Source organism: Psittacula echo (genome assembly GCF_963264785.1).
Source record: "Psittacula echo genome assembly, chromosome: 2".
NCBI lineage: Eukaryota > Metazoa > Chordata > Aves > Psittaciformes > Psittacidae > Psittacula > Psittacula echo.
The window spans coordinates 97,492,196-97,636,374 of NC_137737.1; the positions used below are offsets into that span (position 1 = coordinate 97,492,196).

A 144,179-nucleotide genomic window follows, 5' to 3' on the forward strand; every position below is an offset into this window, starting at 1 on the left:
CAGTGGCTGCTAGATTGGTTGTGCAAGGTCAGCTACTACTCAGGAACTGAGTTCTACTCTCTGTGGAGGAACAGAGGAACTAGGAAGTGTCTGTGGAGGAGCACAGCAGAGAGGGGCTGCTCAGCCCACAGGCTGCTCTTTGGGGCACACCTGAAAAATTAAAGCTGGGGACAAGTAGAGAAGCTGAGCTTGCAAAAAGCAAAAAGCATTTCCAAGTACAACGTGCAGGACTTCCACCAAGTGTTTGAATCTTTTTTTGCCCATGGGCTTATTGTTGTTCATGTGATGTGGCTTTCTGTCTGATCTGTGGTCTTCTAACTATGTCTACCACTTCGCAATGTCATCTTCCACTCTTTGGAGGAAGAAGTTGGCAGATGCCTCTTACTTGCCTGAGTTTTGTCCTTTTGGGAAGATAAGGGAGGGAAATTGGCAGATTAGGATGTGTAATGCAGGCTTCCCTCTTTAGTGCTTTTTTTAAGACTGGTCCCAGTTCTTTCCTAAGTAAGTATTTTGTTATTATTTAACTGAGAAGACTGGAAATGAGGCCTTGACCAGCTAGAATTCCTCCTCCTCCTTCTGCTGCTGCAAAAAAAAAAGACCTTAGAAACCATCAGCAGGCCTCTAAAGATAGGCGATCTTCTCTGGTATCAAAGCTGTCAAATAAGCCTGTCTTTTTATTTCCAGGGCAAACATGACTTGTACAACCCTGGCTGAGGAAGCTCTTGAGCACCTTGTTCTGCTGCAATAGGACAGCAGATGGATAACCTTTCTTTTGCACCTCCCAGTCTGCACAACTGTCCAAGATGTGGTGGAGAGTGGAGCAATATGCCCACACAGAGTCTTCTAATACAGATGGCCTGTAAGTCAGGTTTCAGTGTACACCTCCTCAAAATCATATGGCTTTTGAGTGAGTCACATCAGCAACATTACTCTTCCCTTTGGATTTGACTCCTACATACACCACAGCTTCCTGCACAGTGATTGTTCATTTGCAAAAGGCATCAACATCATGATGTAGGGTCATGAAGAATCAAACTGGCAGGGTTTCTTTCAGTTGTGACAATCATACTTACTTGCATGGACCCTGTGGAGTGCATGAAGCATGCACTGTGTCTTTTTGAGTGGCTCTGTGCTTTTTCCATGTCTGATTACCCCTGATGCCCCCTCAAAATGCTCTAAAAAGCCCTGGAAGTTCACTTGCCACTACCGTTTGAAATAATCACAAGCTTTGTTTTGTTTTGTCTTGTCCTCTCTTTACCTACCTTCCCAGTTCTCTCTGACATTAAAACAAAAACTAGGTGGCAGCAGAGCAAAATTCTCACTTGACTTACTTATGCAGCATATATACAGTCATAATTATGTCAACCATTCAAGGAATTAAAGGGCAGATAGCAGCAATGCCATTAGGAAAAAACAGAATATTTCAATATTGTTGATATATTTAACATCAGCTTTAACCTTTATGTTAGTCGCAGAATGCCTTTCTTCTTTCCAGGAAGCCCTATTTTCATTCTCTGGAGCGATAAGGATGGTAAAACACTGGCTTGCCCAGAGAGGCGGTGGATGTGCCATCCCTGGAGACATTCAAGGCCAGGCTGGCTGTGGTTCTGAGCAACCTGATCTAATTGAAGATGTCTCTGCTCACTGCGGGGGAGTTGGACTAGATGGGCTTTGAAGGCCTCTTCCAATCCAAACTATTCTATGATGATAACGCACTACATGTAGAAAACGAGTCTATTTGGAACTGCAACATTTGTCAGCTGAGGGCTGAAGAGAGCAAGGTCCTGAGACTACAGTTACTGAAACACAAACATCTGAGTTGGAGTTGAGTAGGTATGCTTTGCTGAGAACATGTCAACTGAGAGAAGGAGCACAGAAATTAAACAAGATATAAAGCAGGAGTTCAAGACAGAAAAAGGTACGCCTCCTCAGCTCCAAGGGTTAGCTCAATCTTTTTATAACAGGATGATGTACAATCTGCCATTTGATTTAGCATTTCTTAGAAGGTTTCATGTTTTTTCTTTCCTGGGCTAGAATACTGTCTGCTCCATGTGGCAAAAGTAATCGTGTCATATGTGAACATCCTGGAAATAGAGTTTGAAGATTATTCAACAAAGACTCAGGTAACCGCAAAGGCTTGGGTAATTCATATTCAAAAATATTTAGTTTTCAGATGTTCATTATATGTGTTAAATTCTTGGTTACAAAAGGATTGTAACATACAACATCACAGTGACATATAATCAAGTTGCAACAGTGCAGTTTATTACAACTGTGTAAACAAAAATAGGTATTTCTTTAATGGCACTCTTCATGAACCGAATTCTGGCATACAGAATCTCAGCAGAAGGAAAAGGAAACATTTACAAAGAAAACAAAACCCCAAGTTGAACAGTACATGAGCCTGGCCAAAATGGCCCAATCTATGTTTCTTAAGAGAAAAAAAAATGTCCTTTGGAATTTTGCTTGCTTGCTTTTAAGTAAATTCAGTCTGATTTTTTTTTTCAAGGCATCAATCCAGCATGTGAAATATTTTTACTGTTATTGAATGATATGAACAAAGATCATGTGAATCTCTTAATCATGGCCATGTGAATACCTCCTGGTGTGGCATTATTAAAGGAGACAAGAGATGTTTTGGGAATGTTATTGTCTGTAGAGCATAACACATGCAGAAGACATTCCTTAGAAAGCAAAAATAAGTTATTGAGAAATAAAATCTATCAAAGATACTTCTTTGTGTGTAAATATCTAAGAGAAAAAATAGTGTCTTACTTTTCTGTAACAGAAGTAAACTAGTTGATTATGAGACAATGTACATACTGTAAACTGTAAGATGGGATTTGAACTTGAAACACACTCATCTCAAGTAGATTTTAAATATTAGCACCTAAAATGTAACCGGGGTTGAAACAATTTTAGTAGCTTTCAAGTCACACATTAGTTATGGCTTGCCTGATGGACACAATTTTGCCAGCAATGTTTTAGTGTTCCATGAGATTTTCTTAATAAAGAAACACAGGTCTGAATGCCACTACATTTTATATGCGTACCTTTCATACAGGAAGTTTTGCATATGTTCTATCTGCAGAGAGTAGGCCCCACAGTAGCAGGAGGTATAGATAGAACAAAGAAGCTACAGTTATTAAAAAACACTGGAAAACTGGGAGTATGTGATATAATTAGAAGCTGGTATCTTCAGTTTACAGAAAGCTATAAATTTGCTCACTTAAAAAAAAAACCATCCAACATGTGCTTACTCACATGCTGACACAGAGTTCATGCAAGCTATTAAAAAACAACTTATAAATGTTACCCTTCAGAAATTCTGCATATACTTCATCCTCAGCTAAACTGAAGCCCTTTCACAAACAACAGGGACCTAATGTGCAGATTGACTTGAGTAACATGTAATTGCTTCCTCTGTAATGAGAAGTGAACAGCAGTATCAAACAGGAAATTTCCTTGACTCGTGCTTCATTTCAAACAATGTCAAGTCCAAATCCAGGTTCACTTGTCATTAAGCAATAAGGCTACCTTTAAAAAAAAGAAAAAAGAAAAAAAGAAAAAAAGAAATTATTTTCGTGGAGGAAGGACATTTTCTTCATAATAGCCTGGATTTACTACATTTCCAGCTGGATCATATCTAGCCACCACAAACGTTGAGCCATCGCTAGCGGACGCTTTTCCGACTCCCATCTTTTTTGTGCTCTTCCAAACCATTGCTGTGAAGTGACCTGAAAAAAGAGAGAGAAACATAGGCATTCATTTTAGGTACTAAACCTGTAGCACTCCCTATAAACACAAGGAGTGGGGAAAGGAAGAACAATAAAAAAATTATTCTTTCCCTAACTGGAGAACAAGCTAAGAACATGAAAAAACCCTGCATCTAGCATTTGGACTTGAAAAGGCCTGATCTGATCTGATTCCTCACTACCATTCCCATTTCCATGTCCAAATAAGAATATCTTGTAGGAGAATCAAGAAAGAAGTAGTTTGATGAGTATCTAAGATTCAACAGACATCATGGTCTATACTCCCTGCAGTGTGAACAGCAGTTCTGACAGTGACTAATATTCATTTGCTTTAACCATTTCATGCTCCCCCATGTATCTGCATGTGCAACTGTTAAAAATAATACTGCTTTTGTGGCTTCTTCTGCCTAGTTGTAATAGCCACCCCTGCACTGTGCTGCTCCATCAGTTGTTCCCTCTAGGCATAGACAAATCCCATGGGTGAAAAGCATGATTTTCTTCGTCTGAAACAAGCTCAGGCGTATCTCTTGCTTGAGCATTATTCAAGGAACAATGTTCTTATGTTCATTACACACTGGATTGTCAATATGCAGCCAATGGCCTGTTCCTGATCTCCACATTACATCTGAAGTGATCTCTGTGATTGAAATGATATCATTTGGTAGAAGGCACATGTCAATGTAAACACCAGCATAGTACATTTAGTAAGAAACCTATATGATCTCAATTTAGTATTTTCTACAAATTAATTTGCCTTAAAAATAAGTTGCCTTTTAAAAACTTTGGAGTTGGAGGAAAACTACAGTATTAAAAAACCCACAAAATTTGCTTACTTCTTCATTTCTCAGTTTCCTTTTACCCTTCTGTTAGTTTCTAACATTTGAGGAAATGCAAAATTCTTTTAATCTCTATTCTTTTTCCTAAGAAAAGGAAGTAGATTCTTGAAAAATACCAAACAACTTGGCTCACCGATTTCTTAACACAAAAGCTGTTTTTTGAAGAGACAGTGCCCAGTCTGACCTTACCTGTCCCAGAAGAAAACCCTGGGTTTTGAAAGCTGTAATTTTTGATTTCATTGTACCATCTGTCAGCCACATCCTTTCCTGAAAGACAAAAGAAATCTGCTGTGGAATCATGATATAAGCACAGATACATACAGCCTGGCTAGGAAGATCATCTGTTAATAGCTGGCAAGAACTTCTAGAAACATGGAGAAACAGTCTTTTTACTGAAAAGAGTTTTTGAAATATAGGTAACAGGGTAGTACGTGTAACTTACCAAACTGTTACTGTTTTGCAATAGCTGTAGCTACTCAGTTATCATAGAATCATAGAATTACTGAAGTTGAAAAAGACCCATAAGATCATCAAGTCCAACCATTAACCTAACACTGTCAACTCCATCACTAAACCGTGTCCCCAGGTGCCACATCTACACGTCTTTTAAATACTTCCAGGGATGGTGACTCCACTACTTCCCCAGGCAGCCTGTTCCAATGCTGTGATCACAGTTGTGTAAGGTCTATGACTACAGCCAGTGATGTAGTTCTACATGTCTGTGGGTCTCTAAGGTTGATGTTTGCCAAAGAAATAATCCTTTCTTGTTTTCTGTTGAACAGTTTAGGAGATTGATAGAAAGGAGCAGATTCTGATAATCTGCAGTGGGTCCTGTGGAACAGGCAGCACAGAGGGCAGGAGCTCAGGTTAGAACTTATGAGATGCTGTGTACCAAAACTCAAATGTTGCTTCTTTTCCATTACTAGTTGCTAGGAAATTATTGTGTCAAACACTGGGGGGTGTGTGTGTGTGTGTGTGAAGGGAGCAGGTTTTTCCCTGAGCTATATCGATAATGAAATTTCTGCTTAGCATTCCAGGATGTGTATCACAAGGCCAGTTGACTTCATAGCAAGCTGCCAACGCTGTTAAGCCTACCGTCATGAAGTACGCTGGTCCCTGGTGGACTGCTGGCTGTAGAACAGCAATGACTCATGTTTGCTGCTATTTTGCAGCCAAAAGTCTTAAACTTGCACTATTCTAGAAGTCAGGCACTGCACTGACTTCTTTAAACTTCAGTTTCTTGTGAGCGCAGCCTGCTAAAAGGATAGTGGTGTTAGCCTGGCAAGCTGGCTGTCAGAGCTGCTGTTGGAAAGAAATTATTGAATGAAATGCCATCTCTTGAGAGACTTGTGGACTGGAAATACTGTGAACTTACCTACGCCACACTGCTTGTTAGGACTAGTGCTCTCTTAGTAGAGTCATCTTACATTTTCCACATAAAAAGGTAGGAAAATCTCTCTTGCTTCCTAAATTTCAGGAATAACAATGGGTTCCTTACTTCCTGCTTTCCCTGTGCCAAACAACAAACCCTGTACACCTGTTTTAAGGCTGACGTAGGTAACACAAATAAATATCTGTTCATTTGTCACTCATACTAAAGCTAAAATGAAGACTGAAAAAAGTGCAAAGAGCAATTTTTATGTAGTACAAGAGGAAAAGAAAAAGCATGAAGTAACCTCGCCCTCAAAAAAAAAAACCCAACCAAAAAAAAAACCCAAAAAAACCACCCTGAAACAACAAAACAAGCAGATTTTCCTGTTCCACTCTAGACCTTAAAACTATGAAGGATTTAGCACTGAATTACAGAATGGCTTGGGTCGGAAAGGACCTTAAAGAATATCCAGTTCCAACACCCCCCGCCATGGGCAGGAACACCTTCCACTAGACCAGGTTGCTCAAAGCCTCATCCAGCCTCGCCTTGAACAGTGCCAGGGATGAGGCAGCCACAGCTTCTCTGGGCAACCTGTGCCAGTGCCTCACCACCCTCACAATGAAGAATTCTTTCCTAATATCCAATTTAAATCTACCTTCTTTCAGTTTAAAGCCATCCACCCCTTGTCCTGTCACTTGAAAGAAGTCTCTCTTCAGCTTTCTTGTAGGCTCCCTTTGAGTATTGGAAGGCTGCTTGAAGGTCTGCTTCAGGCATGTTTGTGGGAAACTCAACGGCACACAAGCACAGAATGTGACTGCAGACACGTGTGCATTATGAAGCACATATACTTTATGTGTACAAGTGCTTAAGTGACCATACTATGTAAGTAGTATTTTCACAGACGTAGGACTGCATTCCCATTGCTACCAGCATGTCATTCCTTCTGTTAACCTACCAGTGTGGCATAAAGAGTAGGTCAAACAGAAGTCATCTCCCCTCTGCTTACTATACTTCTAAGAGGTGTACATAGGCTCCATGTGACAAGAACTTAAAATCTCCATACTGTAAATATTGCAGGACACGTGGAAGCTTTGACAAACACAGTCTCTCTTCTTCTTTTTTTCTTTTTGTGTTTTGGTTTTTTTTTGTTGTTGTTGTTGTTTTGTTTTGGTTTTTTTTTCAATTTAAATTCCATCCATCCTGTGAAAATTTGGTAACTTTCATCCAAGGGAGATGGCAATGGCATCAGGTAAGAACACCTCAATCCTGTACATGAACATCAGCTAGCACAGCTGGGTAGCATAATCTATAATGTGCTAATTCCCAGCCTTCATGTATGAAAGCTTGCAATTCTTTGCAGCCATGCAGTGAAAGTCTAGAAGCTGATACCTATATTCTGGTTTTCATGTGCAGGATCAGGTTATCATTACATGGCATTGCTGTCATCCTCCTTGAATTAAAAGAGTCATTACATCAGAGGTTGTGAGAAATTAAAGACTAACTTGGTCTCAGAAAAAGAGAAGGTGACCAAAGGACTAGGCAACTTCTGACAGACTAACAAACCATGCTAAAGAAGTGTCCTGGAAGTAAAGGGAATAAATACTATTTGTCATATGCCACAGAAGGTGAAGGGAAGTTACTACCACATGAGAAAACAGGCAGGTACCTAGTGATTAAACATGCTCTCTTTCCTCTGGAATACTTTCTTTCTGATGCTTTGCCCCTGAGGAGCAGTAAACAATGCAGTGATGGGACACAAGCCAAACCAGTGTTGAAAGCGATAGCTGAGTCATCGGGGATTAAGGAAAAACTCTGTTTTGAGCCCAGTGACCCCTGAGCTTCCAAGGAGAGAACAGCAGAAGGGTCAGCAGAGCACTGAGCCCACCTGATTGAGCAGAAACTTGCACCCTCAGACTTGGTGGTTCAGAGAACACAGTATTTAGATTTCAAATCATTATGGAGTAAGTGATGCAGTTACATCTAGTGTCAGCTTCCCTTGCATTTCAATGTATCATTGAAAACAGCTGCCACTCCCTCCCAAGCTACCCAAAACAGGGGCTGTTTGCTGTTCAAAATGCATTTCAATCAGAAGGAAAGAACACAGAAAAGAAAACTCACTCCCACCCCTCATTCCCAACTGTAGTAGAAACCACAGAAGTTTGTTTCTGTCAGAAAGCATGCAGATGTGTCCTACAGTCAGCACTGCAGCTTCTCTTCTGTTGCCTCACTTGCAGAACCAATTAGTATGCTGCTGGGGGGTTTTAAATACCCTTCCCATCTGCATTGCTGTAAACCACATCCATAGTTTCAACACTTTCTCTAAGGAAACACAGTTTGACTCCACCCCTACCCTAGCAATAGCTGTCTGATGACCTGCTCAGTTAGGGTTACTGAACATTCATTTCAGAACAGGCTGAATCTCACTCCAACGAATTTCATCAGTACCATGACTTACAGGACACATCTGCATCACATAAAAACTTGGTGCAGCAATCCTGAGTTAGTGTCCAATTATAGTTCTGCCCAAGACTAGGTCCAGAATCAGCACAGTGATTTTATTTACTTATCCAAGCTATCAGTTAGTAATGTGGCCACACTGACTGTGCCTCAGGTGGTCAGAGGACTGAATATATGAGGTCAGTCCATACATAGGACTAAAAGTCCTGGAGCAAAGTTCTGCTGATACCACTCTCTGAAGGGCAGGGAGACAATAAAGTGTCACTGCTGCAAACAGATGTCAGTACTCTTGCCTGGCCATGCTCTGCATCTCATCAGTTGTCCTGCTGTCTCATTAAATTCCATTTCTATTCTCTATTCACCTGGGTGAGAAGCTCTGTTCCGTGTGGATGGTGGGGTGTGTGTGAGTGCCAACAATCAGTATCAGACCAAGGGCTGGAGGGACCTTAGTGTCTGCAACTGGAGCACCGGTATGGGTGCTGAGTGTGTGAGCACTAGTGAAGCACAAGCTGGATCAGCTGGTGAGGAGGTGAAGTGGCCTGGGAGGAGTCATTAGATGTATGGCCACTGCAGGGACAAGGTGGGTCCTGGCCAACAGCCAGGGAGCTGTGTGTGCATGTGTGCAAGACGCACGGTACTGGCAACCAGAGTGGAACTGCAGCCTCAGGAGGTGATATGTTCAGGTACAAGCAACTGAGGAGACCAGGATCACATACTGGGCAGACTGAGTGTCTGACTTTAGCTGCTGTGGAGATCTACACTGGACTTTTATTTCTGTTAGCGATATACATATATATATATTTATATATATATAATTTAATGTTATAAAAATATAAATTATATCAATTTTTTAAAATCCATTGGTAGGAATAATGTATTTTAGTATCTATTATATTTTTTGTATATATATTCCGTTAACATACTTCATTGCGATCAGCCAAAAAGGGGAGCAGGCAGAGGCTGCTGATGCTGTTCATTTGAAAGTTGACTGCATCTGTTTGTGATTATCTATGTGGCCATCTGCATATATACACATGTACATGCTGTACATGTGTGCTTGTGTGTGAAAGCCTGGGAATACATTCTCAGCCTCGCTACTGGGAACACAAGTCTGCAGCAGCCCTACTACTGTATTCGGCTCCCTCTTACATTTAATTTCTCTGGGCCCAGCCTTATTGTTTCTCTTCATACCAAAGAATCCTTAAATCTCCAAGTAATCCCACTGAGTAAGTTGCTAAAAACATTCAAACAAAATCACATAGGACATATACCTGTGCAAGGACAGGCAGCACCATGGTGATCTGCTTAAAAACCTCGTACCCCCAATCTTAGAATTTTCCTCAACTGTTTTGCTAGCTTCTTTTATCACAACCTTTCTTCCACCAGTCTGAGGGGAAAGAACATAGAGGTAGATTTAATTTGCCTCAGAAATAAACTATGTCCTTAGATTGAAGTCCTAATGATAGTTTTAGGAAGTAATCCTCTCAGCATTCCACATGCAGGTCCTGATTTTATTCTACTTTATTTTATTTAACAGTACTGTATAAACCTGGTGTTATACAGCAAGAGATGCATCAAGGCAGGCACTTAGTTAAAGCATGCTCTTCCCGGGCTGGGGCAGAAGGTGTCTGTGCTGTTCTGCCCTCTAGTACTGACCTGTAGGCAGACCCAGGTTCCTCCCATAACAGATTTGGGTGTTAACATACAGTGAATTTCTCTTACAAACTCTCTGGAGTTCACAAGCCGCAGTGTTTTCACAAGCGGCATGGCACGTTCTTCACGACCACACCAGCCATCCCAAACAGAATTTAGTCATCCAGTGCTTGCCTTCAGCCTCCCAACAGATGAGAAATGCAATGAGATGATATCCTGAGAAGCCTGACATACTACAGCTGCCAAGGCAGGCTGTGGTCTCTCGCATTAGTGGCAGATGACAGCTCATTTGAGCACAAAGAGAAGTCTGCCATGGAGCTGTTCCTGCAGGACTGGAGGGAGGAAACAGCTGTCAGCTATTTCTTGGATTACAGGGATAAACATACTTCCAGCAACAGCTTTAGGCTATGTAACTCTCAAATCCTGAATACAATTCAAGGTATTCTTTAACTAGCAGAAGAGTCAAGCTAGAAGGCTTTTATGGTTGAAAGCTTAAAATCTTCTCTGAAACAAGAAATGTATCTTCTGGCATTATTACAGAACTCAGTAAGAGCCAAAATAAACAACAGCATCACTTTTTTTGAGAGAGAATACAGGGTATGCTAGAGGTTTATTGGCTTTTGCTTTATCTGGGAAAGAAACAGGAAAACACTGCCTGCCTTTGTTAAGCCCTTGAATGGATTCCTTAATACAAATTTCAGCCTCATTGAGCAGGGTACAAATTAACTATCCAAAGGGAACTATATGAGAAAAAGAGGAAGAATGAACCAGCTCCATAGAGATGGAGACTAAGGCCAGAGAACAGAATAACTTTCTTTGAAGAACAAGTTTTCTCATTCTGGCACTTTGAATGATCCTGCCACATAGGAAATGTAGAAGTGTTTTACAGAACAAAAGAGGATGTAGCTTAATTTTCTCAGCAAGACATTCAATCCTGTGGATAGAAAAATAGTAACGAAATTGCTCAGAACTGGAAAGTTAAGTATGGAAACAGTGCATTGAAGAAAACAAATGGGATACAGAGAAAGACAGGCATTATATAATTTATGGAAGAATGCATGTGTTTTGATTCCAGCTCTCTAAATGGGAATTCTGTGACTTTAACCTCGGGGGAAGGAGCACAGGCCATTAACACAAATAAGAAGGAAGAAGTAAGCTCAGTCAGTGAGTCATAGACACAAACTTTGCCGTACATCTGTGTTTTCCCATGCTGCTCTGAACCCTTGCTTCAGACTTTTGCAATGGACAGAATGCCAAATATGAGTAGATCAAATTGTATTTTTCCACCCCGGGTTTCTTTTTCAACATGAAAAAGTACCCACTAGGGGACTAGAGTTGGCACTTGTGGAGGAACCGAGCAGTGTCCCTGGGTCTGAACCTCACTTCCTAAGATTTCCAGGTCCTTCAGACAGAGGCTCCAGCCCACAGAAATGAGTTTTTGTCTCCCTGAGGCTGTGCTGGAAATTCCAGGGGTAGATGGGAACAAAGAAAGCAAGTGGTCACTTTTAATATATCCCACCTGCTGTCTCAGCAGGCTAAGGCATGAGCCCTGCGCAGTGGAGGAGGCAGGAGGGAAGAACCTGCTGAACATCACTCCAACTCAAAGCTCACCACAGGCTGTTGGCCTGGCCAAAATTCAGCTCCTCGGGCATCCAAATCAAAGGCTGCCAGTTACATGTTCCATTTATGATCAGAAAATATACGGAGCATTTTTGTCTTCAAAAATGAAGGCATGGAAAAGGGCTCAAAGCCTGTTTTGCTGACAGACCAGAAGAGACTAGATATCTGACACATTAACCTCTGTCACTTTGGTGTCCATACTCCCATTTTGCCCATACAAACAGGAACTGCTACATAGCATGCAGTGGCCATTTTTCAACCTTCCGTCAGCCTTCTCTTTGCTGGGACAAACTAAGGATAAAGGTGAAGTATGTGGCATTGACAATTTCTTTCTCTCTTCGCATGCACATACAAGTAGCACTCAAGACAGCTCCACAGTGGGGACATATGGAGCAGCCTAGCTGCTAAGTCCTATCTCCAAAAGGACACAGCACACTACCACAGTCCCTTATCTTCTCTGTGCCTACATGTGCTTCTTGCTGACAGTTTATGTAGGTGACTGCAAACCACCATCCTGTCGCCAGGGACCCTAGGCTGGGTTGGACTGCAACGGATGCCTTTTTGAAGCAGAGGAAACAGCAGTACTCTTGCAACTAGATGCTCTGAGCCCAAAGTACATGAGAAAAAACATTTATTCAGTGTCTCTGTGACAACAAGAGTAGAAACCTTACCTGGTTGGTCATAGGATGCCCACGCTAGGTTTTCTCCACATTTTCCATTAGCAGACTCAGAGCTGTGTTTGAGGACCCTTGTGGTAGCCAGTTCTTCTGCATACCTAGCAAAGGAATCCATATATTGAGCCGTGGAACACAGCCACGGCAAGCAGAGAGAAGGAGGAGGAGGGAGAGGATGAGATGCAAGCAAGGAGTTTTGCTGGAAGATGATCTTAAAGTCCTTTCCAATCCTAGCTATTCTATGATTCTATGACAGTTTGTTACTCAACTGTAAAGCCCTGAAGCCAGGGATGCTTTAAACCTACGTAGATCTAGGAATTAGGCAAAGGGAAAACCCAGAGGCCATTTTTCTTGTCTTTCATGAGCATCCGTGTCACTGCTGAAAAGGGCCTAGAAGAAATCAAAGGGCAGATCTCCCCCACTATATTCTTCCCTGCACCTGGAAATCCACTGGCCATTCTTGGCTGCAGTGTTGGTGGAAAGGGAAGTACCTGCAGCAATTGCTACAGGTGTCACCTCCTGACATTTCTAGGCCACTCACAGGAGTAACTTAAATGTTCCCAGTGAGTAAGAAAAAAGACTGAAGTGGGGATTCAGCCAAAGCAATTGTAAAAACCCCCTACATTTACAAATGAAGTCAGATGCAAAGCAAGAGCAATGTGCCAGGCGACAGTACAGAAGAGAAGGGGACCACATGGAGCATCTGAGGCAACAACTGTGTACACCAACACAGGGATAAGCAGCACTGTTTTTTATAGAACCTGTGTGAGAGCGTGGGATGTATTTTATTGTCTCACAACAGGGTTAAAAAGAATATCTGTGTAAAACAATTATTCTGTTTATTCAACATTGGAAAGGCTTCAGTACAGAGACAGTGAAATTGGAAAGACCATTTGTTATTTCTCACGGTACAAGAAATAGGAGGCAACACATGGAATCTTCAGGTCATAGATTTAAAAGTGAAGTAAGACAAAGTGCTTTTCCCACACTGTGCATTAGAAGTCGTTGCCACAGGACAATGTAGACACCAAAGCATGTGTGAGTTTGGAAAAGAGCTAGACAAATTTACAGTGTGTGTATGTGGGGAGTAATCTTCAAGGCTTATTAAATAACAGCAACAAAAAATGAGGATACAACCCTCTGCTTAGGAAAACCATAATTTACAGTATAAATCTGTAATTTCCAGGAGAAGATAATGCAGAAAGGATCACCACATTTATTTTGTCCTGCCACTCCTTCCCTAATCGTGAATTACTGGCATCTGCCAGAGACAGGAAATTTGTCCAGCTGAACATTTTGGCCGAAGCTAGTACTTCAGACACTGGGTTCTTATTTCCTTCTGTCCTAATTATTCTACCAAAACAACAAACAAAAAAGTAATTAGTTAGCTCTATTAGTCTGGATGAATGTAAACTCGTCACTTGTCAGTCTGCTAGATCCTGGACTAGAGGATCCCTAACTGCTCCTTCATGCCCTGTATCGCTACAGTCCTGTAATTTTTCTCTTCAAGGATTCCCACATCCCAAGCAAAGGCAAAACTGGAACAAAGTACACATTGCACACAGATAAAGTTGCCAAGGGCTTGAGACAAAGAGTGATTAATTCAATCTATCTCAGGCAGTTAAAAGCATGAGGTCTACATCTGAGATCACCACCCTATGCTTCATTACAGTCAGAGATAAATCTGCTGAGGATGACTCATCTCATGCTAAAGTGGAGATCCAATATTCAGTTCATGTAACCTGTCGTAATTATTGGAACTGAAAATAGTAAGAAACAGACCATTTTCAGCACAGAGAAGCACAGAAAAGTACCCAGATATATACCAAATGCATAGCAACAGAGATGTCAAATATACATACAGAAAAAGGTAAAGTTCTTTGAATTTAACATTATGCAAAATCTGTCTTGACAAATATGACATCTCTTGTATTTCATGTCTTATATTCAGATCAACCATCTGGTTCTTGCTATCAACCAGTTTCATCAGTCTCTGAATATGTGTCATTGCACAACCAACCAAAGGTTTACTACTGCTATTCACCACAGTTGGGAAAGTCAGCAGAGACCAGAGGGGACTGAGGAATTCCAGAAGGATCTAAAAATACCCAGCAAGGGCAATAGAACACTTAGAGATAAATTTGGAGCAATGCATATTTGACAGAATAATCTGAACTATTCATAAAAGTTGAGTTGTTCCAAGCAACTGTAGCACTTTGGAGACACAACAAGTGTTATTGACAAGTCAATGAAATTTCTTCCTCCTGAGGCACCATGTAAAACAGAAACAAAACAGCCCTTTGAAGAGCAGAAGGAAAACCCCAGCAGATTACAAAGGTATGTGGATGAGTCATTGGCATTCCAGTTCTTAGAAATATTATATCCACTTATCATGGTGTCTCAAGAAAAAATGATGGGAAAAAAATCAAGACAGAAACAGATTTTGCTTGGTGCCAGAGGGCATGTGCACATTGTACAGCACCACACCTGGCAGAGATCTCTGGTTTAGGAGTGCAGGACCTGGTGCATCTGTGTGACAGTGCAGCACCATGCTGGGACAGTAAATCAGGTACCAGAAAGGCTACAGCCTCTCTGGCTCCCAGCCAGCCAGCACAGAGAAGTCTGCATGGTTATGGTAGAAAGCCTCATGTCTACAGGGATCAAACTGGCCACTACTTTGCCACTGTGGAAGGACATTTATTTTCTGAATCAGCATTCTCCTTCAGGTATCTCCTTTGTACTGTGAGGCTCAGCCTGAAAAAGAAGATTTTCAAATCTACTTTGAAACAGGTTGCTGTAAAAGGAAAGGAAATTACCTGCTTGCATCTGCAGCAAAAGGGATAAGAAGTACTGGATTCAAATTTCTGTAAGGAAGACTTAAGTCAGACAGCATAAAGATAGCTGTACATTAGACTGACAAGAAGCTGTGCAGTCTTCATCACTGGAGAAGAGGTAAAATGTGTCCCTCCTGACAGAGTAAAGAACAACATATACTGATTTTGCTTTTGAGGCAAGGAGATAGACAGTATCATCTGAAGTTACTTCTTTCTCATTCCATTGATCTCAGACCAGTTATCATTCTGTAGCATGAAAAAGTTCTTTTCTCTCTATTTTGACAGCAGTGGTTATTGTCCTGCAGATGACAATCCATCATCTGACAGAGGTGGTGGTGAAGCATGTTTTAGGCAACTACCGTCTGCAGAGGAGACACATCAGTGTAGACAGACGCAGCCCATGCCTGGAAAAGGGTGCAAGCCAGATTTATACAGTTGTAACCACAGAAGTGTCCATGTGACCAGCTGGTGCTATGTGATGAAAAAAGGAGAAAGAAAGCACAAAAAGAGTTGGGTAGGGAGACAGAAAGAGTGGAGTCCCCCACTCTCCACCCAGTAAGTCTTCATTGAATATCAGCATGTCAAAACACAAATACTTCTGCAGTATACACAGTCAAACCTAATAGATAAAAGTGTAACAAATCTCATTAGAGAAAACAAAGGACTGAACTCACTGCTGGGCTCCTCTGTTTAACTTCTTGCAGAGTTTTAATGGAGGAACTCCGTGTTTCTTCCTGTAGTCATTGTGTGCCTTCAAGACTTCTTCAGCAAATTGTTTGGAAGCTGAAATCACATAAAAAAATTGGAAAGGCCTGTCAAACACAGACATTAGTGAGGACAGAAAAAACATACCCTATAGTTAAGATGCTAGTGCAGGCTGGACTGAAGAAAGAAGAATACCACCCTCATTACCTGTGAGTAGGATGAAACTGATGTTAACACCTCCCAGCCATGAACTAACTCCCACTGGGATGGTACAAACTCGCTGAAAGTTAAAGAATAATGGGAACCTTATTCTTTTACTCAATAGCAAGAGGATTTAAGGTTAGTTTGACTGACTTTCATTTTAAGATATCAGTTCATTGCACCACGACTGCAAAGTCTCAGCGTAAGTGACTTACAGGTCCTTTGATAAAATGCACTAAAAATGTGTATTATTGTCACTGTATGCAAGAATTTTCTGTATTAGTCAAAACACCATCTAAAGAAAATGAAGCTACTAAAATGTTTAGAATTATACAAGTACTCTGAAACATGCACTATTCTTTTTATTCATTACATAGAACAAATTCATAGAAATCTCAAAATGCACCTTTATTTGGCTCAAGACAAATAATTGCTCACAAACAACAAGTGGTAAGGAAAGAAATGACTGCTGGGGACGGGTTTATTCCCCTGTACTACAGTGTGTTCAGTAAATATCTGAATTCCAAAGTTACGGCAAGGCTCTCAAAGAGTTCTTGTTTGTACCTTGGTAAACTCGAGACTTTCAGCAGTGCAAGGCGGAGGACACGCAACCTGTCACAGTGCAATGCACTTTGACAGCAATCTTACGTTACCTCCTCTTATGACTTTGCTGATTTTCCCCAAGATTCAGAGGAAAAGAAAAAAAACCCCAAAATAATCTGTCATTGGCCACCCTCTGGAATTTGCTGAGAAATCTGGAACCTGAAACTGAGTTTTGAGAGAACAGTTAGAGAGGTATACATAGCATCTTCAAAACAGTTTTCACTTTGTCTTGCTGAAGCTTCTGAACAGGCCAAGACATCTTGACTAGAGTTTCCTGTTATTAACCTTAAGTTTCTCAACTTCCTCTCACTATTCAATCCTAACAACTATTATCAATCATTCTCTTTTATTAGTGTGTGCACTATTCTGCTGTTTCTAATATGCATTTCCCCCACACAGAGCTGTCAGTTTGCACATACTGCTCTTGTGTCTTTTTCCTAAGGTCATTACTCAACCCATGGTCCTGCTTTAAGCTGTTCTTAACGTTCTCTCCAGTTTCCCCAATAGCTTCAGGATAACAAAGCAGCTGTATTCTTAATATCCAATGCACACAGAAAACCACTGCTGTTTCATGCAGTACCTTGAGCATTTTGAAGCAGTCTGAAGTTGCGTTCATCTTTTCCAAACACCAAAGGGCCATTGTGAACATACATCTAAAATATTCTCCATCAACATGCTTTCAGGCTCAAGTTTTTTGGTATAAGACTGTTGGCATAAGACAGCAACATGAACCCTGCTGAGTGAGATGAGATCTGCCCACCACCTTCCTCCTTTTAGGTTTTCCTTCAACTTAGTGTGTCACAAGTTACATGTCATCAAACTAAACAAACGCCTCCATTCTGGTGCTTAAGCACCCACACACCCTTTTGCTAATAAGCCTGTCCCATCACTCTTATTGCCATTGCCCACAGCTCACCAATTCTATCACTCATCTGCTGCATCACATGGGGTCATGGCTTGTTTCTAAGGCGCCCAATTCACTGAGGCAGGGGTCCATGCTTCCAGCAGGGGAATTTTAAGACAGACTGCAAATCAAAGAAGTTGCAATACATAGCTTTGGAAGTTGCATCAGATACTCCAGGATGCATTTTGCTGGTGCACAAGACCATCTTAAAGCTTCTGGTTGTTACCACCTAGACTTAATAACTCATCCACTCAGCATTAAATGTGACCTGCAAGTGTGAAAGTTTCTATTAAAGTTATTTGCTCTCAGTGACACGAACAAATTGAAATTCTAAAAACAAGATTAAGTTGACTGAAACACAGGCTTTGTTCATCCATGCACAGAAGTATTGCACAGTCCAGCTCTGTACTAACATTTTGACTTATAAAGACCAACAAGGCATGGACAAAACTGAGTTCCTTCTAGCCACGGCAGGCACTGCTATGCTGTCCCTACAGAACCTCCATCCTCTCCTTCCCTCAAAAGCGGCTTCTATAGAAACTTATCTACCATGACTCAGGCTCATGTGCTAACCGCCTCCCTCTGCATGGCTTCTCCAGTGCACGCTGATGTGTGACGAGGGACGACCCAGCCACCAGATGTATTTCAGATTAGTTTTGGAAGGCATGTTAAGTTTTTCCATTTTACCAATATTCCATACACTGAGAAGCCAGACTTTAAAAGTGATAGCTAACAGGAGCTTTCAGGCTCCCACCCAAACGGGAACAGCTTCCCAAACAGCTTAAGAGACGTACATTTTTCCCTTCATGTAGGCTGCTTAAGCTGCTAGAAGAAATTATTTCTTACTGCCAGGAAGTCAGGTTTGGTCATGAATCATTACACAGCTTAGTAAGTGAAACAACTAAAGGTGTTAGATACAGTTGCTTGCTCCTCATTATTCAACTTTTTACCTCTATTTTGGATTCTTCTGAAACATTGATAATGCCATCAGAGATAACGACAGCATGTGACAACACATTTCAAGATTGTGGTGTGGTACAGAACACACCTTACAGTTCTTACAGGTTTGGATTTTCAGTTTCATTGATCAACTTTGTGTGACCATGGAAAAGTAAGCAGAAGCATGTAGGTTGCCTTGTCCAAATAGATTTGTTTTTCTGAGTATACTATTTCTCCATTCTCTTACTGTCTCTAAACAGTGCCAACCTACTCGGTCTTTCTCAGGTGAACAGCATTTCGTGCCTGAATCTTCCCTGCCTCTTCGGCTCTTCCTGCCTCTTCTCCTGTCCTCTCCTGCTCTGTTCTTCTCTTAGTTTGGACATCAAAACAGAAGCAAGTTATCTGAACATGTTTTCCACAAAAAGGATGCTGCTCTGCATCACCTTTGAAGCTATCAACCAGACACACTCTGCTGGTCTTGCAGAGTTGCAAAATGATGTGAGAAAGAGTAACAGTAAAATATTCCACAAAACACAAAACCTCTCTACCCAATACCTACACAACAGAAATACATAATGTAGACCTTATGTCAGCACTCCGATGCACAACATTATACCAGGTATCCACTTTACTAACAAAAAAGGCATACATTTTTATGGCTAAGGATCCACCCCAGTGATTCAAGAAAGAGAACAGTATCAATTTATCGAAGTATCATTGTCTTCTTAGTGCTCTCTGTCTTATTGTTTATGGATTAATCTTCACTGGTAATTTTGTACTTCCCATACATACTAAGCTTTTCTATTTAGGCTTCAGATAATTAACAAGAGGGAGTTGGGGTTGTCCAGCCTGGAGAAGAGGAGGCTCCGGGGAGACCTTTCAATACTTATAAGAAAAATGGAAATGGACCTTTTAGCAGAGCCTGTAGTGATAAGACAAAGAGGAATAGTTTTAAACTAAGAGAAGGTAGAGTCAGAGAGGGTGTAAGGAAAGTTTTTTATGAAGAAGGTGGTAAAACACTGGCACAGGTTGCCCAGAGAGTCTGTAGATGCCACATCCCTGGAAACATTCAAGGTCAGTTGGATGGGGCTTTGAGCAACGTGATCTAGATGAAGATGTCTCTGCTCACTGCAAGGGAGTTGGACTGGATGACCTTTAAAGGTCCCTTTCAACCCAAACTATTCTGAATCTATGAGTCTATGAAATGGACTCATATAGAATCGTACACAAAAGCGTACCATTATGTCCATTTCAATCCCTGTTTGAACCTTGACAACTTTTCACCCAATGTGGGCATTACAGGTAAATGGAGATAACGACCCCACCTTTCAATTCTGCCCCAAAATAAATAATTACAAATTTGCTTGTATAATGGCTAGAGCAACGTATCTGAAGCAAGCTGCAAAATACACTTCAAGGGACCCACCCTGTTGGAAAGAGGTAAATGAAAAAACCTGATACCTGATACCATCAGCCTTGGCAATGTGACTCATATTAACCAGGACATGGGTCCTGCATGTTACTTCCACACTCTTTCCTGCCCAGAACCCAGACAGAAAGAAGCCAAGCACCAGAATACATGGAGAGGACAAAAATGCAAAGCGGACAGAAAACACATTAAAAGGTAACCGGGTATCCATTTAAACACTGAGTGTAACTCTGCTTTAATACTGAAATCCCTGCATCTCCCTTGACTCTGCAGAATTTCTCTACCCTAGCCTGACAGCAGAAATGGGGTGTGGAATAAGAATGCAGCAACTTTTAATATGGCCAACAGGTTTGGGGAAAAAATTAAAATAGAAAAGATCATTGAAGGCTTTAGGGAACTGCAAAGTAATTATATCATGAAGTCTTTTATTACTGCCCCATATAATTGAAGCTACCTCTGTTCTGACAAACTTCTCAAAGCATATTAAGAGGCTGGAAACAAACAAAATTCTTGAGGTAAAGGCATCCCAGCTTCTAATTGACGACATTTTCATCTTGACCTAAAGAGACCTGACACACTTATTATTAATAAACTTTATCCTCACCTGAAATGTAATTCCCTGGAAGCTAGCCCTGGCTGAACCTTTCACACTGAGAATAATGTTCCTTCAAGGGAGAAGTGATGGATATTTAGTTGATATAAGAAATGTTAAGGAGACAATTATGCCTCCAGTGCATTTTGACTCAGCACTTGGGTTTGAAGTTACAAACACTCCAGGATGGTCCTACACTGGCTGGCCTCTCCAATGCCCCAGGGAGTGAATATTCCATGTTTCTTTCTCCATGTTTTTGACTGCACTTTTGTACTCCCCATTTGGGACAGTAATGTCTTCAAAGACTGTCTTTTAATGTTATTCCTAAATACACCATTTGGGAGCATGGATCTGACACTCCATGAATCACTTCCAGTCATAAAAACTGACCTCCTTCAGTGCTAAACTCCCCTGTTCTCTAACGAAACTGGCTGATTGCTTGGAAACATACAGAAGAAATGAAATCATATATGCATCCTGGAGGGAAGGAAAGGTAAAATGCTACTATATTCAGAAAGCATTATATCTTGGGTGGGATTTGTCTTTTTTCACACCTTTGAAGGAAGAATTCAATAAAGGGGCAACATCTCCATCCCATATAATAGGTATTTATGGGAGATATCATAACTGTTGGTGTGCTATTTCTCTTCCAACCTGAACTGTTCTATAACCCTATTCAAAGTTAGAAGAAAAAGTACTGCTTATGGGAATGAAAGGAATTGGGGGTTATAATTAGTCATGAGTTTGAATGGGAGTAGTTTCCTGGAACGTCCTTGTGTTTATCAGGCTGCTCAAAATAGCTTTCTCTTCAGCTCAGGAGATCCCTCTTCAGGGGGGAGATTCTCTGATGTCTTTCAGCATTCAGTTTTGCCTGAACTTTTCTTACACAGCTACTTATTGCTGGGGTGAGTAAGATGTCCAAGTTAACTGCATCTGATGGGCAAAGTCCCCACTCATTTTATTTTCTGGCCTTCTGCTTAGTAACCTTGCACTACCTGTGCCATATGACACAACACACTACTTTCACCCATACCCAATTTGAGGCATATTGCCTGAGAATATGAAGCCGCCAGTGTAATAATGTTTCAATGACATTAGTCATGTCACTATTTGATTGCAAATCCTATTCTTGCTATAATAGACAGTGTTGATTACTTCCTCACTTAAGGCCTTTTATAAACTGTTAGGCAATTGACTGCCCTGATTAAAAAGGAACACCTGGTAGACTGGAAACTGCACAGCTCTGAGAGGCAGCAGAGATTTCTGTGTATAAGCATTTAAAAAAACCCCAGGCAACACTAATCAGCAGCCTGGAGCACTGACAGAACGAAGCCTTGTGTTCTTAAATCGAATTGTCACACAATTCCTAGGGTACATACAATTCCTGGGGTACGTACACTTCAAAATACACAGCTACAAGTTACCTAAGTTAGAACTGACCACACTACACAGAAGAAGAAAGTGAAGCAATCTTCTCCATTTCTTCTCTTCCTCCTTCCCAACATCATATCTGCTTAGAGTTTCTAATTATAGTAATTTATGAAGAAAATAAGGTACAACAGTACTCACTAATGAGCAGTACCAGAAATCAGAACTTCCCTACTACCAAATCTGAGCTTTAGTCATTAGGTTGTGATTCCTCCTGTTTGCATGACAGCAGCATAATAATACACTCTTCACCAAGTAACAGCTCTTCGAGGTCATTTGGTGTCTGGTGTGAATTAAACTCTTTGCAAAATTAAGATTTTTGCGAAGAAGAACCGAAGAAAGGTAGAACTACCCCACATCTCCTGGGTTATGCTCTGCCATTTTATACCTCTACCATTTATGTTTTACCATTGTTTGGGGTAGTCATACCTGAACTAGCTTTCAATTCATTAGCTCAAATACCCTCCCACCTTGCTTTTCTGCCAAGGACATCCAAGCTAACTGGGGCAATGTTTATTTATGCACATACCAGAGTCATGAAAATATGACCATGTACATTTCTTATGCTTGCTGATGTGTAAACTCACCTATCCAGTAGGCCAGACAAGGCAGGGAGACACAGAAAGATTTCTTTACCGATATTTACTAACAATTACGTCATCTCATTCTGATCCCCCTGCCCAATATGTTAAAACCCAGAAAGTCAATGCAATACCTACAACACTGTGTCATGGACATCCCCTCTTGTGACCTGCCACTGGAGTAGTTCAGGGCAATATACTCCACACAGTGGTAACTCCTCATACAGTGGAGCTATAGAAGATATAGGAGCTATTAAAGTCTGAACATCAGGAAACACTTTTTCACTGTGAGGGTGATAGAGCACTGGCACAGGTTGCCCAGGGAGGCTGTGGACTCTCCATCCTTGGAGATATTCAAAAGCCATCTGGACATAGTCCTGGGCAATCAGCTCTAGGTGGCCCTGATTGAGCAGGGGAGGTAGACCAGACAACCTCCAGATGTCCCTTCCAACTTGAACCCTTCTGTGATTCTAAGATGAAAGATTTGTTTTAGTAATGGGTCTTCATAAGGGAAAGTTCAAGAACGGATTATTCCCTACCACAGTTCACCCCAAATCACTTTCTGAGGATCACTTATTAAGTGCCCAACACCTACCAATGGCCTGCAGAATTTACAAGTGTGACAAACACACACATAGGATACAAGTAAGCATGTATTCAATAATTTCTTAAACATCTGTCTATCACAAACTATCATCAGAGCTGTCTCATGGAAAACAGTTCCTTGTGCCCTGCGTTTAAATTTACAACAGAGATTGGAGACTTCAGCAACATGCAACCACACCATTTCAGCTTAGTGACACACAGGTATATGTGCAGGGACAGCCCACACAATCTGTGTTAGAAAATAGCTCTCAAACACCTCTCCTACGACGGTGGCATGGCAAAGCTTCAGGAGGACAATTAACTCACCATTTCATACAGCTCTGCAATGGTCATGCTTAAAGATCATGCTTTGCTTGGAGACCAGGTAAAGACCACATGACTTCTGTTCAAAGCAGAGATTCGCTCTGGTAACTCAGTTCAGTCAACTTTAAATGACAGTAAATAATGTTTGTGGTGGCCGTAAATAGGCCCCCGTTTTCTTCCTCCACTACTACCATCTCTCCTACTTGCTTGCACAGGTGCCAGAGGGGTTGGCTACCTGCCTGGTCCCCCTCCACAGGGCCACCCAGCCCACATCTGGCAGAGCTGCTATCAGACCTTCAAAAACCAGGCAGAACATGGTTACATCTGCCTCCAAAAACATAACATAGATATGCTTCAGCTAATCTTTCAGAGAACAGCACGGCCTCTACCAAAATAGTGATCTGAAATAGCCTTCTGGCCTGATGAGATATGTAATAAACAACAAAGCACTTGCAATTAAGAGTCTTACTTCCCCTTTCTTTTTGTTCTTGCATACACAGCAGCAACTGAGGCAAATTCAAATCTAGGCAAGATAGACACTACCAACTGTACTGATAGAGAACTAAGGGTTTGAGTGGTTCCAGTAATAAAAGCTTTCTTCATGCTTAATTTTTCTTTTGAGAGAGATTTCTTGGAGGATTCAGAAAGGAAAGTTGATGCTTTTTGATGTGCAACTCTATGGCATGGGAAACCTTGAGTGGTATCTCCTTTACTACAGACCATCACATTCCATCTTACTCTTTGTGAGCTCTTCATACTTGTTTTGGTATGCATCTGCCTTGAGCATATACCAAGTAATCGATGTCTTCTATGCACAAAAACAGGTCAAGTGTGGGGTTTTTAATGGAATTAACTTGATTTTTGAAAGGCCTTTTTCCCGCCACACCAGTAAGTTGTACTGATGACAGTTCTGCAAATGCCCCACTGTTACCAAACAAATGCTTGGTTGCTATCAGCTTAGACTAATTCATTTCCTCTATCCCCACTGGACCTGTAAAACCAGCCAGCATGAAACGCCTTGTCATTTTGGCAGCTTGAGAGTATTGCCTGTCTCAGAAAGCAAACAGGTCACTTCTCTAATATGCTTGTACTTTTGCTATGAGCTGCTACAGCTGTCTCCTACTGAGATGCTAAAGTACAAGTCTGCACTTCAGATCAGCTGAAGGTGCAGCCCGCTCCACAGAAAACAGCTCTCTTTACTGTGGTCCAAAGGTGCCTCTGAAGAGTTAAAAACCAGCACATGCTTCTAAGGAAGATTAAAACCAGCATGGAAATCTGTACCAAGTTTGGTTCCTGTCTCTTTCCTTTTCGCCAAACCCTTTCTCAGTCCTTATTTTTGTACTGACTCAACAGCAGCACAGTGGGAAACTCCCAGCCCTTTCTCTGGAGTCCCACCCACATTTGCAAAAGTGGGAAAAGAAAAAGCAAAGCAAATAGTGTAAAAAGATAGCCAATTTTTACTGAACCCATCCCTGTCTTTGTCTGATAGCGTCTGCACCCAGAAACAGGGCGAGTTCCCTGCTGTAACCTCCAGCTGGTTTTCAGGGAGCAAGCAGCAGGAAGTGAAGAAGTGAGACTTTTAGCAGCCCTTTTCTGCCACATCCCAGCCTTCTTGGAGACTCCCGCCACGCAGCAGAAATCCCCGCGCTCCAGAGCGGAGGAGTGGAGCTGGCAGGCAGCTGCTTCCCCAGCATCACCCGCAGCTGCTCACATAGATATCCCCTCTGGGGTGAAGGCTGCCACAGGACCCCGGCCTCCCACTGAGCACAGCTGCAGGGGGGTCACAGCCCTACCAACACGGTGCTCTCAGCAACAGCACAACAAAGAGCAGCCAGCTCACCATCGCCTCATTTCCTGCAGAAAATACTTGTCCAAGTCTTTTCCATTAGGCCTCTCAGGGATCTGCAAGGAGGGAAGCCACTAATCCAAATGCTGTCCGAAAACAGAAGAACAGGGGGAAGGCAGAGGAGGTCCCCTTGTCTGGCTAAGTGTTTGCAGGAGTTACAGACATGGAAGGCATTTTTCTAAACCTGCTGATGAAGTTTCAGTATGAATGTGGTTTCAGCAGCAGGCAGCTTCCAACGAAGAAAGCTGAGTCAGAGGTACCAATGTCTTCCAACACTCAGCTCTATTCAGTGAAGCAAAACCAATGCTAAGTCTCTAGCTCTGATACTTTCAATGAACACTATTTCAAATATGATCCAGCATCTAGTAACAACACATAGCAAGCTTTTATCAAAGAACTGAGATTTTCAGTAGCAGCATCTTTTTGCCTGAGGACACCAAGACCTCAAGATAGATTTACCAAAGAAAAAAAGTTAAAGAAACTGCTCTGAACACATTTATTCTAAAATAGTGGCCCCACTTTACATGAATTAGAGCATCCTTAAATTTATGCTTTCAAGTAATCTGCATTAATCTTTCTGACCCAGGAGAAGAGCAAGGACTCTGTTTTGAGGTCAGACAGATCCCAACCTGTTACATTTCCATACATCCTAGTACAGACAAACCTGCTGGCACCATGTCCTCAAGAGTATTACGGCAGGAATACGAGGTGACAAGGTGTCTTACACAAAACACACAGGAAGAGGCATTGAAGCAGTACGCTGTAAAACAGCTGCTCCCACCCATTCAAAGGCAAACCACACTGAATGATCTCAGACAGGAATTTGAAGACTTCAGTGCAAAAGTGCAGATGGTGTTTAGTCAATAAACCAATTGTCAGGACAGGATCTCGGTTTTATGATTCACCTAAAAATAACCACATGCAGCTCAAAGACCATAACCTGGGCCCAGTTTACCACTGATCTGAAAAGTGACACAAGTGACGAATCATGTTTAACATTTTAAACATTTAGGAATCAGAATGCGCACAGTGGAGTATCTACACTGCTTTTGCCTGATGTGCTTTGCAAATGTAACATACAGCCACTAGACCGCATTTGTACTTTTTATGCTATTAGCGAGGAATGGCTGAACTTGATACTTCTCAGAAACCAAAGTTATTCAAATAGTTTTAAGGTTATTTACTAACTCCCAATCCACTTGAAAACATACGCAGCTTCCAGGACACAGGGCCAAAACCGCCCACCGGCAGCTACATGGTGCTTCACCTGGACTGGGTGTCATACCAGTAAGCCCTTTACAGCCACATTTGCAGACAGCTCTGATCTCATCTAGGATGCTGCCTTTTGAAAAAAGAAAACGGAGAAAAGCTCAACACACCCATGCTTAGGCTCATTAAAGTGCTATAAGCACAAAGATTTTCCTCAAGTTTCTCTGGAAGAGGCCTATGGTTTTGAGTGAATCAAGTACTAGTTCTTGCTGAGTGTGCTCCATACATGCTGTTTACACACAGGACAGACAGCCAATATGCTGCCAAGCTCTGATTTGTCACAGAAGTAATGTCCCAACCACAAGAACAAAAATAAACCATCCAGTTTCATGTCCGTTTCAGAAGATCAGCACAGATTTTCACTCATGACTCTAAAAGGACAAAGACAGAGGAAGCCCTGGGCACAAGCTCTCTCTTCTTAAGGTCTCTGGCTCCTTGGCAGCTTTGGAGGAGTATCCCCCAGCCGAGACAGTCAGAGCAGGGCACACCGACAGCCAGGGGCAATGGGGAAAGGACCAACAATGCAGTCGGCAACAGGGAGAGGCTTCATGAGTATGTGCACAGCTGGGGAGAGCCTTCAGAGCTGAGCAAGGCTACCCTCAGTTAAACAGCAACCAAACCTTAAATCTAAATCCTCCCGACAAGAAGGGCGATAAAAACTGCACACCCCCATCCCCACCCCCCCCCATCAAAGCATCCTGCTGCCTATCTGCAGGGCAGGTTAAGTTTTATCAGACAGCCAGACACAAGATAATTTTGAAGCTATAGGGCTTATAATGATTTCATACAGCAAAGCTACTATAAGTTACAAACTATAAGCTGTATATAAAATATAAGTACTTCTGCATTGTGCAGATTGAGGACAGGGTGTCGTTTCCATCAGGTTTTTAATCTCACCCTGTGTCGGAAAGAAAGCTCCTCCCAGGCTGTACCATGCAAAATGAAAGCAGCTTTTTCTGAGGAAAGCCACTAACGCTTCAGCAATGCTTTCCGAGCACAAACGCAGACACGGGCTTTGTAAGAACGCACAGCAAACCCGACGAGAGCATTTGCTCACCTGATTTCCCCATGATCAAGCAACGGTTGGGGTTTTTTATGTTCACCTGCTGCTGCCTCCTCTCCTGAGTGCGTTTCGCCGCTAAGTGCCGGGTCCGAGTGTTAGCAGTTTCAGCTCAACTTCTCCAGTCGCCTGCGACCGCTGCTGGGGAAAACTCTGCAGCGTGAGCCCGTTAGCGCCCCTTCTTCAGCGCTGGAGTAAGCCTGCCCATGCCTTATAAGGCATAGGGACACCGCTTTTTTTTTTGCTTAAAAAGATCCTGTTTAGGGTCAGGAGCTATTTATCCTCCACAGTAACCAAGCAGCTCCAAAACACCGTCTGTTTTCACATACCGGTTTAGCTCAGTAATTGCGGCTGTCTTTTGGTAAGAGTGGGCTGTGAAAAGAAATTCTGCTGACAAATAATCTTGCTGCCACAGTGGGCGCAGCCCATGAGGTTAATTCATACAGCTGAATACTTGTTCAAGTTTTACCCCATTATTGTATGTAAAGTTGCAACAGGCAAGTCATAAGGCAGTTCGAAGTGTAACTAAAGTGAATCGAAGTGTAGTGTCTAAAATAAATCACTTCCAGCACTCCTCTGACATTGTCTGTAGAAGGTATTAATAAAATGCAGCGTAAGATTTCGCAGGTTAAAGAGGACCTGTGCTGATGGTGTATTTCTGTGAAAAGAGTTGGGTGTGTGTATGCCTCATCTTACCTGTGCAAGTGCACTTTGCCACTGTTATCGTCACACCACATCAAAATACCTCAAGCTAATCTGGCAAATATTAACTACTTCAACTACAGCAAACATGATGCTTTGATTTAACTTCAGAAGTGCTGCATCTCTCCAAATAATAATTCAGTTACGTGTTTCCAACTTTCATCTTTTTATCATCACAAAAAATCACCTGAGGTTAGTGCTTCCCAGTTTTTTACAATGCCTTTCATAATTTCGAGGTTCTACCTGGTTTTGTGCCAAGTCTGATGACTCAGTAGGTTTTAATTATGCTTTATCTACCTCTGGAGGCTGAACTCCACAATAAGGAAAGAAAATTCAGAAAGAAAACGTCTGGGTTTGTCCCCTTTTTAAACAAGTAGCAGCAGCAGGTGGGGAAAGACAGCATCCCTTCATCAATAAGCAGGAGGTCAGAGAAGGTGCTGAAGGAAGTCTCTCCCCACTCCATCTGCCATGAGTGGTGGTAGCTGACTGAGGAGCAGGGTGGAGAGCTGGAGCTGGTATTATCAGAGCCCTTTACCTGGAGGTGAAAGCCACTGTTTTATTTGCTTGCAGGAGTCAGAAAACCTCTGGCTGTGAACCCTACCCTCTAAAAATGGTTTGCTAAACCTGAAATACTGGGCTGTACTACTCCCAGGGCATCATACATCAGTTCTCAGAAGTAATCTATGCCACCATATGGCCGTCACAAGGTGTAGAAGGGAACGTAAATTTGCATAGTTGGGAGTCTCTGGTAGTTGAAATGTTCATTCATATCCTCATAGTCCATTGTTTCATTTTATACTGTTTACGGTTTAGATCTTTATAATACTTGGCTGCATTATAAAGCAAGATCCCCTGGGGACCTGTACTGCTACTAAGAAGACAGTATCCAGATCTTCAAAAGTCACCAGAGACACCTGCGTACCATTTACAACATCTCTGCAATCGTAACTTGGAAAAGAGGGGTTTTCTGATCTGGCAAAAATCCACTGTTGCCTTACAGGAAAAAAACGGTGGTGCTTCTGATCAGAAAACAAGGAAATCAAAATCACTGCTCCCTCGTGGAATGTGAAAAGTATCAGCACAAAGTAAGCGCAGTGACTCGTCAGGGACGGGGAGCAGTGTAAGCTGAGATACATACACACAAAAAAAGAGGAAGGGTGGAGCTGGGCATTTTTAGCTTATTTAACATTACCTGTTGAAATTTCCGCACTAACGAATATTGCTGATCTTATCAGGTGGAAATTTGGAGGAAGTTTGTACGCTAATAGTTAAAAACGTAATCAAGTCTTTGAAAGCAATGAAAGTAAAAACCACTGCTGGGGAAAAATCCAAACTGTAAATCATTAATATCCTTTCACCACTTTCAGGTAGTATCAAACATACTGGAATCTGAATGGAAGCAAACAGGGTTTCCCATTTGCTTTACGATGTATCAGAGCACCTCCAGATGCTAGCTTGTTTAATTATTCCGGATAAAATACTAGGATAACATTGGTATTATCTAAGAGTGGGCATTGGAAACTATCCTATCTTACAGAAACAGAAACCTCTGACACAATTAGATCTGAGTCCAGCATTCTGCCTCCTATAGCAACCCCTACTAAACATTTCTGGGAAAGATGCGAAAAAAAGTACAACATGGATTGACTCATTTTTAATTGTTCCATTTTTCTGCTAAAAGGAAGATTTAACCAAAACAGCTGGCTAGGAAAAGTAGCACTCAGCTATTAAAGACTGGTGTAATAAATTTTCTTTCTGGAAATAGGCTATAGAGCACATAAGAAGGAAAAATACAATTTGATCACTTGAATCGTTACAATCAGGGAGTTAGAGGTAATTCATCTGCAGGAGAGCTATTTCATCTGTGGCTAAAATTTTGGTGTCCAACTGAGTATGTGGCATTCAGATGACCAAACAGATTCCTCCTTCTATCCCAGCTTCCATTTTCAACAAAGCAAATCCATTTCATTCATCCACATTAACCACTTCTCTTTACCTTGATGTGACTGACCCTAATGCTCGCAATCGCATAACCTCCTCTTTTGTCACCATATGTAAACCCACATCCTTCCCCTGCTTTGCTTTGCTGTCTCTTCTGGAAGTTTCCAGCACCTCTTCCCACCAGCAGTTTGTCTTTGATGACCTCAGCCTGTTGTTTGCATTGTGATCAGCCCTGGGTGAGCAAGAAACCCCAGGCAGACCCCAGGTTACCTGTTGTTTTCCCAGCATTCTGCCTCCACATAGCTGAGTACCCATCTCCATCTGGCAAGTGAGACTCTGCACCAGTATGTGTCTGTTGCGAGGGCTCCAGATGCATCATGGATTTCAGACTCCTGATTTCTGTTCCAGCAGTAATAATGAAATAGGCTGTCCCCGTCTATGCAGCTCCCCACGTTTAAGGCCTGAGATGAACCTTTTCACGTGTGCATGCTCTGATGGGTCCAGTTGATGCAAATGCCTGTTATCATTAATGTTTTGAATCATTAATTCAGTCCATCAATTGATATGAGTCAGGTACAATTAGGTGCCCACACAGACTAGGAGAGACATATGACAACAGGCACAAGTAAGGCCTGCCAAGGAAGTGTGGATGCCTCACAGCCTTCTTTTAAACACAACACTAAGCAGTTTCTTCACAAGTCAAACCATGCATACGAAGTTTGTGCGCAATACAAAATGGAACCAATCTGTTCTCCCCAGAGACTCTTAACAAGTGACCCTAAGGACCAGCTGCATTCAGATGAATATAAATACATCACATATGAATAATAAGCCATATGGTGTCAAGAACCATGAGTGAACAATAAAATTATGCACTATCAATATCAGTATATTTAAGAATATTCCTCTTGTTCCAGTTCTGCTAGACTTTGATTGTGGGACTCAAATCTGGTATTGCCATCCCACCTGTACAGGAATCCAGGCTGTGTAGTGGGTCACAAAAATTCAACTTTAACGCAGTTTGAGGTGTCAATTTTTCTTGCAAGAGGAGTAATCTCTGCTTTCTAGTTTGACCATAACTCTCAAATGAAGAAAATTAAAAGAACTGAGCTTCTGAAAAGAGCATGAGTACAAAAGCAAGGCTATTCCTCTCTTGTCAGCACTGTGCCATTATTGACTAGCTACATCCACAAAACCCTCACACAGAAAAGAGGAGACTGTCACTGCAGAGTAGTCATTGACTTTAAGTTCTTCCTACACATTGCAAGATAAAAGTAGCAAATGATTAATCACCAAAAACAGTCTTAAGGGCTGGATTCAACCCCTGCCTTTGGGGGGTTGGAAATACTGTTGTCCAAAGCAGAGTGTGGCACAGGCACTGCTTGTCTGTTGAGACACCCAGCACCATTCCCAGTGACATTCTTCAGGCTCAGTCCTTGACAATCTAAATGTCAGAGAGCACAAGTGCACAAATGTCACCAGAGCAGGGCAGTGAAAAGCCCACTTGAGCCTCAGGATGTTCCTCAACATGGGCCAAGCTACTGGGATTCTAGCTTCAGAAAAGAACCAGAGGAAAACCCTCAGCATGGTTGCTCTCAGCTAGCTCCCAGCAGGAGCCTCCATGAGAAGAGTTCCCTCCAGCCTCTGTGGATGTTCAGAGTGCTTCCCCTGCACTCAGCTATGGAGAAAGACCCAGAGCCGCTATGGCTCTGATACAGAGGAGTTAAGGTAAAGAGAGCACCCTGGAAGGAATGCTGGCACAAAAAAGAATTTGAGGGAATTCAGAAGGAAGAGTTTCTGCCAGTGCTACCAAGAGTTACCTTGCTCCTCCAAGGCCACGGTGGGCTGAACAGTACCTGGTGCATGGTGTTAGGACACTTTGCAGGCTCTTTGCCCCAGCACAGTACTGCAGGCTGAGGTTAAACACCATTTTTCTAGGACCACTGTAGCTATAAGTTCAATGACAGGCCAGGTGAGCACATATATACAGAGGAGTCATACACCTACATCAGCAGCTGATCTCCAGTAGTGTTCTATCTATATATAAATACATTGACTCTGCAGCATCTGTGTTTGCCGCCTTGTGCACAGCCCTGCAATCCACTACTTTTTATATCAGATCCATGTACGCAGTAACTTTTGTTTTAGCAAAACCTCATCCTACTAACTGGAAGCACCTCCTGCTTAACAGCCACATATTTAGCCATTACATTAAAATATCCTTTATATGAACCACTTTGTGAGTCAGAAAGTAAATTTGAGCAGTTGCTTGTGAATGAGATCACACAACTAACTATGATAGGTCCTGATAATATCAGCCTAAATGTTCAGAAGAAGACAAGAAAGCACATCTGATATTAGGAATAACTAGAGAAGAAACAGAGAGAGAGTCAGATTGTGGTACTGTTTAAATCTCTGATTTGCTTGTGCCTTGAATTATGCAGTCAGTCCTGGTTTCCTGACCTGAAAAAGGATACAGCAGAAGTGGAAAAAAAATCCAGAGAAATGCAACAAAGGCATGGAAACTTCATACACAAAACAAAAGGGGTTTGAGCAATGTGGTCTAGTGGAAGGTGTCCCTGCCCACAGCAGGGGGGCTGGAACTAGATGATCTTTAAGGTCTCTTCCAACCCAAACCATTCTGTGATTCTTCAGCCAAGGGAAGAGATCATGCAAAGGGAAATTACAGACATTACCAAAAGATGATGAGCAACACAGATGGTCCATGAATGTTGATTGTGGCCTCCAATACAGGAATTAGATGATATTAAAAACCCTTGTGGGAATAAGGTTCAGAAAAACGCATGTGGGATGCAACAGAGAAGGTGCTTTGGCAAGGAGTTTGTGGTTTTGTACATATTGCCCCTTGTGGTAACTGCAGCCACTAAGTGTCTGTCTCTCTCTCCTATACTCCCTTCAGGTTTTTATACATGCTGATGAGTTCCCCCCCGAGCCTTGTCTCCTCCACGCTGCAGAGCCCCAGCTCTCTGAGCCTCTCATCCTAGGAGAGGTGCTCCAGTCCCTGAATGGTCTTTGTGGCCCTGCACTGAACTCACTCCAGTTCATCTATATCTTTCTTGTACTGGCAAGCCCTGTAAAGACAGCTGAGTAAAGACTTACCAGCAAAGACTGAGGCAAAGAAGGCACTGAGTACCTCAGCCTTCTCTGTTCCCTGCATCACTGTCTGCGTTCAGCAGTGGGACACATTTTCCCTGGTCTTCCTTGTTTATGTTCTTGAACAATCCTCTTGTGTTGCCCTTTATACCCCTCACCAGATTCAAATCCAGGTAGGCCTTGGCTTTCCCAACCTTATCCCTGCAAGATCAAACAACAGCTCTATCATCCTGCTGGGTCTCCTGCCCCTTTCCACCTCCTATACACTTCCTTACTACGTCTGAGTTCAGCTGGTCTAAATCTGTTCCTCCATATCACCTCATCTCCATTATCTCCTCTGCAGCAGCTTTCAGGCTTTTCTCTTCACAGTTTTCCTACATGAATTTAATTTCCATTTTAGTGACCCATTCAAGTCCTTAAAAGCAAATCATTCCATCTGCACTCATCGCACAGCTTTGGTTCAGTCTTTGTACTCCTGAAGAGTGCTGTTTACCACCTTGGGGCTCTACCTGTCTCAGCAAGTAGTTCAGCACAGCAGAGGCAGATTTGTAAGGAGAAGCCTGCTGTTCAAGGTAAATATTTCATCGAGTTTCACCTTGACCTAAGACTAGCACAGGTCAGCAGCATGGAATGAATACGCAACAGCAGTTGTAGCATGTCAGATAAACTCCTGGAGCAAGACCCTGGCTATATTGGATCCAAAAAGAATCCATTTCACACCCACAGACAGTTCCATGGTGCAAATTACTGAGTGCCAGAATGCTGAGATGGGCACTGGAATATCATCAAGCTAGCCCTGTTTTCGCTGATCTCTTTCTATTGTTGATTCCGTGTCCTCATAATTTCATCCAGCTTGTTTGGTAGAGTCTTGACTTATCTCACTGGTATATGCAATGAGTTTGCGAATGGCAATGGCTCATCTACGTGGTTAGCTAACAACATCATAGTTGATGTTTCTTAGGCAAGATTTCTCTGGCATTACTTTGTGTTTTCCTTCCTGTGGCTACAGAAACACAATTAAATCCAGGAAAAGTCAAACTAATAAATCCAGAAAGAAAACATGATTTCTGTTAAATTATATTGTTTCGTATTTTTCCCCTTAATAAGTATTTTTTCCCTTAACAGTCTTCCACTACACTGGATTTTATATGCAACAGACACACTTCCAGAAAACTTCCCAGCAACCACTGACACCAAGAATGAGGGCACTGCTTAACACTAGCAGTTGAACCACTGGGGTGTTGTTGATAAAACGTTGCTGAAAGTATGCACCTGATCAGGACACACAGCACACAGGCACTTCTGCAGTGAAGAAGAGAAGGCTGTTCCCAACACCTAATTTTTTTGTTCTTTCCCTCTACACTTCTAATCAAATCAGAAAGCCATCCCTGCAAAGGAAAGGGCTAATCAAAGAAGCATAAGTAAAACTGATGCTAATTCCATATTATGCATCTCCCTGGCTTGTACATATTGTTGGTGACACTGCCAGGAAACGTGCTTTGTTTGCCTTCCCAGGGCTACAGCAGGGAGTAAAGGGGTGTCACCCCTCACCCTTGTGCTAAGACATCAGTGGTTGACTGGACTGTTTGCCTTGGTAGGCCTGATTTTTAGCCAAGGTAGTTTAATGGTACCTGTAAGTCCTACTGCTTTCGTGAAAGAGGAACAAGAGGAAGTAACTGGACTCAGTCCAGACAGTTCTTTCCCAGTTTTTCCAGTACAGTTAAAGCCCCTCCTAAACTGTGTACTTGGGAGCAGCGCACCCTGAGGGAGAAGAGGAAAAAAGCTTCTAAACTGTGAACAAATAACAAAACCCCATGTGTATGTCAGGTCTGTTGTGGATCTTCATCCATCCCTCCCAGTTCAGGGATCCTGCCCTCATCTGTTCACGCTGCTCAAGGCTCTGTCACTGCAAGTTTACACTTTAGTATTTGCCCTGGCTTATCTGCTATGCTATTTTTTGCCTTTTCCATTCCTTCATGAGGCTTTTATACTGTTTCTCTTTTCCCTTTTTATTTTCTTTTTTCCTATGAATCAATCTGAACCAATTTTTCTGCCAGTCTGCAGTTCTCTGCAAACCTTTGAGATTGACTCATGTTCAGAGAAACATTTCAGATGCTCTTGTCATACTGAGTGCCAGCTCTCATTTTAAAGTCTTAGGATTGCGGGGATTTCAGTTATTGCTTTTTCTTGATTTAAAGGTTGCTTTCTAGACTATTTGCTTGCGAAGAAAATCCTGACAGTGTCACCTGTAAGAAACAGTTAGCGATTAATGTATTTTTAAACAATGTAGGCATCAAGCTATTCTCAGGAAACCTACCGCTTCTGAACAGGGGGAGATCATAAATCAAATTGGAAACATCTTTCTTTTCTTTCTTCATTCATACTCAGCAAGTGTATTTTTCATTTACTTTCCTCTATGAATTCTATCCCTTTGTTTTTTCACTCAGAAGACTCTGATGGAATCATTACTAGCATTCAGTTCATTTTCTTAGCTCTGCCAGCTCATTTATATACCTGTATGCTAAATATACTTTTTTAAATGACTATTCAAGATCCTGTATAACACATTTGACTGAAAACATATTTTATGACTCTTTATGTAATTTTAATGTCTTTTATTTCTATTCCTTAAACTAACAGTCCATCAAATAACTTACAGCCAATATTAAAGTTGACAAACATTGAACGATGTTTTGAGTCTTTCATGTGGATTTTAGACAGGATACTTTGGTTTTCCTATCTTAGCCTTTTGTCTGATAGAATTCCAAAGGCATTATTTCATTTTTTCTTTTTCAAACTATGCATCTATAGGGGACTGCATTCTGCCTCACCAGCATTGTTCTGGATTGCCCATAGGCAGTACCTTGGTTCCCCTTTTTCTACTTTGCTTGTTACGCAGCACTTTTAAGGCACTGATCATGCATAATTCGAACACTGCTTATACTGTTTTGCAAAATCATAAAAATGACCAGGGAGGAGATAAGCTTAAGCAAGAAAGTAACTTCCTCAGATCTCCGAGACCAGGTGGCGCTGGAGTCTGTACTAACACCTTTAGGCTGTACTGCCACCCACCGGCTTAAAGTAGAATGAACACGAGCAGCGGAATGGACAAAGCCTCTACTCTGCACCTGAAGCACAGCCTGCCACGGTAACCTCACTCCTATAAGGCTGTGGATCCCACCAGCTGGAGACTCCTCATGCCTGATGGATTTAACAGCAGTGGCTAGAGAGATTACCAACCCCCATTATGCTCCTCTTTGGCAATAGCTAAATCTGATGGGGATTTTGGCTTTTCAAAGCAAGGCTTCGGTCTGGGCATGTGGGATTTTTGTCTACAAAAACTGAGGGAGTTTGAAAGTGTCATCACTTAATTAAAAAAAAAAATAAAATTCAAATGTCAAGTTCTTTTCACAGATGTAGATGCAAGCTATCTTGCATTTTCTCATTCTGGAAGGTGTCTCACTCAGGATCACTCTCTACCACTCAAGATCCTAGCATTTGGAAACAGTTCCTGTGTAGGACAGGATCCAAATTAAGCTTGCTATTGATTTCTTGGTATTGCAGGTAAAATTTACTTAACCTTGAAGGTTATTGTCAGCAGAAGTAATGATCTGCTCTGGGTTTTGATAATGCCAATGTAACCCAGTGCCTCTTTAAATCTTTAAATAATTTATTATTTTATTTGGTCAGATAAGTCATCAAATCTGTGCATCCTTCTATAATTTTTTTGGGCTTTATAGCACCTGCAGTAGCACTGCTAAAGAGTAGAACAAAATGTGTAGGACCAAAAATAATTAAATACAAATATCAATCTTCATGCGCATACGTCATGCATAGCTTATCATAGAACTAAATATTTAGGTAAGACAGATGACACCGTTTTTTGTCCAGGAGCTATAAAAAATTAAGACCTCTAACATTCAGTCCACCCTATCTTGTGAATGGAGCTTTTGTTATATAGATACATACCTCTTACAGTAAACAGGTATAAAATCATACAATGGTTTGGGTTGGAAGGGACCTTAAAGATCGTCTAGTTTCAACTCTCCCCCCACAGGCTGGGTATCTTCTAGTAAGCCACAGCATTACTTCCAATAAGACACTTGCCTAAAATGTACCTAACCAGATCAAAATTTGTATCATTATCTCTGCTAGGAGAACTTTAAAACATTTTCTTCATGTCATAAAAGTAAGATTTGTGTGCAGACTTTTTGGATGATACTAAACATTAGGCTCATTTCACACAGTCAGTAACAAACCCTTAGCAGCTCACCTCATTAAACGCTATGCCTTGCTTTACAGCAGTTCTATCCAAAAAGCTCTCCATGTTAAAAACAGGTAATGTAGTGCTACTGTTACTGTCTTTGTATCTTGGAACCCAAGCAAGAGAAGATAAACATTGTCCAGAGAAAGACACAGGTATGACTTTCTGGATATATGAATATTGGTATCAGTGATTTTGAGGTTTAGATTTTATTTGCAGCTAGCAAATATAGTGACTATCAAGCCTAATTCATAATATAGTTACCACTGGGTTTACACTAATACAAGGTAACAACGACAGACAGATTAAAGGAACATTCCATGAGTCTTTTACTGAAAGTGAACACTTTGGATTTTGTTTATGCTACTCCTGCTTGGTGAGAGTGATCATGATCAAGGAGTCAGCCAAGGTAGCACAAATTCAACAGCAGAGTGCACATGTAGGTCTTGTTAGTACTAAGAGAACACCTTAATTTTATAAGTGTTCTATACTGTAGCTCACAGCTGAACTGTGATCTTGCTATTTATTTTGTATCATTTATTTTATAAAGTGCCACAATTTACTGTCAGTAATCTTATAGCATTTCCTTAATAAATCTTCCATGGATTGTCCATTATTTTCAGTAACAAAAATATTTTAGAGCATTTCAAACATAAACTGTACTAGTTATGGGAATTGCATGATTTTTCTTCATGGTGTGCTTTGAAGATATAATATTTTTCCAAAAACAACTGTTTAACATAAATGCCCACTTCAGAATATGTGATTTTTTTCTCTTATAGTATGACAAATACTCAGCTGTATAAGCTTGTTGAGATCTTTATGACTTTAATATTTTAAAGTATGTCATCTGTTTAAAAATAACTGCATTTTAGCTCCATCCAGCAGAAGGCAATGTTCTTCAAAAATTATTAATTTCATTAGAAATTTGTTCTAAAGTTCCTTTAAAATGTTTTGTAATGTCAGCATAAGTGTGTTTAAGAGTATTTGACCACAGCCATTGTATTGTGACCACAGTTACTGCACTAAGCAGCCATTTCATTAGATTTCACTGAGGAGTGATAAGCCTTCAAAGACTATTTATGCATAACCTGAAAAGTACCATACCTTTTGGAAATGCAAGTGTTGCTGCAGTGGAACACCTAAATAGTGAAATAATTATGAAAGCAAGGAGTATGGGAAGCAGGGGGAAGCCCTCCTTCAAAGTCAAACGGCTCTAATTTTCAGCATGTTTACATGTAACATTTTTTTCTAGATTCTCTACATTAAAATTGGTGGTTTACATTACAACTGTTTTTGGAACCTGCTAATTTTGACTTCACAATCTTTGTTTTAATTTTTACTAAATGCTGCTTTAGATACTATTTACAACCTGATCCCCTCTACTGTTTGAAGACAAGACCATACAGTTTTTAAAGGTTTAGCTATTAATATATAATCCTTGCTCTACAACTGCATACCTTTTTCTGTGCTTGCACAAAATCACCAGACATTTTCTCCCTAATGCATTCTCTATTCCCCCGATATTTGAATTTTACATATTTCTAGTGAGTTACATTGGTACTACAACAGCAGTAATAAAATTGTTGTTCAGAGGAATACAACAATTTATGAGCAATACCTGCTATGCACTATATGAGGCTGTATGCAAAAAGGTTTTCAGGAACAATGGTGCAGTTTGAGGCTGTCAGGTGAAATGCAAGATCACAACAACAGGGGTTAGATAGCTATTAGTTTATTGATAATATACTCGCCCTGCAATCAGCAGGGAATCCCAGTAACCACACAGAGGGTTGAGAGGGAAAAGCAGACAGTTCGGCCAGGCACCTGATCGAGGCTCAGCCCAGGGACATCATTGCCTCAACTTAGATACTTTTTGACAGCAGGTTAAACATATATATCCTATGCCCACCTGGTTACACATCAAACAATACAACACTGCAATAATTAGAATCTCAGGTCGCTTTGACATGATGATCATCAGCGGGGGCAGGATGTTTGCTTTGTGAACTGGGACTAGACCATGTTCATTGATCCATGCTCTTGACTCCTCACCAAACTTCCAAGATGCAACCTGTACATCCCAATATAGTGCATTTCTCTGTACAAACTGCAGGGACCAGGTTTCAATACTTGGAGTAGATTATTTCATGCGTAGTTTTTCTTTCGCCCCGATAAGTACATTGCAGGGGGAGAAACAATCAAACAAAAAACAAAGACCCACATCTTTGTGGTATAGCTATTTACACTTGCAGCAGCACAAGTATTTGTGTGTTAAAGAATTTATATATAAAATTGTTTCCTATTATTTATTTTAAAAAGAAAAAAAATCTAATGCGAAAGTATTCTTACATTCCTTCCCCAAAATAATCTCAAAAATTTATACTGTCCTTTAGGAAGACTTTTGAAATAATGTACACAAAAAAGGTTACCTGAAAAATACTGCCTGAAGGAAGACAGTGAGAATCAGAATGGCAATATGCCGCTGATAATGTTCAAAAATGCAGCAATTTTGAGGCTAGCATTTCTTTTGTTCACTTGGCTGTCTCTTCTGGCTGATTCACATCAATCCCAAAGCAAAAATCATTGGTAAGGTGCTTCATTAAGACATGGAAAATAGTCTTCAGTCTTGAAGAGGACTGGAGGTTCATAGGGGGTCTGTTGTTGTCGTGAGGAAGATGATTTCTGCAAATTACATAAGTTTATTTTTCACCTTCTAGAAAAAGCAAGTTTTAAAACAGAGCTAAAATGCAAAACAAGAAGACTTGTAAAGACATACCTTCTTCATTAGGCAAATTTTTAACCATAGCTCAGATGGGTATGGCATATGCTAGTGAAGAAAAGTAGCCTTTGACCTTTGGCATTCCATTACCTGAACAGACTCAGTCTTGGAAAGTGTATGACATGTCAGCTTTGCAGGAGCCAGACAGGTAATCTTTTCCAGCTGATGGTATAGTCGTCGTAACCTTTATCCTTCCAGAACCATATACCTCTACCTTTCCTGCTCCAGCCTTTGAGTTCCCTTCAGCTGCTTCCTTTAAGTTAACCCTAACCTGTGCTCTCATTTATTTAGTGAAAAAGTTTCATATAGAAACACACTTAGCAAATGTTGCTTTCAAGAAGGTTGCTGCTCCAGTTGAGCTTATTCATCAAGTATACGTTAGAATATATGTACTATGACATACCGTTTATTTTTATAAATATATGTACTATGACATACCATATTATTTTTTATAATACAGTAGTGGACTGGAAAAAAACTGTTAACACTGTTTTTCAGGAAAAGTGTACATGCTTCTTTTAAATACTGACTGTACATTGTTTTGCTATACCAAATGGCTCATTTTAAGAGACAACAGTAAGGACCACTACATGTCAGCCTTCCTGCGTGTAAATAACACTGCACTGCAACACAGATCCAGAGTATGTTTTCAATACATAGTCTTAAATAGAAGGCTTGAAATCAAGACTTCATTCATTGAAAATTATTTTGGACTCATGAAAAGATTTTGATGAACTATTTTGCAGACCCCTCAGTCAGTTTGTCTGCAGAGTTCTTCAGGTACTTTTTTTGCCTGTTTGGGATGAGGAAATTAGAGTCTTCACCAATAATAAAGTTAAAAGCATACCTATTATCATTGGTATACTTTGAGTTTGGAATGCTTTTATAGGACCAAAATGACGATGTAAGTAAGTATATCTACAGAACAGCTAAGTGGATTTTTTCCAATATTCAGTTGAGTTGTATACTTGCACTCCATATGAAATAAGTACATATTCTCTTGTTCTATCCAAAAGTACAGATTTATGACATTTAAAATATATTTGTCTGTAACTTTACAATACCATAACTTTCTCCGAAATAAGCTTGTTTTGCCATTTCAGTAGCAATGAAATAAAAAATATATATATAAACGGATCTATAAATATTGGATATTACCAATGTTCATAGAACCACAGAACAGTTTGGGTTGGAAGGGACCTTAAAGACCATCTAGTTCTAGCCCACTCGCCACAGGCAGGGACACCTTCCACTAGACCAGGTTGCTCAAAGCCCCATCCAGCCTGGCCTTGAACACTTCCAGGGTTGGGGCAGCCACAGCTTCTCTGGGCAACCTGTGCCAGCGCCTCACCATCCTCATAGTGAAGAACTTCTTCCTCACATCTAGTCTAAATCTCCCCTCTTTCAGCTTAACATGTTCTTTATATCAGAAATTTTGTCAAATGTAAAAAAAAAAAAAAAAAATCTTAGAAGTCAAAGTTCTGCTTTTGAAAATTATTTCCTATCCTGTACTGCCCTATGAGAAAACACCTGGCAAGCAAGGAAAACTAAGGCCGCAGGTACTCTGCAACTCCTGACACTAATTTAAGAGGTGCTATATTTACATATGTGAAAGAAGGGGATAATTTCAATCTAGTGAGGAAATTCATAGGCAGGCACAGTACCCACAGTTGCCTAAGTACACATTTATGATGAGTTATTTCTGCAGCTGCTTGGGAGGCACTTTTACCTTTTGACAAAAAGTCTACACCCTTAGCAATATTAGAAGTTTTACAGTACTGTACTTTATACTGACAGGTATTCACAAGGGAAGAACTTGAGGCAAAATCTGAATGGGAGATTACAAACACACAGTTTGAGAAACACAAAGTATATCCTTTGTGTAAAAAAACAGATACATTTAAATGAGAAGACAAAGAGGGGACTTGATTAAATTCAAATTGTAGCAGTGAAATATGAACTACAGCTACAGTGAAAATCCCTACATTGATGTAGCCTCCTTTTCCAACGCATTGCTATATTGAGTATGCTAGCTACATGTCAGGCATGAGGAGAAACCTCCTCAGATATTTTAATTCAGACATGCTTGCATTTACTAGTGAAAATAGATATTTTACTATGCAATACTCAGTACCACTGTGGAACAATGACCTGCCTTTTAGTTCCCAAATTAATGCCATAAATTCTGACTGCTGATTTTACTGCTAGCCACACTCAGACGAAGAAACCACTGGACGTGCCAGGCTCAGCTTGCTGACACTTTCACAGACTTTCCACCTTACTGATGTGGAAAAACATGCTAAGCGGACAAAGCGTTCCCAAGAACACTAACAAAAGCACTTTCTTAGAACTTTCAAACCTTTCAATTGAAGATTCTAATTCCATGGTTGACAACTGTTTTGAGCAACAAAATGAAAAATACTGCTGAATATTCTTCAAGGCAACTGCTGCAGTTGTTTGGCTTTGTAACTGGCCCATAAATAGCAGCTTTGTGCTGGTCTTTTAAAAAAGGAAAGACGACATCACTACACCCGAACACCAACGAAAATGAAGGAATGAGAAGTTAACTAACTTAAAGGATGCATTAAAGAACAGGTTTCTTTGTCACTTCAAGTCTTCTGTAGACAAACAGTCTACATGTAGTAACAAGAGAGAGAAAACTGCATCCTTAGAAAGTTTAACAAGGTGCTTACATGATTACTGAACTGTGTGGACTGAATATAAATAGTACCTTTATTTTAAAAATAGTGTTGTGTAGCTTTCATTTCCTTTTTTGACAGTATTTCTGCAGTGGTATTATCAATGCAGTACAACTCTTTAACAGTTTTGTCTGTACAGGCTCTTTCTACTTGCACTGCATATCATTAGAGATCAGGGGTGCTTTCATATAAAGGCTTGTGCAGTACATGTTTGTTTGTACCCTCCACGGTTTCTTGTGTATTCAGCCTTATTTTGGAAAGTTACACAAATCTTTGTAAGAATTTGTGATTTTTAAGGTTTTTGTTTGTTTTGGTGTTTGTAGGGTTTTTTTGTATACATATATATTTATTATTAAGTCTAAGAACTTCTCCAAAATCCCAATAAAGTATATAAGAGTTTTGCAGTTAAATTCAGCTATATGTGTAACAAACTTCTTATTATTTTGATCACCTACTCAGGTAAGCAGAGCAACTAAGCTGGTCACATGGAAACAAAACTTCACTTACATTAAGGAAGGATGGTATGCTGATTGTGTGCAAGATTTTCTTGAATGTGCTTGGAAAAGCTCCAAGGTCTGTTTCTGCCTTTGTGACCCGCTCTTCCAGTCCAGCTACGCTATTGCTGATCATCTTCACAAAAGCCTAGTGTGAAGAAAAAACCAAAACCAAAGGAAATCCAACATTTTCAGTAAAAAATTAAAACAGATTATAGATTGCATAAAAGCAGTGAAATGAAAATTCCATTACTTAATGAAAAGGCAAAAACTCTGCTTTATTTCCCTTCCACCTGAAAGCTCATTTTATTGCTAAAAAAAATACTTGAAATACTTAAAAGTCTGCAAAACCAGGTTAAATGTAGTGAAATAATCAGTCTTCCTTTTCCTATTTGCCTTTCAAATAACTGATTTAGACTTCTTAGTATCTAGACTCCCATCTGCCTTTCTACTAAAAGTGGGACCAAGGACCCGAATCACAGTTTTGAAGTTTTAACAGGGATCAGCAGACCTTTCATTCCACTAGTACCCAAATAGCTCCTAAGACAATAATTTTGAAGGAAACTATAGCAGAAATCAAACCAGAACAACCAAAAAAAAAAAAAAAACCACCAAGAAAAAAACCCCCACCCAACAAAAAGAAGACAAAATGGTATTATTGCTTTCCGAAAAATCTGTCTTGCTTCAAGCAGTAAATAAAAATATAATTTCTTTAGTAGAATAACCTCAGTCTTCAGAAATTCTTCAAAAAATTGTGTTATCTTTATTAACCCTGAAGCACTGAACCCAGATCGGACATGGAGAACAAAACAGATCTGAGCCCACTCTCCATGCATGCATGCAAATACACACAAATTAGAGGACATCTTTGATTGTCCCCACCACCTGCTAAGAAATAGAATACATCTAGAAGATATTAAATACATACCTCTAGCTTGTCAATCTTCCTGTATATGTGTCTCATTTCTGTAGCTTTTGTGTAAATTTCAGGTATACTTTCATTGATAACTTGAGAGGAATCACTTCGAATCTAAAGATGATTCAAAGAAATAACACAAAAATTGATGAATAAACCAAAATGGTTAGTAGATTTCATTCTAGAAACTAAAACAAATTAACAGATTTAAACCCATAGCTTAAAAAGTCAGATTAGCATAAAAATATTAGATTAAACTAGCTTCTTTATATAGTTTAGAAAGTAACTTTGAAGAACATTTATTTTGCATAGGCAAAAATATTTACCTTTATAATTATATTAAAAATGGGCTGCTACAGCCTTAACAAAACCAAGAGACAGAACATTTCCCAAGACATACTAAAGAGTCAAATATACTAAACCAAACTTTTGACATAAATTTTGCTACCTGTACATTTTATCAGCTTTGCTAAAAAAGTTGGGCCACAAAATCTCGTTTTTATTGTATACAAAATCTCATTTTATTGTTATAAAAAAAAACCCAACAGAAGTTCCCCTTCGAGTAGCAGAGAGGAACCACATGTGCTACACTGTAAAAGACAACCTGTAACACCAGTGTCAGCTTACAGGAACTTTCCATTCAGTTGCCCAGTTTCACTGCTGCAAAAGTGAAAACAAAGATGCCTTTATGATGAAAGGGCCCCCTAAAGATAAACCTAGCTTTGGTGGCTTGGCAACTCTGATTAGATATTTTGATTACCGAAACCACAGAGAAGGTCTTTATATATTTTAGAGGAGAAGCAGACTATCATATTGTTCTTCTAAACATCTGTCACTGTGCCATTTAAAACAGAGTTCCATGTATGTGCACACACAAACATACGATTATGAAAATATACAGTTTTATAGCTTATAGTTATATAGCCCATAGCTGTATATGGCATGTTTTGCTCAGACATGAAAGTCTGATAGTTTTCACCCATGAGTTATCTAATTATCAAAACAAGTCACCTAATTAACAAACGTGCTTACTGGAACCTGCCTAGACCAAAGGTTGCTTCCTATATCTGTGGCACTCAAAACCAGAAACAGACATTAAACTGTATTCTGACTTCAAAAGCACAAATACACACACGTTATACGTACTATGTCCAGCATTCCCACAAATTCATCCACTCTGGTCAGCAAATCTTCTAGGTTCTTGTCTAAGCTTTCTATCTGCAAAACAGAAACCCTTTAAAGATACCTGAAAAGACGCAAACCCCCACGTTCTCCCAGAGAAAGCCTCCCAGTACAGATACCAGCCAGACTACCACCACCTGAACAGCAAACCCCCGGCTTCCTCACCTCCTGGCTAGTTACGGCGCAACGACTCGACACACCGGCACAAAACCCCTCCGAGAGCCTGGAACCGCCGCCGGGTGCTGAGCCGCCCCGCTCCCGAAGGCCAGAGACGCCTTACCCGTCCCTCCCGCACGGTCGGGGCAGCCGGGCTCCGTGGCCGGACACGCGCCGGCGGCGAAAGGCCCGGGGAGCCGGGCAGGCCGGGCCCCAGGGCCGGAGCGGTGAGGAGGTACCCGCCCAGGTGCCCTGTCCCGGCGTGGCCCCTCACCTCATCGCTGAAGAGGCTGCGGTCAGCCAGCAGGTACGCGGAGTAAGCGGCGGCGGTGGCGCTGAGCAACGCCTCCAAGGTGTCCTCGTCCTCCGGCTCCCCGAGGCCGGAGGCACTGCTGTGGCTCTGGGAGACATGCCCGCTGTCCGCGCCGGGGCAGGCGCCCGGCAGCTCGGCCCCACTGCTCTCCCCTGGTCCCCCGGCGGCCGCCATCACTCTGCCACCCTCCGCTTCCCCTCACGAGGGCGGGCGGAGCGGTGCCGGCGCAGCCGCACTCCCGGCGGGCGGAGCTGGGAGCAGCGAGGCCTGCGCCGGCACATCATGCCGGGAGTGGGGCCTGCCGCACGTATCGCCGGTGCCGGAGCACAGGGGCGCCGGCCTCCTGTCCGGCTGTTTGGACTCTCAAGCACCGTAGGAACTGCTGCCTCTCACAGGCCCGGGCTGTGGCCGCCGAGCCGCCCCAGCCGTACGCTTGGAGTCAGGGACTGAAATGCGGCTCCCGCTGTAAGAACGTTTGTGGAGGGTTTGCCCCCAGCCACCCGCGTTTAAAACCCCATCCGGCACCTTGACCTCATCCTAAGAGGCCTCAACACATGAAGCCTAACCGGCTTCATCCCATTTCCTCACAGTGGTTTCTGCAGGCAAGTCTGTACTGGGAAAGCAGTTAATGTGAAAATACCGCTAATTTCAATTACCAATATGGTACATGCAAAAATAGAAGCTTTCCCCCCTGCCTTGTTTGTCTTATTTGCATCAAATGTTTGCAAGCCTTAGGAGTTATTTTGCAAAGTGTTAGCTCTAAAGCTCATATATCAATATTTTGCTGTTCTCAGCTTGTAACATGTTTTGGGTATAATACTTTCACGCTGATGTGTGAAATGCAACTTATGTTTCCTACTTCCTGGGATGAATTAGTTGGATGAGTTTGGGTATTTCCATATTATCTCACTTTATTTGGACAATGACACAGAGCAGTCTCCAGTGCGGCAGCACATCAGTAACCCAGAGGTGCTGAGGGCTATTCCTGAAGAACCAGAACTACTCCAGGTCCTCCACATCAGGAAATGTCAAGCTCCTAAGAAGAGTGCAGCAAACCACTTCCTTCCCACGGGAATCAGTGTAACAGTACCCTTTAGTAAAGCAGCACTGGTTAAAAACATTACAGAAAGAAACCTGGTATCACTAACAACAACCCGAGGAATCCAAGTCTGTACTGGTATGGAGAAAATCAGTACTAAAAGTGGTTACTTATTTGAAGAGTCATCAAAACAAGGTATCTTGTTTCTACTGGGACAGGAGATACTTCCATAGAAAGGTGTGCTTGTCCACAGGGAAAAGGATAATAGCGTAGAAGTAAGACAGTGCACATTTTATTGCAGACAGGTCACATTTTCATCAGTTAAATAAGGTAAAACAGGTAACTTCAGCCAGACAAATCCACTTATTCACAAAAATAGTCTTATTTAAGGTGTAACAGAGTTTTCCTGCTCAGATGGTCTGACTGAAGCATATCCAGCTATTCAGGTTTTTCGCTGCACCAGTAATCAGATTTTTTTTAAAAATGAAAACCTTTGGTAAAGCACAAACACAGTTTTAAGAAGAACACACTTCAATGTTCTATTCTTACTGTGCTGGGAGAAGTAAGTACAGCTCTTTAACTGCCGTGATACCTAGAAAAGGTTTAATTCGAGTAAGTGAAAGAATTTTAAAATAAACTTTTAAAGCAAATCTAAAAAGAAATAAACTAAGTTCAATGTCCCAAACGTATTTAACAATGAGCAGAAGACTGGTTGTTCCACAGGTATTCTGTCCTTTGTCCAGCCATTAGATTCCAGAACGGAATGTAACTTTTTCAAACCAAGACTTCTGAGTTTTCATCTCCATACAATATTTAAGAAATGTCTATTCCACCATATAAAAAAGCTTTAATGTAATACAAAGTTAAAAACAAAAAGCAAATGACACAAGCTAAAAGTAGAAAAATACACTGTGAAATATTTATATTTTGTTCCTTACACTGATCCAAGATATAACAAAATATTTTAGATTAGACCACTTTAATCAATTCATGGCATTTTCAGAAGCAGACAGTTAATTGACTCATCAGTCACTGGTTACCCACCAGCCAGCATCCAGTGAGGATGTCTGACCATCGCAAACATCCAGTATATTTTAAATTTCCAGAAATCCTGTGCAGACATTAAGCTTTATTGCTAGAAGAGTCCAAATATAACAGAACTATTCCAAGTTAAGGTTTTGGCAGCCAGTCAGCATCCCTCTTCTGTAGAGCAATCAGCCAACCTTTTCTAAGGAAAGACCTTGCAGTTTAGGTCGCCTCAAAGGCACAGCGAGGACTGGTCAGCTCTGAGGTGAAGGGGACAGTCCTAGCACACTTTGCCACTTGTGTCACCTAATCTCTTGCACCCCTAAATCTCATATGAACCATGATACTGAAAAAAAGAGAGATGATGGGGGAAAAAAAAAAAAAAAAGAGGTATTATCTAATAAATATCGAAAAAGAATACATTTACACATAATGGTGCCTGAACCCTACTTTTAAGCCCTTACTGTCGTGCATTTCTCGCACGCAGGGCTGCCTCTGAACAGCAGGTGGTGCTGCACCCACAGCAGTAACAGCAACATCCTCCAACATCCCCTCTCCCTATGCTTTAAAAATACATATATATAGTTTCATCTGGCAAACGTATTTGCAGCATCTCCCTAACGTTGTTACCACCAGAATACGAAACCGCTACGTTTAAAGAGCTTGTCTGGATTAGACATAAGGTTGCAAATATGGTGTAAACAAGTTAGTGGAAGGTCTGTAAGTAACGGTAGAAGATGGGATGGCTATTAAGGAGCACTCTCTTTAAACTGGTATTAGAAGAAAACCAGGTTCCACTTCAAATAGACATGTCTGTTACTATTAAAATCTAATTCATATACATGCATGTATAAATACATCCACCCATGCGTTCAAACCCATGTATGTAGCACTGCCATTGGTAGCCTGTAAGATTGCTTAGATTCATACCAACTAAACCAAGTTATGTGTTCTCACTTTAGGGCTGGAACATAAACCAGGTTTTACACCCTGGCTTTCTCCTGACAAATTTTGCAGTGCATGACAGTTTTGTGTCTAACTCCAGACGCCACATTTCCTAGAAAGCAACAATTTTCTGCACTCATGAGGTCTATGAGAATATCAACTCTCTGTTTAGTGCATAACATTGTTGCAACAGTCAATTGTCCCAGTCGGCACTTAAGACTGAAAGGAGAGTTTGCAGGAATTGCTACTAAAGTGTAATGACTGTTCCATCCTCCTCAATACCTCCTCTGGGGATAACCAGACTGTGTCGGGGATCAGTTTTTAAGGAACTGAGTAATTTGTGTATGTTGCCATTGCTTTCTCTGCCAGAGTTGTTGTTGAGCACCAGGTCCCTTTGAAGTCTGTGGCTAAGGCTGCTGCCGTTGATTCGAGAGAGGCTACTGGAAGTAAGGCTGTGCAGTTTAGGAATGTGCTGTGGCTCCAAACCGCCCTCGATGACAATGTCAGCCTCTTCATCACTCTCCATTTCATCAGGGTGGAAGTTCTGCAGCACATGGGATGTGGGCAAGCTGTGGTGGCTTGCAGTGCTGTCTGTAGACTGGCCAGAGCTACCAGACATCCTACTGCTCCGAATGATATTGTTCCTCTGGTTTGCTGGCTTGACCGTGATAATAAGATTATGGCTGTTGGCAATCATCATGTCTGTGACCTGGTCGAGAGTCTTTCCTGCTACTTCAATGCCATTAACTTCCAGGACTTCATCATTCACAGCCAGCAAGCCTGTGCTCTCTGCTAAGCCTCCAGGAACCATACGAGAGATGAAGATACCAGGTACCTTTTCGAGTCCATGAGGAGTAACCCTTACGCTGGTGCCATCACGAATGTAAAATCCTAAGGGTTTCTCACACCCGTGTCGATACAGCCTCACTCTCCTGTGTGTTTCAGGAAGAATGTCCACATCGATTATGGATGACACTGGTCTAAAATCATGAGGCATGCTGATGTTAATGTGAGGACGTCGGCGGAGGTTGTCATTGCGGAGAGTCACCAGAGCCTTCTTCTTCCTTGATAGTGTGTTGGTCCCAAAATTGCTGTAGTCTACTTCATCTGAAAAAGGAACAGCACCAATGTATCAATCAGAGAATAACACAACCTACAGGGCATTTACCTCTTAAATCTGGTTCAGTGAATCCACACTCCTAATAATATGGAAAAATTAAATGGATTCTTCCACTTACTCTAACCTTCATTTCATTTCATGTCCATCACCACAAACATTCAGAATGAGTGAGTTGTTTTCAATGACTACCCATATTCCTTCCATATTTTGAGGGAAAAAGACTTCTGATTCTCAACTTTCTGTGTAAGCAAGAGGCCCAGTAGAAGAAGCAGGGAGAAAGAAACTGCGCTGCTGCCTAGTCCATGTGCTAAGGACCACAGAACAAACATGGACTCACACATTCACTCCTGCCCTTGCAAGGAAGATCCACAGGAAAGCAGCCTTTCTATGGTCTACTGTTTAAGGAACTGTTTTAATACTTCAGTCTCTGTAGTGGTATCTCAAGGGCATGTGCAAAGTGATCAGCTTTAAATCAGCCAAGTAATATGACAAATTATTCCCTATAAGAAGCTCAGATCGTGCTTTGCATAAGAAAGTACTTGGTCGTGCAGCTGTTAGCATACAAAATGCACCACTGCACCTCACATTAAAAATACTGTGCATATTTTAAACATGAAGCATATACTAGCTGTAAAATTATTTCACCTGGGGTTTAAGCATGCTAACACTTTACAGATAAACTAACAGACCTTCAGTTTATTCTACTGTTGAAAATGAACAGCAAAATACAGAAGAACGATTACAGAACTGCGACTAAGAAAATTATCTCCAACAAATTAACCTTGAATACTAATGCTTGAGAAAGACAATAACTCTATCTGATACAAGTTTAAAAAAAAGGTTAGTAAAAACAAGCATATAATGACATTTTTGTGCTTGCAAGGTCTCATTTTCAAGTCAGCTTTTGAGGCATATTAATGTCACTTCCTTGAAGTCTGTCAACAAGTTAAACAACTCAAAGGACACTAAAAAAAGGTGCTAAGCAGCAACCTGATCTAACTGAGCCTGCCTGGAGAAAGGGGTTGGATTAGCTGGCCTCCAGAAGTCTGAATTATTCTCTGATCCTACACAGTCCTTTGGGCTGGAAAAAAATAATCTGAAGACTTCAGAAAGACCATTCCTGCATTCCCCTACCACTTGTTTACATTGGCTATACTAACACTGAGGACATCACAAGGCATCTAGAAAGTCATCCTGAAGGAAAAGCTTCTGTGAAATAAAAAGTCCTTACACAAGTTGGTTGTGTTTAACGTCCTACTCACCTCCACCCAGGTCATGCAGAACTACAGCCTTAAACACTGAATCCTGCTCACCCTCACAATTCGCTGATAAATTTCTTTGACAGTCCTATGAAAACAACTTGGGGATTCAGATTTAGAATTGAAATTCTTCCTCACTTGAAATACAGTGCTGTAGAATAGTAGCGCTGTACCTTATAACCCAAGACAACTTTTATCCCAAAATTCCAACTTAAGATGGCAATTAAAATTTCACATGCGTTTATGTGTTTAAGACCATCTCTTGCAGTACTGGCAAACTAAACTCAAACCAAAAGCTGTATCCCTTAAAGACTAAAAGAATTAGGTCAGCAAGTCCTATTTATTTCACTGGAGGTAAAATGAAACACATGTCCTAGTTATCCATCTATTCCCTAAAAGCACCTGGGTTCTCTCCCTGTTAGCTGAGTCACTTTAAGGCAGACTTACAAAAGCTTTACCAAATAATTCACCTGGGAAGATCTGTTTACAACACTGCTTTCTTCTCCTTAAATTAACAACAACCCAGAGAGTTAGTTCTCACAACAGGCAAGTTTGGGATAATCAAGTAGTAATGTCACAAGAGAAGTACAATGGTCCTCCAGACACACACAGGTCATTTCTGAAGCAGCTTCCTTTGACTGAGCTACCAACCAGGGCAGTAGCACAAAAGAAATGGTTGTTTTGCGCCTGTGACCTCCTCACCTGCGCTCAGCCCACGAACCTGTCTCCCCAGATGATTTCCAGCATTCCTAACCCCTGAACAGCTTCAAAACAACCACCTCCTTTAATAACAAAAAGCCCAGCTTACCACAAAAATGCTATCTTTTTCCTCCAAGCATGGATCAGGCAGAAGCAGGGATTACATATTACATTACAAGGGATGAAGACAACTTTCAGTGCTGAACCTCTGACCACTCTTGGATTTAGTACTCCAGAGCTGAAGAATGTTAAAAAAAAAAAAAAAAAAAAGAACTCCATGTCCTGATGATGACTGGAATTTTGGTTTTTAAAAGTGTCATGCATTTAGTTTCTAATCCTCTCATATGTAATCCTGTGAGGGTCAAAGATGAAGTCCCAATTTTAACAGGGAAAAGTGTTAAAACTTACTTTTCCAACCTGACAGTACGGGGATTGTTACATCTGTTCAAGATGACCTGCTCACTAGCAGTTACACTTGCTTGGAATCACCCTAAATAAATACAAATAGAATTAAATAACTAAATGAACCTCAGAACAAAGCAGCTACTTCTCTCCCTCCTCCCTGTTGATGCTATTTAGAGCCACTACTATTGCTGCAGGAATAAAGCAAAGTATCTCTACTGACGTTTAACATCAGCTGCTGCTCTGGCAGCAGAATATCATCAGTCCCTAGCATAATGAAAAGAATTTTCCTTCCTCATGAGGTTATTCAGAGAAGTCAGGTGACATCACTCACTTTAATCAATGAGAGGGTGATCACACATTGGTGTATTCCCTGTTTCCAGTAATAAGGTGGAATGTGTCAGGCTGAAATAAAACCTGTATATAACATGTATAATTTATGACACACTTTTGATGAAGGTCAGCCTCTTCTTGTTAGGTTTTGAGTTTCTCACCATATAGGATTTCAAGCAGGAATGCCACTTCAGCTAATGAAACGGACTGCGCTTGATGCCAGGTCTCAGTGAAGACCAGTATATACCATACGGAACCAGACAGAGCTCATTTTTCATGTTTCAGTTGTCGCAATATCAAATTCTCCTTCTAGACAGCAAAAGGTCTGCAGAAATCTTCATGCATAGTGGCAGAAGTGCCATCAAGTGGCACATCCGAACAGTGCTTAAATCCTCGTATTTTACAGAGTGTCATGTTTTCCTATGTCTTCAATTATGCCTGAGTGAAATGCTACATGCAGGTGACAGAAGGAGAATTAGTCTCTTAGGTGCTGAACATGACTCCTGTTTCTTAGAAGGAAGCACATTACATGGAGCTTTTTCATCTACAAGATGTAGTGCTTTCAATCAAAGATGCCTTATGATGTGCACGGATAACCCTGGATAACCACTAAACTTTGGAAGGCCTGGACTTCCATTTTACTTGTGCTCATAATTTGCTTCCTACTGAAAATACTGTTCCTGTAAAAAGAGATGAACAACATTTACCACAATTGGAGGACTCCTCAGCTTTCCAGTTCTCTCCTACTTGAAACCACAACCCAAATCTACACATAAAATACCTCAAACTCTTCTGCAGACATTGAGTACTATTGCAATTCTCTTTGCCAAAAGCTTCAGTTTTCAGCGCATGTTAAAAACCATTTTGTTATCTGTCAATGAGTTAGACAAGACCTTAAGTATTTTGGCTGCATCCTTTCTGTTAATATGTGCTGCCTTCTTTTTTGTTTTTCCTTGATAGAGTTGTTGTTACCTACTTATCCCTGAGGACCTTTCCATTAGAGATGATACATGCAGAGATATACCTGTGCTCACTTTCCTGACAACAGTGGTAGTGGTGGCATCGGGTTTTTGGTGGGTTTTTATTTATTTGGGGTTTTTATTTGGTTGTTTTTTTAACTGGTGGAACTACCTCCACTTGTCCAGCAACAGTAAAACCCATTAAAGAAGGTTTGCATTTTGAAGCATGGATATTTTACTATCAGAATATTATTTTTAATAAAACCCTATATTTAGAAAGTTATAGAAGGGAACATCTTTGAGTTGCTCTTCTAACAATTCTGCAGTCAGCCTGCGACTTCACAGAACTCATTACACTTTCCTGGTGGGCATTGTGAATCCTATTGTTAAATCATACAGTACATAACAGCAGAGCATACTTAAAAGGCTATTTATAAGGGAAAGAAAACTGCTTAGAGCATCTGGTTGTAGCCAAAAGAGTATTGTATTTCTTTAATTTACATGAAACAAGAAATTATAGACCTTCTGAAAAAACCACCAGGAGCACCACTCCCACTGCTTGGACAGCTGCTTTTCATACGAACTGCCTGCCAGATGAAATACCAAAGCTTAGCCAGATAAGATTGTATAAACAAGCTGAATTCCACAGAGAAGCAGACTGCCAGGCTCCTATAGGAACAGTTCATTTCAGACTCTACATTTTCAGTGTACATGCACTCATGCCTTATTATTTCCTCTGGGAACTGTGGAACATTAGTTGACAGCTCTGGAAAGTACTTCAAAGACAAAATTACTTCCACTAGGGAGAGCAGCACTTCAGGCAGCTTGGGAAGGAGGCCAATGAGTCATTAATAGTGAAGGGTAACCCCTCCATCCAACAGATCTCTAATACTGAGCACTCAAATTAGCAGCAGTCATAAAACCATTTCAAGAGAATGTGTCATGTTTAACCCTTCTACCTTCTGTGTCTCCGCTACAAAACACTGTTCATGTTTGACTCAAGTTGCATTCAGTGTCTATTTACTCAGATTAAAACCAAAAGCATTTGGAAAGTAATCAGACAACAAATAAGCTGGCAGTCTCTTGTCTATGACCTGTAGGGCTGACCACAGGCAAAGGGATTTAGGAGGAAACAGATATGAAGTGAACTATGGCTCAGGGGGAGGTCCAGTGCCAATATCACTCATCAAGAAATATTTAATAGGGAGAAAAATAAGGTTATCTGAATGCTAACACTGCATTCTGTGTGCTGCAGGAATATTAAAAAAAATCCAGCTGTTGCTGCTGCCAGCAACCTCCGGGTGAACCAATCTGAACAACACATAGCAGGTAAAGTAGTTGTAGCTGCTATTCCATCGAAAGTCAAGCATTCCACACATGCACAGATACACACACACTCTCCTCTCTCTCCCTTCATATCGCAAGGAACTGGACACAATCTCATCAACATTTAGAAGCCTATCTAAACGTTATGGTTTATCTATGACATTCAACAGGGCTTTTAAAGCACAAACAAGATTAAAAGAGACAAATTCAAATTAACAGTAGAGCATGTTATCCTTGAGATCCTTAATCTTAATCCTTTAGTTTCTTAAACAAGGCTTTCCTAAACTCAATGACATGTTTTTTAAAAGAAATGTCACCAAATAACGGCCCTAGAAAGAAAATTTGAGAACACCACCCTACTCTAGTTTAGCCCCTGCTAAACTTAGTAAACTGCAGTTCAGCAAAAAGCAACCCTTCCTCTATAGCTATTAAGAAGATAAATTTGCCTTCCTGCTTAGGAAGCATTCATTAGTAGGTTAGGATTAAAAACTGAGGAATACAAACGTGTCTTTCTACTCCCAACACATTTATGAACTTAAAATATCCTACCCTCTTTCAAGAAAGTGAACATCTTTTTGTTCCTTGGTTTAGCGTGCTAGAGCAAGCAAACCTTAATTGTATTAAGCGTCAGGCTCTCTTCACGGTGTCAGACATGCATAAGAAACATTTTTAGGCTGCTTGCATTGAGAATCAAGATAACCTCTTGGGAATTCAGTCTGCAATGCTGCTGTGGACTCCTGCACTTCTCACTGCTTGTCATCAGAGGCCACCATTCCCTTGCTGAACCTCTTCCCCTCTCAAGAGAAGACTCACTATTTTTGTCTTGCTGCACTGCTTCAAAGGAGAAGGAGCTGTTGCTTGACCTGAAAGTCTACTCCATGAAACAAGTGAGGCCTTTGAAGAAGAAAGGTGCTACCAAGTGTAAAACAAGCATCCAGGCTTGTGCCTCCCAAAGCTATCCTTGCTCTCAGAAACATCCAAACCCAGCTCTCCAAACCAGTCCAAAAGCCAGCTACAGGACTACAAATTTCACTGGTAAAGTTCTGGATAGTGTTTACTAGGACTGTCAGGGTTTTATTCCTCTAAGTTACACATGTGACTTCTCTTCTACTCTCAGATGTGAATCAAACAGCTCTTCTCCCCTTGTTTTCTTCCACAAACCACATTTGCAAGGTTATGTTATAGCAGCATTAGAAAATTGTAGATTTTGAGCTTTGGCTTTGTTGTTGTTTTGGTTAATATTGCCCTTTTCCTGAAGTGGGTCAGTGGGAATTTGGGGAAAGTCATGTTTCCCTTGCACATCTCAGCCATCAATTGTTATTAGGTTCATCACAAGGTTGCAGGTGCTGCTATGGTGGCTTTATTGGCAAGACTGTTTCCCAAGCACTGAGAAGACATCTCAGCATTGAGCAGATATCCAGCAGCAGCAGCAATGGGTCGGTGATGCATGCAGACAGTAATAACATTACCTGTAAGTGGCTCTCCGTCTGGTCACAGCCTGACAAATGAAACCTATCAACATGTATCCAGCATCTCTCAACAGCCATCAAAAATTGTATTCACTCAGCTGATGGTATCAAAACCGGGTAGTTATCAACCCTATTTAAAGATGCTTGGGGGGTGAAACACCCTCCAAAACCACCACTCTCCAACCTATAATTACACGCAATCTCTTCAGCAAGTCATCATCATGAACTTTAATGTTTAAAGTTACTAAAAAACAACCCTTTAATTATTTTTTTTCCACCTACTCCATTTTTTACCTGCAACAAACACACTCTTCCGCTCACTCAGAAGATCAGAGAATTGAGGAGGGCACCCTCTGCTCCCCATACAAGCACAAAGGAAATCTCTTCTTTACAAAAGAAAATGTGTGCACGTTAGGCAAAGCAAAACAAAATGAAGCAAAATGAGAAATCCAGCTATAATAATTCTTACTGTGCACTGCAGATACAGTAAAAATTTTATTAACACCACAAAAAGTGGTGTATTTTATCAAGTATTCTGCAAGTACTGAGTATAACTGTTTCCAAAGTGGTAGTAGAAAACCAGTTACTTTTTGCAGAAGTCTAAATCATGGAAGGTAAGTTGTTAACAGATTGACCCAAAGAGCTAATTCAGGAGAATACTGTTCTGTTTTTCACAACTTCAATATTTGGAAAGCCACCACAAATAATAATAACAATAAAGATTCACCTGAGGATCCTATTCATTCAGAATACAAATTCTATACCTCTGAGAAGAAAGAAAAATGTTTTCCTCAGTCTCAGAAGAAGCTGCAAAGGAAGCTTGGAACGGCAGCACAAAATCAAGGTAGTGTGTAGCAGAGGTCACAGGAAAAGTTTTTGAAGAGCTGCAGTATTGAACCTTATCAGAACTGTCATCCTACAGACACTGATGTTAACACAGTCTTCTCCTTTCAGAAGGAACTCTGTCAGCATTGAAGGCCATTTCAGGGTTCTGCTCAAGAGCCAGCAGAGAAAGGAAGGCAGAACCTATATTACCCAGCTAACACACCTTGTATCTCACCCAAGGGAACAGAATCTAACAAGGTATTTCACACTCCCTCCTGCTGCCTTCTGCTACATACCCTCACTTTCTCTGCCAGGTGCTCTCCTCCTCTCCTGTCCTCCTCCCTTCCCAGCTGAAAGCAAAACTGATAGTGATCAAGAATCATCTATCATCCTGTGTTCAGGTAACTGCTAATCACATTTCTGTAGCATGCATGTGGCTTTTCCTATTTAGAAAGAAAACATATCCCAGAGCTGAGAGCACTTACAGCTTATTCAAGGTGGCAGTGGGGACATTCAATTGTTGCAAACACTAAATCTGTGAATACAAGGGTACTACCAAGAAAAACTGTTTTCTGTTCTGAAGTACTTCCTTCTCATGCATTCTTCTGCTGAGTAACACCTTATTCATCCCAAGCTAGTTCAGACAGGTAAGCTAGGAAGTGCCTTTTCACTTAGACTTCTAAAGTCCCAGTAAAATTAACTAAAAAAAGAAAACCCCAAACTATGGACAAGTTCATATTTAATGAAGATTTAAGCCTCAAAGAAACAGGCAGTGGTCTTGTCTCTTCCCCACTCTTTACCCTGGATTGTTCCAAAAAGTTGCTACCACCTCTCAGAAAAGAGGTGGTTTTATGCAGTTAAAGTTCCTCTAGGATCTCTTTTTTCTCTTCAAAAAAAAGGGCCGCAATCATGTTTTGATAGCTTCACTGTTATTGCGTGATAATACCACATACATCCTGCAGCGGTGGGGAGGGAGAGAAAACACATTTACAATGCTTTACAAAGCACTTTTCTGGTTCCTGCCTCCAAGCTGGCAGATGGTAAACAAAGTCCAGATTTTGCCTCTTATCACGGAATTAAAAAGATTTCCAAACAAGCGTGGCATAAGAAATTAATTACAGCACTTGTCTTTCAAGTCGCAACCTCTGGGAGTCTCCCAAACTTTGCTGGCTGGAGTCGGATGAGTCACAGGATAAACACCCCTCCTAGGCCAGCCCTGAGCAAGGCTCTGCACAGCTGCACCTTCTCTCTTCAGCCCCACACAGCACTGCCTCGGATGCTCCAGGCCTTATGGCACTGGCAGGCTCTCGCCTCCACCTGCAGCCTCCCGGATGCACCCTGGTGCCCTCCTGGTTGTGGGACAGGGGAGTTGTGGGAATCTCACCAGGCAGTGCTGCCCCAGACCGCACATTTTCTAGTTCCCTGTCGCCCAGGCTGGAGCAGACCAGGGCGGGCAAGAGCAAGCCAGCAGGCAGGAGGCGAAGGAGCGGCACAGAGCCATGGCAGAAGCAAGTTGGAGCCAGTATCCTACGCACCAAGGAGTACGGCCAATGCAACCCTGTGCTTCAGACATGGGAATGATGCAAAGGAAAAAGAGCCCCAAGCAGTGAAGTAAAAACGAGGACCCTTCAGATTGCAGGGTACAAGAGAGGAGCAACCTCAAAGCACTGCTGGTACAAAGCAAATGCGTTTTATATAAATTTATTTACTGGTCTGTTTTCTAATGTGGAGGAGAAGCGAAGTCAAGAGCATGATCTAATTATTACCATTCAAATTGTGTCTGTAACACTTGACTTCCCCGGCACCCTTTCTCTTTCAGAGGACAAGGCTGCTCACCTCACATTGCTTCTTCTAAATATAAATGAAGCATGACAGGAAGCCCTCTTTCCTCATGACAGGTAGTAAAAGCTACCTGCAGAGTGCAAAATACAAGTTTTCCTGATTAAACCCAAGGGCACAAGCAAGTGCTACTTTTCTTGAGAACTCAGTTGCTCCTCAATTGGCCTGTGCCAGGCAGCGCAGAGGTGATCCACCTTACGGAGATGGCTGGGAAGAACAGAGTTCCCACTTCTTCTTTGTTCCCACTTGGGGAACAAAACGCCACCCCCATCCCTAATACACAGCTGCCCCCAGATGAACACTGCTACTAGTGTATCTCCAGCCCCTGCCCACAGGCTAAGGAAAGGCTGAAGAAAGTCAGTCCAAGGAGGGCTGTCTGTCTGGGATCTGCCCCATGCACATGCTCCCTACAGAGCCAAGCATATGTTGGTTGTCTCAATGGAGGGATAAGCTCCACAATACACCTTTATTTTGCAGCATAAGAGTGGATATTTAAAGATTAAAACTATGTCTCACAAGTTATCAATGTGAAGTTTATCATAACCCCTGTGGTTTTCACCCCACCCCATCATGTGGTACCCCTAACCTCAGCTACAATGGCAGCACTTACCTGGGCTACAGCAGCATGTTACCACCTTGTTTCCCTTGCAGCAGTAACAGCATGAAGCAAGAGGGTCAGCGCCATGTACCCACCCCTCTTCCTCAAAACAGAAACGAAGCCTTGTCTCAAACACAACTACCATGGCTTCTCCAGCTGAGAACAAAATAAATCTGTTACTTTTAATGTTGGACTAGCAATATCCTTGCCTGGCCACTGCGAGAAAGCAAGAGGCACTTAACTCATCCCACTTCTGTCAGTAAAAACTGCATGTTTTATGTAAATGGAGCTTAAAGGATCATGGCAATTCTGGCAGAAGGATCAGCTGTGTAGAGTTACTGGCCAAGTGATTTCCCTAGCATGATTTTTATAATACTGTGCTCTTTTCTCCACCAGTGGCTAGGGCTCCATGCCCAACTGCGTACACAAAGTAATTAAAGGCTGTGGCTTGGGAAAACTTTGCACCTGAGGGGACTCTCCGAAAGCTGTGGATGTTTGCATGACCTGCATACTTGAGGGGTCCAGCCCTCAGATGACCACTAACTGGATGGTGAAGTTTCTCAGAATATCAAGCACTGATCTGCAAGACTGAAAAAGCAAACAAGCAGAAGAAAACTCCCCCAAAGTACACCAGTGATGTCTGCACCACTTAAAAAACCTGGCTTCTTTCTTCAAACAGTTTTTGAGACACCCCATCATTATGGGAGTGTGGTAATCTAGTGGCTGGTGTACCTTTTGCTTTTAAAAAAAAAAACAACAGTGTTTTTTCCTGTGAGCACATGATACAAACAAGGGAGTGGCAGACAGGAAGTGATTATTCAGAAATTAAAGAATTAGATCAGGTTTTGTGATATCAGAACAAAACGTGACACACGGCAAGTGAAGCTGACGCTCAAATGTAAGAAAGCTTTCTCTTTACTTACTGAACCCGATTCAGGGCTCAGTATGCATTTTGTCTCCTTAATGAACATCCGCATCGATATGCCTCCTGGGGAGCACAAGCTACTCCACGTATTTCACCAGCAAAGTTATACCAAACACTACAGTACAGACCTCCAGCTTCCACCCAAACAAGTACTTCAAATGGAAGCACAGCTCTGCCGGTAGTAGCAGCAAGCCTCTGATGGCACTGCTGCTCCAGAGGTACTAAACACGAATGCTACTAACTGCAGCCCTCCTTCCTGCTAATAGCAATCTCCTGCCACTATGAACAGAGCACAGGTTCCTACTGCCATGCTCAGCTACACCCAGTATTCCTGCCACTGGGAAGTCCCTTCATGATCTCAGTTATCCTGTTGCACAGGAGATAACACTGAGTCATCACCACATTTGCTGTGAAGTGACATCGTTGTGGGGAAATGGCAAACATATACCTTAAAGAACATACAGTATCCACAGCCTGATCTCTGCTCTGAGTGAACTGCACAGACATGGCTCTTCTTGTGACCAGAGAAATTAAGTTGTGGCCAGACCACAGCCATGCAACTATTCAGTGGGCACTGAACAACTTACCTAAATTGTAAGTTCCAGAAAAGTCACCTTAAAGAAGAGCATCCCACACAAGAGGGCTAATTACATAAAGCACTTTGCATCTGTAGATCCCATAGTGCTAAAAATAAAAACTTAGTGTTCATGAGGGACTAAGCTCCCATTAGAATGGTTAAGCTATAAACCTGGAGAATACATCAGAGGTTACGCAAAGCCCAGCAGCTTTAAAGGAAGGAGAAGGGATTTGCACAGTTCAAAGGAAGGAAAGAACAGAAGCGGTACGTTAGGACTTATTTTCATTACACGGCATAGCTTGTTTCCAAGAATGCTTTCAACAGAAGCATCCTCCCAGTACAAAAGGCAAGTGCTTGCTAAGCTGACTCTGACAAGCTTTGATACCAGCTGCATCCAAGCTCAGACACACTGACTGCTACCAGTAACTTCAGCTCACCACTTCTCGCCTCTAGCTGGGAGGCCTTCCTCCACTTTCAGTCCCTCCTGGGCTGGTACTAGTGTGAGCAGCCAGTTCATGTCTTCACACACACACACACACACACACACCCTCCCCCTATGAAACAAGGATGAATTAAAAACCCCATAGCTTTCTTTAGACAAAAGCCCACTGTTCCTTTGCCATGCTTTTCCTCACCTCACTCTCTCACATTGCTAGACAGCATCAGGAATTGGCAAGATCTTTAATAATCAGATCAGGCAGTATTACTAATCCATACTAAATTCCCACAACAGGAGCCAAGTGGTGACCAAGACAAGAATTTTTATCTGATGATGCATTCTATCTTCAGAAAAAAACCTCTTCCAAGGACATTAAAAGTGAAGACTACTCTTTATATAAAACAAAAACACTGGCTCACAGGCTGATGTGATCAATGTGTCTTCTTGCTAAAATGCCCTTGGGGGGGATACCAACACTCAGCACTAAGTTGTGCTGTATTTTAACATGTACTTATTAATACAGTAGCTAATGAAACTGCCTATTTAAAGTCTACCAACTCCAGAAAGTTTTGTGGCTACAGCATAGAGATCAACATTAAGAACCAACAACTCACTCTCAGGTTTAAAAAGATGCTTGCTTTGTGCTTATGTTAAGCCTGATGAACACGTTTTAAGGTGGCCAAGAACAGAAGTGCAGAACCTTAGTGTTTGGTACAGCACTCAGGCACAGCATCAACACAGAGCCTCTCCTGCAGAAACTGAAAAGATCAGAGTGCTTCCTCCCATGCTGAGGGACAGATAGAGCATCAAGGAGGCAGGTTAAACAGGTTTCAAAGTTAACAACACCTGCCCTTGGCTTTACAGCTAACACCACATTAATCCAGGGAGCTGCAGCAAGGGGAAAAAATAAAATACAGGGGTAGGAAATCTTTTTCCTCACCTTCTTTCCCCTTTACCCTTCCAGATCACATTTAATGCTCAGCTCCAGCTTTTCCTTCTGTGTGGATGCAATTTAACATCCAGATCACTGCACTAAAACTCTACACAAGACAGGTCATCTTGTCTTTGTCTGTTTCAGTTCATTTTACACAAGTCAAGCCTTTGGCCATGGCAAGTCAAATGATAGGTTAGCTGAAAGGAATCACCTCCAGCCCTTAGTTTCCACCTTTTAATACAGTACTGAAAGAAAGAAAATGGGGAAAAAGGCTGTGGCTGTGAATCACCTGCTTGTCTGGGAAAGATAGACAACTGGAAAATCCTGGTCCTAAGAATACTTGAAGTATTCTGAAAGAGTGGTGAGGCATTCAAGGCCAGCTAGGCTTCGCAGATATCAAAAGCCAGGCAATGGAAAGGAAAATCTCATTTGTACCACACATTTCTGCTGAGAAAGTACCACTGTTCTGTTTGGTTTTATGCCTCTCCTGTCAGATCAGTCAAAGGCCAATGTAAAGTTAACATGCCAGATTTCACATCATCTGCTTGCTCAAACAGCTGGGGAAACTGTTTTAGCTGAGCTCTGCTTTTTTGCTCGCTTCAGATTGTTGTGTTAATTAAAAAGTCTTGCTCTTGTGTTACACAGCCCACAGGAAGTGAGGAGGAGATTCCTAGCTTCATAATCATGTTAGTCAATAGCTCCCAGCGCTCTCACTGCTGCTACATGCAGAGCCAGCATCACACTGTCGGTTTGACAGGCTGTGGGAGGGTGCTGCGTAGGAGCCTCGTCATGTTATGCAGAGTCAGCCCGAGCTCCTTCACAATGGGAGCCTTCTGCTGAAGCTCAACATAAAAACCTCCCTAAAACTACAGGGCTGTCTGAGCACATTTTCCAAACAGAAAGCCAGCCCCACACAAATCCACTCAACATGCAAGAGGCAGCAGCTAGCTGGTGAGTTACTGGATATGGATGTGTCAGCTTTGGGCTAAACCCCAACCACTAACCTATCAAGTAAGTAAAAAAATATTACTATTGTCACCTCCAAGCTTAGACTTAAGAATTTCCATCTTGGAAGCACTACAAGAATTGAGTCACTCTATATACCTTGGCAGTGATTTGGAAGCCAACAGGGAATATCCAGAAGGAAATAATGTCACCAACTGGTGAGGCAGCAGCTATGTTTACCAGCTTAAACAAGTTTGTGCCTCAGTACTTCTAGTTAAGTATGGCCAACAGGGAATCTCCAATTCACAAGTCATAAAACTTTCAATTCAGACGTAATTTACAGCTTAACATGCCTGAAAATTAAGAGACCTTTAGAAGTTATCCCAATTGCTTAAGAAAAATACCAGGTATTAGGATCACACCAAGTGATGAGTCCTTTTGGATACCTGTTTTGCCCTTGCCTGATCTCTGCAAGGTTTTTAGCACAGCAGGTTTTAACACTGAAGATGCATTCAGCACAAGGCCAGAGCAGTTGCCACCTTGCTCTCCCAATCTGGGCAGCAGAAGGAATGTGGAGAAAAGCCAGCCGTAGGAAGCCTTCACAAATGGAAGCCAGGTGTAGTGGCACAGGGCACCCATGGGCACAGTAACCAGAGCAGCTCAGCACAGAGAGGAACAAGGGTGGAGAGCTGCAGGCCTGAGCAGCTTTGACAGTCTTTCTGAAGCTACAGCTGACTATCATCAAGAATGTGCAAGGTGTGAGCAAGCTAGTTAGAAAGAACAAGAGAAAACATAAAGGGGAAAAACCCACCCAAACCCACTCTGTACTGGTCAAACTAAGCTTTGAGGGAGGTATCAATAAATGAGAGACTGACTAATTAAGAGGGCTGTTTATGTGTCACATGAGATGCTTAATACTGTACATGATGACAACTATTCACTAGTTAAATGTAAGAATAAACTGAGGAATTAAGGGCTTTCAGCACATCCATTCACTACATAACCTCTAGCAATTTACACCTTTGCCACCTGCCTGATAAGCAGTGCTAAAGGGTGCACAGCAGTGTACTTAAGGAAGTCTTCCTTCACTCCAAATAAACTCTTCATGTGGCTTATTCATATTTTGTGCTAAAAGTTTACTTTCAAAAAGGGCTAATGGAGACGCATTATCATAACCTTTAAGCAGACAGTGAGGGGACCAGCAAAGAGCCAGGCTCACAGTTCAGAAGAACATCAGGCCAAAGGCTGGCTAAGAAGCCGTGAGAATACCACCAAGCAGTCACTTAAGAGAAAGTGTACTAATTGAGGAAGGTCCTTAAGCTGCCTTTCCTGTCTGATTCTAACAGATCCATTATCTTCAGGGGATTTATTCTTTCCACAGTGTGCTGACTGCCTTCATTACCAGAAACACTTTCTAAAAGGTACAAGTTGGACACTTGCTGAGCAGGGATCACATGCAACAACGGCTTATCTTCAAAGCGATTTGCAAACAGTGAGGACGCAAACCCCTTTACTACATTGATTCAGAAAGCAGGAGACATCTTGTCACCCTCTCCCCATCTTAAAACTCTTCCCTCTTCTCCTCTGGAATTTATAGATGCCTTAAGCAGACATGAAAATAAGGTACAACAGTTTGACTAAGATGCTTTAATCCTCAGGTTTTATCTTCTTCAACTAAGCATAGTCTACGCCTATCAGCTCCCAATGGTTAACAGGCATAAACAAAGGTGGCACAGGCTTTTAACAATTCAACCCCCAAAACACAAAATAAAAGCCTTGCAAGAGAGCTTCATGTTCTTCTTATAAAATACCAGGTCTCTGCTGCCCCCTCAGCAGGGCACTTTAAACATCCTAATTTTCTAAGCAGACAAACCTGTGGTTCACTTCTTCTCATGAGAAAACAGCTTTCTGAAATTTGCTTTAGAATTTCCATTTTTGAGGTACCAGTGCCTGGAGCAGCACACAAAGTGTCCCCAGCTGGGATTTGCAGCTATTGCAGATTGTATTAGCTGCTCATGCAGATATTACAGCTGGCAGCACACACATCACCAACCACAAATATTTGCAGACTCTTCAAAAAAAGCCTGCCCTTGTACTCTCACTATATCCATTTCAAGAAATCACGTGTTACAATGGAGATAAATGGATGTAAGTGACCATATTGCTAAAGCATTTACAATAGCACTACCTTCTGAAGTTTGAGAACTTGGTGTAGGCGCAACATTTGCACAGCAAGTTCTGCCACTGAAACAGGCTGAAACTCTGAATGACAGCTCCTTTCATAGGGAGCTTTGCTAGCTCTGCTGCCTACTGCAAGTTTTCACCACTTCCAAATGCAACTTCTGTATTAAGCCTTACAGTCTAGGAGCAAGATAAGGCAGCCAAGCACAGCAAGAAAGTTCAGACTTCTTGCATTGTGAAGCACAATGATTCAGAATGAGGGAGGAGAAGTTCTTTTGTTTCTGTGAATTTACACAAGATCAATACTGATAATTTCTCTCAATTGTTCTAGTAGGGAAGGCCACATTTAAAAAAAAAAAAGAAAAACAAAACAACAAAAACAAACAACCGAAAACACCACCAAAACCAAACAACAAACTGTATCAGGCCTCTTCCTCCCCCTAACATTCTCCCCTCTTCACATATCTAATAGAGCATGAGAGCTGTTGCTCTGTCCCATCGGCTGTCACCCTCTGCCAGCAACACAGCGAGGAGATTCTAGCTCTCAAAATTTACACACTGTGTTATAACCTGTCAGCACCTCTAATGTAAAAAATATGCTGGATTGCATCCTTTAATTTCCATCAGAGGAAGTCATGCTGTCAGTGCTGTGCAGAACATGGAAGAATTCCTGTTTACTGTTAGACTTGAAAACTTATTTGGGAGAGGACTTCCAATTAAAAGCTAACACCTGAAATACCACACCAATTTGTGTCATTAACATACATCTTTATATAGAAGATCAACCTAAAGTGTATTGGTGAAGAATCATTGCAAAATGAGCTGCAGCTAACGTTAGAGGAATGGGAAATGCAGGAAAACATTGCTCAATGCTTGTTTAGGGTAGGAAATTATAGCAGAGGAGAGATGTGGTCCTGCCCTCTCAGAGGACATCTGTGCAGAAAGAAGTATGCTATGTTATGCTATTACACCCCCAATGTCACTGTGAGGGCTGAAACTGCTATACAGATTCTGATGTTAAGCTGCCAGGAATGCAGAGACTTCAGCTTACAAAAGCTTTGAGCTGTCATTTTATTTTAGGACAGGCTTGATTTTGTGATGTTCTGTTTTAGATATGCTATATTACTCTTACAGGTCTCCTGTCCTTCCAGTTAAACCATGAGCTGTTAGCTGGATGCTGGCTCACTAAAAGGTAATTCGTACCTCCAACTCAAACCTGACCATATATAAATGTAGGCAGAGTCACCACAGTTTGAAGCGCAAGAGTCAAATAATGCTGGCAAAGCTGGGACTGCCACTGTGAGAAGAACATACCGAACACCCTGCTGCATGCACAAGTGGCTTCCACATGCTCCAGCGACGGCTGAAGACACCTCTGTCCTACTCTGAGCAGTTTATCACTGCAGAATAGAGAGAGGGGAAGACACACTGTGGGTCTTCTCATCAGCGTTCCTACCCCCAAATAAAACCCAGATTCCTGCCCACTGTTGGGAGAGAGGAACACACCTGCTCAGACTGTCACCACACCTCTCACAAGCAAGGGCAGTGAGACCCTTGGAACAGTATTTGGCTCATTACAGAGCTGGAATACACACAAAGCAGGTATCAATTCTGGTTATTCATGGATCACAGATTCACACTGATAGTGCACGTTTGCCAAACCCACCCAACAGGCCCTCTTTGAGCCCTCCACCACTGCCAGCTTCCCATTGACGTACCTGATCTTTGCTAACTAAACTCCACCCTCCACTCTTTCATCCTGACAAGCAACTAGGCTGCGCAGGATGCTCCAGGCTGATAAGCAAACTCCTTTTTATTACTGCTGATTGTATTAATACAAGCAGCACTTCAGCAGCTCCACACAACACAAAGGTTGAGGGGGGAAAAAACAAAGCCACACCAGTAAAAAACAGATCCATTGGTAGGTGAACCACCAGGAGAAGCAAATAATTTGCCAGCTATTGGTCTGATTCACTCTGCTTATGCACCAACCCTTCCTGTCTAGTCTCTCCCAGCAGAGATCTTCACGGCAGGGACTGCATCAACATTTTTGGTACATTGAGTCTTCAAATTCTAAACACAACATAGAGATCACGCAAGCCTGAGGGAGTGCTTGCAAAGAAAGTACTGGTTTGTAAACAATCTTTAAATCTTTTCTGTAAAAAGAATGCAATATTTTCACATATATGTATATGAAATATGTATTTTTTCATGTTCATACATACATACGAACATGCATTTCACAATTTTCAATTACGCCTTTTCATTTGTTTTGGCCCACTACTATCTGGAAGACAGCCACACTGTATCAAACATTTCATAGTTTCCAACTAGGCAGAACAGGCCTAAAGACAACCTGGATTTAATTCAAAAAGCAGCTTTGCCTTGACTGAGCTTGACTGATGATTCTGCTTGTGAAGAGGCAACCTAAGACAAGGGAAGGCCCACCTCAGCTTTATGTTCAACTCTGGACACAAAGAGACTTTCAGTGTGAAAACTTTGCTCTGTTTCCACAACCAAGGGTAGAAAAGCAGCATGGAAAACACACCTGAGAGACAGTAGGAAAGAAGTATTGATACTGTTAAGTTCTGAGGAAGGGCTAAAACCAGACACATGAGTTATGAAGACCACATCCAGCCTGGTGGTAGCTTTGACGGAAGGACAGATTCTATCCATGAGGAATTCCAGCATGCATTTCCATGCTTTGCACTACAAATTTGGGCTATCTTCTCTATCTTCTCAGGCTGCCATAGGCTGTGCCACGCATGACCCTACCTTGATTTCAGGATTGCTACAGCATGCCAAAACCCACTGCTGTACCTTTCTCCAGTTAAAGCACTGGGGTTTGTGGCCAAGTAAAAGTGCTTCCTCCTGCAGCCTCTGAGCAACTGGGAGGAAGTCATTGCTAGTTCCTGCAGGTCACTGACTATGGCTTCGGGCCTCTCCCTGTGGGAGCCTAGAGGTTTGGGATTCATCAGGTTAATGAAATAGCAGTAATGGTGCCAGCAGTTCCACAGACCAATATTAACAAAATTATTTACACCTTAGCTTTTTTTTGACTGTGGGATATTAAGTGCATTAACTAGTTCTTTTCAGTTCTCCTAGCTAAATAAGGAAAGGCTTCCTTCAGCCAGTCCTCTCTGAAAATTACTACCATGTAATTATTAAGTTCCCACTTTACTGTCCTCCTGATCCCTTCCTAAGAAGTTCCTGGGATGACAAAAATACCCCAACACTTAAATATTTGGAAGCACGGGATTATTTCATGCAGTCTACGTGCAATTTTATAGCAGAAGGCTGCTAATTCAGGACCAAGAAGTTACAGCACAGGTTGAAAACACTGGTCATTAGAGGTAAATATTTCCTATGCTGTCTTAGCTCAAAAGCCTGAGCCTAGTCTGCTCCAAGTCTGACTTTGTAGACTTTGCTTTGGAAAGGATTCTTTTCAAGTCAAGAGAGGCCTGTTAAAGTCAAATGTGTATGATAGCTCTGTATCAACTACTTCTGTATGCCTTTACAGTAATTAGCAATCTTATGGATGTTATCACCTGCCTATATAGACATCACATCTAAAGGAGCTACTGAGGAGAGCAGCCAGGAAATAAACTAATGACTTTTGCTTTGGAGATAAGGGACTTGAGGAGAAACCTAAAGGATCATTAACAAAAATCCCAATGATAGTGAGCTAGTAATTGCCTATCCATCTGTCCTGGCCTCAGAATAAATTCTTGAAACTTCTCTATCAGTCCTCAAGGAGCCCCAGATCAAAAGGACAGTGAAGAACTTCTGGCCTTATCATGTTCCTCCTGGGAAAAGAAACGTACGTGTACACAGACACGCTGGAGCAACAGATAGTGAAAAGCTCTGCAAGTACTCCCTGAAGGTAGGCCATGTGGCTAACATCAGAGGGGCAGTTAACTCTGTATGAATATATCTGCATAGAAAAAGGTCTTTAAAGAAAGATTGCTGACTGCATGACACACACTGCTCCTACTGTTACTGGCCAGCAACTTGCTCCAAAAGGATGATTGCTGTCTGCACACAGACTTCTAGCATGAAAGGGAAGTTAGCCTGTGGATCTACCACTCATGGATGTAAACTTCCAAGTATTCAAATACAGGGCTATAACCCTGTAAATAAACCTCTGCTCTAAATGCAGAGAACTGACAGCAAGTTACTTCAGTTGTAGCAGAGGGACCTGGAAAGGGAACAGTGCCACAGGTCACTTTGACAATCTGGTCAAACGTTGAAGTGACATCTTCTAAAGGAAAGGCAAGCTTTATATCTGACATCGAGTGAGATCTGGAGTACGAGCAGATAAAAGACAGGGTTGTTTGTCCTAGGAGGTTTTGACAGGAGCTTAAAGCAATGCGTATGTTCTGGCCAGTGTCACTGATGGAGGCCAACAAAGCCATTGTGATGAGCCAGCAGATGAAAGCAGGGTTAAGTGCTACTGTGGAAGGAGCAGAAAGCATATGAGCATTTGCTGACCTCACTAAAAAAAGTGGCTACTTAAGTAAAAGAAAAGTCTTCCAGAAAAACAGAAGCAAGAACAGCTTGTTCTTCAGACTGTCAAGCTTATAGATATCCATTCAAAAGAATCTGGATTTCACAGCAGAGGCGTACAAGGCAGTAGTCCAGTGTACACACAGAGAGCCAAAGGCTGTCATGGACACTCAGTAACAGAGACACTTAAACCAGCACAAAGGTGAAAAAAACAAAAAGAATCAAAATGAGCAGAAAAGGCGGGGGGGGGGGGGAGAGAACGGGAAGGGGTAGTGCTGAAGTGATGACTATGTTACAAGGAGCACTGATTACCAAAAAGAAGCACTTAGAAGAGTCAAAGTCGGTACAGTCCTAGAAGGCTGGCCACAGGAGAAGATGAGAAAACAAGAGGATCAGGCATCAGATCATGAGGTAGAAAGTGCACTGCAGCCAGCACTGAGGAAAGCTGAAATTCATCTGGGAGAGGAAGGAACTGAAATCATTGCTAAAGACTAGTCTATTTACAGAGGTCCTCTCAAAGCCAGTTTCCTCAGTCATCTCACTTCAGTCTGAGATATGCCTTCCTTAACGCAGATTCCAGGAAGTAAATAAAGAAAAAAGTTCACAATTCACACCATCTACAGACAAATTGCTAATTTATTTGTATCCTCCTCTCTTTCCACTGAAGACAGGATTCAGGCAGAAAGCCCCATTCCAACCTGACAGCAAAACCTTTTAATTTCTCCTCTAGAAAAAGAAAGCTTTAGTTTTTATCTTCGAACGACACATTAAAAACTCTAGCTTCAGGCATCTATAAAGCTGGACCTAGATTTACAGGGCCACATCATCAGCTATCATATATCATCACCACTACAGAAGTCAGTGGAGCTGCAGACGGATCTGCTTTATGAGCTTCATGGTTTAACTATCACAGTCCAATATGCTGTCAAGTTGCAGGATAAAAATAGTATTTCCTTTCATATTATCTATTTTCTATCATGACAGTGAATTCTGGCTTCTGTTGTTGGTCAAGTCTTCACGGTCTGGGCCTAGTCATGTGTGATCCTCCTCCTGCTTTGTGCCTCAGCATGCTTCAAGGAGGGTGCAGGCCTCTCACTAAGCCAGGTTTGAAACACAGCACTTGGATTAATCATTAAATTCTGCTTGTTAGGGCCAGTTTGGGCCCATTAACTCACATAGTGTGGTGGAACTCCACAATGCCATGAAGCTCACTGGACTTCAAAATCCCTTCTGCTTCTCAGGAGTCATCAGCTTCTAAACAGCAGAGACAATTACTTCCACACAGCAGTTATTTCAAGCTTCCCTGCTCCATGAAGGTGGGTTGCTCGAGGTAACAAGGATGGCCCAAACCACTTCCTCCTCGAGACACTTCTCTTTCTGCAGACAGGTGGATTGCATGGTGCAAAGTCTGCATATGTGTTTAAGGAACAGTGCTTTGTAAGCTCTTTAGCCTGCAGGGATAGATCTATCGCATCATGTATGGGTGACTAGTGAAGGCTGAGCATAACTTACAAGAGGGCAGGAGGTACACCATCCCACTTCAGTGCTGGTGAAAGACAGGAGTACTGCTTAAAACCAGAAAAGACACAGCACCTACAACCCAATAACACATGCCAAGCAAACTTTGATCCTACCCTAAAGCCATTTCATGGCTATTCCTTATGCTTCTCCTGTCAGCCATTTAAGTCACTGAGTTTTACTGCTTCACTTGTACAGCAGAGCATAAAAACAGTACTAAAGGCAGAAGAGACAGGAGGTTGAGCCAGCAGCAATGCTGCACCCAGTAAAGAATTCTTGCTCCCTGCAAAGATGAGACCACAGAGTAAAATCTCAGTCTGCACAGTACACATTAGGTGTTGGGAGGAGGGAAAAGGGTGGTGGGGGTGGTGGTAAAAGATGATCTCACGCACCTATCAAGAAAAACAGGAGAGGGAGGGAAAGAAAGCACACCTGACAGACATGTCATGAGATGTCTGAACACGAACAGGGCTGGCCCAAAACCACACTGCAGTCTCTTGGGAGCAGTGGAAGTAAAAGCTGCTCTGTAACCTGAAGGCTTATCAATCACTTGTGTGTGCATGTGTGCTTTACTGAATTCCCGAAGAGATCTGAAGCACAGAAAACAAAGAATGACACTAACAGGCTGTCTACAGACAGGAGTCAAAACGAAGTCACAGATATGGGCAGGGACAGCATAGGAAGAGGTGCAAACAACTATGTTTGGGAAAAGCCAAGGAGTACAAAATGCCCATATACCACACTGCTGCCTGGAATGATTCTTATCTCCCTTTCCTTTGAATAACCAGCGCCACTTACACTGGACTCTCCCAAAACATCCCTTCTTCAGGAGTGGTGATTCTTAAGCTGCAACCTATGAAACAAGCAGCTGCTGAAGGAACAATGTACTGAGTCTACAGATGACTTAGAAGTCACGCAGCTCTACCAAAAGAGAGTTAATTCACAGAGCCATTCTGTGGAACAGAATGAGAACTAAATGCTGAACTATTACCATTAGTTTACTATGCACGTTTGGATGTCCTTTGTCCACAACTAGCAATTCAGAAGAGGTGGTCAACTTACTTCCCAGGGAATGAAAGCCAGCTAAAACCAGGTTACAGACTTAATCCTGCAAAAAATGACACCACCTTACGAAAACATATTCCAGCCTAAGCTTGTTTAGGTAATTAAGACAAAAGATCTTCCACCCTACCTTTGCTATAAGGTATTCCAGTACAACTGTACCTAACACTTAGCCTCAAAACATGCCCATTCAAGTTTGGATACTGGATTCAACCCACTTAAAAATTCTTCTGCATAATTTGAGAAACTGAGAATATACTTCATTAACAGCTGGTTGATTACCATTAATCAGACATCTCACTCCTCTCCCACTGTCCTTGTAGCCAGGGCCTGAATGCATTCACTATAAAAGTCACTTGATTTATACAGCTTTGTTAAATGAGTAATATAGATTCCAAACAAGCCTTGAGTCAGCACCACCAAACTGACCTACCTCCAGCAGTGAGTATCTGCCCAAGCCCAGCCACATTACTCCGTGACTATATACTTCAACTCTTAGTTCTGGCAAAATTGCTCTATCCTCATGAGAGCAGCATTTCCCATGTGTGGTAACTCCAGCACTATGGCATAGAAGAATACATCAGTAAAGATGTAGTTACAGCTGTATGTCAGTATTCAGGAACTGAAAAAAGTAGACAAGATGCTAAACTGATTTAGTGCTTGTTGTAGTTCGTTTCTGTTTGCACACAATTGTCCAACAACTCTCCAGACAGGCACAGCACGCCCAGTAGCAGCACAAGCCTCTCTCATATAGCTCCTCCTCAGAAGCAGTAGTGTTAGAAAGTATTCACAAGCTTCTAGGTTTCAACAAAATTTCACTGAATATATGTATCCAATCCTCCGCACTACTACACCCAATATTATAGGGTGGTCTCCTGAAGCCAGTTAGATGTCTTTTTCCAGTTAGTGTTCTGTGAGGCTCACCGAAAGCATCAATATTCCACTGATAAGAGGTAGTGAGACATCTCCAGCCACTCACTTTTCTTTGGGTTTCCAGCAAGGCCAGTCTGCTGAGACTCCAAGTGTGAGGAGAAAAACCAAGCACACACAAAAACCAAGTCACAGCTTCACATCAGAAGAATCCAATATTTCTTCTGTGGCAAGTAGTGAGGAGAAGACATTTCATAACATTTGCCACTGGCCTCCTCCAGATCCCAACATCAGCAGAAAGCCCCTTAGTTAAAAGGAGTGAGGCGATAAAAAGACAGCCGTTCTGTGAGACCACTGTGATGGTTGGCTTGCATCTTGCCAGCACAGGCATATTTGTGAAGAAATGAAAGCCTGAGAAACCCACTGCACAGCCAACTATACCTCTGTGGAAGTCACAGCCAGGCTCAGCGTGCTGAGGAGACGTACATAATGAATGCTGGCAAACACGAACAGTGGCCAAAACCATCAAACCAAAGTGGCATTAGCGTCAGAGGGAAACTAGTGGTTAACACCTACTGCTCTAAGTCAGGCCTGCAAGCGAGTGGGTTCCAGTGAACAGCTTTTCAAAGGCCCATACAGCATTTAACTAAGTCCCACAGCAAGGATAGGAAACCATTCATTTGGATGCTTCAAACATGAAATCCTGTTTCTTCCTATTCCATCATCAGCCAGCAAAGGCATTTTCACAGTGAAGCCAGAAATGAAACAAAGCAAAACTGAATTCTCCCTTTCTCATAATAGCAGGCCAGGGGTAAGCTGCTTTCTTCTTTCAGCAGAGGCAGCAGCTGAAGGAAGGCAGAGGGCTGTTTGGGGTGGAAGGAGCAGTATTGCCAAAATCAACAATGCAAACATCAGAACAGCTTTAGCATCTCACCCCCTTCCTGGTGGTGAAGCAGCTGCCCTTCTGCCAAGGCACGGGGGAAGGTGAGCTATCATAGAAGTAATTGAAACAGAGATAAACACTGGGGATAGATTTCCTCGAAGAGTCTCATTAGCAGAGCAACTGGAGCCTGATCTCCTCCCTCTTTACTATAAAAACATGAAAACATACTCTTTATTAAACTCTACTTGCAAGTGGTTTGAGAGAGACAGGGGGAAGGGCACACTTAATAACAGAACATGACTGGAAGGGCTAGACCTGATTTAAAAAGTCAATAAAGCGTGTGTTTTCATTTAAGAAACAAAACTTAGTCATGGTTTTAATAAAAATCCAACCCTTGTTTGTTTTGGAAGAAGGAGAAGGGAGATCAGTGTGCTGCTCCCCTCGTCTCCCCAAATTTGAATCCATCGCACTGTTCCTGGCAGCAACAAACAAAATTCAGCTTATCCCTAAGAGAGGTTTGCTCCTAAAGCAAGTGGGAAACCCAGGCACGTGCTGGGTGGAGAGAGGAAAGCCACTTGGGAGATTCTTGCATTGCTTCAAAGATTAATCTAACTTTTAATTTTAGACCAGAAGCAGCACAGCAAGATAGAGATTTTGTTTTTAAAGGGCAATTAGAGCCTTCCTCCTCCATTTGTTCTTTCTTTAGAAGAAATACTTCTATTGTCTTGACATTTTGGAAAGGAAAAGCCCCACTGTGATTGTTTTACAGCAGTTATGAAATGCAGCAGCCACATAATGTTTTTGGTTCTCTTTTAGGTGCCCAGCACAAGCTGTACAGGCATGAAATCATTTGCCCGACAGCTCAGCTACTGGTCACTTATCTAAGGGGAAAATCACTGATAACTGCAAACCAAGATGAACACCCTGATGTGCACAATGGAAGAATGCTGAAAAACAATATGCTCTTTTAAAGACAGCCCACACGTTAATGACCCATTGCTTTTCCACCTTAGTCACTGCCTCTACCACAGTCATATTCAAGTCACAATCAGCCTATTCGAGCTTATTTTACTCCTATGTAGGATATAAAAATACTTGTCCTACAGAGCATACACAGACTAAGAACAAGTTACCTTGGGAAAGCATGCTGCCAGATTTAAAGTGTAAAAACACCAGGACAACCAACCATTATCTACTCTACTGAAACGGCATCGGAAGACCCATCTTAAAAGTCCTTTAATCTCTTATCTTGAAAAAAACTTGCAGTACCAAATGAATCACAGGTATGCTGCCTGCTGGCTAAGGTCAAGAGTTCTGCAACACATTTGCTGTACAATTTTTATCAGGCATGAGAAATGCACAACTCCTCACATGCGCCAGCAGCCACTCCACAAGACTTGCAGTGGAAACTGGTGCATACCAAGTGAGTGAACAAGGAAGATGAATTTTCTAACTGTAAGCAGTTCCCTGGGGATATCTCAGATCCCTGAATACCTTGCTGCCCATGAGGTGCTTGATTTTCATGCAGCAAGACTGCAACTTTATTTCAGTTTGAATGAGGAAATTTTTGGCAGCCCCAGTCAAGACACACCAGGACAGAAGCAGCCCATTGCATTTTTAAAGGCAGGGTCCTTATTTATTCAATACAGCAGTCATTAAAAACAAAACCAAGAATCCCAGGATTTTAGCCTTAATTTAGGGGGGACAGGGGGTGGAGAAGTTTCAAGTATTTGGTTCCAGATTTCCCACAGTGATTAACACAGCTAAAAAAAGTTCCCCAGTAAGATGCAAGAGCTGTACCTATCCAATCAATTTCATGCCATGACACTGACAGTAAGGTGCCTTCCTGCCAATAGCTGGCTCTTACTAATCCTTCTATTCAGCCTGCTGAAACACGATTTGGCACCCAAGGCCACATGCAAAGGCATCTGGCTCAGAAGCAGAAAAAGAGATGCTGTTAAGCAGGATGAGCTCCACACCTTTCCTTTCTATCCCCATAAATGAACACAAACAATGTTTGATGCCAGATCCCACAGGTCCTAAGATGGTGACAACAGCCAGGAAATGCTTCTTTAAAAGTGGGGATTAGAAGTATACACTATAAATTAGGTGCAGCCCAGTGTAGGTGGTCACAAGGTTGTAATACAAAGCAATTAATCCTAAACCCTAAGATATGTTGCTGAGGCTCTTCTGCTTAGCAGTCAAGAGTCTGCTGTGAATTCCTCATGCCTTACGACTGCCACCTTAGATATGAAGATCAAGGAGGTGAACAGCTTCCAACATAAGTGAACTCCAGCAAAGAACATTTTAAGAAGTTAACAGAAACTGGGCTGGACAACAAAAAAAGTCTAAACCCAAGCAGGTTCAAGGCACTCCAGCCCCTTCCTGCTAGAACATGCCATGTTTAAATGGAATCAAGTTTTTATGCCTTGATCCAGGGAGGATTTCCTTTTCTAGGACAGAGTAGCATACTATTTCCTTCCCTCAAATACAGGCAGCAAAACTAGGTCTTCTGAACTTAACTTGATCCAGCAATGCTGGCACCAAGTGCTGGTCAAACAACAAGGGAGAAATTAATAAAGAATAAAATTAAGAAGTGCCCCATAACAGCTCACTCAGAGCCAGTAAGGCTCAGGAAATGGATGGCAGAAGTTTTATTATAACTAGAGGGGGAGCATTTTTCTTTAATAATCTCCACAACTGAAGTTACTCAGGTGTGTCTCCAGCCAACCCCGTCTCAGACACATTGCATAGTTGAAAGATGAAATCATCATCAGTGCCAAAACCAGTCTAGCCACCAAAGATGGAGGCTTTTCTCACACTCAGCTACTTCACGGCGAACATCCGGCATACCTGAACAGAGCAGAGCATGGCCAACAACCACTGCAAGCAGCAAGCTCCCCAAGAAGAGGCAAAATAAAGAGTGCAAGCTAAAAATTGACTCTCAAAAAGCCCTGTGAAAGACCAAGTCGCTGAACTGTAAAACTGCATCGTTCCACCAACACCCTGAGGGTTTAAGGATCACTGACACCTTGGAGGTTCCAAACAATGTGACTAGTGAGTGAAGCTGTAAGGAACTGCTCTCTCCTGTGTAAGGAGCACATCCCAACCACACAGACACAGAGCAATTAATAGGTGGTTAATAGTAAGAATTCCTTCCAAAGGTGGCCCAAAACCAAACATACAGCACGATGAGCTTATGTGAGGCATGTGTCATTTACGACACTGCATCCTTAATTCAGATTAGATTTATTGACTATTCACATCAGTCAATAATGCTCCTTCCTCTCCCATCTTAGTCAATTTCAGATGTTGTGTGGGAGAAGGAATAGACTCCTCTTTCTTCCATTCTCCCAAAAATCCCACAACTTGCAGCTTTGGGGTTGTAGTTTTAACAGTAAGCAAGTAGTTACATGGATGGTTTTGGGACTGCAGCAATGAAATCATAATCCAAGGACAACAGCATTGCACAAGTTCACTTGCATTTTCCAACCTGCCAGTCATCTGTTACATGAGGCAAGTGGTAGGCTTGGACTTCAGAGGCTCTTTAGATCAAGCGTGTTTGAAAACAAAGTCATCCAGACACATAGAGGGCAAAGGGTGAGGAAATCCATCTCCAAGATGCACAGCAGACTGCACCATGGGATACCTAACATGTGTCTAAACTATGTCTTTTTGGAACAAAAACTACCAGACAATGATATAGAAGGTCTCAACATCTAGATTAAAGATTTAAAAGGTTTCTACTTCAGACCAAGCCTCCTGCCACAGACCAAACAACCAGCAAATCAAGTGAGCAAGGTGGGTTTTGGGAATGCAGCCTCTGGTTTTGTTTTAGGGAGAACAAACTCAGTTTGCATGCCCTGATGCTGCTCTGCAATGCCAGCGAGCACACAGGGCAGGGAGGAGAAGAATCAAGAGGTTTAACTTCAGAAGTGCCCTCCTGATCCAAATCAAAACATTAAAAGCAGGCCTATCTATCTTCCAACATCTTTACCTCAACACCAGTGTCAGGCCTATTTTCTCCTCCCTCAATTTACCTGTTTAATTTTGGGGAAAAACAGAAGGAAAAGTTTCCTAAGCCTCTAAGCCTCTTCATCTTCTTGCTGCTCACCTCGACCTTTCTTTCCTGAAACGAAGAGCTAACAGCAAAAAAAGAACACAGCACATTAAATAGAGGCTCCCCTTGAGCCAAAGTGCTTCTCCGATGCCAGTGTGCTAGGTTTTTTTTGTGAATGCATCCTGCCACATTTGTCTATGCAGTATATTCTTCTGTGGTGTTCTCTAGTTTGCCATTGACAACACTGGATGAAACTGCTGACTTGAAGAGCAGCATTTACAGCTACTTTTGAAGTGGCCTCCCCAACTTGAAGTATTGCTTACAAGGTGGATCAAACCCTGCAGCAGTGAGGGAGCAGGAACACACTGCAGAGAAGGCCATTACACAGGCTAGGTGCTAGGCTGCTGCAGCAGCAGAGAGGGAACCAGCAGCCAAAGCAAGTATACTGGCATGGAGGGTCCAAGTAAGACCACTTACTTGGTGGAGTAGGAGAGGTAGCAACAGCCACTCTGCTAACTCAATAGCCCCCCCAGCTGAGGAAACTCCCCCCCAAAAAACAGGTGTTACACCAGTTTGCACCAGGCTTCTGGGACATTGCTATGCAGGGCCATAGGCCTAAAAATTGATGGATGGTTTGCTAGGCTGCAGAGTCTGAAAGCCCAATTTGGCCCTATATAATACACTCTCTTTTAAGAGGAGATTGTAACTTGTGGGAAGTTTTGGCAGAAAATGTAAATTCCTCTTCCCCCTCCCCCAACCCCCTTATATGCCTCTAAGAGCTTCAAGCAATGGTCAAAACACTCCTGAGGCTTTCAGTTGCTGTCCCAGCTTAATATAGGACCATATACTTTTTTCCCCTCCCACATGTATGTCCTCCCCAGTTTTCCAAAGATCCACCTTTGCCAGCATGAAGACAGGCATGGGTTACACTTCTGGCAGTAGGGGGAACAGGTTGCACAAACTACACAGTCAATCTGCAGCAACTTCTCTCAGCATGGAAAAGTGCTTGGGAAAGGGGAGAGGAAGGCACAATGGGAACAGTGTGCTTTTCTCTATATTGAAGATACCGAGTGGGAGTGGCTTTGTTCATTTCAAGAGCAAAAACCAATAAATTCTTATTAGCGTGCATACTATAATTCAAAGTCTTATGAGCCTTACTGCAATAGCAATATAAAAGACCTTGCCAAGCAAAGAACTGCTGTACTACAGGAAACTGGGTATTAGTGGAAAAAGCTTCAGCAAATAGGTTTTCCTCCTTTTCAGAAGCAGTTTTACCTCAACACACTGGCATTTCATCTTGTCCCTCCAGCACTTCTGTCACTGATGCTCTCATGAATAACAGCAATTGCCTCATTCTCCCCAGCTGCTGCAGGAAGCAATGATCAGGGTAACTGGGTACATGCAAAGGGAGACTGAAATCTAGGAAAACAGTGTAAGTAACAAAGCCAGAGACCTGTGCTTTCAGAAGGGTTTGCTTCTCTGCCCTTAAACAGCAGCCTCCTTCAGTCCCACTCCTCAGAGCCCCACGGCTGTGAGTCATCACTGAAGGACTGAGGTTAGCCTCTGGAAACCACCACTTCTCCTCTTTCCTGTTATGCTTGGTGATGGAGCCTTACAAAGTCTTACAGGGAAATCTGGCCCTGGAGAGCATGCATTTGTTCACTTTTATCCAGTGTCCCTTTTTAGTGCACAAATACCTGAATTAACGTTGCTAAAGAATTATTCTCACCACACGTTAGAAAAATTGAGGTGTAGTAGAGCATATATCTGTTATAGTATAGTGAATATCTGGTGCTAGCCACACGTTTCAATTCCCCTCCTTCACTTTCTCACCCAAAAAGAAGGCATAGCACAGGGAAAAAATACACATAGTTGAGTTTGTTTACCCCAGGAGCACTAAGGCCAAGGGCATTGCTCTCCCATCCACGGTGGATAGCTGCCCTCCCAGCCCGCTCCGGCCACCAGGCACAGGAATCCGAGCTTGGCACCATGCTAACCCAACTATGTGGCTTCTGGAGCAAAACCAGGTTGTGTCCAGCCAAAAGAGCACAGAAGCAGCCAAAATGCCTGTACCACTGTCTGTGCAATGAGGTCCTTAGATACTTGTTCTGCTTGTGTTTGCAGGTCAAAGTTTTTTCCTTGGTAACTACAAAAACCAGACGACCTGCAGAAGTGCCTCAGAAGTTGACCACAAGCTCTGGAAGAAGCATGGGCTTTGCAAATAAAAACACCCAGCACTGCCAGAGCTAAATAAAGCAGCATAAGTTTACCTAACCAGAAGTATATTAACTATCATATACTTCCTTGGGAATCACAGCTTCATTCTTTGAAGTGATGAGCAACAGCATGTGCCATGGTGCCGTTTCCCCAGCCTGGACGGAGGATATAGCCTCTGCTACTTTAATTTTCTACTCCTTGAGTTTTCCCTTGAAAGTCTCCACCCCCAACACTGCATTCCCATCTATCCGCCCCCAAGCACTTGGACTAAATTAAGCCAAAAATCAAAGCCAGCTGATTATTTAGTAAACAAAAAGGATATATTTTGTCTTGGGTTGAATCCTGCACTCCTAGTAGCTGTACACTTTAAACCTTACTTTCGGGGGGGATGTGGGGTAAAGGAAGAAAGTGGTGTTTCAATTTAGGAGAGCACACTGAGAAGTCATTATTTTTCTTAAAAGCTATCTGCCTATAAAATGAAACTGTACACGCACATAAGACTTAACAAGCTGTAAACAAGCATCAATAGCAACACTCATATTTCAGTGATAATAGCCAGCTTTGATCACATTTCCTTATACTACCCTCCCCTCCAAACCATTTTGAAGTCTCTCAGCTCCTGTCAAGCACATCTCCCACATCTGCCGATTAAAGAAAGAAGCAGAAATCAGAATTAATGGGGGTGCAGGGAGCAAGATAGCGTGCTTTGTTTCTGTGCCAGAAGCTTCACCAGGATGCAGAGGTCCCTAACAAACAGCAACACGTGCAAATGAAAAAAAGCCACAGTTATGTACACGGAAAGGCATTCCTAAATTTTTCCAGAGAAATTCTGAATACTTTGTTTCCTGTGAGAAAATGAACATTTGACTAGAGATCTCCTAATCAGGAAACAGACATGTCAGGTATTTCTAGAATGCTAATGAATGTACAGAAGAGAGCTGGGATTATCTGCTGCCTGCCTCAGCTGACACCAGGGACTCTCAGCATCTGAACTCCCTCCTGCTTTTATTCAAGTCACAGTCTGGAGAAAGATATATTGCATGAAAACAAAAACAATACACAATGTCAGTTCCCAAATGGAGAATACGGAGAACTAACTACATGTGGAGCTACAGGAAGACAGAGCTTAAAAGCCACTTGCATCAGGGATTGTTTTCTTCTTTTGGTTGGGGAAAAAAGAGAAAACATATCCAAGACAAGAATGTGCAATAAAATCAGATTAAGGAATGTTAGTCACTCCTGGCGTACCCTCAAAACAGAAGTCAAAGACTTTCCACCATTCATTCACAAGATGTCTAAACAGTGAGTTTTGCTGAAAGAAGCGGGGGGGAGGGGGGAAGGAGAAAAACAAAGAGAAAAGTGAAAGGAGACAAAGAAGGTTGCTCTTCCCAAGCTACTAATAAGCTCCCAGAAGTACTTCTCCTTCATCCATGTGCTAAAAACGAAAGCAATCCCTGCAGCATCAGCAGGCAACTGTGGTCAGGGCTGGGTCCCAGCCAGCCATGAGTGCAAATACAGTATTAAATGCATTCATACTTTCCCACTGAAACAAAGCCTGAAAAGTCTAACCACTGCTCCATCCTCTGCGCTGCCTCTTCCCTAAGCTAAGCCTCCTGATACTACTCCTAAATAAAAACGTTCCTGACTGCCTCTGTCCGTGTTTACACAAGGAAGAGGCTGAGGGTCACGGGCTGGAAGAGCTAAGAACATTGCTGCAAACGTGTCCACTCTTCTTCAGATTTGGCTTGGGTATTCAGTGGCTTTACTGTTGTGATTTGGCATTCATTTACACAAACACCAGTGCGGTTCTCAGAGAAAGGAGGATTGTAATTGAAACCACCAAAAATAACCATTGGCATACGATACTTGTTATTTAGCACAGACCCCCTTCAGCAGTTTTCATGGTCATGATTCAGCAGACACGGTGGCAACACTCCAAAATAAGGTCTCTGTCTCCTTTTTGTGCAAAAGAACCATGAAACTCCACAAAGCATCCTAGGAGAGGACCTCATGCCCCAAGCTTAACCGATTTACCACCATGCTGCATCCCAACCACAAGAGAAAATACAGACTAATGTAGCTGAAGGCAGAATTGTGTTAAGGCTTCACAAAGCCTCTCCCAGGGAGCCCTTTCCTCACACGTAAAATGGACCTGGGCTGCTATTCTCAACAGCTGATGAATCAAATACCTTGGTTATGAAATGCTTGCTTAACCAGAGCTGTTATTTAAGGAGCCTCTCTCATCTGCCTCTATAAGATAATACCAGCACATGAGACAACACACACCCAGAATGTAGCTCCACTCTTTACTGACAGAAGTGATGTGCTCTGAAGCAGCTTTGCTTTGACTGTTTTACATGTGTCATGCTATTGCAGGAGTTGTTTACCCAATTTCTGCTAAGACAATAAAGCTGGACAGAGCTAGTGAATGTACAAAAAAAAAGCTCATTTGGTTTGTCTAACAATTTTTGGGGGGTTGGTTTTGTTTCAAATGAATGATGGTAACTTAAAATGAAAAATCTTCATCTCAAAGAGGGCCTGGCTGAAAAAGTTACTGGATGGTTACAGAAGTCACATTTCTGTACAGTTTTTGCGATGCAGAGAGAAGCATGGAGTAACATATGCCCTAGACTGCTTGCAAATATATCTCAATTAAAAATAATAGTTGTAAGCCGCAGTTTCAAAACAGCTGAAATAAAACTCTCTTCTTTCTATAAATGTGCTTAAACTTCAGCACAAGGTACCATATCCAGCATTTCTAGAGGGATGCACACAGGTGACCATGAGGAAGACAGCCGTGGTTGCAAACTTCTCTTTAAACACCTGCTTTTGCTTTGAAAAAACAGACAAGCACACTGTCTGAAGAGAAGCAGCTGTTTACCAGCTCCCAACTTACACGTCCATAGGGTAGGTGAGCTCCCACAGACATGAGGATTTTTGTCTTGCACTGGCCATTTCAGATCCTCTGAGCTGTCAAGGCACAACTGTCTTCATATACAACGACTCAATCTTGCAAACAAACGTGGAGGAACAAATCTGCAGTCTTTATAGGGTTTGAATTGAGACTGGCACCTCAGTTTTAAATCTCATCATCCTCCAAAGGTCGTGGGCTGCTGCCTATTCAGACTTTTACTGGCCATTGCCCCCTTGGGAAAGCTAGGAAACAGAGTACAAATAATAAGCAGCAGAGCATAGCAGATGTATCATGCTCACGTATGGAGAGACAGACAGGAAACAACTTAAAGTAATTTAAGAAGTGAGTGGAACTGTGCATTTGACAGTTTGCTTTAATCAAAGTAAACCACTCTGAAATTCATACATGTGTTCTGAACAGATTACTCATCATAACTATTTTAAAACCATTAGTTGGCAACTATTTCCCAGTTGATGTAGAGTTGAAGTAGATTCCCAGTTGAAGGTGACTAGAAAACACACCCAAACTCCTTAAAGGTTTTTTTTCCTTCTCATTTTATCATTAGCAATAACTAAGTGGCACAAAAAATTAACAATAACTGTCTTAAAAACACTTTGTGATTTATTTTTAATCAAGAAAAGCTTATCAGGCCAGTGCAAAGGCTGTTCATCCAGCTCACAGTGGGATGATAAAAAGTTTAGCATACAATTTGCCCATCACAAAAGGAAAATAATGAAAGCTTACCCACCACCTTCAGCTGTTGGGAAAGCAGAATTCTACAAGTTGCAAAAGCTCACATGCTTTATCATGGAAATGATTACATTATTCAGGTGTGGCTAGTGGCAGTGACTGTGCCACTACACTGGCAGACACCACTTGTGTGAACTCGTAGCTTGGTAAAAGAAACACTCTTCTGAACAGTTCCCCACAGAAGCACGACAACGCAAGCAGGTTCAGGGGCTGTATTTCAGTAGCTCTATTCTTCCACACCTTACATGAGAACTAGTCTTATTTTACTAACATCCAAGGTGCCAAGAACCGACGTTGATATTTTTGATAAAACCTATCAAAGGATAGACAAATATTACATGCAACCAACCACTCTTTCTTCTAAGTGCCAATATTCTCCATGACATTGACACCAATACAAAGCTTCTTCCAAGTGCCAATATTCTCAGTGCCATTGACACCAATAAAAAACTTGAACCGTATTCTGTACTTTACTACCCAAATTCAATATTCGGCCTTGGGATATCCTCCCTGGTAGGGTATCTCCAAAAGCCGTTCTAGCCAAATAGGGAGGTATCAGCTCCTCAGGCCTCTCAAAATGCTGTTCAGAACAGCTACTGTTCTTGCACGCACATTTTCAAGCCAGCTGGTTGCAAATGCTAAATGCTATAAAGAAACAGTTAAGCTGATTATTTGTTTTTACATGATTCCTGGTTTAACTACAGGAAAAGTCTCAAGGCAAAAAATCTAGGAAGTGACATCTTGCAAACAGAGCATGTGAATCTGGAAGTCCACACTGGGTTTCTTTTTAAAACCAGTGAGATTTTGTCAGGGTTTTTTTCAGTTCTTTCCCCATCTTTCCTGTAGGTGTTTAAAACTTCTTGTGCATTCTCCCTTTCTCTGCTTTTTGAGCTGTAATAAAGCTTTCTGTTTGTGAGTAGATAGATTCTGGAAGGAACCTCAGTGATATGAAGACTGCAATCTCAGAACTGTTAGACCCCCTCCTTCAAGCTAACAAAGCAACCAAGCAGAGTTGCAAGTTATGTGCAACGTGAGCCCAAAGATACCCAGACTTCATCTGCATACGACAAGAATCTCATTCAGGCCCTTCTATCCTCAACTCTGCCCTAGGGCTCTTCACAGAAACACACCACTTCTGGTATTCATGCATTGAATCAGTTCACAAAGCCCATCTGCGTGCACTGTAGCCAAGCACCACATTCAAGAGGACAGGGATTCATTCACTGCATTGAGTAACAAGCATTCCCTGTTTATTTTAGGCTGCATGAAAGCTAGTAACATAAGCAAATCTTATGTTTTCCTTGAAACAGTACAAACACTAAGAGTCAGGAACCATGTCTCAGCATGACAGCAGGAACCAGATCTGAGTAACAGACCCCACAATTACATTGCACAGACTGTGAACATGGTCTGCTCTGTAAGCCATGCCAGTTCACATGAGCTGACACAGCCCCATCATGCAAGAGGGATGCAAGGCCATGTCAGAGCCTTTGTGCACCTTACAGACACAGGACTGTAGCAAGCTGCCTTTACAAACCTTCAGGCCTCAGCACTACCCAGAAATATCTCTAACAGCATCCCCCTCAGCAGGGATGCAACTACTCCTTGTTATTTCTGTGTGCAAGCAGCTATCCAGCAACACATTGCCAACACATGCCTTATAGTGCCAGATCTTTAAGGCAGGGAGTCCTGGTTTGCTGGAATTGTTCACTCCACACCAAAAAAGCCACCTTGGAAGGGTACTGTTCACCAAGTGCTGGCAAGCAACCTTGCTAACCAGGCTTACACTATCAGGGAAACAACTTCCTCTCAAGGCTGCTTCTGCTGCACATAGAGAAGTATCTTCTTCACATCACTCTCTTTCAGCTGTTCTGGGACATCCACATGGAATTGGTCTGAGAGAGAGGCGTAATATTACTGAAAGCAGATTGAGGTAGTGACTGATTTTCCCCCATAAGCACAACACACCCATAAACCAGACTAACAAGACTCAAGAGCATGCTACCCACACACTGTATGACACCCATGAGGGTAGAAAGACACCTGCACTACACTCTGCAGTTCCGGTACTTCCTCATGATGCAATATGGCTCTGCAAACTTGGGATGCAACTGCTGGAAGGGTGTGGAATGTAGCTACCACTTACCAGCTGAACCTAGACCAACTGAGCTACGGTGCTGAAAACAACACTCAGGATAATATCGCTATCTGGCTTTACTTCAGACATTCAGAGGTAAGACAAATGTAGGGATGCTCTCCACATGGTCTGGGGTTCAACACTGGTGAAGCCCACTGTTAGACAGGGCCTCATGCACACACACACCTCCAACACTCTTCCTCTTGCTCATCATCACTATGCACTGCCCAGAGCCAAGGCAGATGACACGTACCCTTGCTAAGGGTCATCTGAGCAGAGGAAGCCAAGTTTGTTGCAGCAAGCTGTTTCCTGTGATCTACAACCCATGAGCTGGCTCATGTGGCCAGCTGCTTCTGGGAATGTTTCAGAGAGGGGAGGTGGATTTCTGAGGTACTGCCAAGCCACTCTGCCCACAGCAGCACATGTTAAATCACAACAGATACCAGTTTGCAGCTTCCCCCAATGCTCCCCTTGTCCTCTCCATCCCCTCTGGATGACATGGCAGCCCAAGATGAACTTAAATACCTCCCCCTACCCGACTGCCCTGGACTGCTTGTACAGCAGAGATCAGTGTACAGTAATAAGCAACCTCTAACACAGAGCCTGTATTACAACCCACCAGGTACTTCTTTATTACACCATATGTCCCTTGTAAATTGACTGGGAAACTGTATATGGCAGGGGAAAGTGTGCTATGGTATGGTAGCCAAATAGATCAAGGAAAAAGAAATTAAACCCTGCTTAAACTGAAATACAGCATAGGCCAGTACTCTTCTATGGGACAGGCTGGGGCGCTCAGGGCAGCCTGCAGGCAGCTATTCAATTCCTCTCTTTCAGTGCAAGGGATGTAAACACATCAAACTCTACACTGTGACAAGAGCTGCCGATGCACTGCCGTCACAGGGCCTTTGAAATCAGCCAAAAGAACAGGGATGGGGAAATTCAGCAATACTCTCACCTCTGCATCCACAAGCAAGAAGCAAGAGACTTGAACAGTGAACATAAGACTAAAGTTAAATAAAAAGTTTCCTGTTTTTCTTAGTCATGGCCCAGAGCAAGCACAGATACCTTGAAAAGGTCAGAAAGGCACCAGCCACACAATTGCTGAAATCAGCTAACACAAAGAAGAACCTGATGTGCCTCTGTGCTTGGTCTATTTACACAAGAAGAGGTGCTAGCCAGATCTAGTGAAAATCATGACTAGAATTAGCATTTTTCAGTCACCCTTACAAATGTTAAGCTTACTAGCAAATCCTCAGCAGCACTGTTTGGCCTCAATTACTGTCTGTCAAGGAGAAACACTTCGGATACAACCTTCCAGGTACAGCAAGCTGACAAATGTGGCTACCCACACATAAAAGTAACTGCCTCATGAAGGAACTTAATGGAGAAGTGTCCTGGTTTAGCAGTAGCAGTCATTTTTTCTACTGGTGCAGTGCTGTGTTTTGACTTTCGACCTGGGAATAATACTGATAAAGCCAATGTTTTCAGTTGTGGGTCAGAATGTTTACCCTGACCAAGGACTTTGTGAGTCTCATGCTCTGCCAGGGAGGAGGAGAAGCTGGGAGGAAGCAGGGACAGGACACCTGACCCAAACTAGCCAAAGAGGTATTCCATACCACAGCACGTCATGCCCAGGATGTAGAATGGAGAGTTCCCGGAAGGGCTGGATCACGGCAGGGTGGGGGTGAGGTACCGGTTGGTGAGCGGTTGTATTCTCTTCCTTGTTATTTCCTTTATCATTATTACTATTAGTGGTAGCAGTAGTGATTTGTGTTATACCTTAGTTATTAAACTGTTCTTATCTCAACCTGTGGGAGTTGCATTCTTTTGATTCTCCTCCCCGTCCCTCCAGGAGCGGAGGGAAGAAAGGTGGGGGGGGGAAGTGGACTTCGTGGTTCTGATTTACGGCCTGGGCTTAAACCACGACAGTTCTTTTTTGGCGCCCAACGTGGGGCCCGAAGGGTTGAGATAACGACAGATCTGACCGGAGTGTGTCTAATCGTATTTGTGATAAGCATTCAGTGTTTTAGATTAATAGTCACTCGTCACAATGCTGATTTATTGGCTCTCAAAGTTGTTGTTTTTGATCTCACAGTCTCAATATGCCGTAGGTTACTTAGAGCCGGTATTTGCTGTGTTGGTGTTTTTCAAGTGTGGGGCTTGGGCTAAGGTTGTTGTCTCGTTGTATTTTGTAGCAATGACTTGTAATACAATAGAAGGATTGATCATGAAACTGATCTGGCTTGTGTTCCCAGTGTGGTCACCACCTTTATACTTTGGGAGGTATATAATACAAATGCTTAGCAACTATACATCTTTTTTCTCCTTCCTGGGTGGTCAACCTATGAAGGAGACATTCTTTTACCCTCCCAGTGCCCCTTCCAGACCGTTTACAGCATCGTTTGAGAGTTTTGAAGTTTTTGAGTGGCCTTTTAATATTGTTGAGACCTGTTTGCTGATTGTGATGGGGGTCACCATGTTGGCACGCATACAGAGTGTGTTTTGTCCACAACCATTACGTCTGATCTCAAGAGTTAAGCAAAGTCGGGTTTGGGTCTTGTCTGGGGTTAGACGACAAAATAGGGGGACCGAGAGATTTTCCCCAAGGCTGGACAGCCATGAGTGTCATGGTGTGTGGGACAGTATGGGCGAGTATCTAATCCACTGGGCCCCTCCAGTGCTTTGGAAGCGTCGGAGATGGAAGGCAGCTGTGTGGAGTCCCCAACAACAAGTTGCAGAGACTGCTGCAGGGGAGGGTGAATTATTTTGAGCCTGATGGGCCCATGGCACTTCAGGCCATGAGGGCAGAGATGCAACATAGAGATGGACTCATGATCGAGGGGTGGACTTTGCAATGGGCCTCTCCTGCTCTGAAAGACTGTTACAAGTGATGGTATATTGAAAATGTGGGATCTGAGCATGACGTGAATGGTATGGAATAAGGGGTGGATACTGTCCTGGTTTAGCAGTAGCAGTCATTTTTTCTACTGGTGCAGTGCTGTGTTTTGACTTTCGACCTGGGAATAATACTGATAAAGCCAATGTTTTCAGTTGTGGGTCAGAATGTTTACCCTGACCAAGGACTTTGTGAGTCTCATGCTCTGCCAGGGAGGAGGAGAAGCTGGGAGGAAGCAGGGACAGGACACCTGACCCAAACTAGCCAAAGAGGTATTCCATACCACAGCACGTCATGCCCAGGATGTAGAATGGAGAGTTCCCGGAAGGGCTGGATCACGGCAGGGTGGGGGTGAGGTACCGGTTGGTGAGCGGTTGTATTCTCTTCCTTGTTATTTCCTTTATCATTATTACTATTAGTGGTAGCAGTAGTGATTTGTGTTATACCTTAGTTATTAAACTGTTCTTATCTCAACCTGTGGGAGTTGCATTCTTTTGATTCTCCTCCCCGTCCCTCCAGGAGCGGAGGGAAGAAAGGTGGGGGGGGGAAGTGGACTTCGTGGTTCTGATTTACGGCCTGGGCTTAAACCACGACAAGAAGCAACTTTTCAACCATAGTACTCAGGTTTCAATCGTAGACCCAGGTTCAGTTTAACACTGGAAACAAGGATCTCACATTTTGTAAGAGGTAGAGGTAAAACCCACCATGAAGGGGTCATCTGTAGCTTTAAAGACTATACAGGCTTGTGAAGTGATCCTGTACAAGGGCTTGAGACATAAATGTTCAGTTACGCTTAGTCCCTGTAGGCTACCTTCCCTTCTCTCTACAACTCAGGTGTAAGTTTTAAAAGCAACAAGTACATTGCAAAAGCGTCCAGTACACTTTTCATGGACAGAGGAGTAATGCAGGCATAGCAGACATTGTCACTCCTCCTGCTATTGATACTCTTTGTCTCAGCTAAGAATTGCTCTGAAACCAGAAGTTTTAAAACATCTCACTGCACACTGTTCTTCAAATGCACTACACTTCCCCCTTACAAATGATAAGGCAACAATAGAACTATGCAGTTCCAAGGAATGCAAGCTTAGGGAACTTCTTTTTTTTTCTTGCTGCTAGCCACAAAGACGTTACCCCTGGACTTATTTATGGGCTCTATTATAAAGCACCCATTTGTTCACTCATTTGTTCACTCATTTATTCAGATTCTTGCAGTTTGGGGGGAATTATTTCTGAAACTTTATGGTTTTCTCGTTAACGCAACGCATTTTTTCCTCCTTCTTACTCATGTCAGCTGCCTCTAAAACTAGACCTCAGTAAGTACTTAAAAGCAAAAATGTAAAGACTGCATTATTTTGTAAACACAATCACTGCATCTACAAAATTTCTTGGCAGAATTAAAATGAAGCAGCAATAAAGCAGGCTAACAAAGTGAACCAACCGGTTGCCATAAGTGTCCAACCCGAGGTCATAACTGACAGACCTCCTCTTATCGCATCTCAGTGGCATTCAGGGATGAGGAAAACGGCTTTAGGCCTTTTCAAATCCTCAGCTGGTACCTCAGCTTTAAAGGAAACCATCGTGTTTACCTACAGCGGCTGAAAAGGCAGAAACGCCATCACCAAGCTCACTGTGGCCAGTACCTGGGTAGCCTCACAGTGCCCTCGCTGTGCAAAGATGGTGCCTTCAACCAACTTTGCTGGATTCCAGCTCTCCAGCTTCCACAGGCAGTACGTAATTTCTTATTCATACCAAAATTCAAATTCGACAAACGTTCTCCTTCCAAATTTCACAATGTTTCTTTTTTTAAATGCTCAACTCCTCTATTATTTCCAATGCAAAGGGATAATCAGAGAAGAAAACTAATTGGAGTAAGACCCAGGGTAACAGACAGTTTTTCCTCACTAATTGCTCTTTCCATATCCGCTCTGTCACTGCTGCTCCACTCCACTGAGTCCGACATTCTCCAAGCATTCTTCTAGCATTTAGGAGTAAAACAGGCACTAGCACCTGTGTGCTCCTACTCAACACACACTCTCCCGCACAGTGAGAGATAGTCTCGCAGAGCAATTAAGAAGCTAAGGCAAGGAGTAGAAAACAAAGAGCTGAAAGGAAGAAAAAGCAATAAATAGGAGGAAGAAGTGGAATAGAAAAAAATACAAGAAAATGGGGGGGGTAGGGGGAGAGAGGCAAGGGGGGAAGAGATAAGTGGTGTAGATCTTGTTCATTCGAAGTTTTTAGAGGTTACTTAATGTCAGCATATGGCAGGGGACTGAAGAGCAAGAACAACAGTGAAGTTTTCTAGGTTAATAGTTTCCTTAATATTCCCACAGGATTCTTTGCTACTCTAAACATAGCACAACGGAAAAAATAAGATTCGAGTAGATCATCATCAGGGGCAGGTCAAAGAAGAGCTCTTTCAACCTCCCCCAAGCTGCCTTCTCTCTTGGAGTTAAAAAATACGCAGAGTTCTTACACAGTGTTAAAGCTGACACATTTAAATTCAGAAGGTGCAATCCCAACACGACAGACACTCTGAAGACAAAAGAGGAGCTTTCAGTCACTTAAAATTGTTTTAGAGTTATATTTGTTGAGTTATATTTTGAGTTCATTTTCCAATGCCTACTCCAGACACCTAGCAGAAACATCCTTCACTACATGCTTGCTTTCAGTGCAAGAGTCTACCAATCAGGTTGGTTTAAGCCCCTCAGTATTCTTAACTAGTTTAGAGTACTTCTGGAATAGGCTTTCTGCTACATTTCTGAAGGCCTGAAAGTTGAGTTAATGTTCATACTTGCATTGCACCATCTACCCTCCACCCATAACATGAAAGCTACTTTGAGCTTGTGAGGTCACTTTAGGTAAAATCCAGTGTCAAAGAAGAAACTATCAAGTGCATTTCATTATTATCTGCACATTGTACTTGTTCCCATCACTTACAGAAGGGAAATGACAAGTAGGCACAACAGGAAAAAACCTGAGCCATGAGCAGGAAACAGAATCTCTTGTTTTGACTACTAAGGTAAGGAAAGATAAATAGTGGAAAATTCCCCTCACATGGACCTTAACAAAAGTAGATCGTTTGACAAGTGCTCACCACTGTTTTTATACAGCCAAGCCACCTGTTAGAGCAGCTTCATTATCTTATATAAAAAAGGCCAGACCAAGGAAGGAAATAAGTAGTTTTACTTGAGACTATCTTTAAGTACACATAGTTGGGGGGTTCTTCTATTTTGCTTTTTAAAGTAGCGTCAAAGCAGCAACCTGCAACTGTAAGACAACAAACAGGAGTTTGAAGGGAGAGAAAACAGCGTTTATTGAATTGTTTTTATGTGGTTTACCAGCTAAAGCTAAGCATAGAGTTGAGTAGAGGCTTCTATTAAAGGCTGCACAAGTTCTCACTGTAAACAAGTTTCTTTAGTCTAAATTCAGCAAAACTGTGTGAGGCTGGTACCAGCTTGATGCTATCTTTAAGAAGCATCAACTGTTGAAGTTTATTTTTTGCTATTAATAATAAATACATATAACCAAATATATTAAGTTATTAAACTTCGAAACTGAAACCAAATCCCATGTGGATCAAACACAGAAGTGCAATATATGTTTGCTGTCACTGACAGAGCAGCAGCAGCCACACATCTTTGCCAGGCTTCTGTTCCACGCTTACTAAACACTGCAACTACTAATATTTATGCAGTGCCTATTTCTGCTACAGTTCCCACTATCAGTTATTGACTGATTCTACAAAGCCTATCTTAGGCTATGCTATTTCCACACACTTTCGCCTCCTTTCACTGAAAATTCTTGCTTAATTGCAACCAGAACAACTGGTAGAGTAACCAATGATGAAAATCAAGTATCCTCATGCTCTAAAAAGGGAGTTTTCGAGGAGAGAAGCAGCCTTGTGCTGGTCTGCTCAGCCACCAGGTATCACCAACCACACCAGCAAAGAAATCCAAGGCTGTTTGTGTTTATGTCTGACAAGCCAGATAAAATATAATGTTTTTAAAGTTGCTTAATAAAGTAGTTGAAAGATAGCGATTAACCAGTCTCATCATTTGCACATGAAAGGTGGAGCACAGAAGTTACAGTAATCTGTTGCCAGACTTCACTGGAACAAACAGCTGCATTTTACTTATCTTTAGATATCAAAGGACTCGAATGGGACAAAGATTACTTGGCTTGACAAGCATTCAAAGATCTCTCCAGCCCAAAACCAAAGATGTTTCTGAGGAAAATCATGAAAGGATTTAATTTAAGCCTAGCAGCAATTCTTATTATACTAGCATGAAATCTACCACCATCCTCTAATCTTGTCAAAGCTAAGACACAATGCTTTGCTTCCTTTCCAAATACAGTGGCATCACACATTTCCAAAGGCTACAAGCAGCCAAGCTTTTCCTCCCAGGAAGCAGAAGCTTCACGGCAGTGTTTAGTCACTTTAAATCTGCTGTTTTCCTGCCCATCCCATGCTAGCTTCTCACTCAAACACTAAGTTTACTGCCAAACAGCTGGCTCGGAGAGCTCAGCCACCGGTAACACCAGTGCCAGGGCACAGGAGACAGGGTAGCAGCCCTGGGACAGCCTGCCCAACAGCAGAGCCACATCCCTCCAGTACCCCAGAGAGCTACACTGAGTGCCAGAGGAGTTTCTTCTCCCTGTCTCCTCCCCATCCCTCCCTTATACAGGATCAGATAAAGTGAAGACCTCAAGTCACCTTCTCTGTACCCTTAATTTAATTTTATTCCCTTAGACTCATAGAAGACTATTGTGAAAATCTGCCCAGCTCCATCAAAAAGAGTTCAGTATTTTCCCCTCAACATGTGCAACCTGCTTTATTATTTAATGTACAAGAAGCCTTTACAAGAGCAGTAAAATCACATTGTTCTTGCTTGGAAATACATCTTGAGAAAGTGAAGGCAATGACTATGCTGTAAAATAAACAGGAAGGTTACCGAAGAACCAAAAGGTGTGAAAAGTTTCAAGCTTTTCCAACTGTACCCACTCTAGAAGACAGAGCAGAGAGTTAGAAGTAGCTGGAAATAGGTTTCATTTTAGTTGCTGCCTCAAAGCCAGTTTTTGTGTTTAACACACGTCGGTTAGACAGCCAACCACCATTCTTGGAGATTATCTGCTTAGAGTATGAAAGACAATAAAACAACCCACTATCGGTTGTCAGATATTGTCAAACCTGGGCACAATTTCCATTAGCACATTTTTATTTTAAAACTGAGTGTGATTGCTCTGATTTTGTAATACAAGAAAGCTAAGCACAGATGTTGGTACTTAGAGCAGAACAGAACCTTGCCAGGTAAACAGCAAATTGAGGAGTTATGAACTGCTTCCGAACATACAGAAATATGCTGCATGGCACAGCAGTTTAAATACATTAGTCACTGCCTACAGTTGAGGAAAAACAGCATCTTCCAATCTGTAATTTAATGTAAATTAAACTAAGCCAAATCCAAAGCCCAACCAGGTGAATGTATATTTTTCCCTGTTGATTTTGGACCAGGCTTTAAGTGAGAACTGATGGTAGACTGCAGCTCTAACCGCTCAAGGAGAAAAGCAACGACTGGTGGTCAGCCCTGGTTTACTGTTGCAGTAATGGACTATAAAAATATAACTATAAATATATAAAATATAATAATATATAAAAATAATATATAATAATATATAAAAGAAGGGGTTTTTTTTCTGAAAAGTTTCTGAAGATAGTACTTGATGGCTTTTTATGCACTACTAGTCTTCCAGACCAGAAAATGCAAAACAACACAGGTATCAGAAGACATCAGCCTTCTCCAGCATCAGGCCTCCTCAATTAACAGCTGCAGTTCATTTGTGGCATTTACTAAATTATTATGTAAGGCCCTGCTCCAGTTAGCTGTAGAAAGGGGTTTAGGGTTATTTGCTGTTAGAATGCTCTTTTGCTTCTTCAGATTTTTTGCCTTTTATATTCCTGCGAGGTGTGTGATATCTGACAAAGATACACAGAAATACAGATCCAGCATCTGACACTTCAGCACTTCACATGTACTCCTACTAGTAGGACACTCACCATGAAACCATTTAAACCTTTAATTTTATGGGTGAAAAGATAACAAATTTGACCTAGAACCTGCTTTAGGATTTACTAAGTACCCCCATATTCATTAATTTATTGTATTATTATGGAAATTCCTTAAAAGCAATAGTAATACTACAGGTAATACACAGGGAACAGCAGCTGTGCTCACCCAACAGCCACATTCACAATCACAATCCCTATTGACATATGTATTGTCAAGACTGCCTGAGTATTTAAGTAAGCTTGTTATTTCTTCAAACCCCAACTCCTTTAAATTTCCCTTGGGAATTAGTTTGCTGAGGGATACGTTTTCATCAATATATATATGGGTTTATAGGAACAAGGCCACTTGCTGAAACTCAGGCAAAGCAAGCAGAGCTCCAAAGCCTCAAACCACCATCAGGACACACCTCCAGCCCTGAGTGGGACAAACCAAAAGAGCACCCCAGAAGAAGAGATCATTTGACCTCGGCCTGGGATCCAGATGTGGTAAGCAGCTTGTTAGGCCTCCTCTGCTACTTCAGCTACAGCAGATCTTCTCTTAATGACCATGCAAAATCTATATACCCTGAAGAGTGGTAGGATGTGAAGGTCTGGTCATCAGCAGCCTCCATCACTTCTCTCAGAATCATTAGTCTGGATTTATAGTGGTGTGCTCAGTTAGAATGAGAGCTACAACCTATGCTTGCTGTACTTCAGCATCTTGGTCCTGGATCTACCTCTGCCTCCAAGAGGTATTAAAGCAAGATTTGATAATAATATTGTTCCATTTAATCATATAAGAAAAAATGTAATTGGTTGACAGTATGTAATACTAACTCCTTTCAGTTTTTCTGTTCTTTTTTTCTGGTTGAATTCAGAGCTTACACTTAAATATTTTTGCAGTACTCAAGAGATTGTCTCTAATGCTGTAGCTTCAGCCAGAACAAACAGAGCCTTGAAAAAATGAGGAAGCTTTTCCTTCATGCAAGTCTTGGTTATAGTACAAGAGTTCAGTTATTATGGAGCAAGTAAAACACATCCATAATTCCTTGCATTGTTTTAAGATCTTTGGGACATCCATCCCTTCCCCAGCAGCAGGCACCTTACATAGAGAGTTCTAGATGTCTGATATTAGTTAGAGCCAAGTGAATAAATTCTTGGGCTCAAAGCATCAGCTGATACAAATCGCTACTGTCCTAATGAAGCCAAAAGAGCCACATCAGTTTACAACACAGAACACAACCCATACTTGCAGCCTGGGAAAACAAGTCAAAGGAAAACTGCCTTTTCTTTTTATAGCCTGGCTCTCTAATTAGAATTTCTGTCTGTATTATAATTTGGTATTGGAGAAAAAAGAAAAGCACCACATACTTTCAGCAGACAGATCACTATGAACTATAAAAATTTGTTATAGCTGAGTTTACTCAAACATAACCTGCAAACATCCCAGAGCCTTCAAGATCCCCAAAGCTATGAACAGTAACTGTTGTAAGAACATTGCGTATGACAATCCAGGTCCCAAGCAAAAAGGGTGGCTAATAAGCACTAGCATCCCCTGCCTGGAGAGGCAACAGTGGCTGTGATCCTGAAAAATCTGATGCTCACAATACTTGAACAAAAACAAGGAAGAGGACTAAAACAGCCATCCCATACCTGCACATGAACCTGGAGTGCAAGAGTCCAAGAAGCGTTCACATGGCTTGCCTCTGGGTAAAAGTGAGGGCAGCACTTTTGATCTAAAAAGTGCAAGACTAAGCTCAGATGAAAAACAGCTAGGCAAACAAATCAAACCAGCAAATTGTTGCTTGACTATTGTGCAAAGAGTAAGTTACCTATTTTGCCACTCTGGGAACATACAGATAAGCTGGTTTAACATGATTGTATAATTTACTTGGCAAGAGACTGCAGATGACTAATCATGCAGCTGATAAGCAGTTCGCTCTGCTAGAAAGAGACCTGAACTTCAACTATTCAGTCCTTCCATGCTTGCATGATTTTGCCCAGTTCTCTCAAATCATCCCAACTATACAACACTACAAGAACTTTGGGCAGTCACCTCCCAGGGCTTCTCCCACTGAAGGACTATGATCCAACAGCCTAGAGGGCCCCATGCTCTCAATCTTCAAAGTCACAGAAGACAACTGTCCTCATATTTTACTAGCACCACTGTCAGCTTAATTTCCTGCCTCTGAAGTCAGATTTTAGAGTGTGAGCTGAAGCAATGCAGGCACAGCATTATTTCCCTGGATGGCACAATAATTTCATGGTGCTAGTTGCCTTGTTCTCTAAGTGCAGGTCTCCAACAGAAGGGCCAGCATTGCTCCATAACTCCAGTCTGAAGATAGGGAAAACAGCAGGGGAGCAAAGGAAGAAGAGACAAGATTTCAGTAACTCCCGTTACTGTTTAAGGGAACAATTTCTAAAGGCTTCTTCTCAGAAAAGAAAATGGACATGATTGTTTGGGAGCACCCACAAGTATAATCTCTAATGTTTAACCTCAGGAGTCCCTTATTAAAAGTGCCATTAATCAAAGGGAAAGCCCAGAATTCACTGTTCCATTCAGCTTTATAGAAGGAGCCCAGGAGAATGTGTGTTGGGAAAAATTTCAGGCTTTGCCACACAACAGGAGGAGTGGGCCTATCTTCCATCTTGTATGGCTTCCTTACTTGTCAGCATGATTCTTTCCACTGAGCAACAGGTGAACGAAAAGCATTTTAGAACACACTTGTCCATGAAGATTACAAGTTATAAACTGCCACAACTAGCATACTTCTGCTGAAGAAGAGGAGGGAGTATTTTTTTACCCACATGCAGTCAAGAATTTTCTCTCATTTGCTTACTTCTGTGATCAGCATTTTGGTGGCAATCCCCTGTCCCAACAGAGTTAAGGGTACTCAGCAACTTCAGTTTGCCCAAGCAGAGAAAGACACTTTTTGAACAGGATTGATCCAGAGACGTGAATAAACTTGAACTGATGCAAGCATGACAAAGTCATGCAAGCGATTTCTAATGACCTGACCCACCATGAACATTCACAAGCCCTAACAGGCATTACAGGAAGCAGACTTAACAGGACTTGTCATACACCTTTGCATTTTCTGCACAAAGGGAGAGCTAGCAACCCAAGTCCTTTCCAACAGACACTTCCACTCATCTGATGGACACAAAACAAACTGCTCTAGATCCTCTTCTCCAGTGCCTCCTTGAGCACTTATTCTCATCTAAAGGGAGGTGGCAGACAACATGCTTGAATGGGCAGGGCCACACAGCCCTGGATGTATCTGACGACACCGAATCGAACCACACACTATATCAGCCCATACCAATGCGCAGGCTGGAGCCTCCCGCTAAATCCTTATCAATAAACACCCACACAGAAGGAAATCCAGGCCAAAAGAGCTACATGACTGCTCAAAGCCTCAGATCATCTCGTTTCTGACTCTGCTACTAACAAGATTTTAATTCCAAGAGCCCTGTGCTATAAATCACTACATGACTGAAAAAACATGGAGGTAGTGTTAACATAGTGTTAGGTTCCCATGGGATTTAAGGAGCACTGTGGAAAAGACACCTTGTTATAAAAAGCAATCTTCATCTGAAGCAACTGTCAAACACAGTCGTTAAGGAGGTTTCAGATATCCGCAAGGCTTGACAAGAACAACACACGGACACTTAAACCTGATGTCATCTTGACATTTAGGCAATTCTGCTCAAGGTTTGTTTGATGATTCAAAATGGGAAGATTCAACACTCCTCAGTAAGGACAGAGAGGAGAACCATCATTTGTCTGTCTGTCAGGTCAACAGTCAAACAAGATCTCATTTGTGACAGATCTGCAATCTCTTTTCTTTCAATAACCACGCATCTGTGTCCATTCACACACTACACAGGCATGAATCATTTGGGTATGACACTGATTATCATGATGGATAGGTAAGATTTGTATATGTAAAGTACTAGGATCCCCTCCTCCTCTTCAGTTTGCTCAAACAAGTGGAGTTGGCATGCTAACGTGATGACACAGTATCAGCGGCGCAAGTTAAGCTCCCCTTGGAAAAGAAGGAGCTTACGGTGATTTTCAACATGTTATCCTTCAAAAACGTAACAGGCAGCAATGCAGTTCCTCTACCTGCCTTGAAGTCATGCCATCCCTGCAAATGGTCATGAAGCGCATGACAAGAGTCCTGAGGACTGAGAGGGCTCCTAGGTCCCTCTTACATCATTTCAGCCTTTAAATGGGGGGCACAAATCCACTCTTCACCTTTCCTCAGAACACTGAGGCACTGAAATGAAACTGCATCTTACCTTGTCGTTGTATAAAAACCCTGAGCAGCGGATGAGCACTTGAAACAGCTTTGAAGAAGTTGTCGTCATTGTTAATGGGGAGAAGATCTCCATGCACATCAGCATATCCAATCATCACCTCCAGGTTGGCTATATGATGAATGTGAAGAATTAGCTTGTAGAAGTCTTCAAACTTTCCTGGCTTGTAGCGATCCAGGGAGAACCTTCTGAACTCTGCCCCAAACTGCAAGAGAAAACAAACAGAACATCTACTGTCAAATGTCACCACAGTCAAATGCTCCAGATTGGCATTTGAACATGATCTGCATCACCTCTCTCTTTCTATGATGAGTATCATCACATATTGGTGCTTTCAAATCTGAGGACCCAAAAGGCCATTTGTAGAACATAACCAAGACACCACCCTGCTTGACAATAGATATGGTAAAGTGTGACACCCTAAAAAAGTGTATTTTTTAAATATTAAGTTTTCAATAAATCCTCTAGAGGATAATTGCATTTGTAGGATCTAACTTTGAAGCTCCATCATTCATTATCACCTTGGGCATCCACAGAACCATTCTTCCCCAAAGCAGAAACATTCACTCTACCACTTTCAAAAGAAGTTACTCAGCTATTCAAGCAACCTTATAAAAATTCTTCACACATTTCTCATCAATACTAGTGGGATCCCAACCACAAGACCTTTAAAGAAGTGTGGTATGTGAGCGCACAGCTTGTTATTAGGAAATACGCTCACTCTACATGCCCCCTGAATTTCCTGGTAATCCACACAGAAGTAGGAAAGCTCTTATTCCAAGTTAGTTTTCATGGGTTTAGTTTTTCTGTCACTCTACTGGTTTTTAGTTTTGAAGCTTTAAAGACCACTGAGTGGCCGTTAAAATAATAAAAAAAATAAAAAATTAAAAGAAGAGGGTTTGGTTTCGCACAACTGAAAGTGTCAAAAATCCATTAAGTTGCTTTAAGCAAATCAGAAAGGGACTGTGAAAAATATTCCAATGGACCTTCTTTCTGACATTAAAAGCCAAACAAAATATTAAGAACAGAAGCGGGGAAAAAAAACAGATTCTCTATTCAGGCAAATGAAGACAGTGAAAACAGGCATCTAGTTAAAATAAGGAACTTAAATCATTTTTCTGCTAGATTTACCTTCATAACTCAAATAGTATAGTACTAGTAAACTACTGCTCATCAGCTGAACTTCCCCAACCATGCTAACTCACTCCTGAAAACAAGGAATCACATACACAAATCCAAGGACAAGGAAGGCTGTGAACAGGATCTCATGGAAGTTCTCATTTGCAAAGTCAGCCAATACCAGGGCAAGAAACCAAAGACAAAAAACTAACAAGCAGAGAAAGAAATTTAAAAAAAAAAAAAATAGTAATTTTTCGGTAGATAAATTCTTTCTCAAAAGGGAGAATTACTTGCTTAGAGGTGCTCAAGATTTTAAATCAACTATACGTGCAAGCCACTCTTTTGCTAAGACCAAAAAAAGTATGAATCTTCAACATAATCATCTTCAAGGAAATAAAAAAAGCCCAACAACCAAAAAACATCAAATCAACCCTACAGGCTTTGGGTGCAAGCAGGTTCTCAAATTACTTCCGCAGTTATGAAAATCCCACTCTTCAGCATCAAAGCCTAGTTATGATCATCTGAAAGCTTGTTAGCTTGTTTAGTCAAATAATGCTGCTTGTTTGTAACATTAGCTGCTAGTTCCAGTTTGGATTTCAATTCAGAATGCCCATCCAAATACACAAAAGCCAAACAAACCACAGCTGGTTCGAATGGAGGAGAAACAGTCCCCTTTTGTCCTCCACCCCTGCTCCTCTCCAGAAAAATCCAAGATGCAACTAACTTCTGTTGACACATTTCAAACCCCCAAAAAGCTTAAGTCTTTTTATTTAAAGGGTATTTTACAGTTTTCTTTTTGCTCAATTCAAATAAGAAGCAACCATCTTCAAGTGTCAAGTTTAACATCTTTACAGTAAACTAAAGGTGCAGGAACAAGATCTTTGTAGGCTTTGTTTAGAGTTGCTCCGCACACCCGAACAGGAGTAAAGGATTCCTTTAGCCAAAACCAGACCAGAGCAGGGCATTCAGATGCCAATCTCAGTAACCACTTGTTTACTGGACAGACTGCTTGTTTAAGACCACTGGCATGCACCGTACTTGCAAGGAAGAAGATGCTGTGTGGTCTCACCCCAGCCAGGGCAATACCCATCCCTTCCTACACACCCACCCTGCATGGTCTGCTAGGAAGCACATCAGTCCTGCTCTGCCCAACACACACACCAAGGCATAGGCCAGCTCCCATGCTGGGGCATCATGCTCAGCAAGAAAGTGACAAGTGAAATGAGAGAAGAAAGAATCACGGATGGTTATTTACACTTTGGTATGACCAGTTCAGCTTAAGCTTCCCCAAGAGAGGTGGGTAGCTGGTGAAAGGGCCATCCTAACCCTTGTGGGCACACTACACACGACAGTATCAGTGGAGCGTGGCACAAGGGTAAACAGTCCACCCACAGGGATGCAATTGCAGACTTGGGGTGCTGAGGTCTGATGTGAACACTGCACAGTCGAATCTACTTGTTCACAAGTTCAGCCTCAGGAAAGCCCAAGAGGGAATTTTCTTCACTCTGAAACAAGACAACAATAAACAAACGCAAGCAATTTCACTTGTGATTTTTCCCTTTAAGGCAGGGAGCTAGAAGGTGACTCTGCAGAGAGGAGTAGGAGGAGGGAAACATCTCTTCAAAAGTGATGTCAGCAGATAATAAGGCTGAAGGGGTTTTTTGTTTAAAGGTTAGTAATACTGTAGTAGTAGTTTAGCTGATTAATTCACCCTGTGCCTATGCACACACACTCAGCAACCACTGTCAGCGGGTCTTTTCAGAAGAGGGGGAAAAAAAATGCTCTGGCTCATTCATCATCCCTAATGAGGCTGATAGAGAGTATCACAGTAATAATAGGTTTTGCAGTACCACACAGCTTGGAGACTGGGTGCTCTGCATTGTATTCAGCCAGGATTTCAAGATAATATCCACTACCTATCTTCCAGAAACTACAAATTCTGAGGGCTTTGCAGATAGTCAAGATGACTATCTGCTTTTCTAAGCTACAAAGTTCATCTTCAGTATATCCCTCCACAGAAAGAGGCACAAGGACTAGTGTCTGCCAGCAGAGTCTCTGCTAGAACAATACTGTATTACACTGTTTGATAAACCAGTAGTTTTAACAAGTAGATTAGTCTTCCATAATGAAGTAAATTATTCTGACCTATTTATCTAATGCAAATACTGCATCTACTATTGCAGAAGTCAGAGGACAGGAGGGCCCAAGAGAACTTGAAGGAATTTAGTCTGACAGAGCTAATCATGACTGGAAGAAAAAAAGAAACTAGAAAGAACTGTACATTTTGTTTCACAAAGAATAAGCTCTGTCCCAAGATCATCCAAAGTACCAGTCAGACACTGTACTTGCTGTCTGCAGCTAGATGAGAAAAAGCACTCACCAAAATACTGTACAATAAACAGGAACCCTGAGCAAAACACAGATGCCATGAAAAATTAGCAAAAAGAAGAAAAGAAAAATCACAGTGTTCTGATAAAACCTGGCTAAAGAAGAAGAAAGTCACTGCCAGCTGACCAAAACTTACACAGGCTGACCGAGAGCAAGCAACGATTTTTTTCTCTGGCTAGGGAGGCAAGAGGTCAGAGGAGAGGAGGGAGAGGAGGGATTTGAGGTTTGTTTACTTGGAGGGCTGTTATCTTGTGAAATTAAATGGAAGAGTTATTTACAAGCAAAAAAGACTAACTTTTCTTAAAATTTAGAGTTTCATAAAGTTTACATAGTCAAAAATGAAGCCCTATATTTATGAGGTGCCATGCCTCTAGTTTATTGCTGGCTTTGAGTTCAGGCTATTGTTAATAAGAAAACATCAAAGCAACATTTAGCAATAAACATGAATTACGTTAGCCACTTACTTCTCCCATTAAGTAAAAATCAGGAACAGAAAGAAAAACACTCTAATCCTTGCACAGACTCTAATTTCTTGCCTCAGAGTACCTCTGCTCCATCCCAATGAAGCTGGTGGGATGCATGGGAAGCATGTTCTGCTCAGCCCCCTGTTATTTCTTCCAAGAGATACTCACAGAGCAAGACAGCCTCTCTTCTACTTGCCTTTCATAAGAACCCCATCACAGGCATAATTTCACTACCTTCTCCCCCAAACTTTTTCCTGATTGGCATTATGCCATATTCCTACCCTTCCTCCTTGCGTGCTCCCTTTTCACTTCCCTGTAAAAATGCAGCCATGCTTTAGTATCTTCAATCCTTAGAATAGTGTGTGCGTGTGTCCAAAGAAAACAACTGGTTCCCCTCTTCTTCATTCTTCTTGGACACAATGCTTCATGACTCTGCTTTTCAGAACAGCCTTTGCAACCCCTCCAAACCTCTCCATCAGTCTGTGAGGCTCAGTCCATTAAAACATTTTTTTCTCTTCCATACCCACTCAGGAGACAAATTCAGCTTCTTATTCTAGATTCAGTAACTGAATCCCTTGATTCAATTGATTGCCGCTCTGTCGTTTTCCCTAGCGCTTCTAAACACTATTTTGCCTCAATACCGTTCAACTATTTCTTAGTTGGTGATAGTTTATGAAAACAGATATCCACAAGAGTAATTTTCCCATGCTGTTCTTCTAAACTCACCATCCCTTTCTTTGCTACCACAGCGTCAACAGCTCCTCTCCCATCAGGTCACCTACATAGCTGCTTTCTCCCTACCATGTCTCTCAATCAGTATTGCCTCAACTCTTTATATTTAAGCCCACGGCGCTGTTCTCCTTCAAGAAACAATTGTTCACAGCAAAGTCTTTAAAATAAATCTTTGCCTAAAGTGGTTGGTCTGCCTTTCCAGAAGGCAAATGTCTTCTTTCGTCCAGTCCCCTACATCTCTGGGTACAAACCACAGTACAAACCAAGATCTGTTTTTGCAAAGGATGTAGACCAAGCTGTCCCTGTATTTTCAAGAGAACACCGAGCACCACACACCCATCACATCACACAGCTTCAGCACACAGGTCAGGATGCATGCTTACAGGGCTTGTCACCACCAGTACAATGGGGAAAGGAACACCTAGCTCCTTGCCACACAGAGGGCTAAAGGACCACTGAATCACGAGGTCTGATCAACATTGCCAACAGCAGAAAAACCCATGATCCCAGCTTCCTGCAGGAAGTCCTGCACTAGTACAGGTTTCTAGCAAGAGCAAATCATATTCTGAACATTTACTAAGAGATACCCATAGTTACAAGACACCTGTAACCAGTAAGGGCTCTGGCTGTTTGGAATCTTATTTAAGGCCATTTTAGTTTCCACCAGAGGTTTCCCCATGAGCTGAAGGCCAACACGAGCTGCAGAGGAGTAATTCAGTACACATGACCAGCCCTAGCCAGACCTGATGGGGGACTGGGAATAGCCACACAGGGCAGAAGCAGGAGGGATGGCCCCAGGCTCTGGGGCACCACACCCTGACCCAGGCACTTCTGCCTCCATTAACCTCAGGAATTTCCAATGGGAACAGGACTACCTCTGCACTAGGAAATTCTGCCTTCCCTTAGACAGAGGGAATGTCTCCAAAGATGCATTTCATCTTTAACTACTGGCCCACGTTGTAAAGGCAATTAGAGGCAGGCAAGCAAGGAATCCCTGGCTTTCTTGGTTACTAAAAGCTCAGATTAAGCATGTGTAGTCTTTTTCAAAGGGAATGATAAGGGCCTACCAAGGAAAGCATTATTAATTGCACCCCTGAAGAACTCCTCGGAGGGAGCTAGTCCTGCAGCCTGCCAGACAGAGCCTCCACAGGTATTTTAACCTCACACAGGAGACATTCCTTTCTGACTTGGCTGTAAACAACTTTTCAACTTTAAAGAGCACCTCAGAAAATTAAAAGTCCATTCGTTGTTCTGTATCCTTTAAGACTGTTTCAGTGCGGTGAGACTAAAATTCAGAAGACTATTCACAAAGGACAGACTGGTTGGCTGAAGTTCTAAGCAGATCGGAAATTCCCAAGTTACTAGGCTGAGAAAGATTACTAAAGCAAAGGTGGAAAATCTGGAAGCAGGATCAAGAATAGAAGAGTATGGGAGATGCTGAAACACAAGGTAGCAGCCCTAGCCTTCCAGTCGATGCATCATGCGGATATTGGTAACCATTCAGGTAGCACAGTTATATCCAAGCCTGTTACAATAAACTTACTTTGGGAACATTGTTAGAGGAACTATCATCTTTCCACAACTAGATTTTGACTTTCTGTTAGTTTGTTTTGTTATGAAGGACTTGAGACTGCGAGACTGTAAAGTGAGCACCAGAGCTTATCCTCTTCTATCCCATGGCTCTATGAAGCCAGCTAGCTCAAAGCACGTGTCCTAGCCTTCCCTGTATCTCCTACAGGCACACACAGTGCCAGAGTACAGGTCAGGAAAGATGGTTACACTGTGCCTGTGCTTATTGCAGCTGTCACCTGAACAGAACTATCACAAAATGACTTTGCACAACCAGCACCTTTCAGCCTCTCATCTGTGAAGGGCAGCAAACATGCACAGGACCAACTGCTGTGGCTCAGCTGCTGCATGGTAACTTGTTAAGCTGTGGTCACTTTCTCTCAAGTCACCTAGACATTTAAAGACAGACTTAAGCTTACTAGGTATAACCACTTCAGAAAGTCGTCCTACTATGAAAAAAACAAAGATTTGTAATAACAGAGGAACCAGGAGTTTAGTAGATGCTATTTAGCACATCAGAATAAATACAATACCTGCTGTCAGAAGCTCAGCAAACCGGGAGAGAAAGGAACAGAGGCAAGATTTCTTAAGAGATTAATGTTTACAGTCTCTTTCTCCTGAAAGGTTTTGCAACAGTCCAAACCATCTCAAGCTGCTATTGCTGTGGCATACTGTCTTCATTTGAGAGCAGGAAGCACTGCGGTTTTCTGAGTCCGTGCCACATTTGGTTTGCATATAATCAAATATGTTTTGAAGCTCAAAACCAGAAGTTAAATCAGCTGGCACAGAGCTTTTCACTGCACTTATTTTAGTTTTATTCTAGGTACGACAAGTACGACCTTAGCTGGGAAGAATCTAAAGTACTGCTTAAAAACTTAGAGCAGACTTGAAGTCTGTTTTAACATCCTGTAGGTTTAAGAAGAGTGATGCTTTTTGATCAATTTTGAAGCATGCCACACATGGAAAACATTTCTTAAAACTTCAGAAGGCCTCTAAGGCTTCATTCAGGGTTAGAGTGAAACCAAAGTACAAAAGGCTGGAAAACACAATTTGTAGACCTCTCTCAGTTAACACCAGGCAGAGAAGAACCAAAACTTTAAAATCTCTTTACACGGGACTGGTTTGCTCTTACAGCTATTGCTAGTTGTAACACTGCTTGATGTTATACTTTATACCTTTCAAATACACAGTGTGTGTCCATATAATGTAGTAGTTAAACAATCATATGGACATGCAATACTGCTAAGCTGTTTGAGCACCATCAGCAACTTCTCTGGGGGAGGTAGGATGTGAAAGGTTTAAAACCAGCTATCTTCATTGAATGGGTATAGGTACACTCCTAAGAAGGCAAGTCAACATATGAGCAGAACAACCAACCCACAAGCTCTTTGGAAATCACATCAATCTAGCAGATGGGGAGACTTGCTGAAGCACTGACTTTTATACTTGCCCCACACCAAAACACATCATGTTATCTGCTAGTGACTTTGTAAGAACACAGAGCATGGCTGGTCCCAAACATGCTTTCTGTCTTCGAGAGCTGTAACAGTATCACAGCCATACTGTGAGCACATCAGAAAATTATTGAAAATTTATTAAAAATCCATTTGCAGCATCCATCTGAACACCAGGCATTTACTGGAACAAAATCAAAACAGGGTGGGAAAAGAGAAAAAAAAAAAAATGGTTACAGTTAACTGGTTATATTTATCTTAACGGGCTTGTTTATAGTAGTAGGATGTTAGCCACATTACTGTTAATTTGTAAATCAGTTTGCAATGCAAGAAAACATGATACTATTGATAAAGCAGAAATGTCACAGTCAGCACTTCGGTCAGGTTAGCTGCACTTTTATAATCCTCAGCCATTATCAAGAGTTCCATTGTCTGAGAGGGCTCAGCAACAAAAAGGGTGGCTTCCCTCCCCACAAAGGACTCTATTTTGGGGAACCACTAGTGCATTTAGCTATTTTGAAAGCATGAAAATTAGTTCTTGCTCATATGTACAGCTTGCAGGAAATCATACAGTAGTAGCAGAAAAATAGTTCTCTGCTGCTTTTAAGCCAGAAACATATCCACACTTTCACAAACAATTCAAAGGGTACCATTTAAAGGCCTGAGGCAATCTTACACCTCTACTATTCCAGAATACCCAAGCCACTGGAAAAGAAATACACACTTGGGCTTCCAGCTATCCTGTTTGAAAAGCTGTATATACAATTGAAGAATGAAAATGACTATAAAGAAATCTCTTTCAACTCAGAGAAGGACAAGAGAAGGTTGGCTACATGGAGCTGTAATTAAACAGAAGTCTCGCCATTAATACAGGAATTCCTATTCTAAAAGTTATTTGTTCTTCTCTAGGCTTACACTCATGGGGAAAGAGGCCTGCAACCTCTCTGTAAAGCTAAGCACAGAAAATGAAAAACAGGTTAAGAATCCTAAGCCAGGAGATCCCAATCTAAACAAACAAACAAAGAGAAAAAGCCCCACACACCGCAGGCACTGGAGCTCTTGGTAAAAGGGAGGAGAAGGAGAGAAAGGGTCATCTGGAAACCTTTTTCAGAGATTAGAGGCAATTTTTTCAGAGGGGACAGATACTTCACTTGTCACCCATTGAGGGAAATGAGCCACGGAGCTCTAGACACATGAGAATACACAGTTGTTACAAGCCAGCAAGATAATGCGTTTTCAGATCCTGGCTAAAAGGGCTGAAACATTAATCCTGAGCTACACAGACAACACCTAGATAAGAACTGAGCTTCTCATTTATTCTGTCGTAAAAGACAGGAGAAGAAGGATAAGGTGTAATTACAATTCAATTAATATTTTCCTATGACATGTGCCAATTTCTAAGCAGGCTTCTCTGTACCCTTCCTCTTTCCTATCTAGCAGTAAGCTTTTAGGTGTTTTGATTGTGGCCAGCTCTCTGGGGAGGAGACAGAGGAAGAGAGGAAGCACAGAGTCTGATGGAAGGGGCCTTCTTAAAGCAGAAGACTATAGCAATTTCCATCACTGCCATGTCTGAAAACAGAGGTGCAGACAGATGGCTGATGCACTTTTTTCCTGCAGTATTTGCTGCAACACAGAGATCTGAGGTGCTTCCTTAGTTGCCTAAAGGAAAAACGACCTGACATACACAAAGTGATACTACACAACGCCACAAAGCTCATTCTTCTCCAAAGACCTGTAGACAGAGAACATATCGCTGCAAATGTTCCCACGACATAATCACAAGGCATTAAAACATCCACAGATAGAAGTGTCAGGAGCTGAAGCATGCTTATGGGCCACCAAGATGCTTCCCTTCCCGCTCATCCACCCACCTTTCTTTTTAATAACCCTTTGATACACATCAGAATCTTAAAACTGAAGGAAACTTGAGGATTGCCAGAGAAGTGTCTTTACCCAGTATGGTACTAAGGAGCTGACAAACTCTCCCCTTCCAATAACCTAGGGCACAAACCAACTTTCAAGAACTTTTGTTTGGAAACTCAGGAAATCCAGGAAAATCTTGGGGCAGTTTTCATAGGAGCCATTTCTGAATCGTGACTAATGCAACACACCAGCTGTATGATGGATTATCCTTTAAGGAAGGAACCACCTGGTTATTGTAACAGAGGCAGGCATATCAAAAACCCAACATTTGCAGCCTATTGCCCATATGACTCCCCACAGCTATTATTTCCAGAGCTCCTTCACGTCCAGCTCTATCGTCAGGAAAGGAGAAGAGCCATTTCACACTGTGGTGTAGAAGTGGCACGCTCTCACACCCAGCTCCTCCGCTAAAAGGGATTCCACCTGCCCACAGCCCACCACTTCCCCAGCCTTTGAAAAGCCACCCGAGAATCCCTTGATCGCGGGCCAGCAGCATGCCCTGGCGCAGAGGCAGACTGCACCCACCTCCACTCAACTGGCAGCCTGCGCTCCCGGGCGATAGCTGCACAATCATGAGTTCTCAGACTCAACTTTCAAGTTCTCTGGCAAGTCCAGGCAGGCCTTGCACTTACAAAACACAGACAACTAAGTGCTTAAAAGGCTGACTACATACGGCTACCAAAAGCAGCATTATGGGATCTTTTTGTTTCCCCATCCTTAGATAGTCCACCCATTCAAAAAAGAAAGTAATACAACTCATACCTGTAGATGACTGCAGGACAAGTCAGTGATCCACAGAGCCAAGACAGACGGCATGATAACCGTCTCCACAAGATCACCACTCTTTAACAAAAGGTATAAGGTCTTTACACAGTACCTTGCCAGGTAACACTGGCCAAAGCTTTTTCACTGCATCTACCTCTAACCACTGAAGATTAAGTCCATCAGAAGCAACCTACAAGCTTTACGAACAAAAGAAAACCATCTTGCAATGTCAGTACCAACCTCTGTTTGCCAACAGCCTACTACATAAACAGTCTAGATGTTATTGTGCACAAGTCATGCTAACAGTATAGCCCCAGCAGCAGCACACCCTGCACCAATCCATGCTGCATGTTAATGGATCATCACTGGGTATAGGCCCTCAGCAGATTTTAAGCCTCTTTCCAATGAAGTACAGTTCTCCAAAATAACTTCTGGGCCATCAGCAGTGACAACCCTGAGCTACAGAAGACCTCCAGTAAACTCCTCCCATTCACACAAGCTTATTTTCCTTCTCTCCAGAAATCTACATTCATTTGTACACTTAAAACCTCCCTAAATCACTGTCTATACAACTACATGGGTTCACTTACAGGATTTGCTGCAGTTGTAAAGGAGGCTATGCAGTGTTCGTTATAATGTTGCTCTTTAATTGTTAATCGAGCAAAGCCAAGCTATAGCAATATTAAAGTAGAAGAGAGAGGATTAACATAATAAGTCTTATCGTGGTCAGGGTTTCAGTCTGAATCTCAAACAGTGCACAGGGTATAACAAAGCAATGAGAAAACAGGATCTGGGCCACAATGAATGTTGTGGGTAGGTTATACCTTAAAACAGGCAGAAACTGAACCAAAACTTTCCAGCAATGGAAGCAGGATGGCACTTTTAAGGCCAGCTGAGCCCATTCAAGTGGCAACAGGAGGTCAGGAAATGGCCTCAACCTGCATTTCAGGTGTCACGGTTAGTAATGACTGGAGTCCCTTGGACACAAGGTAGTTCTCCTGAAGCCATCCCACCAGCCATCTGTGTTGCTCAGAGGGGTTTGATCCAAATGCAAATATTAACAGCAGCAAGGGACAAAAATGGGGTGCACTCAGCACTGAGTCCCAAAGACATCACCTCCAACACTGCCACAGCAGGTGACCCGGGCTGTGCACAATTCCAGAACACGCCAACGTTACTCCATTCTCTTTTCAACTTAATGCACTGCCTACACCTTTTCTGTTATAGGTACATAAAGTATGGGATTCCAGGGAGATTTCTCAGTTTTGCTCAAATACAACTTATTTTTGCACACAGGGGGTGGCAGGCAAGATTCTGACGCGCTGGTTCAACCAAGAGCAATCTCTCGAAGAGAGCTGAGCAAGCTCAACCGAAGACACCACGACCCGGTATCAGCATTTTAAGTAGTCGAGCTCCGGCAGACGGCTGTTTCTGTGCACGACAGCCCTGCGGACAGCGTCCCTTCCTCAACACCATGAGGCTGCACTAGCTGGATGGCTTACGGCGGGTGCCGGCACCCTCTGTACCACCCGGGCAAGCCGCCGCAGGAGAGTGAAGCTTCCCGCAGGCCTCGCTCTGCCTTCTCAGGATCAAGTGCAGGATTTCGGCGCTGCCAGACCCCGAGGGGGGAGCCCTTCTCTTTCTCACTCCTCCGCTTCCCTTGTCAAACCGCACCGGGAGATAGGACCCACCACCGGGGAGACGGCAGAAGCTAGGGGACGGCGTGCTCCGGCTGCTGCAGGGACCAGAGGCAGAGGCACCCCCAACCCGAGCCACAGCCTTCCCGGCAACCGAGGCGAGGCGCGGCGCCCGGCGCTTTCCGAGCTGCCCCACAAAGTTACCACCAAAGTTCCCGCGGCGAAACAAAAGATCGAGCGGGAGCGGCGGGCGCAGGGCCCCCGGCGCCCGCCCGCCCGCCCCGGCGCCGCTCCGGGGGCGGTCGGGGAAGGGTCCCGCCGACGCGGCCGCCTCACGCCGGGCAGGGGCGGTTCGCCGGGGGCTGCGCCCGGAGCGGCGATCCCGCCTCTCCGCGAACTACTGCCAGCCCGGCACCACGCTCCGGCAGCACCAGGCGGTGAGACGGCCGGAGGGGAATGAGGGGAGTACGGGACGGACAAGGCGGGGGTCCATTCATTTTCGGCAGCGCGGCGCGGCCTCGGCTGTGCTCACCTTGCTCTTCACTTCCACCGCGTTGCACTCCAGATACCGCAGAGTCTGAGATTTGTTGAAACTCCGGTTCATCTTCCCGGCCCCGCTGCCCTTTCCTCCCCGCTTCGCTCCCCGTTGCGCCGCCGCCGCCGACCGCCGCCTCACGCCCGCCGCGGGCCGGAGCGCCCCGCCGGGACGCGACGCGCCCCCCCCCCGGCCCCGCGAGCCGATCGGCCCCGCTAGCACGCGGCGCCCCGCTCGCGCTACTTTGTGCGCGCGTCTCCCCCGGCAGCTCGCGCGCGCCAACAGAGAGCAGCCACTCCGCTGCGCTCGCGCTCCGGCTCTCCCGCGGCCGCCGCGCGCTCGCGCTCGGGCCGCCGGGCCCCGCCCACTGACACGCCCGTCGCCCTCCCAACGCCTCCGCCGATTGGCTGAACCCCGCTTCAGTCCCGCCCCCCGCCCCCCGCGTGTGCGCGGCTGCGAGCAGCGCGCCCCAAGGTTCCTGCCGGTGATGGGAGGTAGCTGGGAGTGGTCGGGTATCGCTTCAGACCGCTGATGGAGGGGTTCGTGGTGTAAAGCCGCTGCGTTCCTAGCGCTGTGGTGGTGGTGTTAGGCCCCGGCACCTGCCCGGTCCCACAGGCCGTGAGTGGTCCCGCCACCAAAATCACTTCCGATGCTGAAAGTACACCCAAAACAGCCGTCGAACCGTGGTGCGCTGGAGGTGCCCGCGGTGTTGCCACGAAGACCTGCACGAACTTTCCAGACACCAATGGCTGTTCATTAAGAGCGTTGGGGTGTGAAAATTGCTGGAAGTCATTACTTCGTGACCACAGACCACCAGGTTTGGGAGGAGAGTTTCCACCACTCCCTCCTTGAAATAAATCAGTGGATTGCCTCCCTCTGCTACCAGTCCTTATTAATTAGGTGGGTTACTAATTTGGGAACCTCAAAGGAACTTACTTCTTTCCATCTTCTGCCAAGGACCTTTATAATTCTTCTAACAGACCTTTTACCTTCAGTCAGTGTCTTTATTCACTGACAGCCTTTGACAATGATGTTTTTTCCTACACAGTCCTACCCAAAGCATCAGTCGTGATGTAAAGAAGCTGAGGACAAGGCAGGGACCTGTGCAACCTGCTTCCCACTGCTCAGCATCTCCTATGATTGTCTGCCTGTCCAAGGAAGGAGCATAAAGTCCCAGCTGACGTGACAAATCACCCAGACCCACTGGCCAGGTGTCAATGACAGCAACAGGGAATACCTGCAACTTCAGGGGCAGGAAAAAAGGACTGAGCTGACTTTTCATGTGACTCCAAATGGGAGGATCAAAGCGCATGTCCCAGCCTCAAACCAGCTTCAGCTTACTGGAAAATGGATCTGAAATGATCATTCACCACATGTTCCGGGCAGGCACTGTATTCAGAAGGTTTGCTGTAACTCAAGCTAGAAAAATAAAGTCCAGAGAGCTGAGAAAGGAAATGTTTGTGTGAACTTGGTCTTTTCCTCTTTTTATCTTAGCATGAGCAATGCATCAACTTCGCCTTCCTGCTGTGATGGCCAAGTCTGAGCTGTGGAGATACAGCATCCCGGAGTGCTCAGGGGCTGAATATCCCTTCTGGGAATTTTCCATCTAAAGATGGAACTTGAAATTCAACAGCTGGATCCATATGGTTTAGTTGTTCCACATCTGGAGCAACAAGTCTGGTTCACTGGAGGGAAGTTAATCAGTAGCTGCAGGACCGGTCTAGTCATGCAACCTCCACCAGGGATTGGTAGCATCTGATATTACTTGCCTCGCTGGGAGCATTAGGAGGGACTTCAGGTGGGATGTTATTCCAGCCCCCCCGTCCTCCAGCTGACCCTCAGAAAGGCACCCTGCTGTTTGCATTACCTCCTAGGTCTAGAAAAAGCCCTTAAGGGAGTGCCCTTACACATTTCAGGCATGCAAGATGGGATTGAAATTAGAATTACAACCACAGAAAAGGAAAGATCTGTGTTAAATTTTGTTTCAAAGTTTCTTTACTTTGCTTATTTCTTTTCTAAGGAAAAGTAAGTTCTCAACAGTTGGCAATCAATAAGCAATTTAATTTTAGTTTTTAGACTTGGTACTTCTTGTATTTGTGATTTTCATTTGAGAAACACAGATTAAACTAATTTATTTTTTTTTAATTTATTTTATGCTTCCTTCAGGGGCTGCGTGTGCTTCATTGCCATCTCTTTCATATTAATAAAGACTATTCAAACTAATAATTCCTACTAAGCTGTGTGTAAAGAGAATGGGAATTCAATAACCATGAACAAAAAACTATATATTTCACGGTGAGATAAAAGCTGGCAAGCCATGCTGGATGTGTAAATAATAGAGATACATTTTTCAAAGCATTGATTTATCAGCAGAGCTAAGGGGACTTCCACACTCCCTCCCATGTTAGCAGCAGCCATTGAAGATCCTCTTCATGTTTCCGTGAATACACAATCCTCTTCTTCTCATCTGCCCTGTCTTTGAAGCTAACAGGTGTATTGAGGACACGAATTACTGTATTTGGGGAGTGGAGCTAATGTTGTTTCCATTTCTTCTATCCTACAAGAATTTAGAAGTGGTAGATCACTGCCTCTCCTACTTATTTATTCACCCATAAGAAGTACTGCTTTTCTGCTGTTCCATTCCTGCCCCCTTTTTCAGCCTCACATTAAACACTTATTGCAGTAAACAGAGTGAATACACTAACATGAGGAAATCTGCTTTTTATACCTTCAAAGAGGCTATTGCTAGCAAAGGCTCTGTTCAAACTGCTTCAACAAAATTTGTTTTCTGCCACTTTTTCTCAGTTGATTTTTGGGTTTGTTTTCGTTTGTTTGCCTCTTTAAGAAAACCTCCATCGGCAAATGAAAAAGATATTTGAATTTCAGTTATTTTTGTTCAGGTTTTAATATACATTGCCAGGATTTCAAATATAATGTCGAACAGATTTTTAAAATACAAGTCTTTTACCTAAAAGAAATACAATTTGACTTAAATACCCATTCTTTTGTTAATTAACATAAACCATTTTTACCACTCTGATCCAGGGAATGATCAGTTTCTGGATAGCTCATTGATTAGGCTAAACCAGGCACATGCATAGGTAGTCGGTCACAGTATGAAAAACTGGCTGTACAGTTTAATTAGTAGGAAAATACTATCATCTCATACAAGTATTTATTAATGTATCATTTAATATTAACTATTAATATAATTAAAATTATTGAAAGTGACTTCTCAGCCAAGCTTCACTGAAATCCAGTTCGTTCCATTTTTGTAAATCCCCTAAGATGCACCTTCTTTTTTTTTCCATTTCCAAATTACTTGCAGATTTAATTCCTTTCCTCCAGAGCAGAGCTGAGGCACAACTAAAACAGCTTGAGAAGTCTCCCTCTTCTCTTGGCTCCTCTTCCCATGCCTGCACTGTAAAGAGCAGCAACTTTAGCTCGGTGTTACCAGGAGGAACCATAACACTGTGTGTGCTCCCAGGCTGCACCAGGCTGCAGGCCCTACCAGCTGTTTTCCTCCTCAGACTCAGTTGCAAAGATGGTTTTAATTTAGCTGCTTTTGCTCAGGCACCTTTCAGGGTTGGTTCTTCTCATCGCTTGCCAAGGGCACCGCATTCCTTTGACAATTTCTATAAATCTCCATCTGTTTTAGTAATCCATAGTTAGTTTACCCTGCTTGTGACCTGCACAGCTTTTAAATCACCGTTTCTTCCTGGGTGCCTTTCCCTCAGGCACCTTGTCTCCAGATGCATTCAAAGCATGTGGAAGTGTTCTTGCCCTGCCACATAGCCCCTTTCTGAGGGCACAGCGAATCAAATACACTTGGTTCTTGCCCTAAACTAGGCAGAGGTGCCACAGCCCAGGGATCCTAACAGTCTGTTTAAAAAGTATTCAGATAGTCCTGTTTTCAAAGCTTTTTCTTTACCAGACCAATGAAAGGTGCTGCAACATGTGCCTGACTCACGCTCCTGCAATGCTGCTTTTCAGCATGCAAGAGGCTTCCCATCAACTAGCTGCATGCCTCATCAGTATTAACAAGTCATCTGCATGCTCTGAGAGGTGAAAAAATACCCCAGACACATGCAAGGATTTATTTTTCTCTCCCCCTCCTTGCGCCAAATTTGCAAGAGTTACAAATAGTAAGTCCTAAGGGCTTGGGGGATCTGCTTCAATGACAGGCTGGTTTTGGTTTCTATAAATGTAAACCAAAATGAAGCATAGCACAAGGGGGAGAAGAGGAGGGATGACAGCTTTATTTAGTACCTTTTATTGTCTGTCTTGTGGAGAGCAGTGTCCCTGCCGCAGTGAGGATGGTTTCTACTTCATCAGGTGCAGAGGATAATGCCAGGGAACATCAGTTGCCCCAGAGCAGGGCCTATCTAGATGGGAGCAGGAAGAATAATGCCACCAGCTGCGGCAGTAATGGATGCTCCAGGACAGAAGACCAGCTGCTGCAGTGCTTTTCCATTGTTCCAACCCTCGGTGGTGAAATGTCTTCTTTTTCTTTCCTTTTAAGAGCCTTCGCCTTCAGGCCCTCAAGAGATGTACGTGCATCTAATAGGGAAAAGAGCAAAGAGAAATGGTGTTTGTTCTCAAAGGGTGCTTCTCTTCTGCCAGGATGAGGGAGCATCAAGGTAACCTCTTGCATTACTTTACTACAAAGTACTCCAGGAAGAGAGGCCAGAGCTGTAGCTGAGGGAACAGCATGTTCTGAGCTGCACTTAAGATTTCACAAGCAAGCATGAGATGGGCAGTTGCTACTGCAGATCCCAGTATTTCTCCAGAGAACTGCTTCACACTACTGCTGTCCTTTCCCTTTTCTGTTTCTCCAGAATTCTACTCCCAACACTGGGCTTTGCTATCACTACCTAAAGGCTGGCCATACCCCGAGAGGTCTTGGGATGCTGTGCATGGCAGCACTGCCCAAAAGCAGGGGAGAAAGCCACACTCACCTTCCCCCTTCAAAGAGGTGTGTGCTCTCAAAAAGGCCAGATGAGGCACTAGGGGTGAGAACTTGAAAGCTGCAAAAGGATATTTTAGAGGTCAATTTTCTTCTGTTTAGAAACAGCACTGGGAAGGGAGCAGCATGATGCTGCTGTTGCGCTGAGGGGAGCAGGTGAAGTTCCCCAGGCTGTCTTCATGCAGGTACTCCAGCTTCAGCCGATCAGGTCAGCGTGTTCTTGTACCAGCCGAAAATTTTCCACCCTTGCCTTAACTGGTGGATACTACAGAACCAGTTACTTATCCACACGTATCAGCATGCAAAGAATTTGGGAACCAAAGCAGCTGGGATACCACAATCCCAGTGGCCCAGCTCTTGAGCATTACCAGATAGGGAGTAAGGGTGGGTTATGAGACTGATTACACCTGAATTGGAGTTAAAAACAACAGCACTTTATAAGGGTGGCAAAGTTTAGTTTGATTGGTAGAGGTGAGTTTGGTAGTGGGAGGAGGGAGCAGAGAGGATCACGCTCCTTATTATGCCCCCAGAGTATGCTCTGGTGATGTGAATCACCAGGATAGACATTGCCCCCAAAACACAGAAATATTCAAACTATATTGTTCTGAACATGTATTTGCTAAATTTCATGATTTTTTTCTTTCAATTGCTTTCATTCTTGATTTTCTGTTCTAAACTAAGGAGAAAAAGCAGTAGCGTTCCCCAGATGTCATTAATTTCAGCAGAATAACAAATTTCATCCTCCACCAATTGTCCAGCAGTAGGTCCTGCTACTTCCACATGCAATAAAGATGTTGTTTACAATGTGATTTCTTGCCATGGAGCATTGGAATCATCACAGACTTTACATGCAGTAGCTCATACGCCTCACATAGCACAGCCAGGTTTCTGTGTCTACTGTGTGCTTTTGTGGCTTCATAGTAAGTGTAACAGAGATTAAACAAATAAATAATAAAAAGTAGGGAGAAGAAAAAGGGAGAAAACAGAGGTTCTGGCAAAGAAGATGGTTTTACTGGTTGGTACTATGGGTTTGGGACATTCAGTGGCTCTTCAGGAAGCACTGAGTTAAGTTTTTGGGAGCTCTTTAAGTCTCTAGACTAAAGCTGCTGTGCAGATAGCAGCTACTTAGGATACTAGAATGTCTACTGCAAATACTTTTAAAACATAACTGATTTAAAGGCAGCACTGTTGATTACCAGTCTGGGGTGTGCAAGCATCTGCCTGGTTCTCTTCCTCCAAGAGAAAGCTGTGCTTCACTGTGTCCCTTTATTGTTGGTCCTACTTCTACAATACACTGAAGAATAATTATAAGTCGGCAAGTGCAGGATACATCTTCTAATTAGGTCAGTGCTATCAAATAATTTATGCAGTTGGTGTCACTTTTATCTTTCTAATCATCTTTTCTATGTGAAAATTTGAATGGGCTGTTGAAACACACCCTATGACGCTGGCTTTACCAAATTTTCTGATGGAGTTAAGCTGACCAGATCTTCACAGTATCACAGTATCACAGTATGTTAGAGATTGGAAGGGACCTCAAAAGATCATCTAGTCCAATCCCCCTGCCAGAGCAGGAACACCTAGATAAGGTTACATAACTTCCTTAAATTAATAAAATGTAAAGAAAAGTAGTACCATTAATCTTCAAAAGTTAATGTCGATATGACAAATGAAGATATAATTGTGCCTTCCTTCCAAGTGCTTATCCAGCTCGCTCAGTGAACAGAGAAACTTGCCTGTGCCACTCCTCTACAGTTCTTCTCAATCACAAACTGGCTTTAATCTCTTTCAGGTAACCGTTTAAGTCATGTGAATGCCATCTACCATCTTTGTTAGCCCTGGCAGCTGAAGCATGTGGTTTAGTAACAGGGTAAGAGAGTACAACTCTTGCCCAGTCTAACACAGTCCCCTACCAAAAGCCCAGAGAGGATTTTAGCTTGCCATAGGATGCAGATAACTGGAAAAAGCAACCAGAATCTTTGTGTAAATACAAGTTATTGAGAACTTCCACTTGGGAAGTGACTAAATGTCACTTTAAATAAACAACCACAACATTCCTAAATTTCAGCTTTAAGCAATCTGCAAGGTGCTAAGTCTGTCTATTATTAAGTCAAGCCCTCTCGGAAGTGGTGGTTTGTGGTCTCACCTGCTAATAAGGGAAAATAATATGAAACTGTCCTAGCCATGCAAGTCATACAACAAACAAATCTTGACTGTTCACTTACTAGCTTGAATCCCTAAAACATGTAGCACGCTGCAGCTGAAAGCTGCTTAGTAAAAAAAAATGTCAGATTATTTTTAAATCTGCTCTTTGTAACATTTTTTTTTTGGCAGTTCTGCTAGACCAGTGGCAGCATTAAGATAAAGGTAGATTCAGTGACGTAGTTCCTGAATAATAGTAATAATAATAATGATAATAATAATAATAATATAATGCTTTTAGAGGGAAAGTTCACGTATATTCACATAGCAAAATCTGCCTGATATATGCCAAACCACTGAACATAGCTGTACCAGGCTGGAATCGCCTGATCCTATCAGAACTACTGAAGCAAACTCCTGTGTGGAAAGGCACTGTGAAGCTCTAATTGGAACTGGACATAATCTCTTCCTCACCCACCTGATTTGCAAAGAGATTTGCCAAGAAACAGCTTATTACATTAAAGATGTCTGTCAGCGTGCCTTTGTGCCCTGTGAACACTGCAGTTTTAAATCATTTGTGCACAATCAATCCTTTCCAGCGGGGGCAAATAGTCTCATGTGAGGCTTGAAGGGCTCCTTCAAAGCAGCTGTTTAGAAATGCGTGAAGCATGAGGCACATTATATCCTCTTCCCACAGGCGGAGGGCCAGATGTTCAGTGGGTGTAAAGTGGCAGAGCCTCAGAGTGACTGGTTTTGGGGCCACAATGATGTATACCAGCCAAGAATCTGGCCCTGGGTGTTTCAGCCAAGTGACTTCCCCGACCTCTGCTGCTGAAGGGCTCTGTTTTGTAATCTCTGGGCTAACCTCTATCCCACACCAATGTCCTCTGTGAGGTGAGAAGGAGTGGGAAGTGTTCAGGATTGCTGCCTTGAGGTGCTGAAAAGAGAAATCCCTCATAAAATTCCTGACACCAGTTCTCCAGGCCAGTTTGCAGAAATCAGTGTGGGGTTTCAGTTGTGGTGTATTTACATATGTTCCTTTCTGTGTTTCTGCTGCTAGCAGCATACATAGGTTCTTTATATCTGTTTCCTCCCAAAACAAGTTCCCTTTTGCACCCTTTTAAGATCAGGAAATGAGAATATTTCTAAGCAAAGGTGATGTTTATGGTTTTTTTCTCCTTCATGACTTGCTTCTTCCTGAAAAATGAATGAGGATTACTCGTGGGAGTATGGATTTCAGAATCAGGCCTTTTGGCCATTTTGATAGTGTCATGGGAGGAAACACTGTTTCCCAGAACCAAACAATTTTATTGCATTCCAGAATCATGTGCAAAACAGGGTTCCCATCTGTTCAACAGCATTCCCACTAAGTACAGTTCTGCCTGTAGCTCACCAGTGTAAGCAGTTCAACAAAGGAGCCTCAGTTTTCAATGATAAGGTTTCTTCAAAATATGAGACAGCAGTAAAAAGGGCTTCATAATAATTTGCATGTTTGTCACAATGTATTTTCTTAAATACTGTTTTGATGGTAAGGCCACTGCAGAGTAGCAGGGTGCTACAAAAATCACTCCTAAATTAAGCCTTCTCTGAGATCACTTTTGCCAGTTTCTCTAAATCCACAATAAATTAATAAATAATAATAACATTAACCTCAAACCTGAGAGATTAAAATTAGGCTGAAGCAGACTTCCTTATTTTCACACCTGACAGTGTAAAGAGTTTTGAACAAAGGTGCTTGAATGCATCATTCTTAAGTTTAGGTCGGTTTACCAGAGTGATTCTGCAATAAAAAGATTCTGAAAAGAAAAGAGAGGGAATTTAATTTGTGAGATTCCTCTAACTGAGGGCTGGTGCCTTGGATTTTTATAATCACTGTGAACATCAGCAAGCTTTGCTTAGCAAGGACAGTGAAGGACTTCTGGAAACTCTAAGTAAGGGTTTTATAGTTGCTCAATTCTGCATATCTGAATTTTTAAGTGTCTACTTTGAGTCACCTTAAAGTCCTTTTAACGATCTCTCTATCTGACTGATCAAGATCCCACTGACAGCTCTGCGTGTGCTTTTCCTCTCTGAAACTTACCTGAAAAATAATATGCAATTTCAGGGGATGTTTGCCACTGGAAAGAGATCATTCTTCAGCTGGGAAGTCAGCCTGTCACTGTGCATGCTTTGCCTGTGAGTAGGGAGCAATGCCCACCAAGCCCGGTTTGCCCCAGCCTCCTGTTTCCAGCCCCTTCACTGTGGCTAGTGGGGCCAGAGAATATCTGTGTGTCTTTGAAAGGACTGAGCTCATGGGTAGTAGTGGCAAGAGGTCTGAAAGGGAGATGTCTTTCAAGGCAGGGGCTGAACCTGTATTCTCCTTTCTTGTAAACACCGTTGGTGGTGGTGGCAAGATGTCTAGCAAGCCTTATTCCACCCTTTCCTGCCCAAAGTCCACTTGAGCACATCTGGTGCACCAGCGTGGCTCATGCAGTCATGCTAGCTCTTTCCTGTAATGCTTCTATACACAAAGCTCTAGGATCCATCACTGGAGGATGTCAGCATCCTGATCTCCCAGGATGTTTCTCACACTGCATAGGTATTACAGCTGCCATCCATTGCCTAGATTTTCATGCTGGCTGGGGTCTATCATGATGCAGACAGTTCAAAAGGGTGGCCAGTAGGGTGCAAGGGAGGTAGGTCTGACTTTCACTCCTAGGGTTTATCAGTAGCTGCAAGGATCATGAGGGCCATGTGCTGGGCGACGACAGAGATACAATTCATGGACAATTAAGACTCATGCCTCACCTGACTAATGACTCATGGGTATGGGTGCCCTTGGGAATGCATCCATGGTGAGGCCATGGCTGGCCTATGAGTTTTTGAAAGCAGGCAGTCTGTGCTGGAGGCGCATTCAGTGCACCAAGGTAGGGGGAAGTAATGAACATTGGAACTCCTCATGACTTTCATCGTTGTAAGAGAATGTTCTTAGGATTTTGCAGGGGCACAGGACGAGTTCTGTTAATTTTATCAGCAACAGGTTAAAACATGTCGATCTGGGAAGGCAGCTAGTGGCTAAGGTGGAGAGGCCAAGGGAGGGCTTGGGTTTCGGGACCAAGTAGCAGGTATAAGCTGGTCCCTCAGCTTTTTCATTTGTAAATCAGAATGAAAAGAAAAAAATAGCTGTAGCTCTGCATCACAGGGGTAGCACGAGGCTTAATTAACTTGTGTTAATACCACCCTGCCGGAAAGGTGTTAAGATAATTAGAAACGTAGCTCTTACATCTGTTCAGGCCTACTCCGCTGGGGACGCAACCCATGATCAAGATTTCTAGCAGATGTCACAACGCAGATGATGACGGATAGTAAATGGAAGCACAGTAATGAGGAGCATGAGCAGCTCTCCTCTGTCTGAGAACAAGCACGCTCGAGCCATCGCTGCTGTCCGCATGTCTTCACATCACATGAGGTCCCTTCAAGGGACCAGGACCTACACCACAGTGCCACTCAGCTCCGTGTCTAGGACGGAAGGGAGTCTATGCTGAAATATGGTGGTTTATGGTAAACATCTAGCCTCTAAAAGCAGACTAATCCATTCCATGCCTTCTAGCCTCACTGCAGGCAACTGCAGGGAGGCACTCGCCATTGGGAAGGATGTTAAACTGATGCTGTTAAGGAATAGAGTGACATCATTTAAATTTTTTGGAACAATGGCCTTTTTCCCACAACTGCCTTGGCTTTTGTTCCCTTTGCACTGGCGCCACAAGACTGGCTGGGATCTGACGTTATTCTCCTGGGTGCCAGGAGAAAGCAGTCTCTGAAGAGTGGGTGATGGGGAAGAGTCAGCAAAACTGTGATGGGCCCTGGTTGGTTTTATTGTCTGTCAGTGGCGGGGGGATGACGGTTATTTGGGTTAGGTCTGTTCCATATTTCAAACTTGTAACTTGCTAGGAAAATGCCTGACTGCAGGGGTATTTGAGGTACTGGAAGTAGTGATACACATGGACAGGAGAGAGCCAAAGCTGTGTACTCTAAGTTCTGGAAGCTCACTGCACTGGAGTCAGGCTGAAGGACAGAAATAAACCAGGATCCTATAAATAACCACTTCCCTCATTACTCTCTTTCCTCTCCAAAGAGGTCAATCATTTGCACCAAGGTGAATAGTTCTCCTAGGTTCTCCTTGGTTTTCCTGCTCTTCCCCTGCTGCTTCCCTTAAGTTCCTCTGCCTCCTTTGTTTCACTGCATTCCGCCTCCTCAGCCTGATGCTTGTTTCTTCTGGTGCAACCTGTAGCTATTTGCTACCAAGTCTGATGTTCCTGCTGTTTGCAGGAGTGATGGGCCACCATGGATGCTTAGGCTCAGCTTACCCTGCAGGAGCTAAGCACGATTAACCTAGGGAGAGGGGTTTCTTTACAAATTTAACCATTCAGATCTCCGAAGGTCGTGCAAACTGGGACTCCTCACAGGCTAAGGAAAGGTTTGTTAAAAATTAGGTGCATGTCAGTGGTGATGTCAGAATTCTACCCAACAAAGCACTGTGCACGTATCATCTGCATGAATACAGTCTTTTTCTCAAATCCTGCTAACATGAGTAATTTCCAAATGAAAGATCACACAAATTACTTCTTTTAAATATGGATAAGAGGTACATTCCCTAGCCTCCTCCTTGGCCTCTTCTTTGGCGGAGCTGTTTTGCCTGGGAGAAACAATTCAAAATAATTCCAAACAACCCCCTCCAAACCACAAAAATCCCAAACTGAAATCAGCTACCAACAAGACTAAACCAGCCTGAGGTAGGCACCGGGGGAAGATTTTGGCTTGCTCACTTTTGGCAGTGCCGTAAGAAAAAAAAAGGCAGGATCTTGTGCCAGGGAATGCCAGGCAACCTGAACCTGTGGTGGGCTACTCATCTTGCCTGCTGCAGTTGGTCTGCTCCCTTGGCACCCCATTTCATGTGCGTTGGCTGCGTATGGCAGGTAATCTCTATTATGAATTCCTGCTGGCAAGCTTGCACCTGAAAAGCAGCTCCAGCGACTTTTCTTTTAAATGCAAAGCAGTATAAAGTATGTGAAGCAGCAAGGACTACGTGAGGCCGTTTGGGTAATCACTGTGCAGAGACTTAGTACCAGGTTTCTAAAACAACAGCCTCCTGGGACACTGATTCAGTAGTCCTTGAAAAGACAAATCAACTTCTTTATTAGGTTTATTAGGAGGGGAGAGGCAAAGCTTCAGCAATGCTTTATATAAACCCGCAGTGAGAGTCTCACTTCAATATCTAGTGTGTGGTTCTAGTCTCATCTCTCAAAAATGGCATAGAAGAATTTGAAATGGTGCAGAAAGGGCCAACAAAACTGGCTACAGGTGTGATACAGCTTCTCCACTACAGAAGATGAGCAAAAGATTCAGTCTGGAAAAAGAAGATAAACTGAAAAGGTTATAAAATCATTTAGTGAATGAAGAAAGTGAACAAGAAATAATTATTAAAGCTTTATCATAACACAAGAATTTGGAAGCTTCAGATGGAATTATCAAATAGCAGGCTTATAGCAAAGAAGAGAAAGTATTTTTCTCCCATAGCACATCATTAAACAGTGGGACACCACAGGATGCTGTGAAGGCTAAAAGATTAAATTAGTTCAAAAGCAGTTAGACTCATGGAAGAAAGGCTATCAAGGCTAATAAACATAGAGCTGCAGATATATCCTTTGACTCTAGAAACCTCTGTGCTGCCAGCTGCTAGAATCCAGAAGAGCACACCAGGAGGAGCAGCACTGTATGCTGGTGCTAGTCCTTGATTACTTTTTTGTTCGTTTTGTATTAATTCCTAACTTTTTCAGTGACTGCAGGCTGAGTGGCTGTTCTTCTACTTACAGTGCAACAGCTGCGGGCATGCACCATCTATCACTTGAGGCAACTGGAAAAGTAACTTGGCCAAGATGAGGTTCTCTATGTTGAAGTTCATTAACGCTGCAATAGCAGAGCTACATCAGGGATCAATTTTTACTGTTCGCTTTCAGCTACAAATAACTGCTTGGACCTAGTCCTTTCCAGCTAGGATTGTGCTTCCTTTCAAAGGTTACAGTCTATAAAACAGCCGTAAGCAAGACAAGTACAAATTATGCTTTGGCTGGATGCTGGTCTTCTCTTTTCATTAAAAGTATGAGATTGGAGTAATATGCAACATGTTTTAAGTTATGTTGTAAAGTTGCCTCAAAACCACTTCTTAGGGGAACAATAATTCTTGGGAAGAAGTGCCAGCTAAGAATTGATACTGATAAACCCTACATTTTTCTTCCTGGGGATTCTCATGGGAAACATCTGCTTTTGTTACTTTAAATTATTTTTGGAAAATGTTCTACCAGTTGCAGGTGTTTTGGAAATAGATTAAGCGAGGGAGTTGGTGACAGGCATAAATATAAAACAAGACTAGTGAACCCTGTGTCACTGAGCTTGTCATGTGCAATTTGAATACTCCAGAGAAGATAAGCAGTACCTTGCAACCTGTTAGTTTTTAAGCCATCCACCAGATTGCAGGACCAGGTCTCCTAGCTTGAATCAGCTTCAAGGTGGATGAGTGAAGAATGTTCCTGGAATTAAAAAAGAGAAGAAGTAGTCTCCAAAGGTATCTTTTCCCTTTAATACACTGCCAAGGGTTTTCGTACAACAGGAAGAGTTAGTTCACAGGGACTGGAAAGCCAAGATTTGGGCTTCAGACATAGTAGTAGGAAAGTTAAACATGAAATTATGCTGCTAATGAGCTTAAGACAATTGGCAAGTCATTTTCTCCTGTCAGAGAAGCAGTGTGAGGGAGAGAAGCCTGTGCTGCCTGCAGGACAATTTTGGCTGCTAATGGACCTGTATGAATGAAAAAACATCAAATCCAAGCCAGGGGTCCTTCTTGTCTATTTCTTCCTGTAGGAATTCATCTGAAGCTGCTTAGCACGCTCTTGTCTTATGCCTTCAGGTTTCACCCAGTTTCACTCCACAATGGGAAGCTTTAGACAACTGCATCTTTCAAATCTCCACATTCTGCCTCCTTTGCTGTCCTCCATCACTTCATTGTGAGGTTGCTGATGGCATCAAAATGACTGCCATGGCTGGGCACAATCTGATACAGCACAACACAGCTCCTCACTTTGACCTTGGCATTCCCCACTGTTTTCTTCTCCACGTGGCAGCCTGGGCAATTTTGGTTCACCTCTTTGTTTTCCCAGCAGGGGATAGCTCAGTGACTTTATGATATGAGAATGCTTCCTCCTAGAAAAGAAAGTCACAGGGGGTTTTATTTTCCCCCTTTTCACTGACAATTTGTGTTCACAACTTTCAGATTAGCAGCATCTGACTGGCAGTTTAAGACTGAGGATTTCTGTTATTAGTAGCACACATGTGTTGGTATTTTGTTTGTGACTAACTGCAGCCTCTTGTTCAGCTCTTCCGTGTCCTCCTCAGCATCAGTGGTAGGACATCAGACTGGACTGTATTCATATCCTCAGATTTCAGTCTAAGCCTTTGATACAAGATCCCATGCCATGATAAGATTTTCCTCTGGCGTTTGAGAACATACTACCCCAAACTTCATCACCTTTCTTTTCTGCATTTGCACATCATCTTGTCATTGTCTGATGAAAGATTTTCTTTTCTTCGGGCTGTAGACAACTTACTGTCCAAATGTCTTGCGTTCATTTCACAAAGTCCTAATAATTTCTGACTGGTTTTCCCATTTCCCTACCTATTTGGGCAATTTGGTATAAAGTATTCCCAATTCTGATTTTAAGAGGAAGGCAAAGTTCTCCTGCGGTTAACGTGTTGCCTTATTTTAGCACTTTCACACTAACCTACATTAGGTTCACTGTGGAGTGATTAACTGTCACTCCAGCTTCCCTGTTAGAAGATGGCCAGTGTGTATTTCGCAGTAGAGAACAGGAAAGACATCCATGGTTGATGGAGCTCTTGGTAGGCAGTGATGCCTGTCCTGGAATTATGCTGGATTTTATATGTAATAGGATTAAAATTTTCACTGACCTTTGTCATATGTTTCATCATTGATTCTACTACTGACAGGGGAGAGAAAGCACCCGGATGTAAGGGTGCTTTCACCATTCAATATCCAGTGTGTAGGGGAATAGTAGATTTATCTTTGCTTCCTGAAGCACAAGCTCATGTGGAATAGGTGTTTATTTTCAGTGAGAAAGAGGGAAGAACTCCTAAATTCTCAGAGCTGAAGGAAAAAAGAAGTTGAAAATAAACTATGGAGACGAAGTAGTAATAAAAAAAATGTTTCCTATCCAAATATAATACACAAGCGTAGTGTATTTTTCCTAAAAGAACCTGATATGAAAAATGTTAACATTTCTGGGCTATGGGAAAGGAAGCATTTTGCCTTCTCATCTCAGCTTGGTTTCAGCAGATAGGCAGAGCTAAAACTGCCTTGCACAGCTCACAGAAGATGAATTTGCTTATCTTTAAATTGATGTCTTCCAACTGGAGCCTGAATCCTGACCGTACGAAAGCACCAATGTATCCAGGGAAGCAGAGAATCTACAGAGCTGTGATGCTAGCTGTGTACCACTGAAGTATATTGAACTCTTGTTCCTGACTTCAGGAAAAAGTTTTATGGATTGCCTAGGAATTGTGTACATTTGATACTTCATAAAAAGAGCTGATGTGTTAAGGACCTTCAAAATAGAGTCCCACAATGGGCTGACTGAAAGACAGAGCAAGGGGTGAAGTTTATGCAGTTTGTGGATTACACCAAGTTTGTGCTGCCTGCCCATGAATGTTCAGCTCCAGGACCAAGGAGCACGAGGCTGGGACTCGGGCTGGGACTCACAAGCCAAGCTTCAATGAGCAGCCAGATGCGAACATCAGTTTACTAGTACAGGCACACAACCACAGGGACCATTCCCAAGAGACATAACTTGCTTGTTCTCTTGTTAAGCAATTTTGCTCAAATTGCTGAACAATTGCAAAAGGTTGTTAAATTGTTAGCATAGCTCCTGCCAAAGAACATCTTCCAAAGAGCTCCTAGCCCAGGGAGCATTCCTGAAGGCAGCTTGGGTATAGACGCATTCTTTGGTGGATAGGAGAGGTTAAATATATGGTCATGGGGCACTTAGTGCCACAGAGTGGAGCTGGGAACACTGAATTTACTTGTACAGACATAGCTACGACTTGTACATGGAAGGTAACAGAACTTGATTTGAGTGCTCCTGAACAGCTTATTTGGGAACTGGCAGTGATTTTTAAAAGGGCCCTTACCAAGGCAACACAAATGCCTGCAGCAATGCTCTGGATGATACCAACTTACTCAGGATGGCAGGGATTTTTTGATGCTACCTTGTCAAATACTCACATGGATAAGCGAGCAGCTATCAGTCAGGGAATGGCCAGCCACAGAAGCAGTATTCGCTCAACACTAGTGAGTTTGGATGCCGAGCTCTGGCTTTGTGGAGGAGAAGGAAGTGAAGTCACACATTACAAACCCTGTTTTTAATAAAGATTTCTTTTGGGTTTTTTTTTTGTTATAGAGCTAAAACATCCATGCAGACAGTTCTTTTGGGTTGTAAACATTTGCTTCTGGTAGATTAACTTGGTTGTTGCTCTATTTGTCATGCTGATACTTCAGAAACTGAAAGTGGAAATGAGTAGAAAACAAGGGAAACAGCTGAGCTTGTGGTCATCATCCAAATTAAGTAAATCGAAAGCAAATAAATAGCACAGATAATGTAATTGGTGATAATAAGTCTACATTGGGTTCTTCCAAAATGCAGAATGAAACAAGCTCCTCTCTGTCTGCCTGTTGCTTATGCTGTTCTTGTTTAAATGTCCTTGAAATAACAGCATGCCAAGAAATACAAACTGCAAACACAGCATTTTAATAAACACAAAGTGAAATAAAACAAGCCAGAACAGATCTGTTGGCGCTTGCAGTTTTTTGCTTGCAAGATGGGAAGGTTGGAGGTAGGGGGCATACAGGGAGGGTATTATTTCTTGCACATGTTTGCCTGGTGCTGATAAACAGGGACAGTGTTAAAAACTTTCTGTGACTTGTTACAGGCTATAATCTTCACATTTAGGGCCTCGTACTGCTCTCCATCTAGTCACACAATCCCCATTAAGGAGTGTAGAAAGCCCTGAGGAGTTTGCATAATAGGCTTTAATAGTGTCTAAGAAACAAAAATCTTCTTAATTGTGCCCAAGCCACTTTTTCTCACGTTTTGAGGAAGGACCTAGGTGCTAATGTATTTTGCAATCATAATCTGTTGTTCTTTAAGAGTGCTCATGTAAATATGGGCTTAAAACACACCTAATTGATAGATCTGATCAGTTAACTAGTCAGGTATAACAGCAACTGCAGCGTAGAGAGATTAAGAACATCCCAAATGTGAAGAAAGCTGCGTAACACCCTTTCTGCCCCTAAAAATTTGCTGTACACCCATCATTTTCTCTGCCACATGCTCCACTGTTTGTTAGCACCTTAGTTAACAGCAACATCTCCAAACTCATGTTGCTCAGTTTTACTTCCACTTTGCTCAGTCAAAATGCCTGTAAACTTCTGAGCTGAAGCTCCTGCTTTGACTCCCAAAGGATGGAGTCTTTTCCAATGTGCGGAAAAGTCTTTTCTAATGTGTGGCTGTGATGGTTCCCTTTTCCCCAGTCACAAACATCATGAGCTCAACCACCCTGTGCTGATGCGGACAGAGGGGCCTCACAGATGGAAAGAGAGAGCAGCTCAGAGACCTTCTTCCTAGGCAAAAGCACAGCCAGCATCAGGCTCATGGACCACAGCACGGCAGCCCCCAGGCCCACACCAGCCCAACCCCATCCACTGCCTCCCTCCTCCTCTCTGAACAAGCTGCTTCCTGATGTTTTAGAAAATTAATGCTAAGTAGAAAATGATGAAAGCATATTACCTGTAAATTGCCTGACTAACCATATTCCCTCTCCTAGGACCTATTACTCCTCTGAGCCTGCAACTTAGTCATCCTTGCAGGCAAGCTCTCCTCATTCCCCAGTTTTGTTCATCAGGTTCATCCAGAATATTTGCTTTATTTTCCTCTAAGCTAGCAGTTCAATCCTACCAGGCACTCAGCTCTCCAAGGGGAAAGTAATTAAGCACATGCTTGACTTTAAACATGTAAAGCTGATGGCAATTAGGAAAAGGGCAGGTTCCACCACTCTTTTTTTGCTGGCAAGTCCTTAGGTAGCTGGGAGGAACTGTACTCTAGGGACACTTGCCACTCTCCATTGACTTATGAGGAAATCCTGACAGCCTGTACACCAGTAAAAGCAGTCTGAATATACCAGCCAAGATACAGCATGTGCAGCCCTTGCGTAGGGTATTTTGACTCACATGGGAGATAAGTCAAACCCTATTTTTAGCATCCTTTATTGATTCCTGTATAATTTCCCTTGCTCTTCCTGTGGAAGTTCCTTCCTTTCCAGTAACACCAGCATTTGAAGTAGCACATCAATCCCTATTATGTGTCAAACTGGGCTTTTTTTCCCAAGCCTCAGCGTGATGCGGAAACTCTTAAACACAAAGTCTTCCTGTAATTTAAACACCAAACTGTATGTGGAATTCAAATAAGATGTGGTGAGTACTAATGAAGTTACCCCCAGGCTCAGCAGATAGTACAACTTTGGGGTTATTCATGGGAAGGTCAATATAGAGCCACAAAATACTTTTCTTGCCAGAGAAAAGAAGGAAAGCTCAGTGAAGGTTAAACTCTGTATGACTTTGGCTCTGCTGACTCTGTAACATCCTTTTTGTGGTTCTAATATATTCTGTCCTTCTGAAAATTGCGGGGAAAAGTGGTTATTCACAGTTTTATTATACTTGGTCTCAAGCAAACTGGCTTTCTAGCCCCGTGAAACATGGAGGATTTGGTGCTTTTAGTTTCCACCACCAAAGAGAATTTATGCTTAAATCAAACCAAAATGATGGAGGGAGTTTGGCTACTAGTTATAAAATTCAGATTTAAAAATGAAAGCTAAGCATCAAATGCCAGCACCTACAATGTCTCGATAAACAAAATCAGGCCATGTGAGATGAAGAGTACGGAAGTGTTTTCAGCCTCAGTGGTGGTACTCAGCACTTTTTAGACTAAGATCTCTCTGTGCACATTTATCCATGAAGTACAGAGTGGAGCAAGTGCTATGCAGTTTGCTTGTTAACTATTTTATCCTCGTACATTTGCTATTGTCTCAGGATGTAGCAAACACTATCAGTTTTGCATAGGATGACAGCAGGCAAAAAGGACCTTGATGATTCTCTCATCTTAAGGACAAATAGCAAGATTTTCTATTGCTTCCACCAAAGGCCTTAGAGCCACGTATTTAACAAGTATCCAGCCCTGTAAAGATGCCAAGGGGCACTCAATGCAACTGAAAAAATGCTGAACTGGTTTATTTGCTTCCACTAAATATAAAATAGTTGGCCCTAATCTGTTAAAGCTGTGTGGTAAGTTTTCATCACAGAAACTATGAGCAAAAGTGTTGAACACAACTGCATTGAAGCACAGGGCCCCACCACCTCCTCAAGATTCACAATCTACCACACGCATGAGCACCAGAGAGAGATAGATGAGCAGAGGAAGGTTTAGCTATTTATGCTACACATGTATAGCAGGGAAGCCAGCTTTGGGGTGTGATGCTCTGAATTCATGGTTCTTCCACACTGGGCATAATCCTCCCATACACTGCTGTGTTTGGGAAATGAAGGGGTCAGCCGAAGCTGTGATGCTTGTGATCCTGCTGTGCTTCCCAACAAATACTACTTTTTGATCACCACCTCGGTAAGGGCACCCCAGGTCCATGCCAAGCTGCTCAGTAAAACAAGTGGCTTCTTTCGGCCTCCCACTATCCGGGTTTGGTGACTTAAGTGTGGAGCCGATACACACCAAAGAAAGAAAAGGGGCTATTTTTACCCCCTGGGGATTTCACGACAGCCAGAGAAATATGGGAAATGTGGGTAAGCTTTTAATTAATGCTTTTTTCTGTCCAGTTCAGGTGAGACTTTTGGGGATATGTGAACTCCAAAAGGCTTTGAAGGAGGATTGGAATATTTGGTCAGTGAGGACAAAATGATACACTCAATGTCATTGGAGAGTTTTCTGTCCACGTACCTGTGTGACTAGTTTGGGTTTTGAATGCCAAGACCAGATGCTTCATAAATAATTCACAGGCTGCAATACTTATATCATTTTCTTCTCAACTCTGAATAGTTTTAAATGCTTCATGAAACTCAAGTAAAAGCTAAATTCAACAACTGCTAAGCAGCTTGCACAAAAATTTAGCTGTCTACCTTGCTTCACAGTTCTGAAATGCTTTAAATGGATGTTCTTCTGCAACACTAGCCCTGGCTTCCACGGTGTGCATTAAGACTGTAATAAATAAGTTGCAAGTTACATGGGCCTGACATGGTATTTATGAAAAGATCATATTTGCTGCTTTGAAATAGCCACCCAGCGGGAAGTCTGGCTGTCCTACAAAGGCATTTGTTCGGTGCATCCCCTTTAAAGGTCAGGAAAGAAAACTGAGAAGATGGGTAATTGCAAAACTGGTTCTGGAAATGTGCTCTTATCTGCTGGATGAGAGGGGAATGCCAAGAAGGCAGGGAGGTGAGCTAAAGCAGGCTCAGGGAAGATGCAAATTCCAGGACCCTCACGTAGGCAGATGTTACAAAAATAATTCCTCCTGCTCCAAGGAGGGCTGTGGTGCCGCCGGCCAGCAGCAGAGGCATCCCAGGGAGGGAAGAGGCAGACATCGTTTACCCCACCCACCAATGTCTTGCAAGAGTGGGAACAGGGAGAAAAAATGGTTCTGTATTTTAACACGACATTTGGGCTGCCCTGTTTTGTATGGACTGTCCTTTCAAATCCCAAATCAGCCTTCTCAGTCAGACATGAAATCAGACTCAGCAGGCATTTCAGTGGCAAATCCTCTTTTCTATCGACTCCAGTGGATTTAAGGAGATTTTTTGACCAATATTGCTGTTAATTTCAAATAGACATGTGGCCTATCTGGTAAATAGCAGTTAAAAAAAAAAAATAGCAGTATTATTCCACCACCTCTTCATTAGAAATTGTTTTCTGAGGTTGATATTCCCCTTTCTTGCCTACTTCAGTACTTTCTATCCACATTCTCACCAAGCCTCAAGTCATGTCCACGAAGCACTTGCTGCCCTTTTTTCAAGATTTTGGTGCAGGCTGGTGTTCTGCTCCATGAAGTATGGAAGCACCTAAATCACTTTTAGGATATCATCTCTCCTTGACTTTGTTGGGACTTACAGTCTCTGCTGAGTAGACCATTATCACACACCTGAAGCACAAGCCTTAACCCTTTCCTTGCAGCTGGGCTCCTACCAATGTGTTCAAGCGTGGTGCAAGCTTTTAAACCACGTTTTCTGGGGCAACTCCAAACCTGGTACCATGGTGTGGGAAGGAAGAATGGGCAGCACTGATCACCTAGCAAAGTGGAAAGTTGCTTACTCAGCGGGAGGTGCTCCTACCGCAGACACCGCTTGTTCTCATGTGTAAGCAAAATTAGTTTTTGAGTTTCTGGCACTGTTAAAACTTACTAAGTAGACAGAGAGCCCAGCACAGAGGGAGGCACTGGGTATCACCTAGATCCACCAAGCCCCAATGGAATGTGTCCAAGCGTGCCTGAAGCAGCAAAACTTTTCTTCCATAAAGACCAGATGAGGATATCGTTCGTTTGAAATCACAAGATGTGTATTTCTTGCACATACACCAGCTGTTCCTTCTGTTGTACTCATCTAGAAATAACAAAAGGAGATGTCAGAGTTTGTCTGGATTTAGGTGACAACCACCATGTGGTGGAGGTCCACATTTCTTAGTTGTAAAATGAGATAGTGTGCCAGCGAGACCACAAAATAAAGGAAAATAAGTAATCCTTTGTGGTAGCATCCTAAAGCCCCCACAATTTCACATCTCCCCTTTATTTCTGGTATTGGTGGGTTGGTACCGCTGCATGAATCTGAAGCAGCCAAAGAAAGCAGAACTGAACTCCAATGTGCTTGCTTCTGAACCAGGGTGAGCCATGTCACCAGAGCAGTGCCTGCCCAGTGCTCAAGTTGGTGGGTGCAGTGCTGAGCCGCAGCAGAGATGCCTGGAGCCAAGACCTGGAGGGGGGAGCCATGGGCTCCGCTGCCGGCATCACCCTGGCCCTGCTGGGACTTTGGGAAACCTCCGCATCCCTGCTGCCTTATTCCTTTTATCACCCTCATGAAGGCGTTAATTGCCTCACACTTCCAAGGGCTGCTCTTTCAATCAGCTGTGGTTTCATCCAGTCAGTGGGCTGGAAATGCTGGGTTTCACTGGTGTTTGTGCCAATGCAGTGGGAGAAGAGAGCCACCCATAAATCAAGCAGCAAAACATGTAAACACTGAACGGTCTGGGGTACAACCATCTCCTGCCAAGTGAAAGAAACATTAGCATTCTGCTCTCCATCCAACGTCCTCAATCATTAGGGTAAGAATAAAATATGAACTTAAAGCGTTTGCACAACAGCCATCAGGCCATAATGAGATTTCTATCCTGTGGTCTTCTGGATATTTTAGACTGTCAGGCCCAGCCGTTCACACCATATGGTTTAGATTTATGTTTTACGTATGTCAGACTTAGGGCATGCATCTGGAAGAATGCATTTATAGTGGATAAAGGTGGGCTGCTGTGGAAAAATCTTCAGTGCCTCAAGCATGAGCTTCTATTCTGTTCAGTTCTACTCCATTCTTTTCCATTCTTTTCCATTCTCTTCTTTTTCACCTTCGTGCGTCCCACCTAAAAGCACACCTGTATCATTATCATACCTCATTCCTGTCCCTGGAAATGTTACAGTAATTACTAAATTGTGAACCTTCTCTCCTTTGTGTTCCTAAACCAACCCACGGGAAAAATACTGGAATTAGTCATGAGAAAGACAGCCTAAATGCTGGGATGGCTACTTCAAACACATGTGTCAGAAAAATGTTTATTTGTGGATAAAAAGCCAACTACTCCTATTTACCCCTCTGCACCTGGAATAATAATGTAACCATCACTTCCAGCAACTATACAGACTTGAATAGCAGAGCTCTGTGATAAACTGTCTGCACCATCTAACAAATTGTGAATAACAAAGAGGAAGCTGGAGTTGATGTATGGGGAATCCTTTTCCTCATTTAACTTAGGGCTTCTGCAGGAGCACAGGCTGGTGCTTCGCTGGAGCACAAATCTTGCAATGCCATGACAGCACAACACTCATCCGTCACAGCTGTGCCGGTGGTAGTGTGTCCATATTGCTTCAAACCAAACGTACAGCTCTTCAAGACAGGTGTGAGATCCACCAAATGGGCACTAGCAACTGCTGTGATAGATCCTGATGTCCTCTTTGCACTTGTTTTCCTCCTTTTATGGGTTACACTCACTGGGGACAGATAAAAGGGAAAGAAGACATGCAGCTTGTGCTGCACAGAGGAGTCTCCCTGTGGTTATCCCTGGAGCTCCATGTGGAGCTCTGCTATGAGGAGGAGCACTGGCACTCATGTTAGTACAGCTAATAACTATCATTTTGTTCTTTTAGGTTTTTAATTTAGAAGCAGTGGACACCCATTGTCCTCTCAGCGGCTCTACCCATCACTGAAGGTCTTCAAGAGTCCTATCTGCATCCAGAAAGGGAGACCAGATCCTTAATTCAGTTTTGAAAGGTCTTTGAAAATGCATGTATTTGATGCTGTAGAGAAGTGAGAGCCATGGTAGGGATGCAAAGAAAGTAATATGAACCTGGAAGAGAGCTTTCAGCTGTCCAGGTGTTTAGAGAAAGCTGAATATTTGGATACGCATCTGAGCTGAGTAAGAAGCTGTGCAGAAAGACAGTGTGATTCAGACACTGAGTGTCTGAGGATGTGAAGGGACAGAGTATCAGTTCAAAGATGATGGATAAGGTGTAGGTGTATAAAAGGAGCCTAATGGCAGTGGTGTCTGTGGCAAGCAAGGGAGAAGGTACCAAGGGTGACTTTGGGAGAATCGATATCACACTTTGCTGAGGAGCATGTTTATTCAGAAACAATTAAATGAGAATGCAGAGCAGCTGCCCCCTGTAGATTAGCTCACTATTTATAGACCTTTAAAACTGTCTCCTTTCAGCCTTGTCCTTGTCTTTAATGAGTATAATTGGCTTGGTCAGTATTTCTCAAGGCCACTAACCCCAAGATAGCATCACTGGGAGGAATAACTGCAAACCATGTGGAGGATGGCTGAGAAGGACCTCTGGGCTTTGCATCCTCCTCTGCTGTGAGGGAGCATCCTGAGAACCACACCAGCACATGGGTGAAAGTGAGCCTTAGTCAAGCAGGTGGCAGTGGATGTATTTTAGAGGTTTGCAAAATGAGCGTCTCTGGCCCAGGGCTTCTTCCTTTGCTTATTCTTGGTGTCTTAAAGTGTCAGCTAGTAGCTGTTTATCTCCTGACTAGATTGCTTTGTCTAGTGCATGCCTTTGTAATATTTTTTGGGAAATAGATTCTGAGCATTATTGTTGAGCATGAGGATTTGGGGACATTTATGTTTGTTTTTTCTGGGAACAACTTTTACTGGTACTGGTGAACAACCCGCCAGGCTTAAGGCAAACTCTAATACAAAGCAACAAGTTCGTTCCAGGAAACATTTTGCTTGACACACTGTTGGTAAGCGACCTCTGAGGAGACAGCAACAGCTGTCCTCTTTGACTTGAATGCCTGGAATATTTAAAAACCTAAGTAAGTTGTTTTCTCTTGAGAGGTGCTGGACAGACAATGCCCTGTAATTTGTCAAAAGGTGCTAAATATAGACCTCAGGCCCTGCACCCAGCACGCCAAATTTGAAAGTGCTAGCTAATTTCTTGCAGTCTTATGGAGTCACTTCCTAGTGGCCATGACGCAAACTGGGCCATGAACCCTTTCTGCTGATCTTAATCCATGATGTGGATTGTAGGCACGTGTAACTGAGAGCAGAACTTGGACCACTGGGTGGTGTAGGGAAGTGCAGGCCTAGAGATGTTGAGAGCTGATTTTGGCTCTACTGATCCTTGGGCAACTCCAGTGTGAATGGCAGTGAATCCATCCTTATGAATAAGAATATTAGTCTGTCCCCTTCTAAATACCTCTCACTGCCACTAAGATTTGGTTACGCACAGTTACTGAGATATCTCAGTATTTGTCATGCTGTGCACTTTCAGGTAAAGCTTTCTTGGAGCAGATTCCTGCTAGCTGTATCTGAGGTCTTTGCCTTTTATCAGACTTTTGTCTTTTGCTTTAACAAGTGCTGCCAGCCAAATAAGCCTTATTTATCCCTGAACATGACTTCGAGAGGAGTAACAGAAAGTCCAGCTCTTGCCTTAGGCAAGCTTGGGCTGGCTCCACAGCCAGGACTTTGGTAGGAGCCGTGTGAAGTCAGTTATTAATCCATATGAATAGCACATTAATATTTCAGAAAAAAAAAAAACAAACCAAACCCCAGCATCAGGGGAGTTTAGCTGCTTCTGTTCTTCCTTTCTATCCCCACTGTAAAGTGCTATTGAATAGGGCACAATCAATATTTGCTTCTTAAAAGGAGGCACTTCTGTGGCCAGGCAGGTTTACATTTAGAATGGGAGTGGTTTAAGATGAGGCCTGGGAGTTGCCTCCAAACATTGCCATTACTTCTTTAATGGAATATGCAGCTTGCCTTCCTCAAGCAGATCGGCCCTGTGTAACCAACTACTAAAACTTGCAAACCTTCCTCAGGCCCATAGATGGCATATTCCAACTATTTGTGTCCCGTGAAACCAGTAGTGGAATGGAGAGCAGAACAACCTAAAAGGCAAGATTAAAACTGAAGTGTTTCTTCACGGGCACAAGGGAATGGGAGGGTTTTTTTCCTGAGATTCTAAGGCAGAGAAGTGAGGAGCTCAGGGAAGACTCGGTGAATGCTCACAATCGATTCTCCCCAGTTATCCCTTGTCTAACAATAGACAAGGAAAGCAATGTGATGGTACAAAGCATTTATGTTTTCTTGAGAACAAAAGCAGATTGGAAAATGAAGCACGAAATGCAATGCAGATGGGAATTACAAAGAAAGCACACCACTGATGAATGCTGGAAGAACCACAGATACTTTTCCATGCTAGCTTTACAGTGGCCTCAGTGCTGCAACAGATTCTTGTCACACTGGCTAAGCTGTTGAAGGCTGATCAACTGTTACACTGGTGAGTGGCCTTCCCAGACAAGAAAGACAACATAAGGGAAAGAAAAAGGATCAAGTCTCAAGTCTGTTACTTGAGAGAGCTAGCTGTTAAAAAGCCTGAAGATGATAAAAGATGGGCAAGACGAGGGAGGACCCAACTGACCCTTCTGGCCCTTTTGTCTTGTGCTTCCTATGTCAAAGTCTAATCCAAGAGCTTGTGTAAAAACAAAATTGTGTCTTCCTCTCCTGTCTCCTGTCTATAATTTATGCAAATTATACATGCACAATCTGTATAAAGGGTAAAGGAGATGCAGACAAATAGTGAAGTTATTTGGGAATTAGTTATGGCTGAGCAAGCTGGTTTGTGTGGAGAGAAGAAAAAACGTCTTATGTTCTCAGAGCATTTTACAAGCAGACCTAATTTTTGGCCTGCTGTGACCATCAGTTCTGCATTCTGGTATTGAGAGGCTCACACAGAATCACAGGGAACAAATCAACCCAGCACACCGTAGCCTTCAGCAGAGGTATCCTGTTAGGGAGGATATTCAGAGCTTTTCTGGTTACCTATGTGCCCACCAGAGAAGCCAAGTTCACTCCTAGCTCAGTAAAATTTATGCTCAGGGCTGTGCATATAGGAAGGAATTCATTCACTGTGTATATGAAGGGATAACGCTGCCTGTTTTCAATTTCTTCAGACGCATCTCTGCAGCAGCAAGAGCATCTATGGCAGGACATGATCTCCAGTGCTCAGGCCAGGTGGCAGAGAGAAGGGCTTATCTCTGCCATCCATGGTAGCCACCCCTAGTGCAGCATTGTGGCACCTACCTTGAAATGTACATGTCCTGGCTCTATTGTGCCTGATGTGGCATCCCAAAAATACCTTTATTTTTCATTTCAGCACATCTGAAATAGAAATGTTACAGCCAGAGGGGGTATAATAGCAGGATGCTGAAGTTAATGCATTGCATATTCTAACACGAGGCATGAGAAGCAGCCTGAGAGTACAAAATGCTGTGGCTGTGAGTGGGACTGAAACCTAGTTCAGTTCCAGTGTTGTTCTTTAGAACATGAAACCTTTAGTCCTTTAGAAGCATAGCTCCAGATATTGTCCTAGGGGAAACTGGAGAGCTTGTTGCGAAGGGGATGCTTGAAGCTCAGGTTTCCCCGTGCAGTACAGATGGTTAAAGGACTACAACCTGGCAGCAGACCAAGCAACATTTATACGGCATTTTAAATGGCAACATTTTTTATGGCAAAATTTATATGGCATTTTAAATGTACTGTGATCACTTGCTAGTTCATAGGTTAGTTAGGCCAGAGTCAAATAACCCTTTGTCTCCATCCTTATGAAGAAAATACTCCAAAGATGTGCCATATACTTCTATGAGGAACATACTATGTTAGCAGACAGCTCAGCAGCATGTCATTTTAGTAGACTATGCTGATGAGTCAACCTCTGTTGGGGTTTGTCACACTTTTTTGTGGATTTTGGCACCTTCTGCACTGCAAGCAAAAGAAAAACTTGCATTTTACAGAGCAAAGTTTGCTGTTGCAGGGTTAAAGGTGCGTTGGTAATCTAAACTGCCATCCATCTGGAGATGTGCAGCAAAGCTCACCAAACCCTAATAAAATAAACATTGGATGGAGAGCGTTTATATTGGAAATTATATCAATAATAGCATTAGCAAAGCAGGTCACATGCAAGGGTGCTTGCTGAGAATTCATCAGAAATTGTTCTGATGATCCTTAAATAACATATTCTTCTTTGTTTTTGTAACGCATGTGATGGTGTATTTCCAGTGTCCTTGAAGCCTGCCAAGAATGGGGAAAAGTAAAGAGAAATTAAGGAAAGAGAGGGGAATGCATTGCAAATACAGGATGACAGAGGGCAGAGAAATGTGGAATGAGCTTTGATGTGGAGCAGATGTACCCTTGCATTCCACAGGCAAAACCAATGCTGCTCCGAAAATGAGAAGGAAAACATCTCCTGTCTCCCTTTAACACAGAACTATTTCAGAAAGTAGTATGGGTAGCAGGAATGTTTCTAATAAAACCTCCAAATGTTTCCCATAGATGAAGGGGAGCAAAAAGCAGCCATAGGGAGAATTACACTCTCGGGTACACAACAGCCGTTCTCCAAATTACTTCTGGATTCAGACACTTTTGCAAAGTGCCCTGTGTTACCCTCAATCTGAGAATATTTGCTCTGTCTCTTAGAGATAAAGCAGAGTGTCATATTTAATGTGTTGTAGAAAAGTGTTCAATTGACATAATATGCAAATAAGGGAATGTATTTTTTATGTAGTGCAGTAGCGGAAAATACAAGACAAAGGCATAAACAATGGCAAGTTACATTATTATTTCAAATATTTTCTCTTTTTTCTAATAACATTAGAGATGATCCTTTCAAACTCCTCATAGTACACAGAAGGGGATGGGGAGCCCACAGATTGTTTGGTATCAGCATTTAATCCAAACCCATGTGGAAAGCCTGTGATGTGATGTTAATGTTTCTGTTAATTCGGTCTAGGCAGAGGCTGAGGTGCAGTTCTGGCCTTGCAAGAAATTAACGGCAGAAGCTACACTGACTCCAACAGAACTGGTGTTTAAACCCTTGCATGGTTCTGCTTTATTAGAAACATCTGCCAAAGACACGAAGAGCTGACAAGGAGATGAGAGAATTCTCCTTGTGGTTTTGCCTCTTAGAAGTGTATTGAGATGTATACACTAACATGTATGTTATAGCATATGCACTTGTTGGGTACATGAGTATGTGTATGTGTAAAGATACAAAGCTTTACACATGCCTTTTTCTATAAGTCAGACTGAGAACATTTTAAAGCTTTTGAAATATTTTAATAAGAGGAAAAAATCTCTATTGAATTAGATGAATAGAAGAACTAAATAAGAATCCCAAAGTATGCAGCATCATATATTTTTTCAAACAGAAGTGCCTTTTCAGAGAATGAGCTGTGTATCATTCGTTATTCCTTTTCTGCCATTTGCACGGTTGAAAGTTAGAAGTGTTTGCAAACTCTTAAATTAAAATACTCCTCCTTTTCTTTACCCCAGTCTGTTCAATAGAAAGAAATTATGTGCTTCAGCAATACAGCAATTTTATGTAAATTTCCTGCATGATTTAGTGATTTCTGTTGGATGTCTTAACTAACAGTTGAAATAAAAATCAAAACATAAGAGAACGGTAAGAATGATGATAGCTACTGAGGACACATACAGGTATTAAAAATGCTCCCTACAGCATCTGGGGCTCCAGCACAACATGCTGTTACCTTTCCATGCCAGCTGCTGGTGCAGGAGGAGTCACGCAGGACCAGAGGTTTTTCAAGCAGGATATGTAGGCTAGCACATTTGATGAATCAAGCAGCCAAGGCCAAAGAGCCATGTGAGAAGGGCTTCAAGTGCCCTGCATCAGGATACAGCCCAAAGGGCTCAGCACCCTCAGAAACTTCCTCTCGTAGGGTGCAGTGGCATGTCCTCCACTTTCATCTGAAACTGCTGATGGTGGCTACAACCAGGAAAAGAAGCATGGGACCTTGCACTGGCTACACAGTTGTAGTACTCAGGAGCCCCAGACAACTGGCTTGGAGTAACTGGTCCTCCAAGTGTAAAGGCAGTGGTGTTCCATTTTCCCTTAGCTGTTACTAGCACCAGCTCCCAGAAACCAGGAGAGAAGCTATGGGTGAATCTTGGGAGTTGGAACTAAATGAACTTCAGGTCCTTTCCAACCCTAACTGTTCTATGATTCTACACAGATGCAGCTGAAAAGACCCCCTTATTGTTTCAGTGGGATATGTCACACTGAGACAGGGGGCTGTAATGGAAAAGGTCCCTACAGAAGCTCCAGAGCCCCCTTCTCAGCAGGAGGTCTGAAGAAAATGATGAATTAATACAATCATTGTTTGGTAAGGACCCATGTGTCTTGTAGGACAAGTACATGGAGGCCCACCAGGATTTCCCAGCCTGCCCTGGCCAATACTCCCTATACTGGAGCCCACAGAGGAGGCAGGATTAGGCCTGAGAATGTCTGTTAAGGTTTAAGCTGAAATAAAACCTGCCCTATGGCAGCAAGCAAAGTCTAATGTTTTATTTCACACATTCTGGGGTATGCGCAGAAAGGGATTCCTCAGAGTCCCCAGTGCCTGAATGACATTGGTTAAAGTGCAAAAAAAGAATCAGCTATAAAAACCCCTCAAAGCAAGGTAATAGCTTCCAGATGTTCTAAAATTCCCTTCAGAAATGAATACTCAAATCCTACATGAGAAAGACACAATAGCAGAGGCGAGAAGAGTCAGGAATATTTATGAAGAATGCTGGGGAGGGCACCTCTTCTTTCATGAGGGGCACAAAAGACTTAACAGCCAACAGCATCTAAAAATCTGTGTTTTAGATGGTGGCTTGCTGTAGACTTTCAGACTGGCAGCTGGTTAAGCAGAAAGGATTGACATGCTAATTACAAATGAACACAGCCTTGACAAGTGTTGTTGGCAACAAGTTTTTCAGGCCTTAATTAAACGTGATAAGACACACAAAGCCTTGGTTTATTGACCTGACAGCACAGGGCTGCTGCCTGTCACTCATCTTCACGTGTGGTCTCATGACAAACAGAAAGGTAAACTTGCAGCCTTATTTCCCTTTTGTCTGATTTAGCACGTGGAATATTCGGGCTCATTTAACTTTATTTCAAAATTAGGATTTTCTTATTAGGTCTTTTTAATTCTAAAGGGACAAAAAAGAGTGCACTGCATTTTAAACTGTTCCAGACAGCAGAGACCTAAGTCTGATGTTTGCAAGCCCTTCTCCACGCCTTGCCCTTCAGAGCAGATCCCAGGCTCAGGTACCACAGTGCTCCACTGTCTTGCGCCACACAGTCAGCGTAAAGAACTGAACTGCCACACAATGTTCTTATAAATGTTGGAAGAAATCTCCCTAAATATGATTTTTGAGGGACAATGCCTGTGCTCTCTTCATACTTGAACCTGAACCGACTGCTGCAGAGTGCTGTCCAAAAGCAATTTAACAGGACTGTTTTTC

The 144,179-nt window shown here is 42.5% G+C and overlaps 3 protein-coding genes across 7 annotated transcripts; all 3 read right to left on the reverse strand.

Annotated features, from left to right (window-relative positions):
* Positions 1–2,243: 2,243 nt before the first annotated feature.
* GLIPR2 (GLI pathogenesis related 2) lies at positions 2,244–40,252 on the reverse strand. Of its 5 annotated transcripts, none has more exons than XM_080610607.1 (6): positions 40,121–40,252; positions 30,581–30,827; positions 15,876–15,984; positions 12,365–12,468; positions 4,781–4,858; positions 2,244–3,737 (listed from the first exon to the last, which is right to left on the reverse strand). In XM_080610607.1, the coding sequence occupies exons 2-6, from the start codon at positions 30,687–30,689 to the stop codon at positions 3,577–3,579; spliced, it is 561 nt and encodes a 186-aa protein (XP_080466733.1). In that variant the 5' UTR covers positions 30,690–30,827; positions 40,121–40,252; the 3' UTR covers positions 2,244–3,576. The 5 variants fall into 5 exon arrangements, with proteins under 5 accessions (XP_080466733.1, XP_080466732.1, XP_080466735.1 ...); XM_080610606.1 differs by having other exon boundaries at positions 4,781–4,876; XM_080610609.1 differs by lacking the exon at positions 40,121–40,252 and adding an exon at positions 27,665–27,805 and having other exon boundaries at positions 4,781–4,876; positions 30,581–30,666.
* Positions 38,563–46,445, reverse strand: BLOC1S4 (biogenesis of lysosomal organelles complex 1 subunit 4). The gene is made up of 5 exons (XM_080610605.1): positions 46,192–46,445; positions 45,726–45,797; positions 44,592–44,693; positions 43,677–43,811; positions 38,563–40,373 (listed from the first exon to the last, which is right to left on the reverse strand). Exons 1-5 carry the CDS (start codon positions 46,402–46,404, stop codon positions 40,272–40,274), a joined length of 624 nt encoding a protein of 207 aa, XP_080466731.1. The 5' UTR covers positions 46,405–46,445; the 3' UTR covers positions 38,563–40,271.
* Positions 46,446–49,487: 3,042 nt separating this feature from the next.
* Positions 49,488–112,910, reverse strand: PARD6G (par-6 family cell polarity regulator gamma; the record flags this gene model as incomplete). The annotated part of the gene is made up of 3 exons (XM_080611788.1): positions 49,488–50,347; positions 100,238–100,460; positions 112,839–112,910. 3 exons carry the CDS (start codon positions 112,908–112,910, stop codon positions 49,488–49,490), a joined length of 1,155 nt encoding a protein of 384 aa, XP_080467914.1.
* Between the last annotated feature and the right edge of the window lie 31,269 nt (positions 112,911–144,179).

What these genes read in the sequence shown, in the direction of transcription:
- GLIPR2 (XM_080610606.1), bottom strand. Translation starts at nt 30,689, where the DNA reads ATGATGCATCTGGAGCCCTCGCAACAGACACATACTGGTGCAGAGTCT. An exon ending in TTAAACAGAGGAGCCCAGCA is followed by an intron (nt 12,469 to 15,875) that starts GTGAGTTCAGTC and finishes TTCCTTTGCTAG; the next exon opens with GTATGCAGAAGAACTGGCTA. An exon ending in AGGGTTTTCTTCTGGGACAG is followed by an intron (nt 3,738 to 4,780) that starts GTAAGGTCAGAC and finishes CTCTTTTTTCAG; the next exon opens with GTCACTTCACAGCAATGGTT.
- BLOC1S4 (XM_080610605.1), bottom strand. Translation starts at nt 46,404, where the DNA reads ATGGCGGCCGCCGGGGGACCAGGGGAGAGCAGTGGGGCCGAGCTGCCG. An exon ending in GCAGCCTCTTCAGCGATGAG is followed by an intron (nt 45,798 to 46,191) that starts GTGAGGGGCCAC and finishes TCTGTTTTGCAG; the next exon opens with ATAGAAAGCTTAGACAAGAA. An exon ending in GGAAGATTGACAAGCTAGAG is followed by an intron (nt 43,812 to 44,591) that starts GTATGTATTTAA and finishes TCTTCACACTAG; the next exon opens with GCTTTTGTGAAGATGATCAG.